The 144,179-nt window shown below is 38.4% G+C and overlaps 4 protein-coding genes and 1 long non-coding RNA gene across 9 annotated transcripts in view; 4 read left to right on the forward strand and 1 right to left on the reverse strand.

Annotated features, from left to right (window-relative positions):
* Positions 1 to 283, forward strand: part of LOC129751407 (uncharacterized) — a 496-nt gene extending 213 nt beyond the window's left edge. The window contains exons 2-3 of the long non-coding RNA XR_008738698.1: positions 1 to 76; positions 156 to 283. The exon at positions 1 to 76 is cut by the window's left edge and continues 9 nt beyond it. This is a non-coding gene — a long non-coding RNA (uncharacterized LOC129751407). The remainder of the gene's footprint in view (positions 77 to 155) is intronic.
* Positions 284 to 8,627: 8,344 nt separating this feature from the next.
* LOC129754152 (clathrin heavy chain) lies at positions 8,628 to 109,989 on the reverse strand. Of its 5 annotated transcripts, XR_008738977.1 has the most exons (9): positions 109,825 to 109,988; positions 105,732 to 105,939; positions 76,085 to 76,339; positions 71,978 to 76,024; positions 71,749 to 71,915; positions 71,610 to 71,696; positions 66,978 to 67,236; positions 27,133 to 27,207; positions 8,628 to 8,994 (listed from the first exon to the last, which is right to left on the reverse strand). XR_008738977.1 is itself a non-coding variant. In XM_055750035.1 (8 exons), exons 1-7 carry the CDS (start codon positions 109,864 to 109,866, stop codon positions 67,018 to 67,020), a joined length of 5,025 nt encoding a protein of 1,674 aa, XP_055606010.1. In that variant the 5' UTR covers positions 109,867 to 109,987; the 3' UTR covers positions 8,628 to 8,994; positions 66,978 to 67,017. The 5 variants fall into 5 exon arrangements, 4 of the variants coding, with proteins under 4 accessions (XP_055606010.1, XP_055606014.1, XP_055606013.1 ...); XM_055750035.1 differs by lacking the exon at positions 27,133 to 27,207 and having other exon boundaries at positions 109,825 to 109,987; XM_055750038.1 differs by lacking the exons at positions 8,628 to 8,994; positions 27,133 to 27,207 and adding an exon at positions 62,279 to 62,397.
* On the forward strand, positions 94,878 to 98,930 carry LOC129754153 (uncharacterized protein K02A2.6-like). The gene is made up of 2 exons (XM_055750040.1): positions 94,878 to 96,378; positions 98,611 to 98,930. Exons 1-2 carry the CDS (start codon positions 95,056 to 95,058, stop codon positions 98,872 to 98,874), a joined length of 1,587 nt encoding a protein of 528 aa, XP_055606015.1. The 5' UTR covers positions 94,878 to 95,055; the 3' UTR covers positions 98,875 to 98,930.
* Positions 109,990 to 111,640: 1,651 nt separating the features above from the next.
* Positions 111,641 to 113,846, forward strand: LOC129758036 (nuclear pore complex protein Nup205-like). Its single transcript, XM_055755452.1, has 2 exons — positions 111,641 to 113,262; positions 113,323 to 113,846. The coding sequence occupies exons 1-2, from the start codon at positions 112,935 to 112,937 to the stop codon at positions 113,367 to 113,369; spliced, it is 375 nt and encodes a 124-aa protein (XP_055611427.1). The 5' UTR covers positions 111,641 to 112,934; the 3' UTR covers positions 113,370 to 113,846.
* A 23,574-nt stretch (positions 113,847 to 137,420) lies between these two features.
* LOC129752899 (regulating synaptic membrane exocytosis protein 1) overlaps positions 137,421 to 144,179 on the forward strand; it is a 243,286-nt gene continuing 236,527 nt past the window's right edge. The window contains exons 1-3 of the mRNA XM_055748687.1: positions 137,421 to 137,823; positions 137,873 to 138,286; positions 138,651 to 138,873. Coding sequence (XP_055604662.1) covers positions 137,421 to 137,823; positions 137,873 to 138,286; positions 138,651 to 138,873 — 1,040 coding nt within the window. The remainder of the gene's footprint in view (positions 137,824 to 137,872; positions 138,287 to 138,650; positions 138,874 to 144,179) is intronic.

Genomic DNA, 144,179 nt, shown 5'->3' on the forward strand with positions numbered 1-144,179 from the left:
GAGAGGATTTACTTTGACCCCCGAGGGCCAATCCGGAAGGTCGAATAAATAACAGCGACAAACAAGATCATATCATGTAACTTACATAGTATTCTTAAGTTGTTGAAATTTTTTATCACAATCATATTTTGACAAGAGCTTTTTTTTTCTTGCAGGGCGCCGGTTGTTCTACTTCCGCCGAAAAAAAATTAACAGCATTTTGTTTCAAGGCCATGGCGGCGGTTCCCCCAGCAGAAGAGAAAAAAAACAAATAATGCAGATGTTAATTTAAAAAATCACGCCACAGATCATATTTATAATGAAATAATTAAAAAAATAAATAAAAAACAAAAAAAAAGAAAAATAATGCATTTTATCTGATTAAACAAATTTAATTAATATTTGAATCTACGATGTCCCACGTTCACGATGAGCAGCATTTACAGTAGAAACAGCCATACGAATGATTGAATGAAAATTCCTGTTGGATTCTTAGCATTGATGCGATCGCTAAATCAGCCATTTATCCTTTCATGGCAAAGTATCATCTGCACAGTAAACGAAAATTACCGAGTTCGGTAATTTATTTTACAGAAACAGTTCTGTAAATCGGAAATTTTCGGTAATTGAATAAACTGACGTCTATTTTTACAAATATTCGTTAATCCATATCTAGAATTAACGAAGCTCGTTTATCGATATGTAAAGAAATCATTTTGCAAACTATTTTCGGTAAAAAACGCCGAAAACTTTAAAAAAAAACTGAAAACAGCATGCGTCACTGTCAGAAACAAACAGCAATTTTTTTTCACTGTCTCACTCTCCCAGCCGTGATAAGTTAAACGCATCTCGCTTGCTCCAATCATTGCCTCTCTTGCCTCTAGTCTTGAGTTATTCATTTGCGCGGGCGAGATCAAGTAGCCATGATTTACAGTTGCGAGAAATTACTTGTGTAAAATTTTCAATTTTGAAAGTTTTCGAGTAGGTTTTATAATTTAACGCCGTATTTGTTTTCTCCCTGGTGGTCCCACGGTGCGTTTCGTTTGTTTTTACGGGTATTTTTTTTTGTTTTTGCGCTAAAAACATCGGTCGAATTTCGAATGTCTGGCTCTTTTAGCTGGATTTGGTTGGTAATCGACTTCAACTCCGGTAGTTGTGGTAGGTAGTTTTGTTTTCTTCCACAAAGCAAACGAAAAATCCCCAAAATAAGAAGTTGAAGTGTGCGGAAACTCTCTGTTTTTCTTCATTGCGCATGAATTGTTTAAAATATTTTTTTCAGGACCTAACAGCTCCACAATCTCACCGATGCACCGCTAGCTGAAGGAATCAGATGGTCCGGAAGTGAAACGCAACGCATCATTTGTTTTGTGTGTTTTTGATGGATCCGGATGTCAAAAGTACTTATAAAATTAATAAAAATGACTCCAATTTTTAAAAACGATTATTGTATTAAACTAATTAAAGACTGACTTTCAACGAGGATATGATGATGAAGGCGCTTAAGGCACGGCATTCGATGTAAGATGCGAGTCGAAAAAGTTGTTTGATTTCAGAAGGCGCTTCATTTAAAAAAGTCGATTTGGCTGAGCCTCGAAATACCGATAAGTGTTTCCAAAAAACGGCAAGTTCTGGAAGTTCCGCTAATGCTACTCAGCGCAGTGCGCGAGATAATTTGAGTCTCCAGAAGACGTTTCACTGATGGACTAATGGAATGGCCATCTGTGAAACATTTTCTGGAGATTCAAATTATCTCGCGAACTGCGTTGTGTAGCATTAGCGGAAAGTTCTGAACTTTTTACGGTTTTCGGTAATAATTACTGTTTTTTCGGTAAAAATTATCGGTTTTTTCGGTAATAATTACCGGATTTTCGGTAAATATTACCGAAATATTACGTCTTTTCGGTAAAAAAATCCGGTTTTTAGGTACATTTTACAGATGTTTCGGTAATAATTTTAGGTATTTCGGTAATAATTTTAGGTATTTCGGTAATAATTTTAGTTATTTCGGTAATAATTGAATGTATCTCGGTAATAATTAAAAGTATCTCGGTCAACCCTACCGGTTGTTCGGAATATATTAACGACCTTTTATTGTTTTTCGGTTGAACATTACCGGCTTTTCGGTATTAATTACAGACATTCGGTTCAACAATACCGGTTATTCCGTAATAAAACGAGCTGTCACGTTGACAACTGTCGATATTTTGACAGATGAACTTAGACATGATCAGCCGAGTTTCGGTATTTTTCACCGAAAAGGGTCCGTAATATTTGACAGCTGTCACTTCTTAGCCATGAAAAAATTACCGAACAGTTTAACGAACTCCACATGTTAGGATTTCGGTAAAAAAATTACCGTACTCGGTAATTTTCGTTTACTGTGTGATTGTTGTTTTGATCGTTTTTTTGGGTCAGAACCAAACAACCATATTTATGTTCATGTAGACTCGTAAAATAACTGATAAATCTATATTTTTTTCTCCGTTGTTATGTATTCGACCTTTAGTTCAAAATCCCTTTCGCTTACTTTTATAATAAGAGAGAATAGATCTCTCAGCATGTTGTACTCGGTTTGGGATGTTGATCAACTAAAATATACCAGTCAGTGTTGAGCTAGACATCAACCTATAAACGCGTTTTATTTAACGTCTCCGAAACATCCAGTTAGTGGATAGTAAGTGCCTTTTAATTACTAAAGTACTTACACATAAATTGACGACGAGGGAAAAGTGTGGTAAATTAGAAATCCACTTACCGCGTTAGTCAGTTTTCGTGTTTTACGAACGCATCTGTAATCCGTAAAAGGCGTGTGATTGCGAACAAAAGCTTTGAAGAGCCATAGTTTAACTGTGACAAAGCTATATTAAATCAGAATCTGTTATTGTCGTTACAGGGAAAAACTGTAAAATCAGTTGAGCGACAATGGATTTTTCTCGGAGTAGGTAAGTTAAACCTAACGTCGGAAGTAGTGCGCTGGATGGCGGGTCACCGTACGATTCCAGCGCACTACTTCCGACGTTAGGTTTAACTTACCTACTCTGAGAAAAATCCATTGTCGCTCAACTGATTTTACAGCGCTGGACTGGCGACACAATAAGTGAAGGAAGAAGAAAGCCATTATTCTGAACAGGCTGAGCTCTAAGAGCAAGAGTGCTACATCCCTAAGCTTGCCGAAAATCGGTGTATAGCTTCCCAGGAATTACCATTTTGTACAACGTATCAAGCTTGCCTAAGGAAGGTGTATAGCTAGTTGGATTTCATCGCCATTTCGAGTTGGGTTTGCAGTGAATAGAGGGACCTTCGCCATTGTTCGACTCTACAAGCGCCAAGAGTTCGCCTAGTGAGTTTTCCCAGACGGTCTCCTGAGTGACTTCCCGAGAGAGTTTTCCGAGTGAGATCGATTGAGCGAGAGGTTTATCAGCGCAACATAGAGAGCGAAGGTTGGTGAGTGATTGTAGAGAAAGTCATCAACTAGTACTGGTGAGTAATTCCGTGAATTTTATGCTTTTAGTTTCTCACAAAATTAGCTCTGTTTGAGATGGCTAACGTTCAGGCAAACATAGTGGGATCCATGGAACCTTATGTTCCTGGGACATTGTTCAGCCAGTATGCTGAACGTTTTGAGCATTTTTTTTGAGTTTAATCAAACTCCTGACGATCGCAAGAGATCTCTGTTCATAACTTTGAGCGGTCCAGTGATATTTAATGAGCTAAAATTGTTATATCCAGGACAGAATTTGAACACTGTCAGCTACATCGATATGATTGCACGTCTTAAAAGTCGATTTGATAAAGAGGATACAGATGTGGTTCAATGTTTTAAGCTAGAATCGCGAGTTCAAACGGAGGATGAAACAGTAGAGAGTTTCATACTTGATCTTAAATTAATTGCTTCTCAATGTGATCTAGGCGATTACAAGGATAAAGCCATAAGAAACAGAATATTGGTAGGGATCAGAGATAAGGACTTGCAAAGAGAACTTTTAAAACAAGATCGTCTAACCTTGCAATCAGCTGAACGTATAGTGACCCAGTGGGAGTTAGCCTCAAACAGAGCCAAAATACTGGGTAGCAGCTATCAACAGAATTCAGCTGTGAGCTCAGTGAGAGAAAGATTGGGCAGAAGGATGATTCACGGTGGTAATAGATACCAACCAACAAATGGAAGAAATGTTGATGATCGTAGTCGCAGTAGGAGTCGCGGGGAACAAAGGACTAGGAGAGTATCTTTCGACGACAGGAGCAACAGCAGAAGCCGAGATCACAGATATGCTAATTTGAATTGCAACCGTTGTGGTCAGAAAGGGCATATTAAGAGGCAGTGTCATGTCTTCATCGGCAACAGGGCAGGTCCTAGCAGAACGGAACGCGTTCAGAGCGTTGTTGTCCCGGCTCCTTCGAATAATACGATTAGCAATATTAATCAAGCGCTGACTCGACTTAGAGTAGAATTGAGTGACGATTCTGAGGAGGAATCTTCTTCAGGTGAATATTATTTATGCATGTTGGTATCGAATGATAAGAGGACAGGAAATTCTTCATGTTTAGTAAATGTTTGTGTAGAAGGACAAAATGTAACTATGGAAGTAGATACTGGCTCAGCTGTGTCTGTAATGGGGGAGTACCTGTTTCAAAAACTTTTTTCTGTTAACATCTTTAAAAGTAATCGGAAATTAGTGGTAGTAAACGGGGGTAAACTTGAAATACTTGGAGAAGCAAATGTGCGGGTAGATTTGAACAACCGTAGAGAAAATTTACCTTTGGTTGTGTTGAAAGAAAATATGCATCGATCAAATTATAATTTATATCCGCTTTTAGGGAGAGAGTGGTTGGACGTGTTTTTTCCTCAATGGAGAAATACATTTATTTGTGAAAACCCAAGTGTAAAAAATGTTACAGTATTTCCTAACAAAGATTTCATAATTTCTGAACTTAAGAAACAATTTTCTCATGTTTTTGAGAAAGATTTCTCTCAGCCTATTCGTGGATACGAGGCTGAACTTGTACTGAAGGATGATAAACCAATTTTTAAAAGAGCTTATGACGTTCCATACGGCCTCAGAGAAAAAGTGTTAGAACATTTGGAGAAATTAGAAAAGGAAAATGTGATAACTCCAATAGAAACTAGTGAATGGGCTTCTCCAGTTATAGCTGTGGTTAAGAAAAATCAAGATATTCGTCTAGTTATAGACTGTAAAGTGTCTATAAATAAATGCATTATTCCAAATACATATCCTTTACCTGTGGCACAGGACATTTTTGCCAAATTGTCGGGTTGTACAACATTTTGTGTATTGGATCTTGAAGGAGCTTACACTCAGTTATCCTTATCAGAGAAAAGCAAAAGATTTATGGTGATAAACACAATTAAAGGGCTATTTACATACAATCGGCTACCTCAAGGCGTATCTTCTAGCTGTGCCATTTTTCAAAGTACGATGGAAAGAATTCTAGATAATATCGAAGGAATTTCTGTATACTTAGACGATGTTTTAATTTCAGGACGGAATGATGAAGAGTGTAAGAAACGATTGATACTTGTACTTAACCGTCTATCGGTTGCAAACATAAAGGTAAACTGGCAAAAGTGTAAATTTTTTGTGTCTGAATTGTCGTATTTGGGGCACATTATATCAGATAAAGGTTTGAAACCTTGCCCTGATAAGCTAGCAACTATAAAAAATGCACAGATACCAAAAAATACTACAGAATTAAAATCGTTCTTAGGGTTGATAAACTATTATGGAAAATTTGTGCCTAAGCTTGCACTCCAACTCTCGCCGCTTTATAGTTTGCTGAAGAAAGATAATAAATTCAAATGGACAGATGATTGCCAAAAATCCTTTGAACTCAGTAAAAGTGCCTTGTTGAAATCTAAAATTTTGGCTTTTTATGATCCTTCAAAGTCCTTAATTATTATAACGGATGCATGTAACTATGGATTGGGAGGAGTTTTAGCGCAGGTTGTAAATGGAGAAGAGATACCCATTAGTTTCACATCTTTCTCCTTGAATAATGCCCAAAAATCATATCCAATATTACATTTAGAGGCCCTTGCACTTGTATGTACTATCAAAAAGTTTCACAAGTATCTGTACGGTCACAAGTTTACGGTGTACACAGATCACAAACCTTTGATGGGAATTTTCGGTAAAGTGGGAAAAAATTCGATTTTCGTTACTAGATTACAGAGATATATTTTAGAATTGTCGATATATGATTTCAACATATGCTACAGGAAAGGGGAAAAACTTGCGAATGCTGATTTCTGCTCTAGATTTCCTTTACTACAGAACGTTCCACAGAACCTTGATACAACTGTAATTCAAAAATTGAATTATGGTTTAAACAATGTGCCTTTAGATTATTCAAAAATTGCCAAGGAAACAGAGACAGACGATATCCTGAACCAAGTTGCTAAGTTTGTTAAAATTGGTTGGCCACAAAGCATTGAAAAGCAATTTAAAAATATGTTTTCAAAACAAGTTGATTTAGAACTTTTTAAGGGTTGTTTACTGTTTCAAAATCGTGTTGTGATACCGAAGAATATTGTACCAGAAGTATTGAAATTATTACATGTTAATCATTCTGGTATAGTGAAAATGAAGCAACTTGCAAGACAAACTGTTTATTGGGAAGGCATAAATGCAGATATTGAGCAATATGTTCGAAATTGTCTGACATGCTGTAAAATGGCACCAGAACCAGCAAAAGTAAAAGATTCAAATTGGATTCCTACAACTAAACCTTTTAGCAGAATACACGCTGATTTCTTTTATTTGGGGCAGAAAATATTCTTGATAATCGTTGACAGCTATTCAAAATGGATCGAGATTGAATGGATGAAACATGGTACAGACGCAGCAAAAGTTATAAAGAAATTCGCTAAATTTTTCTCAAATTTTGGGTTGCCAGATAGCGTAGTAACAGATAATGGTCCTCCGTTTAGTTCACAAACATTTATTAACTTCCTGAAAAGCCTAGGGATTGAAGTTCTTAAGAGTCCGCCGTACCATCCTTCAAGCAATGGTCAGGCAGAAAGGATGGTAAGGTTGGTGAAAGATGTATTAAAGAAATATTTGTTGGAACCAGAAATCCGATCTTGGGATACAGAAGATCAATTGAATTATTTTCTGTTCCATTATAGGAACACATGTATAACTAATGAGGAGAAATTTCCTTCGGAGAAAATATTCAAGTATAAGCCAAAAACTCTTATAGATTTATTAAATCCAAAAAATCATTTCTCTAGAAATATTCAGATAAAACCAGAGGAATATAAACAACGAAAGCAGTTAACTAAGGTCAAGAATAAATCAAGTGACAAGTTTGATAGTTTAATAATTGGTGATAAAGTTTGGATTAAAAATTATAGGCAGCATGAGTTGGCTAAATGGATAGAAGCAACATTTGTTAAACGGATATCCTTGAACACATTTCAGGTGGCGTGTGGAAACGCGACTACAAACGTCCACAGGGATCAGTTGAGAATTCAGAATAAGCTGCCAACCCGCCAAAATATTCTAGTGCCAATTGTATCCAATAAAAGGAAAAGAAAATTGTCTCTAGATGAAGAAGAGGATCTTCTAGGCTTTGAATTTGAAAAGGATTTAGTTAGTAATCAAGATCAAAACTATGTTCGAAAGGATTCTAACTCGGAAACCATTAGGAGATCAGCACGAATCAAAAACAAAAAAATAGCTTTAGGAAATCAATGAATTATATAATCTTAAGAACAAATGAATTAAATACTTTTTGTAGTTATGTAAGCAATGTTTAAAAGGGGGAGAATTGTTATGTATTCGACCTTTAGTTCAAAATCCCTTTCGCTTACTTTTATAATAAGAGAGAATAGATCTCTCAGCATGTTGTACTCGGTTTGGGATGTTGATCAACTAAAATATACCAGTCAGTGTTGAGCTAGACATCAACCTATAAACGCGTTTTATTTAACGTCTCCGAAACATCCAGTTAGTGGATAGTAAGTGCCTTTTAATTACTAAAGTACTTACACATAATCCGTGAACCGCAAAAGAATCGCTCAAAAAAGAACCGCGACTCGCTCAACTCTGTTTCACAATCTGAACGGCAAAAGCGGAGTATGGAGAGCCGTTCAATTTGATCAAATGAACGGCTCGGCCCCCATGCTCTGTTCGATTCTTTTTCGAGCCGTCCTGTAGCTCTTTTTTAACCACCCACCACCCACCTCGGTTCTTTTGGTTCGGGAGTGCGAACGAACGGATTTCTGCTGTTCTCCGCTCTTCAGTTTGTGTTGCTTGTTTAGTGATGGGAGAGCAACCAAGAGCTGTTTATTTGAACCGGCTCTTTTGGAAAGAACGAACGAACCATCTCGTTTGAATCACGGTTCTTTTGATACGAAGAACGGACGGCTCTCCACTCTCCGCTCTTGTATATTGCAGCGGTTAAATATTTCAACCGGTGTTGAGCGGCGGGTCACGATTCATTTTTGAGCCGCGGCTCTTTTTTTAAGAGCCACGGGTCGTTCGTTCTTTTTGAAGAACCGACTCAAATGAGCGGCTCTTGAGCGCTCGCGCATCACTAGCCAAAATAGGGCTCACTTACCCTACATCTTAAGGAAATTGTTGTTTCTTTTTGTTCTTAGTGTTACAGCTATTAAGAAAGAGTGGTTTAATCGTTTATTATTTATTCTATTTTAAATACCTTTCATTGGAATATTTCAGATTGAATAGAACTTGAAATTTTTAAGCGTTTAACAGATTTATGCCTATCGTCTTAATAAAAATTGTGTAAGCTTGTTTAGCGCTACGCTTTCTAACTGTTGCAATGGGTTCAATTTAAAACCAAGTTTTGGAAACGTTTTGATTTTCATATTTAAGCTGGACACAAAATTAAAGTTGTAATTCAAGATTTTTATAAAACAACATTAAATAATAGACTGTATGGAAACAAATTACAATGCAAACATTGATTATGTATAATTTGATTTATTTTATCATCAGTTTTTAATATTAGTTTTCAAGCCATAAGGGTAACCTGAAAAGAAAGAAGAAGCAATGTTTAATTATTCGATACTTGAAAGAGCTTCATAGTTTTTTATCTCGTCAAAAGAAAAGACTATAAAGCCAATGACATAGTGAGAGCGTTGCGATGCGAATTTACGGACGTAGTCTATGCCAACTCGAGCGGCGGAACAAATTGACATCTGCTGCGCCGTGTTGAGTATGTCAGGTTTAAGCGATTTACATACATTTTCATCAAATGTCGTTCACCGCATTGAATCGCATCGCACTCACTATGTCACCGGCTTAACCTTCCTAGGCCGTTCGCAAAATTTTGAACAGATTATTTTTCGCTTGTTTTGACTATTAACACAGAGAACAGACGTACAAGCTATCTCACGAAACTTGTGTAAAATTTCCAACGAACATTTTAACCAATTTTTCCTTTTTGACTCAACCACCAGATGTCTCCAAATACACCAAAGAGAACTGTGAAAATTCGATTTGTAACTTTTGAACGGCGCAATAGATGGCACTGTTTTAAGTCAAGTTTCAACGTATTTTTTGGGCGTCAGCATTTGAAATTTTACACACTTTTTTAAAGATTTTTTGTTCGAGCTTGTACGTCTGTTCTCTGTGCTATTAAATCTATTTCGTTCCACTGGTCACATATCTTGACCGATATTCATGACTTTAGATTCATTGTTTAGGTAATTTATTCAAGATTTTAAATATATAAAACTCAAATCGATTTGACTAAGCAGATGACCTGTAGAATGCTTTGAACAGAAAACCTCCGAAAAAAGACATCATTTTAAAATTATTATTTCTGCAGTATATGTTGATGTATTATTTTTTTTTAATATGTTTTGAAATTGTGAAAAATAAATCTTTTCAAAAATATATAAAAATTTCAGGGTCCCATGGGACTTTTGGCCGCAATCTTGGAATTACCAGGAATTACCTTTTTAAAAGAGGTAACATTTTTTCTTAGCAGCGCTGTATCTCATTTTTAATTGAACCGATTTTCAAAATTCAAATTTTAGTTATATTTTGATAACCTGATTATCATTTTCACTGATTTCAACTTATTTCAAAGCTTAAGTTGATAGAAACGGTCTTACACATAGTATCTCAAATATTACTGTTATTCGTAATACGAAAATGAAAACAAGAAAAAAATCGTAGTTTTCGTACCCGGCTGTTACGATGCACGCGTTTCTCATTTTGTTATCGCGATTTCTTAAAACTTTTCATCAAACCTGCCTAGTTTTTATATACCCAATGATAGATTTTTATCTCTACACAATCGATTGATATGCTTTTTATGTGGTTTTTCAAAAACTTGTAGCAACGTTTTCCGAATTTACTAAAAGATGTCGGAATTCGACCAGATCTTGAAACGTTTTGTAGCAAGCAAACACAACCCCCCGGGAGAGCTTAAATTTAACAAAATCCATGGCTCTCCCGGTCGTGCTCTCGAAATCTGCCTTCCTAAAGCAGACTGAAGGAATCGCCCGCATGGCTACGTAGGGTGGTTTGTGCTGATACGTATGAATATTTTTACGTAATTCATAGCTTAGTCATTGACTTCATCATTTTTATTGTTTTTCAGCTTCAAAGTTACAGAGACCTAGTTCAGAATTTATTTTATCTTTAATGGATAGTGTAGTTTCAAAACGACACTTAGTTTAAATTATTTCGGAAGCGCGTGGATATTGTTATATTCAAAACAATCACAACCAATATTACAATGATTTAAATCCCTAAGTTTATAATACTATAAATATCGAGTTTTAATTTACATGTGAAATATTAGACAAAATATGCATAAAAGTAGTTTAAATCATAATTTTAACTCTTCGTGAGAATTAAAAGATGTTTTTAATAAATTAGTAATTGCCATATCATTTAAAAAAAAAGTCGTGTTTAAAAAGGTTAAGACATTGTGTTCCAGAAAATTATTATATTGCATAATATTTTGAACGACATCTTTTATTTCAGTGATATTATTTGAAATAGACATTCTTCATTAACATAAGTATGATTTTTATTACTTTACTCATATTTTCTTCAAAAAGATTCATAATTTTAACTCAATATCAGGATACAGAACAAAAAAAAAAACTTCAAATAAATTATAAATAATTCATGATTCAAACTTCAGAAATAATTTTATGGATTCATAATGCTGTGCTTCGATTTGTGAGATCTAAACTAGTTTTTCGGATTTTATTATTTGAATTTTTTACTTTCCAAATATGAATTTTGCAATTCAAATTAACATTTTTCTTAGAGTTCAGAATCGGAATTTATAATGAACTAGCTGACCCGTTGTGCTTTGCTACACCTTCCGGAAATAAATGTAATTTGTAAAAATTTATTCAAATTTAGATTTAAGAGAGCACTTAAATGAAATAGTTTTCGTGGAAAAAGCTACCAGTTTAGGATTTCTGGTAAACAACAAATTTGATTGGGATAGTCATGTTTTAAATCAGTGTGGTAAAATTTACGGAATGCTTAGAAATTTAAAGCTCAAGTCTTGTCTCCTTAACCAGAACATTCAATTGAAACTTTTTAAGACATTCATTTTGCCATATTTCATCGCGTGTGATTTCCTTCTACCCACATTATCAGCCAGAGCACTCGACAGAATGAGAATTGCACTTAATTCATGCGTCCGTTTTGTTTTTAGCTTAAATCGCTTAGATCGAGTTACTCATTTACAACATAAGTTGCTAAGTTATTCTTTTTATAATTTTATCAAAGTTAGATCATGTTTAATGTTCCATAAAATCGTCAATACTAAATGTCCTTTATACCTGTTTAACATTCTTCAACCCTTCAGTGGGACTAGAGTGAGAAATTATGTCATACCCAATCATGCAAGCACATATTATAATTGCACATTTTTTGTCAGAGGTGTAGTTCTTTGGAATTCACTTCCAACTTCAACTAAAAATATTTTAAATTTTAGCGCATTCAAAAAGCAATGTTCAATACTATTTTGTTAAATGAAAAAAAAAACAATCAGAGAAATTCAGCGAATAATCGAAAATAGAGAAGCAAACCATTGTAAATTTGAAAGTGCATTCCATCAATACTTTAAAGCCATTGTGGCATTAAAAAAGACAATTGTCTTACGCCGCTTTTGATAAATAAACTAAACTAAACTAAACTAAACTTTTTTAAATCAAACCTCATCATACTTCAGAACCGACAACTTTGAAATGAGAGCTGCAGCTGCAGTTCTGAATTGCAATTCAAAGATGGTATATATTATTTACTGAAACTTGATCTCTAAACTCGTTTTTCAAGATCTGAAATTTGTACTCTGTACCCAAAAAATTCTTTTTAAATATTGTCCCTCCTTTGAAAGCTCTTCATCTTAAATTTACATGGGAGCTCTCCCATCTTTTTCAATTTTGTCCCCCACTGCTTGAAGAAGGTAGGCAAATTTAACCGGCTCGATACCCAAACAGCACTTATCATGGTAATGAAAAATATATTAAATTAGTTATGTATTAAATACAGTGCAAATTTCTTTTTTTTTAAATAAATTTACTACGGTAAACATATAAATATTTAAAAAAATATCAGTTGCATCACTTAATAAGTTCTCAGCGTTTTTTTTTTATTTTCTCTTTGAAAGTCAATTATTCAAAAATGAAGGCATAGACAAATTTCTAAGTGTACATTTGTCCCGTATATTGGGGCAAGTGTCAATGCAAAGCTTATTTACAGATGCGTCAGAGTAATGGCTTTAAAATGGATTTAATACGAATTCAAGCTTTACTGATATATCTACAGTACTCCTGAAATATAAATTTATGTTTGTTACTCCACTTTTAACGAATGCTGTTCAAAGGGAATGACCTTCATTTACAAAGACATTTAAGAATTTTCAATATCCGCTGCAGTTTCAACATTCGGAATACCCCTTCTGGTCTTTCCAACATATTGAATCATTTTGGAGATGAATTTCTTAAAAGTTCGACGTTTGCCCTTGCCCCACCGTGTAAGTTGACAGAAGGGAATATTGATTTTAACACTTTAAGGTAAATTAAAAATTTCTCTTAAAAATTTTGCGTCCAGTTGAATATCAGTTTCAAAAACGAAGCGGATCAAAAGTCTCTTTTATGCAGCCATGTAACACAAAAACACTTTTCATGTTAAGTACGTACTTGAATTGGTATGTAAGCAAAAAGTACGATGGTTTTTTCAGAATTATTTAAAATAAAAAGCTCCCATTTTCATTTCTAAATTCGTTGCAGTTGTGTATTTGGGCCGAAGTAAAAATTTCTAGAAGAAAACATAATTAAAAAAAAAAAGAAGTTGAACGTTTGAACATGTTCTAATGTTCCTTGAATGAAAAGTCGAATGCTACCTACATTAACACGAACTAAATATAGAAGTATTTTTGCAAATCTTTCAATTGGTTTTGATTCGATTGATAAAATACCAATCCGTGTCACATCTAGGCGTCATTTATTACCACGTGCTGTGTACAAATCGAATAAGCAAGAAAAAAAACACATCTAGGTTGCATATCGCCCCACGTGTATGAGAAACAGGCGCCTTATTGTTAAATTTTCCAGCAATCAATGAACAGTGTGCTTTGGTTACTATCCTCTTGCGACGAACGTTTGCTCGCCCATGGAGACGAAAAACAAACCCCTCAAAGAAAATATGCTTGGTTGAGAAATACGCGCCAAAATATTCCCACTGATCAGTATGCTATGCCTGGGTTACTTTCATTTTGCAACGTTCGCTCGCGACGCCTCGACCATAGAGACGAAAAACAAACCGCCCAAAGGAAAAAAAAAATCTCAAGAAAATGGATGTCATGACTTTAATTTATTTTCGAAAAACTACAAATTTTGTATGGAAGCCTCTCCTTCCTTAAGTCGGATGGAGTTTTGACTATTACAGAAACCATCTCCGGCCTCAAAAACCCTCAGATGCCAGTTTTGACGATGATCGGTTCAGTAGTTTCCGAGTCTATAAGGAACAGACAGACAGACAAACATTCATGTTTATATATATAGATAAATTAATAATTGAAAACTTAAACAAAAGAATTGCTTATTCTTAATTCTAAATTCATAACTCAACAAAAATCAGAATTCGAATTTGACAGTTTTGAATTTAGTATCATAAATACGAAACTAACAAATTTTGAGTGCGAATTTTCAATCGTGAATTTATTCTTTTTATTAATCAGGGTTTTAAAAAGAATGGAAAATTGTGGACTTTGAATTCAAAATTCACCATTGGAAGCTTAGTATTGTGAACAATGAATTTTTGAAAGTGAATCAGATGCTCATAATTTCGATTTAAGAGTTTTGAATTCAGAAAAAAATAATTGTAAACAAAGAAATATGAATCGTGAATATTGAATTATTTATTCTAAAATTTTATTCATCATTCGGATTTGAAGTTCAGATTAGTAATCTGAAAAATTAACATGCCACCGAAATTTTTTGGAAAATGAGGATTCTTAAAAATATCTTAAAACATTTCTGAACTAGGTCTCCTTAACTTTGAAAAGCTGAAAAATAATCAAAATGATGAAGACAATGACTTAGCTATGAGTTACGTAAAAATATTCATACGTATCAGCACAAACCACCCTACGTAAACATGCGGACGATTCCTTCAGTCTGCTTTAGGAAGGCAGATTTCGAGAGCACGACCGGGAGAGCCATGAATTTTGATCGATTTAAGCTCTCTCGGGGGGGGGGGGGGGGGTTGTGTTCGCTTGCTACAAAATGTTTCAAAATTTGGTCGAATTCCGATATCTTTTAGTAAATTCGGAAAACGTTGCTACAATTTTTTGAAAAATCAAATAAGAAGCATACCAATCGATTGTAGAGATTAAAATCTATCATTGGGTATATAAAAAGTGGGCAGGTTTCATGAAAAGTTTTAAGGAATCGCGATAACAAAATGAGAAACGCGCGCATCGTAACAGCCGGTTACAAAAACTACGATTTTTTTCTTGTTTTCATTCTCGTATACGAATATCAGAAATATTTAAGATACTATGTGTATTCAGTGAAAATGATGATCATGTTATCAAAATGAAACTAAAATTTGATTTTTGGAAATCGGTTCAGTTAAGAATGATATACAACAAAAAAGAAGCTTTTTTTCAGAAATTCCACGCTAGCAACCAAAAATTCCATATGACCTTCAATTTTTTTATATGTTTGAAAAGATTTATTTTTCAAAATTTCAAAACTTCTAAAATAATTTCAATACGTCAAAGCAATTAGAAGATATGGGAATTCTGAGAAGACATTATTTTCGGGGTTTTTTTTCCATTCGGAGCAGAATCCAGACGTTCGGAATAAGTTACATCTACTAAAATTATATAGATTCAGAAACTAGAATAAATTTCCTAACTAATGAGTGTGAAATCATGAAAATCGGTTAACATATATCATCAGGGGAACGCGCGCAAACTCTCGGGTCATATTGACCCGAACGGCTTATATGTAACTTTTTTTTCGGCTTGCCAGTTGTGGCATTTCCGATGGTCACCGGAAGTTACTTTTTCTACAGGTTATGTATTTCGTGGTTTTAGCAATATGTTCCTAATTTCGTATTTTTCCGATTTTTTTTTCAAAAGAGTTATGACGATTTTAAAGTTCGCTTCGGGTCATATTGACCCGAATGGCCGGGGAAGGTTAATGTTTATGTTCGATATAAAGGTGCATTTACACCTCTTGCGTACGAAAAATGATAAGCTATAAGGCTGAATCACTTGAAATGTAAACTAGATGCTAGATGTAGGGGAGATGAGGACATAATAGCCACCTTAAGGAAAACGCTTATTTAACCATAGAGAACAGCTGTAATATTTGAATTACATAATTGTTTCGTTTTCAGACACTAAAATAGTCTATGGCCTATTTGGATGAAACTTGAAAAATAAAATAAAAATGTTTAAAAAAGTATTTTAAAAATTTTTGCCGAAAGCTGAAAACCAGTCACTGTAGAGGCTTAATGAGAAACCCCCCGAGGCAGTATGAGCACCATTAATGAAGGCATAATGAGCGTTTTCTGCCGGAGAATCTAGCAGCGAATTCGACTCGATGAAGTCAACTGAGTAATATAGCTACAGCTTAACTTGTCTGTGGGGCACCGGGACACACCCCACAGTATCCCAGTCCTTGCTGCGCTAAGCAGGTCACTGGCGCAGTTGACCGTCTGCTACCTAGCTACTCGACGAGCGCGAATACCGGATGGCAAACGGTATCGCGCAAAAGGGGAATGCCCAAAGGTACGGAGACGGGAAAAGCCAAACCCCGACCCCAACGACGCAAACGTCGCGTCAGAGAGAGGGGAGAGGCGATTGTCGTCAAAGCACCTGAGGGCACGTACGCAGATGTCTTGCGACAGATGTGTACGAACGAAGACCTCGCCGATCTCGGCGAAAAAGTTCGGAGGATCCGTCGGACACGCACCGGCGAGATGATCCTCGAACTGAAGCGTAGTGCGGGAAACTCCAGCGGGACCCTTACGGCTAAGGCAGCCGAAGCCCTTGGCGACAAGACTGAGGTACGTGCTCTCTGTAAGGAGGTGATCATTCGGGTTAAAAACCTGGATGAAGTCACGACGGAAGACGAACACTGGTCGTGGCACTGGACGAACAGTGCAAAATCAGCTCTGACCAGATGTCGGTTCGTCTGCGAAATGCCCTCCCCCAGATCTGGCATGCAGATTGGGCTGGTCAAACTCCCGGCTGCAGCAGCAAACGCCGCACTTAGGTGTGGGCGGCTAAAGGTGGGATGATCTATCTGTCAGATATGATCTATCAGGTCAGCAACCGGACATGTGCTTCAAGTGCTTGTTGAACGATCATAAGTCGTTCGACTGCACTGGGCCAGACAAAAGCGGCATATGCTGGCGCTGCAGCGAAACCGGCCACAAGTCGGCTAACTATAAGAAGCCTGCTAAATGCCCTGTCTGCGCTGGAGACCACGCTGCTGGCAACCCTAGGTGCCCCGCCTACAAAAAGGCGCGGGCGGTACCACCCCGAGCGCCAAGAGCATAGAGGTCGTCCAACTTTGCTACACAGCACACCAGCTGTTGCGGCAGATGACAGTTGAGGAAAAGTTGGACATCGCGCTAGTGGTAGACCCATATCGCAGAGCTGCGGATGGCATTAATTGGGCGACCGATGATGCCAAACTGGCCGCGATATGCGTTACAGGTAGTTTCCCCATACAAGAAGTGGTGGCGACGGAAAACGAAGGCATGGTGGTGGCCAAAGTTAACGGGATCTACTTCAGTAGCTACTCCGACCGATGTCCGGTCTTCTTTAACCCCTTGGCTGGCAACCCTAGGATTTTTGGCCCACGGATTTTCCTGCCCGTTGTGTGCCAGATCGAGAGCAGCTTGTCCTGGACTCGCGCCTGTCACGGCACACGTACGGGACTTGGAACGCTACGACTCGGATGTTTCCCGACGGTGACGACATCCTACACCGACTCGAGAGGCTCGCCCGGCTTCGAGAGCCTCTCTACCCGTGGGTATCCCCCGACAGTGGTTAACCCTCTTCCCTCGAGATCCGCTACGAGGAAGGTCAAGTCTTATCCCCGCAGTTTCCCTCATAGGAAGCGGCACTACTCGGATACCCCCCGACATTGGGGTATCCTACACACGTTCGCGGCGCACCCTGATCTCCGCTACGCAGAAGATGTTGCCTTATCTTTGTAGCTTCGATCAAGGGATCGGACGCACACTACTCAGATGCTCCCCGTCGATGGAGTCATCCTACGCCGTTCGCGGACTGCCGTTGGTTCCAGCTCCTCTGCAGGGCAGTCATGATCCGGGTAAACCCATCGCTGACCACGTGCCAAGTGTTGGAATCCGCACACATCCTTCGTACGACGTTATCTGCTGTCGTGTCGGGTCCACAGGCGGCAAAAATGGAAGTACGTATCGCCGCAAACCTCGGACAAACAAACACCACATGCTCGGGTGTTTCCTCTTCGTCACCACAATCTGGGCAATATGGCGAAGCCACATGTCCAAACCGGTAGTGGTACTTCATGAAGCATCCATGACCAGTCACGAATTGCGTCATATAGAAGCCCACTTCACCGTGCCTTCTTCCTATCCAGCTCCCGATGTGCGGGATCAGACGATGGGTCCACCTTCCTTTCGTTGACCTGTCCCACAGCTGCTGCCAGTTGGACATCGAGTCCTCATTGGCGAGATCTCGTACATTGGGCGTGTCTTTGTTGTCGTAGCAATAGACATCCTCCTCAAGCAAATCCGAGATGGGCATGACACCCGCTACTACACAGGCGGCTTCGGACGACATGGTCCGGTATCCGCTGATAACCCGCAGGTTCATCAGCCGCTGAACGCTGCTAAGTCACTGCAGGTTACAGTTTCTTCCCAGGGCCTGCCTCCAGGCCGCTGCTTCGTACCGCAAGATCGATGTGGTCACACTTGCCAGGATCCTCCTTTTGCTACTTTGGATGGCACACGTAGTCGACATGGCTCGTAAAACTGAGCCTGTCGTCAATCATCACCCCTAGGTACTTGACTGCGCGTTTGGACACGATATTGCACGGTCCAACGGCAATGGTACCTGTTTGGGGTGAGATAAGGTTGGTGATTAGTACCATCTCGGTTTTGTGGTGGGCTAGACGCAGGCACTTGGAGTGCATCCAGCTTTCCACTGCCTGGATAGCTACCGTGGCCAGTAGCTCAACCTCCGCTGTTGAGGAGCCTCTCGCCAAGAGGACTACATCATCCGCAAATCCTACGAGTTCAGCTCCCGATGGGAGGCTCGTTCGTAGGAGTTCGTCGTAAGTGATATTCCACAGGACCGGGCCGAGTATTGACCCCTGTGGAACACCCGCCGAAACCTCTTGTGTTCGCAAACCCTCGCCGGTCATATACTGCAGTTGGCGGTTGTTAAAGTAACTTTCCACAAGCCTATACAGACATGCCGGGATCCTCATTTGGATGAGCGACGACGCAATCGACTTTAACGCGTGGGCCGATGAATGGGGTAGCCGCCTCACAAACCCCAGAGGTCAAAACTTTTTGAAGCCCTGGCGAGGCTTAACGTGGATCTGGCCAACGTAGTACCTACCAGGCCACCAGTACCTACCAGGGTTGGAACGGGAGCGAGTCAACAATAGATGTCACCTTCGGTAGCCCGGGGTTGGTATGCGATTGGATGGTGAGCGAGGCCTACACGAATAGCGATCACTTCGCGATTCGCTATCGGCTAGGCTCAAGTACGCGGACAGATAGACGCGAGTCTTGTACAGGGGAACGCCTCTGGAAGGCAACACAGTTCGACCAGAACGTCTTTATCGAAGCGTTGCACTGGGAGAGGAACCTGGACAACCTGTCCGCGGAAGAACTGACGAGGGTTCTAGCTCGCGCTTGCAATGCTGCGATGCCGAGAAGGGCCAAGCATAAAAGCACTGGGCCACCCGTTTATTGGTCGACGGAGGAAATTGCGGGTCTGCGTGCCGACTGCCATAGGGCAAGGCGCAGGATGCAGAACGCAAGGACCCAAGAAGAGCGAACGGAGCGTTGGCCACTCTTCACAAGCGCGAGATCGGCCCTCCGCAGGGCCATCAACGCAAGTAAGAGGGCACGTTTCAAGCAGTTATGCCGCCTATCGGATAGTCATGGACAGAACTAAAAGAGGTGCTCTGCGACGTAGTTCCACCTCCCCGTGGTGCAGAGTGGAAACGTGTCTGCAAGTCCGGCGTATTGCAGATGTACGGCCAAGAGAACTACACCAAACCCACTAGAGGCCGTCGACGGGTCCCGCCAAACCCGCGCGGAAGAAGTGGTGCACCCGGGTACTTAGGTACCAGTACTTGGGTGTGAGCGTGATGGTCCAACACGCTGTCGGGGGGTCATGACCCTGATATGCGGATGCGACCGGAGGGAGAGCGATCGCCAACTTGTTTTGCGCTTCGGTGGGTATAGACCCGTCTCGCAAAATGAGTAGATGCGCAAAGTGGTGGCCAATGGTGGGCCGATCACTTAGGGACGTGTTTACACGTCAGTGTCTGAGAGGCACATTTTGCCGGAGGTGTCAGGGTTCGACACGCGTTTCGGGAATTGTTGCACCCGAACCGCGAGTGTGACCTGATGAGGGCGTTCTATAGCTCGATCTGCGCTTCGGGTGGTCAAGCGCCCGACTTGAAGATCGGGTAGTTGCGCTGAGTGGTGACTTAAGTCAACACTATTTGTGAGTTCGGAGGAGTCTGAGTCCTACACGTGGCCTAGGGGGCTTACCCCCCCTACCCGCGTGTTTGAACAGAGAAAGTGCCGTCGACAACTCGCTTTGTGTTTCTGGATCTTGGACTGGATTCACAAAGTTAGTAGTTGCGCTACGTGGGGACCTCATTCACACGATGAGATGTCGGGTCCTAACTCGTCAGAGGAGGGGTCGCGCATCGAGTTGTGTTAGAATGAGGCTATGCTATCAGAGGGTTCGGAAACGAGTATTGCCTTGGAGCGCACTAGCGCGAAATGACCTCCCACTATTGAAGCAAAGTGTGTCAAACAGTTCGAGGTGGGAACAAAGGTCAGTGGCCCCAGGTGGACTTTATGGCGTAGGGGGTACAGTGTTCCTTAGCATTGTATCATGAGTCGTCCAATTGCACCCATGGACCCAGAGTAGCAAACTGGGGGGACGCGGTGGCTCGCCGTGCCTTGGAATGCAATCCGTAAAATGGATTTACCACCTGGGTTAACAACTAATAAAAAAAAAAGAACTAAAAGAGGTGGTGCACCACCTGAAACGTGCCCCAATAAACTGAGAGTCATCATCAATGAGCTGTTCCCACAGCACGATGTTACCCGCTGGCCAACAGTCCCGTATGACTGGGACACCAGCGCCGAAGAGCGGATAACGATGGAAGAACTTCGCGAGATCGTCTCTCTAACCTAGGAAGGCCCCCGGACCGGACGGCATTCCGAACGTCGCGGTGAAGCCCGCGATCATGGAGTTCCCCGATATGTTCCGAACATCGTTGCAACGATACGTGACGGAACGGATGTTCCCTGACACGTGGAAACGGCAGAAACTCGTCCTTCTGCCAAAACCGGGTAAGCGTCCAGGAGACCCATCGGCGTATCGGCCGATCTATCTACTGGATACAGCACGACATCGAGCCAGTAACGAACGAAGAACTCGTGGCTATCGCTAAGAAACTTGCGGTGAATAAGGCCCCCGGTCCGGACGGAATCCCAAATGCAGTGCTGAAGGTGGCGGTACAGACCATTCCGGATACCTTCAGAGTGGTGCTACAAAAGTGTCTCGACGAGGGATCTTTTCCCAATTCGTGGAAAACGGCGAAGTTGGTGCTACTACCGAAACCCGGGAAATCCCCAGGGCATCCATCATCATATAGACCCATTTGTCTGCTGGACACCCTTGGTAAGCTACTGGAGAGGATAATATTAAACAGACTTATTATCTAAATAATGTAATTATGTAAATTATGTAATTATGAAAATAAAATAAATATTATCTACACAGAAGGCGGAAGCGGACTGTCGGACAGACAGTTCGGTTTTCGGAAAGGGAGATCTACGGTGGACGCCATCCGAATGGTGACAGAATACGCGAAGCGCGCATATAAAAAGAAGCGAACAGGTGTTCATCACTGCGCCATTGTGACGATCGACGTTAAGAATGCCTTCAACAATGCCAGCTGGGAAGCGATTGCCAAAGCGCTTCACAGGATGCTTGTTCCCAATACTCTCTGCAGGATAATAGGAAGCTTCTTCGAAAATCGAATCCTGACGTACGAAACCGAAACTGGGATACGATCTACTGCCCTAACAGCGGGTGTTCCACAGGGTTCCATACTCGGTCCTGTGCTTTGGAATGCCATGTATAATGAGGTGTTAACGCTGAAACTACCAGCAGGCGTGCAGATAGTCGGATTTGCTGACGATATCGTGCTCATGACTACCGGCGAAACAATCGAGGAGGTAGAAGACCTTGCAACGGTGTCCGTAGAAAGGGTTGGCATCTGGATGGAGGGAGTTAAGCTTCAGATAGCTCACCATAAAACTGAAGTTCTGCTTGTGACCAATAAAAGAGTTGTGCCGCACATGGAGATTACTGTTGGAGGGCACACGACATCTTCGAAACAGCAGCTGAAATACCTTGGAGTAATGGTCGACCATCGCTTAAGTTTTGGTGCGCATGTCAAATACTGTTGCGAAAGTGCATCGAAAGTCATACATTCATTGGCCTGGATTATGCCGAACTGCCATGGTCCAAAGAGTAGCAAGAGACGTCTCCTTGCGAGCGTAGCACTGTCGAAACTACGATACGGAGGAGCGGCCTGGAGCTCCGCGATAGAGGTAGAGCGCAACAGATCCAAATTACGGAGCACACATCGGTTGCTAGCCATGCGAGTTTCCTGTGCGTACAGGACCATATCAGCAGATGCAGCTTTTGTCATCGCGGGCATGGTTCCCATCGACATAACTCTGGCGGAGGATATGGAATGTTACAAAGCAAGAGCTGTTAGAGGAGTTCGTAATATTCAACGAGCAGCGTCAATGCTCAAGTGGCAGGAGCAATGGGACGCATCGAACAACGCAAGATGGACGCATAGGCTAATCCCGAGACTTTCAGACTGGGTAGATCGGAAGTATGGAGAGGTCAACTTCTACCTGACGCAGTTCCTTTCGGGTCATGGGTGCTTTAAGCAATACCTTCATCGGTTTAAGCTTATCAGCTCGCCTTATTGCCCGGAATGCGTAGAGACGGAGGAATCGGCAGAACATGCTATCTTTGTCTGCCCCAGGTTCAATTCAAGGCGTCAACAACTTCAAAATTTGAACGCTGAAAACATAGTGAGTGAAATGTGTCGCGACGAACAGTCATGGCGTGCTATAGTCGACGAAATCTCGCAAATCATGCGCGATCTGATAAGGATCAGGAAAGATGATGAACGGAGAGAGCGAGATAGTCAACCAAATTTGACAAGCTAATGAAAGGTCTTGGGCCTCGTATGACACTTCAATTCAAAAGCAACGCGATCTTAGGGCGCGGTATAACCCTAATCTGGACTCATACGTGTGGTGGGACTAAAAAGGTCTCACGTACTCAGCTACGATCTTTCCTGCAGCAAAAAGAAGCGGAGATACCATTCGGGGTGGTCGTGTCGGGATTCTAGCTTGGTAGTTTCTCAATCGGCCATGCCTTGGTGGTTAGAAATCCTGCGGAAGTGGTTGCTGTGACGGGCGCGAGTTACTTTGAAAGCGTTACCTAACCGGCACACGTTTCGAGGTCCCCGGGATAGTGGATGCTGTGACGGGCGTGAGTTATCATGAAAGCGTTACCTAACCGGCACACGTTTCGGGGTCTTCCGTACCAGTCTGAAGTTGACGATAGAGGAAAAGGAGAAGGAAGAAGAAGGATAAAGCAGAACGATGATCAAGTAGAAATTGAGGAAAAATTGAGAAAGAGGAAAAGAGTGAGATGTATAAGTGCATGAGCACAGCCTACCCCTTGATGTAGTATCATAGGGTGAAACCAAGGGACACATCTGGCACACGAAGCCCAAGGTGGTTTTAGTGGGACGAACCCACACACGGCAGCAAACACCCGGCTGTTATGGTTTGAAGTCAAATTTCCATCTTGTAAAAAAAAAAATCTACTGGATACAGCGGGTAAGGTTCTCCAGGAGGTGATTCAGAACCGACTTCAGAGATACACTGAAAGCGAGGGCGGACTCTCGGGGAAACAGTTTGGCCGAGGTCACAACACTGTAGATGCAATGCGCTCGGTCATCGAGGTAGCGGACAGAGCCAGGCTAACCAAAAGGAGAGGGCTCCGCTTTTGCGCGGTGGTCACTCTGGATGTTAAGAACGCCTTCAACAGCGTCAGTTGGACAGCGATTGCGTCATCGATCATCCAAATGATGATCCCGGCATATCTGTATAGGCTTGTGGAAAGTTACTTCCACAATCGCCAACTACAGTATATGACCGGCGAGGGTTTGCGAACACAAGAGGTCTCGGCGGGTGTTCCACAGGGGTCAATACTCGGCCCGGTTCTGTGGAATATCACTTGCGACGAACTCCTACGAACGACCCTCCCATCGTGAGCTGAACTCGTAGGATTTGCGGATGATGTAGTCCTCTTGGCGAAAGGCTCCTCAACAGCGGAGGTTGAGCTACTGGCCACGGTAGCTATCCAGGCAGTGGAAAGCTGGATGCACTCCAAGTGCCTGCGTCTAGCCCACCACAAAACCGAGATGGTACTAATCACCAACCTTATTTCACCCCAAACAGGTACCATTGCCGTTGGACCGTGCAGTATCGTGTCCAAACGCGCAATCAAGTACCTAGGGGTGATGATTGACGACAAGCTCAGTTTTACGAGCCATGTCGACTACGTGTGCAAGGGAGCAGCAAAGGCCATGGCCGCACTCACACGGATGATGTCGAACTCCTCGGCCATCCAAAGTAGCAAAAGGAGGATCCTAACAAGTGTGACCACATCGATATTGCGGTACGGAGCAGCGGCCTGGAGGCAGGCCCTGGGAAGAAACTGTAACCTGCAGCGACTTAGCAGCGTTCAGCGGCTGATGAACCTGCGGGTTATCAGCGGATACCGGACCATGTCGTCCGAAGCCGCCTGTGTAGTAGCGGGTGTTATTCCCATCTCGGTTTTGCTTGAGGAGGATGTCTATTGCTACGACAACAAAGACACGCCCAATGTACGAGATCTCGCCAATGAGGACTCGATGACTAACTGGCAGCAGCTGTAGGAATGGTCAACGAAAGGAAGGTGGACCCATCGTCTGATCCCGCACATCGGGAGCTGGATAGGAAGAAGGCACGGTGAAGTGGACTTCTATATGACGCAATTCGTGACTGGTCATGGATGATTCATGAAGTACCACTACCGGTTTGGACATGTGGCTTCGCCATATTGCCCAGAAGGTGGTGACGAAGAGGAAACACTCGAGCATGTGGTGTTTGTTTGTCCGAGGTTTGCGGCGGTACGTACTTCCATTTTTGCCGCCTGTGGACCCGACACGACAGCAGATAACGTCGTACGGAGGATGTGTGCGGATTCCAACACTTGGCATGCGGTCAGCGATGGGTTCACCCGGATCATGACTGCCCTGCAGAGGAGCTGGAACCAACGGCAGTCCGCGAACGGTGTAGGATGACTCCATCGACGGGGAGCATCTGAGTAGTGTGCGTCCGATCCCTTGATCGAAGCTACAAAGATAAGGCAACATCTTCTGCGTAGCGGAGGTCAGGGGTGCGCCGCGAACGTGTGTAGGATACCCCAATATCAGGAGGTATCCGAGTAGTGCCACTTCCTAAGAGGGAAACTGCGGGGATAAGACTTTACCTTCCTCGTAGCGGATCTTGAGGTAAAGGGTTAACCACTGTCGGGGGATACCCACGGGTAGAGATGCTGTCGATGCCGGGCGAGCCTCTCGAGTCGGTGTAGGATGTCGTCACCATCGGGAAACATCCGAGTCGTAGCGTTCCAAGTCCCGTGCGTGTGCCGTGACAGGCGCGAGTCCAGGACAAGCTGCTCTCGATCTGGCACACAACGGGCAGGAAAATCCGCGGGCCAAAAATCCTAGGGTTGCCAGCCAAGGGGGATAAAGAAGACCTGACATCGGTCGGAGTAGACTGACCCCATCGACGGGGGGCTGTCGAGTAGAGTGCGTCCGACCCCTCGGTTTGAAGCTACAAATATTAGACAATACCTTCTGCGTAGCGGATGCCGTGGGTGCGCCGTGTTCGTGCGTAGGATGCTCCACCTTCGGGAGTATCTGAGTAGGGCGGTACTCAACGACAGAAGCTGCGGGGATAAGACTTGACCATCTTCGCAGTGGAAATCGTTGGGAAAGGGTTATTCCACGTTCGGGGAATACCCACGGGTAGAGTGGCTCTCGACACCGGGTGAGCCATTCGAGTCGGGGTAGGATGACGTCTTCGTCGGGAATCATCCGAGTCGTTGCGTTAAGTCCCACGCGTGTGCCGTGACAGGCGCGAGTCTAGGATAAGCTGCTCTCGATCAGGCACACGACGGGCAAGGTGGCAAACCTCGAACCCTTAAGATAAGAGGTCGGGCCTCGAGTCTTTAGAGGAGAGGTCAGGCCTCAAACCTTCAGGTGGAGAGGTTTGTGTGGTCAACCCCGAGTCTTTATGATGAGGGTCGGGTCTCGAGTCGTAAGAGGAGGGATCAGGCCCCCTTATCAACAAGAGGAGGGGTACAAGTGGTCACCTCAAGTCATTGCGAGGAGAGGTCAGATTGCAAGTCGTTAGAGGAGAGATCGGGCCTTGAATCGTGCAGAGGAGAGGTAGCCTCGAGTCGATGCGAGGAGGGGTCGGATCTCGAGTCGTTAGAGGAGAGATCAGGCCTCAAGTCGCGAAGAGGAGAGGTTTGCGTGGGAATCTCGAGTCACTGCGAGGAGATGTCGGTTCTCAAGTCGTTAGAGGAGAGTTCAGGCGTCGAGTCGTAAGGAGGAGAGGTTTTGCTTAAAGTGGTCTCGTTAATGAGTATTGCCTTGGAGCGCATTAGCGCGAATAGGCCTCCCACTATTGAAGCATAGTGTACTAAACAGTTCGAGGTGGGAACCAGGTCTGCGGCCCCAGGTGGACTTTATGGCGTAGGGGTACTTAGTATCATGAGTCGTCCAATTGTACCCCCGTAAAAAGGATTTACCACCTGGGTGATCACCTAAAATAAAAAAAACAGCTTAACTTGTATCGTCTGACGATTTGGCCTATTGGTTAGATGTCAGAGAGGTAATCAGTAGGCTCGAGTTCGATTCCTGGTCGAAGTGCTCTGTTCGCCTCTAGTAAACAAATTAAAGTGAAAAAGCGTTTTAAAATAGATTAAAGTGAAAAAATAAAAAAAATTATGATGTTGAAAATTGAGAAACAATGTGTAGATCATGTTGCAGTGCGTACATTTCAGATCAAGATGATTAAAAGGTCATAAAAGCTTATTTGGTGGTGCTCTTAAATTATAATATTTTTGTCACTTGAGAACCTAGCTGGTTATTATTTAATATTTCTGTAAATATGAAAAGGGTATTTCTTTTTTGGGGATAAAGTAATACTCTAGGTAGTACGAAATAAGTCCTTATGAAAATTTGTTTAAGAAAATACGTACTTATGTAGAAAAAAGGAGTGCTCATTATGTCCTGGGTGCTCGTTATGCCCTTATCTCCCTTATCAACATAAGAAACTGGAAATAAATTTAAATTTAACTTTTTTCAAAAACTCGACTATACTGCATTTCATGGCTGCGAAACTGAGTGGAATGGTTGATAGAATATTTTTGAACTGATTTCCTTGTTCAAAACCCTTTAAAATTGGTTTTATTTCAACCCCCCCAATTTTCACTGCGGAATATTTTTTTCCGCATTCACTGCCATTCCGCTCGAAGTGTAAACGCACTAAGCGAACGTGAAAACGGAAAACGAACAAGAGTGGTCCAAATGGCAATGTGCATTCTGAAAAAAATCACCGATGACGGAATTTTTTTTAGCTTCGTAAAAATTAGTTTTTAAATTGCAAGCACAATGCTTAAAATACTACGAGTTTGAAATGAAACGCATATGATAATTTTTTTTTAAGTTTAAAACCCGCTTGGGCATAATTTGGTGCAATACCTGTTGAAAGAGTTTCTCGACGAATAAATGTACCTGTTGGAAGAGTTTCGCAACGAATAAATGTAACTGAGGATCATGCGAATGGACAGAGTCTATTGAAATTAATAAAAAAAACATAGATTCCGCTTAGTTAAAATGTGTGCTTTAGAAAAGGTATGGAAATAATTGGAAAATTTATGAAATTATTTAAAACTAATGTGTTTTAAAGAGAACTGAAAAGCAGTCAAATTAACAAACAAAAGTGAACCGATGCATTTAAATTTAATAAAAACCTTTTCGATTGTTTCAGCAATTAAAAGTAATTTTGAATTTTTTTTTGGCAAATTATAATCAAGAAAAAAATGGCTATTTAGTAGAAGTTATTAATAACGTCCTTTCAAAAGTTTTTCAAAAGAAACAAATCGCTAAATTTCGTTACTCCTTGATCGATAAGTAAATTACGTTACACCGTTCCCACCGGCTCCCATACATAACCGTTACATCATTCCCACCGGCTCTCATACATGGCTGAGGAACGGAAGCTCGCCATGCGCTGGACATTCCAATGGTATGGCGTATCATGTGTCCAACACGTCGCCACATGCGCAGAGGGCAAATCGGACTACGACGACTACCTGGACGATGGCCTATGTGACGAACGGAATTGCTGACCTTAGGTTTCCAGATAGGTGTCGTTAGTTAGTTAGTTAGGAAACAGGTAGAATAAGTTTAGTTCTAGTTTGATCTTTGAGTTAACACGTCGTGGTTAAAATAAACCTTTTTAAAAAGTGTAAATGCTAAGTGTTAGCATAACTGGCGCAGTCTACGGAAGTGAGTTAAATTAGTGCGTTTTAGCAAAGTTTAGTGCAAACAACGGACGTATCGCGAAAGCACTGGTGAGGGTACATCACACGGTTTGTGTACAGCAGAGCGAAGACGACCCACCCACAACGAACCAACCAACCAACTCGACGCACGAAACATCTCTAAAACTCCAGGAGGATGCTGATAATCCTGCTGTAATCATTTTTATTTCTTTCCTTTAAGTGAAAACATGATAAACAAAAAGCAACAAACAGTTGCTCACGAAAAAGCCTAAGCGCATAATCAATTCTCGTTCTGTTTAAACGACGAGGAATATTATTGCTATTCCCCGGTAGCGTAGAAAAAAAAGGCAACAACTTGTTGCTCACGAAAAGTGAAACAATGAAATCTCGTTCGACGAGGAATATTATTGCTACTCCCCGGTAGCGTAGAGAAAAAAAAGCGACAACTCGTGGCTCACGAAAAGTGAGACAATTAAACCTCGTACTCCATAAACGGCGAGGAAAATTAGTGCTTCTCCTCGGTTGCGTAGAGAGAAAATAAAGAAAGGCAACAACCCGTTGCTCCAAGGTTCAATATGAGATATGAATTTGAAATATCGGATTCTTCACTTATTGCGAAGAAAAATCGACTATTCAAAAAATATTTAGAGAAAACTCTGAAATTTTATATTTTGAAGATGAGAAACTTTCGTTCACTCATAAAATAAAACACAAAATTAGAACGGTAGATAACATACCACTTCACACGAAGTCCTACCGTTATCCCCAGATTTTCGAAACAGAAGTACAGAAGCAAATAAAGAAGATGTTGAAAGACGGGTTCATTCAAGAGTCTATCTCGCCTTATACATCACCGGTTTGGGTGGTACCAAAAAAAAACTGATGCTTCTGGTGTAAAAATGTTTAAATTAGTCATCGACTATCGTAAACTGAATGACAAAACAATTTCCGATAGATATCTCATCCCGGATATCACGGAATTCTTAGACAAATTAGGTAGAGCAACTTATTTCTCTACCGTTGATTTAGTTTCTGGATTTCATCAAATCCAGCTCGATAGTAAAAACAGGATAGTAAGGAAAACCGCTTTCTATGTTAGCTCAGAGAAATACGAGTTTAATCGCATGCCTTTCGGCTTAAAGAACGCACCAGCGACTTTTCAAAGGGTCATGGACGCAGTTCTTAGAGAACTGAATGGAAAATGCTGTCTCGTATACATGGATGACATTATTATCTTTTCAAGCTCGGACAGACAGTTCGGTTTTCGAAAAGGGAGATCTACGGGATCTACGGTGGACGCCATCCGAATGGTGACAGTACGCGAAGCGCGCATATAAAAAGAAGCGGACAGGTGTTCGTCACTGCGCCATCGTGACAATCGACGTTAAGAATGCCTTCAACAATGCCAGCTGGAAGCGATTGCCAAAGCGCTTCACAGGATGCGTGTTTCCAATACCCTCTGCAGGACAATAGGAAGCTTCTTCGAAAATCGAATCCTGTCGTACGAAACCGAAACTGGGTTATGATCTACTGCCCTAACAGCGAGTGTTCCACAGGGTTCCATACTCGGACCTATGCTCTGGAATGCCATGTATAATGAGGTGTTAACGCTGAAACTACCAGCAGGCGTGCAGATAGTCGGATTTGCTGACGATATCGTGCTCATGATCACTGGCGAAACAATTGAGGGAGAAGACCTTGCAACGGTGTCCGTAGAAAGGGTTGGCATCTGGATGGAGGGAGTTAAGCTTCAAATAGCTCACCAAAAAACCGAAGTTCTGCTCGTGACCAATAAAAGAGCTGTGCCATGGAGATTACTGTTGGGGGGCACACGACATCTTCAGAACAGTTGCTAAAATACCTTGGAGTAATGGTCGACAATCGCTTATGTTTTGGTGCACATGTCAAATACTGGTGTGAAAGTGCATCGAAAGTCATCGATTCATTGGCCTGGATTATGCCGAACTGCCATGATCCAATGAGTAGCAAGAGACGTCTCCTTGCGAGCGTAGCACTGTCGAAACTATGATACGGAGGAGCGGCCTGGATAGAGGTAGAGCGCAACAGATCCAAATTACGGAGCACACATCGGTTGATAGCCATGCGAGTTTCCTGTGCGTACAGGACCATATCAGCAGATGCAGCTTTTGTCATCGCGGGCATGATTCCCATCAACATAACTCTGGCGGAGGATATGGAATGTTACAAAGCAAGAGCTGTTAGAGGAGTGCGTAAAATTCAAAGAGCAGCGTCAATGCTCAAGTGGCAGGAGCAATGGGACGCATCGAGCAACGCAAAGAGGACGCATAGGCTAATCCCGAGACTTTCAGACTGGATAAATCGGAAGTATGGAGAGGTCATCTACCTGACGCAGTTCCTTTCGGGTCATGGGTGCTTTAAGCAATACCTTCATCGGTTTCAGCTTATCAGCTCGCCTTATTGCCCGGAATGCGTACATACGGAGGAATCGGCAGAACATGCTATCTTTGTCTGCCCCAGGTTCAATTCAAGGCGTCAACAACTTCAAAATTTGAACGCTGAAAACATAGTGAGTGAAATGTGTCGCGACAGTCGTGGCGTGCTATAGTCGACGAAATCTCGCAAATCATGCGCGATCTGATAAGAATCGGGAAAGATGATGAACGGAGAGAGCGGGATAGTCAACCAAATTTGACAAGCTAATGGAAGGTCTTGGGCCTCGTATGACACTTCAATTCAAAAGCAACGCGATCTTAGGGCGCGGTATAACCCTAATCTGGACTCATACGTGTGGTGGGACATAAAAGGTCTCACGTACTCAGCTACGATCTTTCCTGCTGCAAAAGGAAGCGGAAATACCATTCGGGGTGGTCGTGTCGGGATTCTAGCTTGGTAGTTTCTCAATCGGTCATGCCTTGGTGGTTAGAAATCCTGCGAAAGTGGTTGCTGTGACGGGCGCGAGTTACTTTGAAAGCGTTACCTAATCGACACACGTTTCGAGGTCCCCGGGAAAGTGGATGCTGTGACGGGTGTGAGTTATCATGAAAGCGTTACCTAACCGGCACACGTTTCGGGGTCTTCCGTATCAGTCTGAAGTTGGCGATAGAGGAAAAGGAGAAGGAGGAAAAAGGAGAAAAGGGATAAAGCAGAACGATGATCAAGGAGAAATTGAGGAAAAATTGAGAAAGAGGAAAAGGGTGAGATGTATAAGTGCATGAGCACAGCCTACCCCTTGATGTAGTATCATAGGGTGAAACCAAGGGGCACATCTGGCACACGAAGCCCATGGTGGTTTTAGTGGGACGAACCCACTCACGGCAGCAAACACCCGGCTGTTATGGTTTGAAGTCAAATTTCCATCTTGTAAAAAAAAAAATCTTTTCAAGCTCATTTCAAGATCACGTAAAAGATATACAAAAGGTATTCAGGTGTCTAAAAATCCAACCAGACAAATGCTACTTCTTTAGAAGAGAAGTACAATTTCTTGGACACACCGTTACAAAAGACGGCGTGAAACCGAATTCCGACAAAATTGATGTTAACAAAAGTTGGCCAATTCCGAAGAACGAAAAAGAGCTAAAGCAATTGCTCGGCAGTATCGGATACTACAGACGTTTCATTAAAGACTTCGCCAAAATGGTGAAGCCTTTAACGAAAATGTTAAGAAAAGATACAGAGTTTATATTTACGAAAGACACAATTCAAATTTTCGAAAAATGCAAATCTCTTCTAACAATGGACCCAATCCTTGCATATCCCGATTTCGAAAAAGAATTCATTCTCACTACAGACGCTAGTGACTTCGCGATCGGAGCAGTTTTTTCACAGGGAAAAATAGGCACAGACCGTCCTATCGCTTACGCTTCCAGGACCCTGAGCAAAACAGAAGAAAACCACTGTACCACTGAAAAAGAGCTGTAAGCGATAGTTTGGGCAGTCAAACATTTCCGTTCATACTTGTACGGAAGAAAATTCAAATTAATAACAGACCATCAACCACTTATCTAATCCATGAGCAGTGCAAATCAACAAATTATCAGATGGAAAATAAACCTTAACGAATTCGAACCAATTTATAAACCGGGAAGAGAAAACGTAGTGGCGGACGCGCTCTCTAGGTTAGAACCCACAGAATTAAATGCCATCGAACAAGACGAAACAATCAGCAACGACATGACAGCACACTCAGCAGCACATCTGGATGACGGAAAACCCATTAAACTATTTTCGAAACCAACTGATATTCAAAATCTCTGACTAAGACATGGACACACACTATGAAGTTTTACCAAAATACCACCGATTTACAATCTCAAGACCCGAGTACAACGAACAAAATTTGGTTCAAATATTCAAAGAAAAGCTGAAACCTAGCGGTATTAATTGAATCTACTGTCCAATACAAATAACTCAATTAATCCGATAACGTATCGTAAACACTTTTCTCATAACAAAATTTTCAAAATTTATATTTCACAGGTTATGTTGCAAGATGTGAGGCTACCACAGGAACAAGATAAGATAGTACGGGAGGTCCACGAGTACGCACCCAGAGGGATCAAGAAAAATAAACATCAAAATACTGTTGGATTATTTTTTTTTCCGGAAATAGACAAAAAAAAATTAAAGTTTTTATAGGTAACTGCCCTATCTGCAAGAAATGTAAATATGACAGAAAACCTCCAAAATTGATTCAAAAAACAAACAACGCACAACGACCTTTCGAAAAAGTCCATATTGATATTTTCTTCAACAAACAGAAGAAAATGTTAACGATACGCGTTCTCAAAATTTGCAAACGCGATCGCTCTTGAAACAAGAACAATCGTTGATCTTGAGAGAGCAATCACGGAGCATATCCGAGTTTTTTGCAGACCAGAGATCATTGTATGCGACCAAGAATCCGCGTTCATATCAATAGACTTTATCGGTTTTCTTCAAAATTTAAATATCGAAATTCACCACGCTAGTTCAAATAATTCAAATGGAATGGTGGAACGATTTCATTCCACACTTATCGAACTTTACAGAACTCTCGTCTCTAAATACATAGAATTAGAATTTGACGATAAAATTAATGTTTTAATGTTTACTTAATGTTTATACCGCAGAAATTTTGCAAAATTTTGACAAAATACATTCAGCCATTCTGGTAATGATGCAGAAAAGAAGACAACAGGTTGAAAAAGATAACAAAACTACACGCTCTTTTATTTTAACTCAAAATTAAGTACGACCGAGGTTCAAAACATAGTTCGATTCTATGAACTTAAAGTTAAGTACCCTTTTTTTTCCTTGCGATGGTTCAAAACGGAGTTCGAACTGCGAACTCAAAATTGATCCCTTTTTTTCCTTCGGCGAGGGAGCAAAGCTGAGTTCAACCATATGAACTAAAAATTGAACTCTTTTTGTTGGACTGAAAACACTTAGCGAGTTCAGTTCGAACCGGAACATCAACCAACGAACACGTCGCAAAATTTTGTCGTTCCGGAACAATTACCGGAAGACTATGAAGGAATGCATGTTCACCGTGTCAGCGTAGAATTCTGTCCGTCATTGTCATCATATGGTGAGCGGCTTGGAATGTCCGGAAACTTCCGGATGTTACTTCCCCCGGGAGTGTCGAAACTTTCCACCGCTCTGTAATTGCAATGCAATGCAACATCCGGGTACAACAAATTTTAATCATCCTTTAATTCCCTGAAAATAAGCTACCCTCGAAAAAAAGGATAAATTCGAGTTCGGCTGCCGGACTTAGTAGGGAGTATGCCTATCAGAACTTAGTTTTGCGATTGCCCAGTCGAACTCAAAGTTGAGTGAAGCCACTGAAGTGCTGTTTTGAACCAAAACTACTTAATTTTGAGTTTAAAAAAAAAGAGCGTGTAGAACTTTACCAAAAGGTTTACAACCTGGCCAGAATGTTTATGTGAGAGTGAAACAGAGAATTACAAAAGACAAAAAACCGTTCAAAACAGCCAAAATAAGACAAAAACAATGAACTTACATTTAAAGACTTATTCGATGTAAAAAAATCATAAAAACAGAATTAAGGAATGAATTCTTTTGGCTCATTACAGATTTATCCACTTGACGAAAGCGACGACCTATCACGACGTCCCAACACAAAACAGACTGTTAATGATAAATATGGACAATGTTCGGATAAGAATAGGTTATGACAGAATAATACACAAAGTAAACCTCGACGAAATCAGACAAAACATAGATGATATAGAAAAATTAGCAAACAAACATAACATATCAAACCATTTAGAACAAACCCTACCCTTCAAAATAAAGAAAGCTCACGAGAATCTTACTGGTTTCTATTCAAAAAGAACTAAAAGAGGTCTAGTAAACGCATTAGGGAAAGTTATTAAGTTTATAGCAGGTAATCCAGACGATGAAGACCTAGAATTTATAAACCAAAACCTTGAGACTATAGAAACTAGTAATAACAGAATAGTAGATCACCAAATAAAACAGATTAAAATTAATAATCTGCTGCAATCAACCGTGTTTAAAGTATCCAAAACGCTCAAATCAATTAAAGAACAGATAGAACTTCAAGATCTAACCTTTAAGAAGGACTTTGAGATTTTTTTTTAAATTTAAAACTAGTTTATTAAAGGCCTTTTACTTTTACAAAGTTTCAATGTGCCGAGTGTATTCGTTTCACTAGGTTAGCAGGGAAGGGGGCCGTAATAGTCGCGGCGACTCAACAGTTAAAAAAAAAACTTTAAACAAGGGAAAAGGAAGGGAAGGACTTTGAGATGATTAATTTAATTCTGAACCTTGATATTCTAATAAAAATACTAGAACACTTAGAAGATCAAATAGCCATTTCGAAATCAAATCAACAAAAATATTCTTGGAGTTGAGGAGAGGGAATAAATTTATAAAAATTCAGTACAACAACAATTCCAAATCAAGTACGAAGAGAATATTTACAAATTTGTCAAGGCAATAGCTTCATTACAAAACAATCAGTCATCGGTGAAAAATTCTTTCAGAATGCACATTGCCATCGTGGATTTTATATTCACCACTCTTGTTCGTTTTCCGTTTTCACGTTCGCTCAGTGCATCTACAATTCGAGCGGAATATCAGTGAACGTGGAAAAAATATTCAGCAGTGAAAATCGGGAGAAATGAAATAAAACATATTTTAAAGGATTTTGAACAAGGAAGGAGGAACAAGGAGGTTTTGCAGCCATGAAATGCGTCGAGTTTTTGAGAAATAATAAGTATTTCCATTTTCACGTACGCAAGATGTGTAAATGCACATTTAATCTTCACGTCCGAATGGCAATGTGTATTCTGAAAGAATTTTTCACCAATGACGGAGAAATTTTTTGCTCCATAAAAATTAGTTTTTAAATTGCAAGCACATTTGAAACGCATGAAACGCATACGATAGTTTTTTTTAATTGTAAAACCCGCATGGGATCATTTAGTTGTACCTGTTTGTTGGAAGAGTTTCTCCACGAATAAATGTATTGTGCGTTTAGATAAAAAATTTATAAACGTCGTTGGTGAACTGGCATCTTGGCTGACTTCCGACCAAAACCTATTAAGTCGTTTTATTTAAGCGCGCGCCACGATATTTTCTGTTTTCAAATTCACATAAAATCAACGTTGCCACAAATTCATTTGAATCGTTTGTGTACACGGAAAATAATAAAAAGGTAAAATTTACCGAGACAGCAAAGGTGAATGCTCGCAAAAGCCAAAAAGGTAACTTCTACCTATTCGAGGTGAAACTCACCTCACAGCGAGGTAAAATATACCTGAAACGAAGAATGAAAAAAGGTACAATTCACCGAGAAAAAATGTGAATCCAAAAAAGGTAAATTTCACCTCGTAGCGAGGTGAAGTTCACCTGAATTGAGCTGAATCAAAAAGTATAATTCACCTAGAAAGAAAGGTAAATCCAAATAAGGTAAAACTTACCTCGTAGCGAGGTGAAGTTGACCTGGATTGAGCTCAACAAAACGGTACAAATCATCTTGAAAAAAAGTAACTATTTGACGAATCCGTTTATTGAGGTTAAGCTGTTTTGCCGTTGAGGAACAAGTTCTGCTTCGTGCACAAAATGTGAAAATCGGAACAAAATGGTAAGTGTTTTCTTAGATTTTATTTAGTTGTGCTGGTTCTCTTCATAATACTTTGCTTTTGTTTCAGATCGGCCCACAGAGCTTCGTGTTGTACTCCCGTCAGCCTTCAGATATTATTCCGGACAAGCCGGACCTGACAAGCTTGGCGAACAAAGGACTTGCCTCAACAATTTTCAAAGAACATGGTGATATATTTCAAAAATAAATATTAGGTAACTCCCTATTTATTTCAAATAAATACCAATTTTTTCATGAATTGTGTTTTTTTTAAATTAATTATTATTGAAGAAACCAATCAAACAAACAATCATTTACCTTTTAAATCAGTGAATGGGAAAACGGTATTATTTACTATTTTGCTAGGTGAATGAGAAAATGGTAAAATCTACCTTTTTGCTAGGTGAATTGAAAAAAGGTAAAATTTACCTTTTTGCTAGGTGAATGAAAAAAAAGGTGAATGAAAAAGGTAAAATTTACCTCGAAAGAGGGGTGGAAAAAATTCACCTCGCAAAAAGGTAAATTTTACCTTTTTTTTTATTTTCCGTGTATCTCATTCTTGTCTTGTCTCATGTCTTGTACAAGGGGCTGAAGAAAACAAACATTTCCGTACCAAGTTTTCAGTCGAGAAACCCGCAGGAAGAAGAAAATTGAAACGAGTGAAACACGTATATGGGCAACATGGCCGTCTTCATTGCAACAATATCAACCAGAGGCAATTTTTTAATAATCCTTAAAATGATATCTGCAGCTCGGGAATGTCAAAGGGATTTTTGGTAACATTAATAAATTATGGTTGGGCTCAAAATGCAGAGTTTTCAGCATAATCCTTGTTAAAATTGATTCATAATCTGCAGTATGCCAACAACAGATAAGTTTGACAACCAAAATGTTACCCTATTTCGAGTCTGTTATGAGGTGAAGTGTTTAATTTCGGGAACCACACTGACGTCCTGGTTCCAAAAATTTGGTACGGTACGTTTGTATGCGATTTGACAGCTGGTTCAGTCCTCTGGTCTTGTATGTAGAGATACTGGGTGGTATGAAAAAAACCTAGTAATTGCTTTTGCTTAACTGAATCGAGCAGTCGAGCAGTCGCTTAAAGCAATTGCTTCGGTTCTTATGAATAAAGTTTTTTTGACAGCTGTTTTCTCAGTCAGAAGCTTTTACTTTTAGAACAAGCTAGTTTGGTATGAATAAAGCTCAAATCTAAAGCAATTGCTCGACCAATCTCCTAGCAATTGCTTTATTTTCTAAGCATGCCCGGTAGCAGACTTTTCTAATAAAAAATTCTTTAATAACGTCATGAATTTATCAAATAAGCAATATTTCAATTCAAAACAATTCAAAAAGGCATTTTCAACATTAATAAAGAAAGTCGAAGTGATAACCCACCTTTTTTCATATTCCTGTCGTTGTATAAAATCATTCGTCTAAGATGACAATAACCAAATCAATTAGTAAATATTTCAAATTAAAAAAAAATCCGGCTATAGTGGAAGAAGTCCCAATTGGCTCAAAGTAAGAAGTAAATTGTAATAATTTAAAACATTATACAGATCTCTCATTTTTTTATTTATTTTTTTTTATAATTCTAAGATTTAAAAAAAATTGCCTATTTTTGATACATCGGACTATCCCGATCCAAATATATGTGGGGGAGCTTATGATAAATATTAAAGTTAGGCCATTTTTTGTTTGACAATATTCGAATATGTATATATTCATTTTTCTTTAAACATCAACATACAAGCACGCATTAACAAAAAAATTCCGGTCGTTCTTACACCCACCACCCGCTTCGTCGAATTCAAGGCTACTTTAGCCGTACTTTTCAATTTTCTGATCGTCTTCTTTCATTTTACTTTAGAAAACTTCAGATTCTGCTGGTTGGATAGCTCTATTTTTCGAAGCAAAAGCCATGTTCTAAGACTTTAGTACACATCCGCTAAGCAAATGTTTATTCATACCAAACTGAGCAAATTCTTTGGACTTTTGCTCAATCAATTAGTGGTATGAATAAGGTTTAGCAATTGCTTCGGTAGCTTTTACTTAGCTCGAAATCAATCAAAGCAAAAGTCCAAAGCATTTGCTTAGTTTGGTATGAATAAACATTTGCTTAGCGGATGTGTACTAAAGTCTTAGAACATAGCTTTTGCTTCGAAAAATAGAGCTATCCAACCAGCAGAATCTGAAGTTTTCTAAAGTAAAATGAAAGAAGACGATCAGAAAATTGAAAAGTACGGCTAAAGTAGCCTTGAATTCGACGAAGCGGGTGGTGGGTGTAAGAACGACCGGAATTTTTTGTTAATGCATGCTCGTATGTTGATGTTTGAAGAAAAATGAATACATATTCGAACATTGTCAAACAAAAAATGGCCTAACTCTAATATTTATCATAAGCTCTCCCACATGTATTCGGATCGGGATAATCCGATGTATAAAAAAAATAGGCAATAGGCGCGCATTTTAATTTAGATTTTTTTTTAATCTTAGGATTATAAAAAATTATATAAAAATGAGAGATCTGTATAATGTTTTAAATTATTACAATTTATTTCTTACTTTGAGTCAATTGGGACTTCTTGCACTATAGCCGGATTTTTTTTAATTTGAAATATTTACTAATTGATTTGTTTATTGTCATCTTAGACGAATGATTTTATACAACGACAGGAATATGAAAAAAGTTGGGTTATCACTTCGAATTTTCTTTATCTATGTTGAAAATACCTTTTTGAATTGTTTTGAAGTGAAATATTGCTAATTTGATAAGTTCATGACGTTATTAAAGAATTTTTTATTGGAAAAGTCTGCTACCGAGCATGCTTAGAAAATAAAGCAATTGCTATGAGATTTGTCGAGCAATTGCTTCAGATTTGAGCTTTATTCATACCAAACTAGCTTGTTCTAAAAGTAAAAGCTCCTGACCGAGAAAACAGCTGTCAAAAAAAAACTTTATTCATAACAACCGAAGCAATTGCTTTAAGCGACTGCTCGACTGCTCGATTCAGTTTAGCAAAAGCAATTACTAAGTTTTTTTCATACCACCCAATGATTTCGAGCTAAGTTAAAGCTACCGAAGTAATTGCTAAACCTTATTCATACCACTAACTGTGACGGATACAGATTAATGTGTGGCAACGTTGCGTATAACACACTGTTATTTTTTTAAACACAACTGTCAAAAGTTCGAAAGTATTTTTAAATTGCGACCCAGAGATGGGTCTTGACTCAAACATTCAGTCAGCGAAACTTTTTTGTAGAGAAATGAATCCAACTTAGATGAAATTTCAGGAACTAGATAAGAGAAAATCGATGTTGAAAAACATCCGAAAAAAATTCGCCTTGTCTCCCGGTGAGACTTGAACCCACATCTTGCGCCTCTCCGGGGCCCATGTATTAACATTCTACTACAGGAGACCAACCTGGCGTATGAATATTATACTGGTTGAGTGTCGATGTCTATCGGAATGAAGGGAATAGTTCTCCCATGTGATCATAATCATTTTTCTTGGTCTATTTCTATTCCCATCATTTCATCTTACGGTAGTTGGAATCAAGTTTGGACATTTTTAAGCACGGCAAGATTTGCATTGCCTTCTCATATCCTGCACGGGTTGTCAGTTATGATGAGAAATGATGCGTTTGCCGTATTTGGATATCCAGCCAATTTCGGTGTTTGGCACCGCCTTATTTCTATTTTTAAATTGCGACCCAGAGATGGGTCTTGACTCAAACATTCAGTCAGCGAAACTTTTTTGTAGAGAAATGAATCCAACTTAGATGAAATTTCAGGGACTAGATAAGAGAAAATCGATGTTGAAAAACATGCGAAAAAAATTCGCCTTGTCTCCCGGTGAGACTTGAACCCACATCTTGCGCCTCTCCGGGGCCCATGTATCAACATTCTACTACAGGAGACCAACCTGGCGTATGAATATTATACTGGTTGAGTGTCGATGTCTATCGGAATGAAGGGAATAGTTCTCCCATGTGAACATAATCATTTTTCTTGGTCTATTTCTATTCCCATCATTTCATCTTACGGTAGTTGGAATCAAGTTTGGACATTTTTAAGCACGGCAAGATTTGCATTGCCTTCTCATATCCTGCACGGGTTGTCAGTTATGATGAGAAATGATGCGTTTGCCGTATTTGGATATCCAGCCAATTTCGGTGTTTCGCACCGCCTTATTTCTATTTTTTTTCGCATGTTTTTCAACATCGATTTTCTCTTATCTAGTCCCTGAAATTTCATCTAAGTTGGATTCATTTCTCTACAAAAAAGTTTCGCTGACTGAATGTTTGAGTCAAGACCCATCTCTGGGTCGCAATTTAAAAATAGAAATAAGGCGAATAACACCGAAATTGGCTGGATATCCAAATACGGCAAACGCATCATTTCTCATCATAACTGACAACCCGTGCAGGATATGAGAAGGCAATGCAAATCTTGCCGTGCTTAAAAATGTCCAAACTTATTTCCAACTACCGTAAGATGAAATGATGGGAATAGAAATAGACCAAGAAAAATGATTATGATCACATGGGAGAACTATTCCCTTCATTCCGATAGACATCGACACTCAACCAGTATAATATTCATACGCCAGGTTGGTCTCCTGTAGTAGAATGTTAATACATGGGCACATGTATTGTAACCATGAGGGCTTTGAAGTTTCGTTCAAGCTTCGAGAGCCATGCTCCGTTTACACTGCTGAGCTAGCCGCTATTTACTGCACCTTGGAACACATTCGCACACTGCCCGCAGACCACTATTTCATCTATTCGGATAGTCGCAGCTCCGTTGAGGCAATTCGATCGATGAAACTGATGAAGCGCTCTTCCCATTTCTTGCTGGAAATTTCAGGGGTATTGAGCGCTTTGATCGAAAATTCGTATAGGATTACCTCATTGTCTTATAGAAGGCAATGAGAAGGCGGACTCATTGGCTAAGGTGGGCGCGTTACAAGGTGAAATCTTTGAGAGGATAATAACTTACAATGAATACTTTTCAATACCTCGCACTTTAGCGATTAACGCTTAACAGTCTAGCTGGGACAATGGCACAATGGAACGTTGGCTCCATACGATTATCCCTAAGGTTCCGACGAAGGCATGGTTTAAGCATTTTAACATGAGTCGCGATTGCATTCGCGTGGTTTCTCGGCTCATGTCAAATCACTCCCGGCTTGACGCGCATTTGTTTCGTATACAACTAGTTACAAGCAATGTTTGTGTTTGTGGGGATGGCTACCACGACATTGACCATGTTGTGTGGACGTTTGAACGGTTTGATCGATCGAGGGCTTGGCTACTGGATACCCTTAGGGCCCGACGTAAACTACCTGGTGTTCCAATTCGAGACATCTTGGCAAAACTTGATCTTGAATATTTGTACCCTATCTACAAATATATTAAAATGTCTGACTCGGTCGTTTAGTCCTCTTACCTTCCCTGTATATGTACCCTATTAATCTTTCCCCTTGTATATGTACCCTATTAATCTTGGCTTCGTTTCATTAATAGAGTAACCTCTCATGCGATGGGTCCGACAAACTCTACCAGAAGGCTGGCCAGGAAGACGATCACCTGGAGTAGCTATCGGAACCTCAGCAACAGGAAGCCACCACGTACCCAGATGGAAAATTTTTATAGTGAACCCTAGACGTTCCCCTTCCCTCTCCTAAATTAAATTATAATCTAACAGCTGAGTCGCCGCGACTATTACGGCTCCCCCTTCTACTAACATAGATAAGTTAAGTGATACACTCGGCAAAATGAACCTTATATAAGTAAAATGGCTTAATAAACAGACCTCTGATTAAAAAAAACATATATATATCTGTAACCATAGCCATAATCCGTGGTCAAGAACTGTTTCTGTTGGCGATACACAAGTACCATATCGAAAAACATTTAAAATTCTTGGAGTCACAATTGATCGCAAGTTAACTTTTGCAAGTCACTTTCAGCGGATCAAAACAGAAGTAAAATCACGAGTCCAGTTGATAAAAATGATCAGCGAAAGACAGATTGTCAATAATAGAGAAACCTTGTTAGAGTCAACAATAGTCTTGTAACTAGTAAACTCTTGTACGGTATCGAAATTACGAGTCGTTCAACTAACGATCTAATACATACTCTTAGACCCTGCTACAAAACTATTTTTAAATTTTCATCTGGGTTGTTACCGAGCTCACCCACACTCTCAGTTTTTTCAGAAGCTGGAGTATTACCTTTCGATATGGTGTTATGAAAACTATCGTTTACAAATTAATACCATAGGAATGTTTTGTTAGCACAACCGTGCTGACAACGTGAGAAGCAAACTGTATTTTACTTCAGTGTTTTAATTACATGATCGAATACACTTACACATGTATGAGTTATGAATAAACAACCCCCTGGCAACTTGACGTTTCCCATACAAATCGCGTGTGCCAGTTTTTTCTGGTTCTCTGGTTCTGTCAAATCGAAAATCAAGCGACTTAACATGTCGGAAGGACGCATATGGAAATATGTTTTCTTTTAACCGATTCAACAAATAAAAAAAACGTTCAGAATTGAAAATTAGTTCAGTTATACGTAAAGTGAATCTGTTTTCAAAAGTTCAGTCGAATAAAGGGCACACAGACGTAAATCTGTATGTCCTTTATTACGTTTAAAACTTTTGGACTGATCAAAATAATTCACTGATATACGGCAGATTTTTGGGAAAAGAACCCCTTCCACCAAAACTATTGATGACGATCGTACAAAATAAATGTAAAACAAAACATTACCACAACAATCATCGAATGATTTTTATAAACTGCGGTACATATGATAATTTTAGTATAACAAAACTTTCAAATTATAGCAGAACATTTCTCGGTTTATGGAAAACTGTTCCTATACAATAAATAAATATGTAGAATATTCAATGAGAATAATAATTTCGGTTGAAATTTTTTTTCATTCATTCGAATTTTATGATTTGCACCACATTTGATGATTTGCCCTTTCCATACGCATGGCTCGAAAAGTATGTAAACAAGCGGTACACAAGCGACACCTGCGGATTTCAATCAGGCACACGAAACTCGCCAGAACTGTCAAGTTGCCAGGGGGTTGTGAATAAATGACAGTCTTATAGATATTCTGAGATAGAATAGACGCGTTTCCTTTCCACTGCATAAAGAAACCTTCCAACAGGTTATGAGCCTGCACGTGGAAACGCGATTTTAATACGTTTTACGTTTTAAATGTAATTTCGAGACCGATTCGTAATAATTTGTCGTATACGCGACTACGTTTCCCGCGTTAGCGATGGAAGGCAATCGCTTTAGCCTTCAAAAGTTGAATAACCTCAACTATTCGAGTTGGCGGTTCAAAGTGGAACTTCTCTTGATCCGGGAAGAACTTTGGAGGTGTGTCGTTCCGGGAGTGAAAGCCGAGGAGGAATCAGATGCTGCTTGGGAGGCCCTTGATGCAAAGGCTAGAGCTACGATCGGCCTGCTCATTGAAGATAATCAGCATGGCCTGATTCGATCATCTGTGACGGCAAAAGAGGCGTGGGATTCACTCCGGAACCACCATCAGAAAGATACCCTAACCTCAAAAGTGTCTCTGCTGAAGCAGGTATGTGAAAAGCGTTTTGCCGACGGCGATGACATGGCGGATCATTTGTATGCCATGGAGGAGCTTTTCGAACGATTGTCTAGCGCCGGGGAGGTTCTAGCAGAAAATTTACGAGTCGCGATGATTCTTCGAAGTCTGCCTAGTTCCTACGATACACTGACAACGGCATCAGAGAGCCGGTCAGATGCAGATTTGACCCTGGAACTAGTGAAAAGAAAGCTACTAGACGAGGTAGCAAAACGTGAAAACGCTTCCGGGAGCGGATGTGCGCTTAAAGTTGGCGTCAGTAGTGGTCGTCCAAACAATAAGAAGAAGCCACTTTTGTGTTTTGAATGTGGACAAGCAAACCACAAGAAGTTTGAGTGCCCGCAAAGGAATCGGGGTTCGAAAAGTGATTTTAAATCAAGAGGGAAACAACCCAAAAAGAAAGACGAAAGTGTTTCGTTTGCGTTCGCCACGAGTGTGCGTGAGAACTCAAGTATGCTGCAGTGGGTTGTAGACTCTGGTGCAACCCGTCATACAGTCTCCGACCGGAGCTTTTTTAGTGAACTGACAAAAAGTGATGTTAGTAGTGTTAAACTCGCCGATGGGAAATTGGCTAAAGTGGAAGGCCAGGGGTGTGGAGTGATTGAATGTTGTGATGAGTCTGGACAATCAAGAAAAATGAACATAAGTGTCGCTCTCTACACTCCGGACCTTGCCATGAACTTGCTGTCAGTGCCTGCGTTAACACAAAAAGGCGCAAAAGTGTTGTTCGACGATCGTGGATGCCGTATGTGTGCCGTGTGCCGAGGTGAGACGACGGTAGCGGTAGCGAAGCTGAAGCAAGGGCTTTACCAGTTGATCCAGCCCACAGTGGTGGCATTGGCCACGAATAGCCATCACAACAAGGGTTGCCAACATGTCTGGCATAAGCGATTCGGCCACAGGGATCTGGCTGTGATTCGGCGGATGGAAAAGGAAACGCTGGTGAACGGAATGAAAATCTTTGATTGCGGTGTGGACGAGCAGTGTGAGTGTTGCTTAAAAGCTAAAAGTGTGCGAATTCCTTTCCCGAAACAATCATCATCCACTACTAGTGCGACCATGGATTTAATACACACAAACGTGTGTGGGCCTGTCGATGTGCCATCAGTGAGTGGCTTTCGTTATTTCCTAACGATGATTGATGATTGCTCTCGTTATTGTGTGGTGTTTTTGCTCAAACATAAATCCGAAGTGCCCGCCAAAATCGAGGAGTTCACGGCTATGGCGAAGAATGTTTTCGGTCGCAAACCCAAGATTATTCGTTCGGATCAAGGGGGCGAATATTCTTGTACCAGGCTTCGTGATTTTTATAAGCGAGAGGGAATTCAGGTGCAGTTTACGGCCGGCTACAGTCCACAGCAAAACGGTGTTGCGGAGCGCAAAAACCGCTATTTAGTAGAAATGGTCCGGTGTTTACTTTTCTATGCTAAGTTGCCGCAGTGTTATTGGGCCGAAGCATTGAACACTGCTGTGTACTTGCAGAATATCCTAACAACGAAATCCGTGAAATTGTCGCCGTACGAGTTGTGGCACGGCACTAAACCGAACGTAGAAAGTCTCAGAGTGTTCGGCAGCAGTGCGTGGGTGTATGTGCCAAAGGAGAAACGTACACTGCAAAAAATCTACATTTAAATTGTATGTTTCTCCACACATACGTTTCTAAAATTGTTCAACACATAGATTTTATTATAACAAAATAATAATCATTATCTTTACACATAAATTTTATGTGAGAAAAATATTTTGGGTTGGGTACTGCAAAATGAGCGTGTAAAAGCAACCCGAAAATCATCGAACTCCTTTTTCGATGTAATTTTGCTTGTAACAAAATGGCGCGGACGAGAAATCGAATTTTTCGTTTCGTTTTCGCGATTTTCAAAACGCAGAAACGGTGCAAAAAAGAACGTTTTTCGGATTCAAAGTATCCTGAGATTGAACCAGACTGTTTCCTGCCAAAACTGTTGCTGAACGGGAAGATTCATCCGTCTCACCGCAAAGTTTGTTTACCGGATACTTGATGGATTCGTTTGGATCACAAACACCGTACCGGAATGTTTCGATTCAATCCAAGAAAAAAGGCTGGAAATGGACGCATATTTTGGAAACCCCGGCAACCTTTCCCTGGCGATGGCTAACTCAATCACAGGTAATCGCAAGTTTTATTTTTTATGCTTAGAATAATTCTTAATTTCATTTTCAGGCAGAAAACAAGTTGACCCAGCCAGAGCTTCCAGCGAAAGCGAACCACTTTATGTTCTTAGTGCTACCCCGGAAATTCCGCAACGTCGTGATTACGAAGGTAGCTGCTCGATACCGGATGACGAAAATAATTTTCGCAACGTCCGAGTTAGTGCGATATGAATTCACTTACCGTATCGTTCCTGGGCATCCAAAATATTGTCGCGTTTTAATTATTTTGTATTATGTTTGTGCGAAATTGTTCAATAAAATTGGCTGACAAAATCCATCGTGGTTTTGAATAATTCTCGATTTCCATTAACAACTTGAATAGAAAATTGAAAAAATAACATAAAATAATTTTATTAAAGTAATATGCCTTACATATAGCTTGTAAATGCCAAATTTTATAAAATTTATTTGTTTCACATATACCCTTTATGTGTCACCGCACATAGTGATTCTATGTTTTTCGGTATATGTGCGACACATAACCTCCACTTGTGGGGCAAATTGCAAAAATCTATATAGGCTCACACATAGCCTTAATGTGTGGATTTTTATGAGTGTAAGAAGCTCGGGGCAACGGCGAAGAAACTTACCTTTGTGGGGTATTCTCTTGAACACAAGGCTTACAGATTTCTCGATAAGACCACCAAGAAGATCACCGTTAGCCGCGACGTCCGGTTTGTAGAACCGACAACCGAAGCTGATCCATCGATGGAGAAACCCGCCGAAGATATGGAGCAGGAAGTGTTGTACGATTCAGTGATTAAAAAAGTGTCAATGAAAAAACAAATAAACGATGAGTGCAATACTGGTCCGAATGATGACCAAAGTAACAGTGAAGATGAAGAAGCGTACCGTTCAGCCCTGTCCGAAGAATCGGATCTTAATGGCTTCAGTGATGGCGAACCAGTACAAGGTATCAGTGATGTAGATGATAACGGCGATAGTGAGAAGCAGCTAAGAAGATCCAAACGTGCCACAAAAGGTATCCTTCCGACACGTTTCCAGGATGTGGGTGGATTGATCGTCCATAGTACCAAGGAACCATTCTTCTACAAGGAAGCGATTTCGAGCCCGGACCGCAATCGCAAGTCGAATTCTGGGTTGCTCATCAAATTCGGAGGAGGTCTAGTTACAGGGCTGGTAGCGGTTTGACAATGAAAAAGTAGGGACTTTAGTGACCAAAATTTTAAAAAAAGTGACCAAATAGTGACTTTGAGGACCGAAAAAAGTGACCAAATAGTGACTATGTAGAACGAAAAAAGTTACTTTGAACTACAAAAAATGTGACCAAATCAGGCCCGTGCGAAGGACCCGTCCAGGGGGGGGGGGGGGGGGGGGCTGGGTTTTCGAAATTCCAATTTAGATAAAAATAATAACAATACAACAAATAAAAAATTGAAAAGGAAAAGGTTTTCTTACACCGTTTGTCACTCATGTTCAACACACAAACTAAACAAAAGACTGATAAACAAAATTTTGGAAACATATTACAATGAATGTTTCAAATTTTCGATAAGTCAAGAAAGTAAGAAATAAATTAGTTTCTAAAGAATTTCTTAGCAAATTTAAAATTAAAAAAATCTGAATTCTAAAATAAATGTCCAATCTTGTACAAAACTTACCATGAATAGATGTAAGGAAAATGATAATAATTGTTAATTTTTATTCATCTTAATTTGGAATTCTTTTCCTCATTTTCAACTGGAAGTTTAGTGAGAAATTCCGCTGTAATTTTTCAATTTGAACAAAAAAATTTAATCACGATTTAAAATGTGAATTACCGATTACTGAATAAGAAATAAATTTTGAACAGAATTTATTCAATGTTTGATGGTTTAATTTAATTTGATAAAAAGAAGAATATATTTATTATTATTTTAATATTGCCAGTTGTATAAGCCAGACATAAAACCTTTAATAAAGTAAAATTCTCCAGTTATCAAAATTTCTTTTTTGAAGCTTAAATAATAACTTCATGTTCCACTACACTGACACAGAAATGTTAGAAAATGAGTAATTACGTGAATGATAAAAACTGATGAAAAATTAAAAATAATGAGTACAAAACTTTTGTTATTAATATTGAAAGCACAAATCAAGTACAAATTTAGTTAACATTGCGTATTAAAATTTATTTTTAAAGTTGCTACTTAGAACAATTTTTCAAACTTTTTAGATTTATTTAAAAATCATGATCGATCCAAAAAACATGATTTCATATAAAAACTATTAACAAAAAGTTTTTAAATATTCAATCGCAGGTTTTAAGGCTTTAAATTACAAGCTCTGAGTATTTTGTCTTTTTTGATTAAAATATTGGGTCCTAAAAGAACAGAAGGTTGAAATAATGTTTTATTATTAAAAATTGGGAGTTAAAGGCTTATGGTTGAAGAACACGAAAATTCAGAATTTAAAAACAAGGAAACAATATTTAAAAATATGTCTTAAAAATTTAAAAAAGTTTGTTAAAAAAAAATTCGGCAAGTTGATTAGAAAATTGAAAAAAAAACTGTTCAAAAAAATTTATTTGAAGATTGAAAAAACAATATGGAAATAAAAAAGATTAGTTTTTAAATACATTCAGGAAGAGTTTTTTCAATAAACATGTTTCACTATAACCATTTTGGTGCTTATTTTTTTAAATTATTGATTTGGTAAATAGTGTCCTAAACCAGAAATTTTGTCAAATTCGGCCGAAAACATTTAGTTTTGGTGATAAAGAGTTTATTACTAGTAAAATCAATCATTTATAGATAACTGATTATGGAAAAATGTCATTACAAGTATTTTTGACATCACAGCAGAAAGTGTAAAAAAAACCTGATTCTATTTAAAGCTCATCAATTGATTCAATAATTTTGATTTGAGTTTTTGTAAAAAAAAAAAAGTGCAGAAACTTCTCTAAAGATTTTTAATTATTTTCAAAAGTCATTTCAATAACACAAGCTGATAGAAATATTGCATACATATTTAGATTCGGAGAACCTAAATTAGTTGAAATTATCGTTTAAATTCATTGCACCTAAGAAAAATGTAAGTTTTGTGCCTTTTGTAAATTTTTAAACCCTTTTTTTAAGTATTTAGAAGAACAAAAGACAAGAAATAAATTTGAGTATGAAATTGTTTTTTTAAAGAATATTTCATATCAACATAACATTTGTTATAACATAAAAGATTAAAAAAAGGGTTCGTTTCAATCTCAAACTTAGTTACACTTCTTAATAAAAACCCATTCTAAAGACGAGATAGGATTTTTGTATATCAAGTTTTGAGTTCCAATACAAAAGGTTGATTGAACTAAAAAATAAAATCTATAATCAAAGTTAGTTTCAATTCATGAACGTCAAATAATGTCGTAGATCGAAATGTCTCAAGCCAAGGGTGATTCATGCCGAAATTCCGCCGGAGGCGAAAAAAATTTCTAACTAACTGATCAAGTAATTAACCGTTACTACCGTCAATATTAACACGCGCAATTCAAATTACTCTTTCATTGGTTTATTTTCGGTGAAAAAAGTGACTTTTGGTGATAAAAGTGAGCATTTTTCGGAAAATAGTGACTTTAGTGACCAAATGATGAAAAAAGTGACTTTTTAGTGACTGACCCAAAAAAAGTGACCAAGTCACTAAAAAGTGACTCGCTACCAGCCCTGTAGTTAGCTGGTTTACGCGTAAGCAAGACTGCGTAGCATTGTCGTCCACCGAGGCTGAGTTCGTAGCCTTGGCAGACGGGTGTCAGGAGTTGCTCTGGATGAAGAAGTTACTCGAAGACCTTGGTCAAAGAAATCCGAATCCTGTTGTCGTGTGGGAGGACAACCAGTCCTGCATTAAGTTGGTTTTTTCGGAGCGGATCGAGAAACGCTCCAAACACACCGTAAATTGCTGTTTTAGCACAGTTATCGATTTCAAAATTCCCAACAGTTAAACGCCTTTGTTCCAAATTCATGCAAATTTGGAATAGGATTTCAAAATATACGACAGACCGATTTAGTTCACGGTGAGAAAATTTTAGCCAACAATGATTTCTTTCACACATGTTTGGGTAACATTGGGTGTGATAATAATTTCTTTTTGAGATATTATTTGAATGTTTTTTTTTTTCGCTTCAACCACCCTATACGTAACATAAATTGAGAATAGATGTTAATAAAAACCATATTGTTCCGTTTCTGTCAATCTGCCAGCACGGAAGTAGTCGACAAAAAATGACCGTTGAAAAATACTGGCAACCCGAGTGAAAAATAACGGTCAGTTAAGAGAAAATTTGCATACGACCAACATCTAAATCTCGTGGTTCTTTTAGCAATAAAGTTAGAAGTTATTAAAGTTTGATTACAAGTTTATTTATTCCAAAGTGAAACCGTCCTCCCCGATAGAAGGAATACTAAATTCAATCCGACCCGCATCCGCCTGAAGAATTTTCCGACCCGATCATCCGACGTCCACGCTAATCCAACCTAATACAGTCCATCCGCAATTTGTTCACCGCCCGAACATTGGTCCTGTTTCGAACCGGATTTGAACCGAAGAAAGATGCCGCTCAACAGAACGCCCCCGAAAGGTTCCGCCAGAACAGATCCCGACGAAACGAACGACTTCTTAGGTTTTCCGAATCCGAACGAACATAACCTTCAAAGCGACGGTTCCGAATCCCCACGTGATCAAACTCAAACAATGTTCCCGAATCCGATGGTACCGTTGCATCTTTCGAGCAGCCGGCCGCTGCTGTCGACGCCGAAACGATGAAGCAGCTTTCTTCACTGTTCCGCCAACGCAATCAAGTGTACCAAAAGGTTGCCCGAATCCACAGCGCAGTGAAGGGAATGCTTCTGGATTTACCGCAGCTAAAGGTGTACACCCGAAAACTGGAAGCAGCATATGGTGAATTCTCCAGTTTTCACAGCCAAATAGTCGCCCTGTTACCCGCCGAAGACCTAACCTCACAAGAGGAAAACTACATCCGCTTCGAGCAGCTGTACGACTGGACGTCCGCCAGCATCGAAGCCCAAATCATCGACCATCAACATCCTCCACCACATCCGCAAGTCATCGTGCACCAACAGCCGCTGAAAGCGCCATTCCCGACATTCGACGGTGAGTACACCAATTGGCCCAAATTCAAAGCGATGTTTCAGGATGTGATGGCTCAGTCGCGCGATTCCGATGCGATTAAGCTGTACCACCTGGACAAAGCACTCATCGGAGCAGCCGCTGGCGTTCTAGACGCCAAAACGATCAACGATGGGAACTACGCACACGCATGGAGAATCCTCACCGAGAGATTCGAAAATCATCGCATCATCGTCGAGACCCACATCCGTGGCTTGCTCTCGCTGAAAAAGATGACATCCGAATCCTACAAAGAACTGCGGAATCTTCTCGACGAGTGTTCCAAGCATGTCGAGTGTCTCGATTATCTGCAGCAAGAATTGACTGGAGTGTCCGAATTGATGGTCGTTTTCTTGCTGACGTCAGCTTTGGATCCATCAACACGGAAGGTTTGGGAACAAACACTCAAATCCGGAGAGTTGCCGAAATACAGATCCACGATTGCTTTCCTCAAGAGTCAGTGCCAAGTGTTGGAACGATGCGAATCCATTTGCCCGATCCCGATTCCGAAACCATCTACAACCAAGCAAGCTCAACCGAAGGTCCCCAATCAGCAGTCGTACGCAGCAACCGCAGCGTTCGACAAACCGTCCATCCCATGTGCGTTTTGTGATGGCCCGCACCGAAATATCCAATGCAACAAGCTGTCCATTCTACCCAGTGCCGAAAGAATGGAAAAGGTTCGAGCTTCCGGAGTGTGCTACAATTGCCTAACCAAGGGTCATCGCTCGAAGGATTGTCCATCAACCAAGAACTGCCAGAAGTGTGGTAAGCGACACCACACTCGGCTTCACGAAGATCAACAACAACAACAACAACCGAAACCGATGGCTATACCCACCACCCAAATCGATGCCCCTTCTCAAGCCGCACAACAACCAACCGTTTCGTCCATGCCATGCAATTACACTGCTTCTCCCAAAACAGTGTTGTTGCTCACCGCTGTCGTTCACGTCCTGGATAACCACAACCAACCCCAAACCTGCCGAGTTCTCCTTGACAGTGGGTCCCAGGTAAATTTCATCACCGATCAGCTGGCCAGCACGCTGCGTCTCGAAAAACGAAAGGTCGACGTTCCAATTGGTGGCATCAACGAAATTAAAACTGTCGCCCGCCACCTCGTCAAGGTTCACCTCCAATCACGCTGTAGTGATTTCCGCACCGAGCTAGAATGTCTAGTTATCCCGAAGGTGACTGGTCCGATCCCATCAACCAACATCGACATCACTGAGTGGCATTTCCCCCATGGTGTCCAATTAGCAGATCCAAACTTCTTCAAGCCCGACAAAATCGATCTACTGATTGGAGCAGCGCTCTTTTTCAACATCCTCAAGACCGGCCATCTCATACTGGATCCCTATTTACCCGAACTCCGAGAGTCACACCTTGGTTGGCTTGTGACTGGTACCCTGACAACGAAATCCAACTATGAGCCCATCCAATATGCCCAACTAGCCTCGGTGGAATCCATCGAAAATTCCATCACCAGATTCTGGGAACTTGAGGAAGTTCCAACCGCTCCGAAAACGACAGCCGAAGAGCAGCAATGTGAGGAACATTTTGTTGCCACCCACACCCGTGATGTTTCCGGTAGGTACACCGTTCGATTGCCGTTTTTTTTTTTTTCATGGCGTTTAAATAGCTCGGGGAGCTGACGCTGGAAATGAAAATTAGAATAGTTTGGAGAAGAAAATTTAAAGTTTAGAGAAGGCAGCGTAGAATAGTAAGCGATCTTGAGACGTTGGTTAAACCATCAAGCACTTCATTATATCCATGGAATATGGATAAAATGCAGTTCAAGATAATAAACCAACCCCTCCCGATACCAGTTGGAGGAAGGACAAGGGTGGGTTCGAGACTGGCCTCTACATACTCCCCAAGCATCTACATACTACGGTTTATGGGCGCATTGAAAATATTAAAAATAAAAAGGAAGGATCTCACCAAGTTACAGGACACCATCTTCAGCAGTTGATTTATGGTCAGATCCTTGGGCTGGCAACCATGGCAACCGTCTGGGTCCCATGATGTTAGGGGATGGCTTGAAGGTTCGCTCAACGTCATCATTGGACCAAATGATTTGTCGGTAGTACATGCCACGATACATGAAAAGAAAACAGAAAAAAAAAGAAAAGAGTGTAAACGCAACTCTTTACGGAATTTATCATAAATAATTAAACGGGAGACCGGACTTCATATTTCGGAACACTTTTATTTTCAGAACTGGTTTTCTCGGCTGTTAATTCTACACTGACCGTTTTTTCCTTTAGCATACTCTCCAGTCACTAGCAAGTCTCCAGTCACTCATTCCGTCCACACAGGTTTAATGGTAGCTCATTCGCACACACACTCATCTTACACGCTCATTCCTGTTGAACCACTTCGGCCAACGACTGAACGTTACAACTCGGCCATCCTGGCATCTGATCGACTCGATCAGAAATTTTCTTAAGTCTTTTTAACAACAATTTTGTTTTCAAATGTAATGTTAGTAAGGGGAGCCAGTTTCCCGTGGCTTTCTCGGGGTTAGTAGGTCACAATGTCAAAGGAAGGGAACTAGGTGAGGACTTATAAATAATCTTTAAAAATCGTTATCATGCTGTAAAACCCATAACTGATGCAGCATCGCTTCACTTCGATTAAACCAACCATTTGGCAAAATAAATATAGAATTGAAAAACGGAATATGAAATAACGGAAGACGGAATAACGGAAGACGGAATAACGGAAGGCGGAATAACGGAAGACGGAATAACGGAAGACGGAAGACGGAATAACGGAAATTGGATAGCAAGTAACATCGTCACAGTAGAAATCGGAAATAAGAACTATATACAATGCTGCACTTCGGAATCGGTCGGGAACGTTATTTTCTCCATCCACCGTGGCTGGGCGTCGCCGGAACTTGTCCACCAAACCTAACTTGGTGCAATCTTTCAGTTCATGTCAACTCAAACTGCTCCGGAAGCACAGTGCGTCGTTTAGCTCTGCCTTAAGTGAAACGACAAAACCAAAAGCCCATTTTCCAGCGTCTTATTGCTCCGCCATAGAAAGTCGAAATAGATGTCTTAGAATCTCGAAAGTTAGGCTCCTCGAATGGAACAAGGTAAAATGATTTGCGATGTTTGGAACGGCTCCAATCCAAGCAATTTCTCAGCCACGAGTCGGCGTTTCTGCAACAAGCATATCTCAGCGTCCACCTGCTGCTTTTCTTGGCGCCAATCTCCTTCTGGACTACCCGAAATAGAAGGAAACTCTCCTTCCGCGCTGGTTCTTCGATTTTTGCCGCTAGGTTTAAATCCTCCATTTCTCCTACCGAAGCCGGGATTTACCGTTTTCCGAAAGCAGGGCAATCCCACTTCTGAAGTTGTAAACGCAACTCTTTACGGAATTTATCATAAATAATTAAACGGGAGACCGGACTTCATATTTCGGAACACTTTTATTTTCAGAACTGGTTTTCTCGGCTGTTAATTCTACACTGACCGTTTTTTCCTTTAGCATACTCTCCAGTCACTAGCAAGTCTCCAGTCACTCATTCCGTCCACACAGGTTTAATGGTAGCTCATTCGCACACACACTCATCTTACACGCTCATTCCTGTTGAACCACTTCGGCCAACGACTGAACGTTACAAGAGAAAAAAAAGAGTTTTAGTTCATATTATCTATCAATATCTAAGAAGAAGCCTAGCTTAAACTCATAATAAACCGAGATCAAATTAATAGTAGAAGTAAGCTACATTGTTCCTGTCATTTCATAGAACCATACTATTTTACCATAATATGGATGTGAGAGCCTGTTTGCTTTTTGAAGCAAGCCTATTTCAAACTAATAAAAATTCTAGCTCAAATTAATAGTAGAAGTAAGCTACCTTATTCCTATCGCAACATCATCACAATCATGCGAATTCACCAAAATATGGATATAAGAGCCTATCTTACCGTTTGAGCATTGCCCTACCCTACCTGCCTCACATAGTCGAATGCCTACTTTTGAATGAGATTTAAAAATTGCCAAGACTGTTTGCTTTGAACTATAATACTATCAAAACAACTCAGGTGACAGATCCGTTTCACAAACCTTAAACCACAAAATATCATTTCCATCCAATTAGCCCCCACTGATTGAAAAAAGCTAGATTTAAGAATAAGCCATCGTAATTCATAAACCGCAAATACACATCCACTGGAGCATTGGGGAGGAATATGGTATTTGAATATGTTAACCTACTCCTTTCTAACTTTCCAACTATTTGAATATATCTGAAGACAGAAAAAAAAACTCCACCTCCGAATGATCTGAAAAATAGAAAAGAACATTAAGAAAAATAGAAAAGAACATTAAAATGACAATAAAAGGTCAAACAATCATTTCTGATCGGACCAGATTGACCATGTGATTGAGCTTTAGTTAAAAGCCGTGGGACCGACATCTAGGGGTTCCGTTTCACTTATGGTCGGAAGTGATCCGTTGATGCCTATAGCAACACTGAACTGTGATACTCTCACTATTCTATATTTAATGTTGCTATACGTCAAGGTATACCCATTTATATCAAAGTGATATAAATGAGCACTCAATCACGCCCACGGCACACCGTTCGATTGCCGTTGAAACCAAATGCCGACAAGCTGGACAGCTGCCGAAACCTAGCATTGAAAAGGTTTTTCATGCTGGAAAATCGCTTGCAACGAAATCCCGAACTGTGGTCCCAGTATGTTGAATTCATTCGTGAATATCAACTACTTGGTCACTGCCAAACAATCAACGAAGCCGACGACCCGCCCCAGCTTGGGAAATATTATCTTCCACATCACGCTTGACTTCGCCCCAGCAGCACCACCACAAAGTGCAGAGTGGTGTTCGATGGAAGCGCAAAATCATCCCCGTCTGGTCTTTCCCTCAACAACGTCCTCACCGTCGGCCCAGTGGTTCAAAACGACTTGTTTAGCATTATGCTAAGGTTCCGCAAACATCGTTACGTTTTTACTGCTGACATCGCCAAAATGTACCGACAAGTACGAGTGCATCCCGACGACACTGGTTATCAACGCATTTTCTGGAGAGAAAACCCGAAACACCCCCTGCAGGTTCTAGAGTTGACAACCGTCACCTATGGGACCGCATCAGCTCCGTTTCAAGCAACCAGGTGCTTGATACAACTCGCCGACGACGAGGGAGACAAGTTTCCCAAAGCTGCTAACATTCTGAGACATGATTGTTATGTTGACGACATCATGTCTGGTTCCGACAACATCGACGACGTCATTGAAATTCAACGACAGCTGAAGGCCATTCTGCTGAAGGGTGGTTTTCCTGTCCACAAATGGTGCTCCAACTCAACACAATTGCTCGAGCACATCCCGGTGAATGAGCAAGAAACCACCAAACGATACGACGAATTCGACATCAGCGAAGCGATTAAGGTCCTAGGCGTTCTGTGGGTGCCTAGTACTGATCAGCTTTTAATTGCCCGATGTACTTCCCCGACGGTTAACGAAAAGCAGCCCACCACGAAACGAATTGTGTGTTCCGAAATCGCCAAATTGTTCGATCCATTGGGATTGATATCGCCAACCATCGTCATCGCCAAACTCCTGGTTCAACAACTTTGGCGAAAGAAGTTGGATTGGGACGATCATCTCGACAACGACAGCCTCAAGCATTGGAACGACCTCCGAGAGTCACTTTCTCACCTCAACGAAATTTCAATCCCCCGCCAAGTGACATTCAACGACGCTGTGGCTTACGAGCTGCATGGTTTCGCCGACGCTTCTATGGTAGCATATGGTGCATGTGTCTACATACGAAGCATTTTTCCCGATGGTTCCTGTAAGGTTCGCTTGCTGAGTAGCAAATCAAAAGTCGCCCCCTTCCACAAATTGTCCATCCCAAGGAAAGAATTGTGTGCCGCAGTGCTCTTGGTCAAACTGGTGACAAAGATTGCTTCGATAATCAACATCACTTTCCGTCAAGTATTGCTTTGGTCCGACAGTCAAATCGTTTTGGCTTGGATCAAAAACATCCGGACCGACTTGAGATCTTTGTGCGCAATCGAATTGCTGAAATCAATCTTCACACCCAACAAGAACAGTGGCATTACGTTCCATCGCAATTCAATCCAGCCGATATTGTGTCGAGAGGCCAAATGCCGTTCCCGCTGAGCCAAAATACGACGTGGTGGGAAGGCCCACAATTCCTGACCGAAGCAACTTTCATCGAAGAGCGCCCAGAAGACATCCCCGATGATGAATTGCCGGAGTTAAAAGTCAACTTGGTGACTACTCTGGCAACCAATCAAAAACCGTTGGACGTTTTCACCGATGTGAGCTGTTTCCGAAGGCTGCAACGAATTATCGCCTGGGTGTTGAGGTATCTTAACAACCGCCGCAAGCCAAAGGAGGAACGTGTGTTGCATCCGCATTTGACTATCGAAGAGCTTCGAAATTCCATGTTGGTCATCGTTCGTGTCATTCAACGTTTGGAATTTGACGACGAAATCAAACGAGTCCAAAAAGGTGACCCGTGCAAACGATTAGCAGCTCTCAATCCCATCCTGTCCGACGGTCTTCTTCGAGTTGGTGGTCGACTGAGACATTCCAACTTGCCCGACGAATCAAAGCATCAGCTCATCCTACCAAACAACAATCCGGTCACAAAGCTACTGGTCCGAGCTTTGCATCTTGAGCTTCTCCATGTGGGTCCGAGTGGGCTCATTTCAGCGCTTCGACAACGATTTTGGTTACTCAACGCCCGTTCCACCGTTCGCAATGTAACACGGCAATGCATCAAGTGTTTCCGTGTGAATCCAACCAACGTCCAGCAACTGATGGGTGAATTGCCAAAGCAGCGTGTGGTGTTTTCCTCGCCATTCAACATCACCGGTGTCGATTATGCTGGTCCGATCCAAGTAAAGCAAGGTACCTATCGTCCAAAGGTGGTCAAAGCCTACGTCTCGGTGTTCGTGTGCATGGCCACAAAAGCAATCCATCTGGAATTGGTGTCAGATTTGACGACCGATGCATTCATCGCTGCCCTGGAGAGGTTCATCAGCCGCCGAGGAATGGTTGCCGAATTGCATTCCGATAATGCAACCAACTTCAAAGGTGCCAGCAACGAACTCCATCAATTGTACCAGCAGTTCCAAGATCAGCAGCAAGCCAACAAAATCGATAGGTTTTGCCAGTCGAAAGAAATCGGTTGGCATTTCATCCCGCCAAATGCTCCCGAGTTTGGTGGCCTTTGGGAGGCCGCTGTAAAGAGCACCAAATATCACTTGAAGCGAGTCATCGGTACCACTTTGTTGTCCTTCGAAGAAATGGCCACTCTGTTGTGTAAGATCGAAGCCATCCTCAACTCCAGGCCCTTGTATGCGGTTTCCAACGATCCTGCTGATCCGGAGGTAATTTCGCCAGCCCATTTTCTTATCGGTCGTCCATTGACAGCACCATCAGGCCCTACCTATTGTGATGAAAAAATAGGACGATTAAACAGATGGCAACATATTCAACTTATGCGTGAGCACTTTTGGAGAGCTTGGTCCAGGGACTATTTGTCATCTCTTCAGGTGCGAAAGAAAAACACATCCGTGCAAGATAACATCAAACCTGGCATGATCGTTATCCTCCATGACAACAACCGACCCCCCCTCGAATGGAAACTTGGCCGCATCACAGCAGTGTTCCCTGGTGATGATAATTTGGTTCGCGCCGTAGATGTCTTCAGCGCAGGTTCAACATATCGTCGTGCTATCACCAAGATATCGCTCCTACCAATAGAGGACAACAAGTCACCACCCCCGGCCGGAATATGTTCCGTTTCTGTCAATCTGCCAGCACGGAAGTAGTCGACAAAAAATGACCGTTGAAAAATACTGGCAACCCGAGTGAAAAATAACGGTCAGTTAAGAGAAAATTTGTAACGACCAACATCTAAATCTCGTGGTTCTCTTAGCAATAAAGTTAGAAGTTATTAAAGTTTGATTACAAGTTTATTTATTCCAAAGTGGAACCGTCCTCCCCGATAGAAGGAATACTAAATTCAATCCGACCCGCATCCGCCTGAAGAATTTTCCGACCCGATCATCCGACGTCCACGCTAATCCAACCTAATACAGTCCACCCGCAATTTGTTCACCGCCCGAACACATATCAAGTATAAATAATAGATGTCACATTATTCTCGATTTTATAAATAAACTAGCAGACCCGGTAAACTTCGTCTTACCATTTTAAACTTGGCGCCCATTGTCCATATTTTCTTCGCTGTTTAACTTTCAAAACGTATCAAATGTTGAGTATTAATAACTCGCTTTCGTGAACATGTCCTTGCTTTTTTTACCTACTTTCGGTTTACTCGAATTGTTCCGCTGAATTATATCGGAATCAAACCTTTGCATTTTAACTCGATTCTACGGGTCTTTACTTAAATTATCAAACAATTACCTTAAATAACTCTTTTATGCATCTTACATGAATACTTTTTTATTTACTTTTCTTTGATTCCGGTTTTTTGAATATTGCTGAATGATATCAGCTAAGCTTTCCGTTGTAAATTCGCTTTTTTCAGCACTCAACGTAACTGTCGAACTTGGCAAGCCTCGTGCTAAATCCACTGTTTGTAACTTGTTCCAAATATAACTATATGTTGATAATATCTATGTTTCATTTATTGAAAACCATTTAGTTGATTACTCTCCTTCGCTGGAATGGAATAAGAATTTTGCATATCGGGACAATTTTGGGAGTACTTGCTCAATTATCTGCCTAACGCAGCACTTTCAGCACCCTTTTAGCTTTGGATGGTATATTTTTCAGAACTGAAGAAATAAAAAAAAACATATGAGAAGATTTTTTACTAAATATTTTCAAGCAGCTGTTTGTTCACCATTTTCAACCTCCGAAGCAGTTTGAGTTGATATCAATATTTCCACCAAAATTATGTCCGAAAAAAAGGTTCACCATTTTTTTTTATTATTCCAGCAAAAAATTCAAATTAAATTCCTTTGAACTTCAACCCAAGGAAACAAAAGGTTTAGAAATATGTTTAGATTTTTTGTTATTCAACCGAATCACAGCATTTTTTTTCTTTTTGATCCTGAAGGACAATGTGTCCAATTAAGCCCATTGTTTTTGAAATTTCTAACTGAAGCATTGAGGTGTTCCGATTTCATAATTTCCTGAACAGTTTTGGTGATATTTTCAAGATTCAATAACATTTGATTGAAAAGCAGATTTCAAAAAATTAAATTGATTGAAAAGAAGTAATCTGTTAAGGCTACGATGATTTCAAATGTTCATTCTATTCTCTGGAAATTTTCATATAAACATACCTCGAAACCTTATTTAAAAATCAAGTTTCTTTTTTAATTGTAAATTGTAATAAAAAAAACACCGGGCAAGTGCAAACGGATATCGTCACAGTTCGACTTTCATATTCTTTCAAAAAGAAATATCTTAGTATACATTTGTCTCATTTATTGGTGCAAGTAAAAAAAATAGATTTTTCAGTTGCGTCAGTATAAAGACTTTAAAATGAACTCAATACTTGTTCCTGTTTACCTTTTTTAACAACGTTCACTGATAAATCTACAGTTGCTTGGTACTGCAATTTAACTGAGCACGCTTAAACTAAAAGACCTTGATTAACAACGACATTCAATAATTTTGAATACCCGCTTCAGATTCAGATGTTTCATGGCTAAAAGGAGCGTTGGTACTTGTGCCACCGTGTGAAATGACAGAAGTTAATATTATTTTCAACACTTTCTTTCAGGTCATTATAAAAAAATGATTCGGGAATATCAATCACAAAAAAAAAACTTTTTACCAAAAAAGCGAATCTAATGTCTTTTCATAGAAGCCAAAATAGCTAAAAGATGCAAAACAAAACACACACTTTCATGTTACGTACGTAATTGAATTGTGTGTAAACAAACAGGGAACCTGTAAACAGTTTTCGGGGAATAATTTAGAAAAAAAGGTGAGTTGGGCCCAACCATTTATGAATGAAGAAATAATTGATACATTTTAAGTAAATGTTGAACTTTTGCATTTTGTCTGGTGTACCTTCTTAACTTATTAATTCTAAATTCTTCCAAAAAATGCATATCTTCACTTTTTGTTATGATAAAGTGGTTCATTTTCATCGGATTTTGTTGTTGTTCTAAAAATTTAATGGCGATTCAGTTAAGTACATTTGTAAATGTTCAAAAAACTTTCTTTTCTCAAACGTCCGCAAAGAGTCATTTTATTATTTCATTTGCATGAGTACATACTAAATTCATATTTTTCAGACAAAAATGCCTTCTCTTATTAACACGAACACGAAAATGTTTTTTTTTTTTTATCTTTAAATGGTTTTGATTTGATCGGCAAAATTTCTATTTGGTTCACATCTAGGCGTCATCCATTACTATGTGCTGTACAAATTATGATCTAAGAATCAAGAAGAAAAAACACATCTAGGCTTCATGTGGTCACCACATGCATCGAAATTATGCTTGGTTGAGAAATGCGCGCCCAAATATTCCCACTAAACAGTATGCTATGCCATAGTTACTAACCTCCTACGACGTTTGCTTGCGACGCCTTGACCATAGAGACGAAAAACAAACCGCCCGCCCGGCGCCCAAAGTAAAGAAAATCTCGAAAAAATTGAAGGCCATGACTTTAATTTGATTCAATTTATTACAAATTTAATGATTACGGACAATTAAAGCGACTTTTTGTTGTTTTTATTCAATATAAACCGATTCGCATGCCCACAGAATATTCTAAAAATAATTTCACTTGTATCTTTTGGGTAATTTCGGAGGAGTAGTACTACAAACACCGTTACAAGAGAATTTTATATAATAGATAAGAAGCTTTTCATTAGGGCTCGACGAATTAGTTAATCCAGCCAGCGTTCTAAAATTTGAAAAAAATAAACGAAAAGAAAATTTTAATACTTTTTCGATTAGGTAAAATAAATGTTTATTGTTTGTTCTATAATTTTTGTATTATTTGAGATATTGAGAGATTTTTACTGCCCCTACTCGCATAACAGTCCCATATGAATTTTCGTCATTTTTCATCTAACCCGACAGTTCGTCATTTTGAACATAGGGCTTCAATATAAAACAATAAAAAAGAGATTTTGTTCTAGTAATTTCGAAAAAAAATATCAATTTGTGACTGTCCCATACGGAATATACCCGCATAACAGTCCCAATATGTGAAATACCACGAATTTGGTTACTTTTCAATGCTTCTTTCGGCGAAATAGTCTTTGATTTATTGCTTTGAATCATTTAAAAAAGATTTCACTCACTCGATGTCGAGTTATACACCCTAGTTTGAAAGTAGGGACGAATCCCTACTACCCGTTAGCTCAACGATTTTTGTATCTCAAGGTCGGCATCCGACCACGGGAGGACTAATCGAACAACTCTGTAAATTCAAGGTGGATTCAACAAAATAAGTTCTTCTAGGGAAATAGTATTTGGTTCATCTGAGCATAGAAATAATAAGAATTGGGTTTAATCATGCTACCTTTCTTTATTGTAACATATCACGTGCTACCGATCGGTTTCTCGTTGGGGCCCATTGATTAACAGCCATTGGGGAAGGTTGGGAGAGAGAGAGGAATTGATTCGACTTACGTTGATTCGGACGAATACCAAAATCCAGGTCCGCTGCTTCCGGTGTGGTACAATCGGGGCGCCGACGTCGATGTAGAGCGCCGTCGTTTATGTTGCGCCTGATGTTGGATGCGGATTGATAATCGCACTAGCGTCCAACGTATGGATGTTGCAGTGTCACGCGAGATATGTAGGATGTTGGCCGTCATAAATTGTAACATGCGGCAAATCCCTCGAAGTCACCTTGTATTGACTTAAGGTGGTACACTTCTTCACGGAGCAACTATTCCGACGCGATTCTTTATATAATTTCACTTTTACGGACTATTGGTGAAAGACCATTTGTATCGGGGTCTAAATTCTACGTTTTCACTATTTGATGTTGAGAAAACTTTTTACACGCGGTTTCGCGAATTCACCAGAGACATTATAGGTGTTGCGTCTCTTCTAGTCCCGAACAAAAGTGGCCCAGTCGCTTCCAAGAGGCTGCCCAGATCCCCCACAATCCTTCTCCTTTTCCAATCTCTCTCTCCTACTATCTCATCTCTCCCTGATCCCGTACATATCCGGTCCGCTTTCCTCGTCATCTCAAAGTAAGACCTGTCCAATGTCTCTCGATGTAGTCGGCATACTTTTATACGGTATAACAGTTTAGTGGGTCGTTTTGCCTCTTTTCCGTTGCGGTTTTTCCGTTACAAATCATGTTAGTATGTCTCGACTTCATGCAGAGCCTTCACAAAAATTGTTCGCAAATTGTCGTGGATTATTTAAAGGGTTGGAAATTTTAATGTGTTAGTGTTGTTTCTTATGATTATGTTAAACAAAAATTGACAAAATATTTGAATCAAAAAATTTTACATCTACAAACAATATTTAAAGAGAACCAAAAATGCAAACAAAATTTAATTCCGTCCCTATACAAGTTTATTTTATCTTTCCAGGTTAGACTAATCTAAGAACCATTTTTTATTGTGACCATCGTGAAACGTTTGGTAACAATTATCCCCCTGCCTGAGATAGAAAAATTTCCACAAGAAATTTTTCGTCCTTTTAATGTTAATCGTAGTTCTCACAGGTTATTAAGGGTAGCCGTTGGATCGGAGCAATCTCTACTACTGCGTCCTATTGATCACATCTTATGTTCCTTTGCTTCCTACTTTAGTTTAAATATTTTTTTTGTTTAATTTTTTTAAATAAAATAAACCGTGCGTCTATTCAGTCTGTAAAGCCCGGTTTACAGTTCTTGTGAACTCGAACTCGAACGTGAACGTGAACTCACCACAGTGAAAAAAATACTCCGCAGTGAAATGTCAAATCGGTCAAATCTTCAAAATTAGCAAGAGGTTTGTTCAATGACAGGTAGAAATTGGTTTCGATCGGTAAATGACAGATCATTCAACCAATGTTTTGATCGATATTTGTCGAAACAATGCTCAAATTTAAATTCAATTGTCTCAAAAAACATATTGTTCTTCTTCAAAACATATTCAGCTTTGAAAACGATCCAAAATAATCCAAAAGTTCTTTTCTTTTAATACAATGAATTTAAATTAAACTTTATGAATTTAAAGTACTCCCAAAAAGTATTTATCGATCAAGGAGTAATAACGAGCTTTAGCGATTCGTTTCTTTTGAAAAACTTATTGAAAGGACGTTATGAATATAACTTCTACAAAATAGCCATTTTTTGTTCTTGATTAAAAATTGACAAACAAAAATTTCAAAATTACTTTTAATTAGTGAAACAATTGAAAAGGTTTTTATTTAATTAAAATGCATAAGTACACTTTTGTTCGTTAATTTTTCTGCTTTTCAGTTCTCATTAAAACACATTATTTTTGAATGATTTCATAAATTTTGTAATTATTTCCATACCTTTTCTGAAGCACACATTTGAACAAAGCGGAATCTATTTTTGTTTATTTCAATGGACTCTGGCCATTCGATGATCCTCATTTACATTTATTCGTTGAGAAGCTCTTCCAACAGACAGGTACATTTATTCGTCGAGAAACTCTTCCAACAGGTGCAATAAAATGATGCCCAAGCGGGTTTTAAAGTTTAAAAAAATATCACATGCGTTTCATTTCAAACTCGTAGTATTTTAAGCCTTTAATTGCCTTCAAATGTGCTTGAAAATTCAAAAAAAAACTAATTTTTATGAAGCAAAAATTTTTCCGTCATCGGTGAAAAATGTTTTCAGAATGCACATTGCCATTCGGACGGGAAATGGAATAAAACAAATTTTAAAGGGTTTTGAACAAGCAAATCAGTTCAAAAATATTCTATCAACCATTCCGCATCTATTCCACCCAGTTTCGCAGCCATGAAATGCAGCATAGTCGAGTTTTTGAGAAATATAAGTACATACACTGAGGTTTTTTTTACGCGGTATTTTGTCCCGCGTAAAAAAAAAACCGCGTAAAAAAAACCGCGTTAATTCGAAAATCCGCGTAAAAAAAAACCGCGTTAATTCGAAAATCCGCGTAAAAAAAAACCGCGTTAATTCGAAAATCCGCGTAAAAAAAAACCTCGTTAATTCGAAAATCCACGTAAAAAAATTTTAATTCAAAATTCGCGCAATAAAGCACGTTACTAAAAAAACGCGTAAGAACCATGATTATTTAACAATTTGTGTACAATGATAGTTTATTTTTAAGATAAAAAACAAAATCAATTAGATTAATAGAATAGTAGAATATAGTGAGGCTTATTTGACAGTGTGGAATTCAGATCGTCTAATGTCTCATGTCTCAGGTCTCATGTTCCATGTCTTAGGTCTTAGGTCTCATGTCTCAGGTCTCATGTCTCAGGTCTCATATTCCATGTCTCAGGTCTCAGGTCTCATGTCTCATGTCTCATGTCTCAGGTCTCATGTCTCATGTTTCATGTCTCATGTCTCATGTCTCAGGTCTCATGTCTCATGTCTTAGGTCTCATGTCTCAGGTCTCATGTCTCATGTCTCATGTCCCATGTCTCAGGTCTCATGTCTCATGTCTCATGTCTCAGGTCTCATGTCTCATGTTTCATGTCTCATGTCTCATGTCTCAGGTCTCATGTCTCATGTGTTAGGTCTCATGTCTCAGGTCTCATGTCTCAGGTCTCATGTGTTAGGTCTTATGTCTCATGTCTCAGGTCTCATGTCTCAGGTCTCAAGTCTCAAGTCTCAAGTCTCAGGTCTCAGGTTTCATGTCTCATGTCTCGTGTCTCAGATCTCGAGTCTCATATTTTAGGTCTCAAATCTCAGGTCTCATGTCTCAGGTCTCAAGTCTCAAGTCTCAGGTCTCAGGTCACAGATCTCATGTATCATATTCTTAGTCTCAGAGCTAAGATTTCCCAACTACAAAAAGATTCTAAGTGTTTTCCTTTGAAAAAGTCTTAGAATATTTTCTCTGAAAAACCGCGTTAATTCGAAAATCCGCGTAAAAAAAACCGCGTGAATTCGAAAATCCGCGTAAAAAAAAACCGCGTTAATTCGAAAATCCGCGTAAAAAAAGCCGCGTAAAAAAAAACCGTGTAAAAAAAAACCGCGTAAAAAAAAACCTCAGTGTATTTCCATTTTCACGTTCGAAAGAACTGTAAATGCACCTTAAAGCGTAAATTTTTACACTTAATAAATTTAGTCAATCAAAAAGGCTTATGTTGTGTTTTACATGAATATCGATTAATTTAAAATTAAAATACGAAAAGTGAGAAAAAAACCGTTCGATTTTGGCAACATTTGGTTTAATTTAATTTTACCTTTATAGGAGGGGGGGGGTGTTAGGTGAAGTCCATATACTTTTGGCAATACAAAATTTACAGTCGTGTTGCCGAAATCGAACGGGGTTTGCCCTAGAATAATTTATTTTAAGGAAATATACATACATTATACATTTGCGAATACGTTGAATGCGCATGAATCTGTTTATAAGCCGCTGTATCCTGGAAATTGTTGTTGGGTTGTAACATAGGCTCCAGTGAATTGAGGATTGTATTGAGTTAAACCAATACCAGGTCCAGCAGTCAGCATCAATTGTGGTTCAGGTAGAATTATAGATTTATGTTCAGAACTTTCACCATCTTTAAGTCGTTCGGCATCAGCAAGTTCTAGTTTATCAACTTTGAAAGTATATTCGCGGATTACCTAAAAAAAAAAAGTATACATTTATATATATATATATATATATATATATATATATATATATATATATATATATATATATATATATATATATATATATATATATATATATATATATATATATATATATATATATATATATATATATATATATATATATATATATATATATATATATATATATATATATATATATATATATATATATATATATATATATATATATATATATATATATATATATATATATATAAATATATATATATATATATATATATATATATATATATATATATATATATATATATATATATATGTATATATATATATATATATATATGTATATATATATATATATATATATATATATATATATATATATATATATATATATATATATATATATATATATATATATATATATATATATATATATACAGACCCCGTTCGATTTTGGCAACACGCTCATACATTTTGTGTTGCCAAAATCGAATGTTGCCAAAATCGAACGGTTTTTTTCCTCCACTTTTTTATCAGTTATTTTTACAAAATAACTTATATTATTATCAAAAACGTTATTTTTAGTCAATTTCCGACCGTTTCTAGTAATTTTTGATTTTTTTTTCATCATGTTTTTGATGCATTTTGCACTTTTCTTGTTTTGTTTATAATGTTTGTTTTCATTTGTCATATTTGCTGTTTTTGTCGTTCTTCATCATTTTTTAGTTGTTTTCAGTCATTTTCAGTCTTTTGTTTAAATTTGTTTTTTAACTTTTTGAATTTTTCAACTTTTTTTATTTTTTTAGTACTTAATAAATTTTTTAAAAAACTTTTGTTTTTATTGTTGCATTTTATCACCATTTCAGAACACAAAAACGTATTAGTGGTATTTGTCTGATTTAAATTGGTCCTGTTATAACGAAAACTAAATTGTAATGTTGTTTCCAAAAACCGTTCGATTTTGGCACATGTGCCAAAATCGGATGTTGCCAAAATCGAATGTTGAAAGTTGCATCAGTTGTTCGTAATAATTAAATTTGTAGTTTTTCGAATGAAATTAACGTCACGACATCCATTTTCTCGAGATTTTCTTTCCTTTGGGCGGTTTGTTTTTCGTCTCCATGGACGAGGCGTCGCGCGCCAACGCGGTTCATTTTTCGTTTTTAACGTGTGGTATTTTATCCAAAAAAAAAAAATAAAAAAATATAAAATATAAGGTACACCGGGGCAAGTGCAAACGGTTTTCACCATAGGTCAACTTTAACATGTCTTAGAAAAATATGTATATGTTCAAAAATTATTAATTATTGTTCGTTGCATCACTAAAATAGTTCTCAACAAATTCCCGTTGAAAGTGAAAAATAAAAAAAAATGTTCGTAAAAATAACGGTAGGGGAGATGGGGGCATAATGGCCACCTTAAGAAAAACGCTTATTTAACCATAGAGAACAGCTGTAATATGTGAATAACATCATTGTTTCGTGTTCAGACACTCAAATAGTCTATTGCCTAATTGGATGAAACTTGAAAAAGTAGATAAAAACGTTTAAAAATGCATTTTGTAAATTTTTGTGCCAAAAGCTGAAAACCAGTCACTGTAGAGGCATAATGAGAAACCCCCCGAGGCAGTATGAGCGCCATTAATGAAGGCATAATGAGCGTTTTCTGCCGGGGATTCTAGCAGCAAATTCGACTCGATGAAGTCAACTGAGTAATAGAGCTACAGCTTGACTTGTATCGTCTGACGATTTGGCCTATTGGTAAGATGTCGGAGAGGTAATCAGTAGGCTCGAGTTCGATTCCTGGTCGAGGTGATTTTTTTTTCATTTATCATTCATGATCATGATTGCACTAAACGGTGAGGCGTAGATTTATCAAACAAAGCAATAACAAAATAATCTAGGTCTGTTTGTAGAATTCAAAGAATTAATACATGCTCATACAGTCGTCTATGGCCGGACGATATAGATTTTTCGAAAACACAATATCCTAATAATGTTTTAACACCATGAAAATAAAGTAAATAGTAGCCTGATATGGTGTTAGAAATATGGTATTCCAATCTGAAAAGGTAAACCAATGATAGGCATCTAAAGCTTTTGCCTAGTAGTACGGAGAGGATCGCCTAAACTTTGCATTTGTATTGCACTTCGGCTTGTAAAATTTTAACTGCACATGAACGACATCGTTGATTGGTTATCTTTCGACTACAGTCTGCCGTTGGACGCATAATTGTCACATGTGACATTTCGACGTTTTTCACTTTTTGATGCCAATCGTCATAATTTGATACGTATTTTTGAAATTCTTTGTCGAAACATAAAGTTTATTTTAGAAATTTCAAGAAAAATTCAAAGTCAATTTGTCACCCTGGGCAAATGGACGCATAACTGTCACACAGATACGATTGGACGCATATTTGTCACACTCAAGAAATGAACGTGTTATAACTTCGGAACGTCTAAATAGAATTTCACCAAACTTGGCATACGAGTCCTTGATAGTCGGGAAGGGATCGCGGAGATATGAAGAGGGGGAGGGTCACTGTTATCGCGACATCCCAGCATGTGCAAGAAAAACTCTGCAAACTGCTTCGGGTTCGTTGCTGGCGCTTGGAATAGTGCATGTAAACATACCCGCTTCATTGCATTAGTCAAATTATTACTCTTCCGGCGCCATGTAACCACTGATCATAGTGTAACTGTAATCCACAATTATCCAGGATGGCCATATGTGGTTGTCGGTGGTTTTAGCAGACCATTTTTTTTTGTTTTGCTTTGAGTTTTAAGCCCGGTTTACAGTTCTTGTGAACTCGAACTCGAACGTGAACGTGAACTCACCACAGTGAAAAAATATTTCGCAGTGAAATGTCAAATCGGTCAAATCTTCAAAATTAGTAAGAGATTTGTTCAACTGCGGGTAGAAATTGGTTTCAATCGAAAAATGACAGATCATTCAACCCATGTTTTGATCGATACTTGGCGAACCAATGCTCGAATTTAAATTCAAATTTCTCAAAAAAAAAACATATTGTTCTTCTTCAAAACATATTCAGCTTTGAAAACGATTGATTTAATCAAATTATCCCAAAGTTCTTATCTTTTAATACAATGAATTTAAATTAAATTTTATGAATTTAAAGTACTCCCAAAAAGTATTTATCGATCAAAGAGTAACGAGCTTTAGCGATTCGTTTCTTTTGAAAAACTTATTGAAAGGACGTTATGAATAGAACTTCTACTAGATAACCATTTCTTGTTCTTGATTAAAAATTGACAAACAAAAATTTCAAAATTACTTTTAATTAGTGAAACAATTGAAAAGGTTTTTATTTAATTAAAATGCATCAGTACTCTTTTGTTTGTTATTTTTTCTGCTTTTCAGTTCTCCTTAAAACACATTATTTTTGAATGATTTCATAAATTTTTATAATTATTTCCATGCCTTTTCTGAAACACACATTTGAACAAAGCGGAATCTATTTTTTTTTATTTCAATGGAATCTGGCCATTCGATGATCTTCATTTACATTTATTCGTTGAGAAGCTCTTCCAACAGGTACATTTATTCGTCGAGAAACTCTTCCAACAGGTGCAATTAAATGATGCCCAAGCGGGTTTTCAAGTTTTAAAAAAAATATCGTATGCGTTTCATTTCAAACTCGTAGTATTTTAAGCCTCTAATTGCCTTCAAATGTGCTTACAAATTAAAAAACTAATTTTTTATGAAGCAAAAATTTTTCCGTCATCGGTGAAATTTTTTTCAGAATGCACATTGCCATTCGGACGTGAAAATGAACGCGGAATTTATATGCACCACTCGCCGAATAGCAATGACCATGATCCATACCATAACCGAACAGTGATTTTCAATTTAACAATAAAATTCATCCTAATTTCAAGATCATTATCAACCTTCTAAAATTTTGAAATCACCATGTTTCCTAAGGTAACCTTGAAATGTATAGTCAATTCATGATGTTTCACAGTTGCCGAATACATCAGAAACATGGTATGACAGTAATTATCTTATGATATTTATTGTTACAGTGAATTTCATGGTTAAAAGCCAATCCAAACCAAAACGAATATTGGTAAGCTTTCGCTATTTTTACCTATTTTCTATTTATCGTGTAGTTGCTTTTCGCTAAAATAAATTTTCCTCAAGGTACGTGCTGTACGGACAATTTTTTGATACAGTGTAGCTTCTGCCGCACAACGGCCCCTTCCAATATTCCTCCAACATCCTGTAACCCTTTTCAATCCCCTAGTTTTGAATACGAATTAAAATTAAAGAACCCCGCACCTAAAAGCTTGTTTTCAAAAGAAACCGGTCTAATAAAGATTGATTAATTATTATTAATAATATAATACTACCTGTATCAAATATGGCATTGCGAAATCTGTTATGTTATGACGCCAGGCTAGTTCCAGGATTATATCTGGTCGTAACAAATCGTAGCACTAAAAAAAAAAGGGTTTACAACATCACAAATACACTTAACAAATATCTTACTTGAAATAAGCAAGCTGAAAAGCAATCATAAGCTTCTCGTTCCAAAAACCATTCGATAAGCTCTTCTGCTAATTCGCATTGATGTGATTCTGCTGCATATTCCATTGCATCTTTGAAAAGTCGGTCTTTTTTGCATAATTCAACACTTTGTTTCCAACGATTGTTTCCTGTAATTCATTTAACATGTATAAGTTGCGTTAAATTTTTGTTTAGTGTATGTATGTTGTACCTTTGTATAAATAGGCAGCGATCCTTCTGAACTCAGTAAGTTCATGTTTTTCAAGTTTTTGAGCTAACGCAATATTATCGAAATTATCAAAGGCATCTATTGATGTTCTTAGTCCTTGGTAATCTTCCTCATTAATCAGTAGTCCATTTAATGCTTCGTTTATCGCTTTGTTATTCAAGCTTTGCACAGACCGCAGATAAGTTTTGACTAATTGAAGATGACCTTGTTTAGTGAAAAAACTAACAGCTCGGGTATGATCCATTCGAGGGGCAAGCACCAATAGCATATCATTTAGCAAAAGAGGCTTGTATTCTAGATAAAACTGTATAGCTTTGTAATACAATTCAATGTTAGCTACTTTGGTAATGATGTCCTTAAAATGACCTTCACGCCATGCTTCTGTTGGATGGGCTATCATCGCCAAAACTGCATTGTCATATTCTTCATACTTATCGAAAAGAAATACGAGTTCAGACCACAAATGCGCTTGTTCTGCAGCTCGCAGCACTTTTGGAATGTTGACACGTGACCAGAAGAGCTCTAAATGCTCTCTCATTTTGATAGGTTTATACTTTGAATATAATATAGCTAACTCTGTAAACATTCCCATATGCGCACGTTCTAATCCAAGTGCAGCCTCTAGTAGACCGATTAATTCCTCGAAGTGGCCTCGTTCTTGATAATAAGTGATCAAATCTTCTAATTCATCAGCGTGCACCACTATATGAAGGCCACACATTTGAGCAAGCCTAAATTCTCCTGCATCTACACAAGCGAAACAAACTTCTTTCCACGTTCGAGTTGAATTAGCCTTGCGGGCGCCATCTACTGCTCCCTGGAATTCTTGTAGATGTACAAGTGTGATGGCAAGACGTGCAAAATTACTGACGTTATTATAAAGAAGTTTAGCTGCTTCAAACATTTTATCATTAAAACAACGGTCTCCAATTTTTTGAATATCAGCATGATTCGGTCCAGAAACAAATTCTTCTAAGTCTGCTAAACGACCAGTACGAGCGTATGCATAAATAAGTTCACTTTCTATATAGCTTTCGCGAGTTTTCTTACGAGCCATTTGCAGATAACGAACCAAATCCTCCCAAGAATTATTTTTACTAGCTGTTTCAACTACATCCATATACGAGCTAGGGTCATCTGCTTTAATGTAACTGTCAATAGCCTCTTTAACAAATCCTTGCTGGAGTTGAGCACGAGCTAATTGCGACCATACCGCAGATTCGTTGCATCTTTCAGCAAATTCATTCGCTCGTTCAAGATTTTGAACTTGTTCTATTAATACTTGTATGGCTGAAGTATTAACATCAAATTTTTTGAATATAGCAAAAGCTTCTTCGTAAAGTTCGTTATTGATAGCGATGTTGGCTATATCGGGTGCGTCATAATTATCCAACCGATTAATATAATCCATAACTCTACTGCGGTCAGCTTTTATAGCAGTAAGGATCAAAAGGTTCTGTAAATTCCGATGATCTGAGAAAATTGAAGAATCCAATACGATTTTTTCCAGTAATTCTATCAATTCATTCGGCAAATCAGCAGTCATAAAAGCTTTTACTGTTACTGAGATATCATCCGGATCTTGAGTTTCAGAGAGTGCTGTTTGCACCACTTGATCAATAAGTTGTCGTTTATAAGGATTTGCTTCAGATAATACATCTGTCCATAATTCAGGATCACGGCGGCGGACGAGATATCGAGCTTCCGATTTGAATAATGAATTTTCATTACAGACTGATATCAATTCTTTGTCACAGTGGCCTCGTTCATAAGCTACGCATGCAAGATGAGGATCGCGTTTCTCGCAGTAGCGCCCTACAACTCTACTGTCGTAAAACTGGTTTTCTTTGAGAAAACGTTCTGGATTATTGTTTGAATCTATATATATTTTTGCAAGAGCATTATGAGTAGCTGGTTCGACACATCCTTCATGAACACGAGATTCAAGCCAAGGCAATAGAAGCTTGAGGCGATTTCGTTTCTCAACTTCTTCGACTAGTTCATCGGTAGAAAATTGTCCTTTGACAACTAAAATCAAATTTTTGATTATATCTTCCGAACAGTCCACGTCCAATAGACCACCGATTACAACTGGCAATCTTGACGGATTAACCTTTTGAACATAAATTTCAATGTATTTTTGTAAACTATTCCTGTATAAATAGAGAACCAAATCATGTACAAAATCGAATCTATCGCACACAATGATCAAAGGAAGCTGATCGGTGAGTTTGGCTTCCTTCAAAAAATTTTTAACTCTCTCAGCATTGTAGCAGTTAGATTCACGGCATATACGCTCTACTTCTTTGATTTGATTGGTTTTGCAAGCAGCCTGAATGTATTTGAAATGAACTTCGGAGTCTTGGCTGAAATTAACAATTGATCCTAGGAAGTAGAACAATCCTTCATAGCTTTTGAAGCTTTCAAACAAATCGATGAGAGCCTTCGTTGTAAGTTGCTCATGATACTTAGTAGCAATTTGTACGCAAATTTGCATGTTTTGACGAATATTTGCTGTTAGCATGGCCTTCAAACATTCCAATGAGTCTTCAACAGAGAGTGTTCCGAAAAATCCTACTAACCAATCTCCATTCAATAGATGTGTATGAACAACTGCCCTTTTTATGTCATATAAATCAGTATAGTGCTCCAAAGCGCGTTGAAGAAGGCCTGCCTTTTCGCATAACTGGGCAATATGTGCTCTGTCATAGTGTGTGAACATTGCATTTCCGAGAATAGCATCAGCAACCTGTGGAGCTGACATGAGGTTCATTTCCAGTAATCGCGTCTGAAGAGAGCCTTCACTAGAACGGTTGTTCTTAAGGGCATCTAACAGGAAAGCAGTACATTGTTGAACCATATTTTGTTCCATGAATATGTCGATTATTTGATTAATGTCACCTAATGGCTCGTCGTCGGCTACCAACATACTAGCAAATCCAGCTCCTTGTTCAGGATTTGTACGCATAACAGAACGCAATAGGAAAATGTAATCCGGCGAATAATTCACTTTTTTCGCATATAGAACAATTTTTTGGAACTGACCAGTTTCCGCAAAACATTGAATTACTTTATTGGGGACGTTTGATCTTAAATAAATCGACAATGCTAGTGTTGGATCGGTGGGCTTTACAAGATCGCCGAGCTCTTCACTACACTCCAATTTTTCTTCTTTGAGCCATTTTTCGCACAACTGTTTCCGCCCTTGAGCCAATACTGGACGACAAAGTTCTAAAGATTCATATTTGTTCAGCTTGCCTTGATCAAGGAGAATGCCAAAATACTGTAAAAGTGGAGGCGAATTATTCCCTGGTTGGGCAGGTACTTGTTGAAATTTCTGAATAGTCTGTGGTGTTCTAAGAATTCCTTTCGGAGCGATCGCTGCTACTTTTGCTGCCTCAGCAAATTGACCATTTTGAAACATTGTGTTGAATTTTCGAACAAATAACTCTTCAGCACCTGCTAAATTATTTCGAACAGCCATACGTAATGCAAGATCCGGATTTTGCAAAACGTTATTGATATATGGTATTATTTGTTCCTCGTCTACCGTAACAGACAAAACTTGACCTTTACGGTTGACACCGATGATCCCACCACTATTCTCATGTTGTGCAGTAACGAAAATTGTGTCAGCAGATATGCGATTCATGTAGATACATGTTCCTGATTCAATATCATACATGTGTATGTATCCATACTTTGTTATTAAATAAATTACGTCATATTTAGGAGAAACTTGCATAGCCACTGGAAAATCGCTCTGTGCTTCTGGCGGAAAGAATACATCAACAGCTTTCTTTGAAAATGCAGCGTTGCCTGTTGGAGGAGCCCCAACTTCAATGATATGAAGTTTAGCAGTGGCTGCAGAACGAACCGCAAAACAGAATAACGTTGATGGCTCTTTGTTTTCTTCCATTTTGAAAGAAGCGAATGAAGCAGCATGTCCTTCTATAGCTTGCGATACTTTCCTCTCTACTGAATAAAGTTGCATTGCTCCGATTACTCGATTTTGCTGAGCCGATATACCTGAAAAAAAGTTTTTGCAATTATAAGTGTTGAATTATCCAAACATGTTAAAAATTTTACCAACTAAAAGCAACCAAGTCTGTTTGGGATCGGTTCTATAATTTATGATCTGGCACCCGTTCAATGAAGAGTGTCGTTCAAACATTTTGACGGGTGTAGAATCTCCTTCCATAGACCAATGAAACACTGAAGTTTCTGTTACTAATGACAATGTGTTCAGATTAATCCACTTCCAAAAGACAACCTCTTCTGTCATGGTATGCGCCTTCATTTTAGATTTCATCTCAATATTGAAAATTTGAAGGGTTTTCTGAGCTGTAATAAAAAAAAAGGTTTAACGAATAAGGGAGGTGTGCAACAGCAAAGGCTTAGGTATTTTTTAGAATTCAAAATCAAAAGATCCATATATAAAAATCTTAAAACTAAAATTCCAAATTGAACCTGATTTTAGCAATAAGATACCAAAATTTTTAATGATAGTTGAATTTGGAAGCAGTTATTACAAACGTTAATAATAAGCATTTGGATGGGTATTGACCAACGTAAAAATAAGAGTCAAAATGCTTCTTCTATTTATATTTTAACCATCATGCTTTTGGAACCCAAGTATCATAACAGAATCATTCTATGAAAAGGCCCTGGCAATAGAGTTGATTGATTGATTGATTGATTGATTTATTTATAGAGGCTTTAAATAATTAGTTCATTCGCCTCTTTTGAAAGGATAATAACAAAATATAAGATTGATACAAGATGGTACATTAAATAAGCTTAAATAATTCTGTTGCTCGCAAAAACTCTAACAAATTGTTCTCGATCTCCTCTTCGTTTCCTAGGATGTTACGCACTCCGACGGGCAGATTATTCGCTGTACGTTGAGACTCATAAACTGGACATTCCGCTAGTATATGTTCGATAGTTAGATAGGAACCGCAAGTTTCACATTCCGATCGTTGGTTTGGTCCTGTATAATGACTGTGGGTTAGTCTTGTATGACCCACACGCATTCTTGGAAGTACACGCTGCTCATTTCTTTCGCCACGATCTTGCCATCTCGAAGTTGACCCTTTGATTTTCCTTAGGAATAAATTTCTCTCTTGGTTCCAAGATGATTCCCAGAAATGCTTCGCTACATTTTCTATCCATCGTTTTAAATCGTCCCCGGGGATATCTCTTCTCCAGAAATCATGTTCGTGGCCAGTTCCAGCTAATTTGTCGGCTTTTTCATTACCCGTAATTCCACTATGCCCTGGGACCCAACAGAATGTTATTTTTGAAAGGTCTTTTGAGTCGAGTGCGATCACCCAAGGATGTGTCGATCTACCGGATTCCAATGCTTTCAGTGCGCTAGCCGAATCAGTAAATATGACAAATTCCTTTAAAGCATCATTCGGAATTGACTCCACAGCGATATACAAAGCGGCAACTTCAGCTGAGAATACAGAACAAAAGTTTTCAAGTTTGACAGATATTGCACACTTAGATTGCATATATTCCGCTCGGGACCTCGATTCTCCGAATCACAGGGGAACTGCTCAATTTTAACGAAACTCGTACGTGAACCCACCCGAATTTCCTGATACTTCATTTCTCCTGAAATTAATTTCGACATTCCTACGAGTGCATAGGAACTCAAACAAACTCCGTGAATTCAGGACAGTATGCTCCTGAATCCCTGTAGACACATCTCTTGTCAATTTTATTTTCTCTTGCTCTCCTGTAATAAAAAAACAAAAGGATTTCTTTCTCTTTCTACCATTGCTAAAACGTGCTTAAACTAAAAAGTTCAGTTCGCCCACGAAAGAGTTCAGTTCGTCGTTTTTTTTTCAGTTGCTTTTCGTAGCAGTTTAAACAAATTTTAAATAGTTTATTTTTTTTTTGTTCAAACTGCGAGTGACGACAAACCCAACGGGAGTGTCGTAAAGCGCTGCCGGTTCCGTCGGCCGTGCTGAGTGCATCATCCAGATGAGAATCGGTAAGTTCCATTTTGGTAATCTGGTGGCTCATAAATACTAATGATTAACGAAATTGTGTCCCGCAGATAATTTCTTTGGCTTAAGCGATCGATCTATCGACTTCTTTACCAGGCGCCCCGCGGGGTTTTTGCAGATTGTCTAAGCAGCACCGCTAAAGATACACGTTCAGCAGCTTGTTCAGCCGATTTGTCAACATCTTCGAGGCCCTTCGATCCGATTGAACAATTCCTTTTTCAAAATGGGTCGGAAAAAGCGTTTTTCTAGACAATTGCGTCGATTTTGTAAGTATACAATTGTGTTGTGTGATAAAACAAAAGTGTGACAATAAATTAATTTATGTGTGAATGAATAAAACATTGTTTTTATTTATAAACGAGAAAAATCTTAAATTGGGATGGGGAACCTGGGGAAAAATCAGAATTCCCTGTAAATCGCGGAAGGAAAGGGTACCGAGCTTACAAAAAACCACAGGAGGAAACCGTTTCGAACCTACAGGACAATTTGACAGTTATTTTCCTGAGCGATTTTGCTGTCCTGAAATCGTCCTGTAATTTCAGCTGTTGAAAATACAGGACGAAATCGTCCCGACCACAGGAGAAAAGATTAAGTGTGTGCGTTACTGGTAGAATAAACTCCAGCGCCGACCCCATTCGTAGATTTAGATCCATCGGTGTAAATTTTCTCGTGGTCCTTATATTTGCGATTTACTAGTTCATTGAAAATCATTTGAACTTTGTGCTGATTATCGCCAGCACACACTTTTTCTTTCACACTCCAATCGATTTTAGGTGTGGGATGATTCCAACGTCGATGTCGTATGTTTGGTATCTCGGCAATATTTGGTAAGCTGTTTCATAAGTATTTAGTTTGTGTATTCTTGTAGGTGTGCTTCATCACCACTTGTTTTCTCTAAAAATCCGATAGTACGATTGGTTAAAGTTATTGCTGCTTTCAGAACAAACGGTATGCATCCTGCTTCGATCATGCAAGAGTTGGTAGGGGAGCTTGGCATATGTCCTGATGCCTTCTTGACGATAGAATTGTAGGTAGGCGCAAGTGTAGAGATAAGGAGGTCAAATCCACGACAAGTAATTTCGATACCATAAAAAAGCTTCGACGTTATTATGCTGTTTCCAACGCGAATTATTGTATGCCGGTTATTGTTTTTGTGCCTACTGCCTATGGGTACAGTGAGCGCGAAGCGAACTGCGAAGCGAAATATTCATTCACCGGATGAATTTCGCAAGTTCGTTTTTGAAGGCCGGCCACAGTGTACGCGAATTGCGAAGCGGTCAACAATGAAAAAAACCTTCGGTGTTTTGCAAAAATTAATCACTCGTGAAAAAATCTTTGCAAGAAAAAAAATCTACCAAAATTATGACAAAAATACAATAAAATAATGAAAAAAAAATTACAATATAATAACATGAAAAATTACGAAACGCTGACAAAACTTTGATAGAAATATGGCAAAGATGACAAAAATATTACAACAATATGATAAAAATATACCAATTCTATGATAAATTTGATAGTTAAGAAAGGATTTGACAAAACGTTCTTCCAACTTACAAAAACGGTATTCGGAACCGTGCGTGGATAAATCACGCACACATACACAAATGTGTTTGGAGTTTTAGGATTCGAATAAATAAAAACTTTTGGAATATGGAGAGCCGTAAAGAACGAACTAGCTCCGTAAACAGTTGGAACAAGAGAGAATTTTATTCAAATTTAAAACATTGGTTACTATGATTATTTTGCTACTGTTAAACGCCTGCTGCGTTCAACAAAAACACCATTTCTTTTCACTTTTTACATATTACTTTAATTCACATTTTCGTTCAGCTTTAACTCCTGCTCAGATAGGTACCGCATGCGTATTTTGTTAGGAAGATACCAATGGTAATATTTAGACATCCTACGAGCATGATTAATTGAGCCAGAATCTTCACTGACCGCACACGGCTCACTGTAGAGGGAGGTTCCTACGGCTGGGGAACTCGGATTTCAGGTCCTTATATTAGTTCTGTCAGGTAATTTTATTGTCAAATTTTGATTATAATTTTGTCATAATTTTTTTTTTCTCATTTGTCAAAGTTTTGTCATTTCTGTGAATTTTTTCTCATATTTTTGTCTAATTTTGTAATATTTGTCATGTTTTTGGCTTAATTATTTTACCACATTTGGCGTGTTTTATTCAAAGTTTTGTAAATTGTTACTATTTTTTTTGTCATAGTTTTAAATTTTAGTAATAATTATTCATATTTTTCCACAGTTTTGTTATATTTTTGTCAATATTACTTTAGTTTTATAACACTTGTCATATTTTTGTTTATTCATTTCAGTGCTTTTTTGCAGTTTTCTTAAATTTTTCGTTGAATTTTTGTCAGTAGTTTTTCATCTACTTTTTTATCCCTTTCAATCATTTCTTATATTGTGGATATACCATTCGATTTTCAGTTATTTATTGCATTTTGAATTAAGCGGAAACCGCCATATTTTATTTCAAAATGGCGTCGGACAGCCAAATTCGACTTCTTACTTATTGAGTACTTTCATCCAATACCCATATTGTGGGAGTTTCATGTGCTTTTCAGTCACTTCCAACATTTTAAAGTTGAGTGGAAGCGGCCATATTGGATTTCAAGATGGCGTCGGATAACAAATTCCAACTTCTATCCGTTCAGTCCCTTCACCCTATACACATATTGTGGGGCTTCCATGCCACCGGTCGTTTATTGCCAGTTAGAATTTGTTTCAATTGAAAAATACTGAAACCGCGTTTTTTTTTTCGAAAATCCGCGCTAAAAAACCGTGCCTTTTTCATTACCAACACAGCAACGGCAATGATAATTAAATAAATAAACTTTTGAAAAAGTTTTTTTTGATAAATCATTTTACGATAAAAAATATCCGAGAGAATATTTTCAGTGTATGTCCGGATGAACAGAATGAATTCGTGCGATGCATCCGGGTCTTCGCATGAAAATTCGCTTGCACTGTAGCCGGTCGATGTTTTTTTCATCGTGTTTCAAAGAGAAGCGGTTTGCCGCGCGAATTGGAAATTCGCTTCGCACTTCGCTTCGCGCTCACTGTGAATTCGACCTATTACTGACAACAGTCTTATTCGGCTTTGGCACTCTTCTTTTACGATTTCAAAATGCCTTTTAAAGCTTAGATTTCTGCCGAACGTCACACCCAGAATTTTAACAGCTCTTTTAAATGGTATTACATTTAGTTTTAACTTCACTGTACGGTTATGTGCTTTGTGATTTGAATAACAGCAATGGAAAATACAACTTTTATCGGCCGATATTACAAAACCAATCTCATCTGCCCATTTTGATACAGAGCGGATAGCGTTCTGAAGTTTGCTGCGAGTTCTGGCGTACGATTGACCAGCTGTGATAAGCAGTATATCGTCAGCGTAAGCAAAAGCGTACATATCCTTGGGTAATTTGTTGAAAATGTTATTCATAGCTATTAAGAACACGGTTACTGAAAGGACTGATCCTTGGGGAACTCCAGTCTCTTCGCAAAATGATTGCGAAAGTGAGTCGCCAATTGCCACTTGAAAGGTACGATTGAGAAGAAAATTTTCTATGAATACACATAAACGCCCATTTAGTCCCCTGGCAATAGAGTTGTTTTTGACATTTCTTACGCACACTTGCTGAGCATGTACAGATAAGACGGGACAATTAACCTCAAAACCTCTCGGTTCAAAAAAACGGACAACCGGTCGACAAACATGGTCGTTTTTGAGGTTGATTGCCCCAAAACTAAAAAGTGTTGGTGAAAAAAACCACACTCAGAAATATACTATTATGTATGCCATAAGATTCTCTTATGATGTGGTGCCATAAGGGGCCGTTCAGATACCATGTGGACAGAAAAATGAGATTTTTGACACCCCCTCCCCCTCCGTGGACAAGCGTGAACATTTGGCAAACCCCTACCCCCCTCCCCGGATGTCCACGTGGACAAATTTGCAATTGTTTTTGTTTTCAAAAACTCATTTGACAGTTAGAAAACACTCCTATTTGCCTATTTTTTATTGGAATGGCTGAATTAAAAAAAAAGGACTAGCAAAGTTACTGTAGTGTTCGAAAACTTTGAACCTTCCATGTATCACATGGCTATCGAATAATAGACTATGTTATCCGAGAATACAGAGTCAGTTAAGTTCTGATCGTAGACCCATTGTAGACGTGTTTCTTCTGCTAAGTTCCGAAACTCCCCGACACAATAGTGGCGACGAGGATGGGATTAAGTGCGTGCTGTAGAGCTGAAAAATTGCTTGTTGGAAGTGAACATCGTTTTTTTTAATCATCCTGAAGAAAGATAGTTTTTCAAACAAAAAAATGAAATCTGAGCAAGGATTTCGGACTGTGCAAAATTTGTAGTAGTAAGAAGATCAGTAAAAGTGTGAAGTGCGAACAAAAGAAGTTTAATTCCTATTGTCGGGTCATACAGACTGTCGACAAAGGATACAAAGGCAATTATTGCTTTGTTTCGCATCACGTTGGATCACGCCGTCATTTTGTTAGCTACTACAAATTTTTGGTGAGTTGGGAGTTTAGTGAGACGATATCGTACATAGCAAGTTGTGATTGTTGCATCACTGTTGTACCACCGAGGTTCGTTTGGTAACTCAGAGAACACTTAACAGTATCAGGTATCAGGGTGAGTGATTATCTCAGTTGGTTGATTGACCTGCTGTTAATCGATCACGTTGTTGATCGTGTGCATTGAGTGTGAGAGATAAAGTTTGATATCACCACTACCGTTAGTAGATTTTACGAAGTTGTTCTCGGAGAGAAGTTTGACGTACACCTAGTGTTGAAGAAGACTGCAGTAGGTCTATCTTGGTGTTAGAGAGATGGCTACCTTCATAGGATCAGTCGAACCATACATTCCCGGCACGTCTTTTAGCGATTATGCCGAGCGTTTACAGTATGTGTTCAATTACAACAATGTGCCAACACTTTATTCATAACAGTAAGTGGAGCTGCAGTGTTTTCCGAGTTGAAGAAATTGTTTCCCGGTATCAATTTAGAAACATTGCAGTATGACGACATCATTTTACGATTGAAAAGCAGATTCGACAAGAAGAACACCAAAATGGCTCAAATTGGTGAGTTTTATGAAAGATCCCAAGCACCGAATGAATTAGCTGAAGATTTCATCCTAGATGTTAAACTCTTGGTTGAAAATTGTGGGTTTACTGAAGATAAAACAACAAGACTAATTTGTGATTGGTTAGTTTTTGGTGCTCATGATACAAAAGTGCGTGAAAGAATCATGGAGTTGGAAGATCCTAGTCTCGAAGAAGTTGAGCGGATTCTGTTGGCTCGTGATCAGGTTATTCGTCAATCAATACCTTTGGAACCATCCCGTGAAAACTTTGAGCGTGTTAGTGCTATTGAAAGATTGGGTCCGAAGCAAAGAAGTCCAGTTTTCAAGCGAGAATGGAGAAATATGCGGTCTGATGATCGTGATTTTGGATTCCGTGGTGGAAGGAGAGAAATGCATCCCGCCGGTCGAGATTATGACTACCAGAACTACAGGGGTCGTAGTCGATCGCGGTCTAGATCGAATCGAAGAAGCTTCAACAAAGGCCCAAGGTGTAGTTATTGTGGTCTTTTCGGACACATTCGTAAGAATTGTTTTAAGCTGCAGCGGGATCGAGGAAGCGTTCGATTTCTGGAAGACGATAAGGATACGTCGGCGCCGGTATCTGAGGGATTCAACTTTAAAAGGTTAGATCGCACAGTTTCCACGAGTGACTCCAAACTAGATTTCCAATGTATGTCGATCACGACTGGAATTAAGGTAAATGATCCTTTATTGGTTTTAGCTACAATCAACGGAGAAGGGTTTCGTATGGAAATAGATACAGGTTCTGCGGTTTCAGTAGTTGTCGAAAAGATTTATTTGCAACATTTTAAAAATATTAAACTGGACCGTGCTCTAGAAGATTATAAAAAAAAGACATACACCGTCTTAGCCGATTTAGGCTTTACAGACTGAATAAATGACGTGGACAACTTAAAACTAACATTTAACACCCAGTACCGAGATGGGAATCGAACCCATGCCATCAGTGGACCAACGATTATCGTCTTACCACGCTAACCACTCGACCACCGAGACGTACCATCCGTAGTAGATGGTAGTAAATTAAAAATTTTGGGCATTATTTCAGTTCAAGCATGCCTAAATAAAATGACAAGTAAAATCCCTCTAGTTGTGTTAAAAGGTTGCAATAACTTTGAACCCTTGATTGGGAGAGATTGGTTGGACGTTTTTCCATGATTAGAAAACGAAATTTTTAGATTTTCCTGTTTATAATGTAAATGCAATTAACGACAAAGATAGCTTTATTAGTGTTATTAAAGAAAAATATGGCACTGTTTTCAACAAAGATTTCTCTTCACCAATATCTGGGTTTGAAGCCGAACTATTTTTTAAAAAAGATACACCTATATTTAAAAAAGCTTATACGGTTCCTTTACGTATGAAAACACAAGTCATTGAGCATTTACAAGCTTTGGAAAAGGCTGGAATAATTGCTCCTAATGAAGCAAGCGAATGGGCTTCCCCTGTAATAGCCATAGTGAAAAAAGATAAAGATTTGCGACTTGTAATTGATTGCAAAGTTTAAATCAACAAACTCATCATTCCTAACACATATCCGCTTTCAATTGCGCAGGATATTTTTGCAACTCTGGCTGGATGTACCGTGTTTTGTTCTCTTGATCTGGCAGGCGCATACACACAATTGCAATTGTCAGAAAGATCGCAAAAGTTTATGACGATAAATACGATACTCGGTCTTTTTACATATAAACGTTTACCACAGGGGGCGGCATCGTCGGCCAGCATTTTTGAAAAAGTTATGGACATTGTCCTTCAAGGAGTTGAAGGCGTATCTCCTAAAAAAGTGCCAGTTCTTCGTAAACAAGTTGCGTTTTCTTGGGCATATTATTTCGGGATAAGGTATTTCCCCATGCCCTGAAAAAATTGACACTATTTCCAAGGCCAACCCACCTAGAAATGTTACGGAATTAAAAGCTTTCCTTGGGTTGTTGAATTTTTATGGTAAATTCATACCCAATTTATCAGATAAGCTTAATTGTTTCTACGACCTATTAAAAAAAGATGCAAAATATGATTGGGATTTAAATTGTCAAGAAAATTTTGAAAAATGTAAGAAGTATTTACTAAAAAATAATATTTTGGAATATTTTGATCAAAAAAAGCCGTTAGTCGTTGTAACGGACGCCTGTAACAACGGTTTAGGCGGTGTTTTGGCCCACGGAATAAACGACCAGGAGAAACCAATATGTTTCACCTCATTTACTTTGAACGAAGCTCAAAGGAAATATCCGATACTTCATTTAGAAGCGCTAGCAGTTGTTAGTTGTATCAAAAAGTTTCACCGTTACTTATACGGACAGCATTTCACTATTTACACGGATCACAAGCCTTTATTAGGTGTTTTTGGAAAGAAGGGAAGAAATGCTATTCTTGTTACAAGGCTACAAAGGTACATAAACGAACCCTCCATTTATAACTTCGATATATTTTATCGACCTTCGAGCAAAATGGGAAATGCGGATTTTTGCTCACGATTTCCGCTTCCTAACCAAGTGCCTACACACCTAGATGATAGTAACGTCAACAGTTTGAATTTTTCTCCTGAACTCCCTCTTGATTTTGTAACGATTGGAGTTGAAACAAAAAAGGATAAATTCTTGAGTAAGGTAATAAATTATCTCCGTCATGGGTGGCCGGATAGAATAGAGCATGATTATCAAGCGGTTAAAGCTCAATCACTAAATTTAGAAATACATGCAGACTGTGTTTTGTTTTAAAACCGTATTGTTGTCCCAAAAAGTTTGCAACCTGAAGTTTTGCGTTTACTACATGTGAATCACTCGGGAATTGTTAAAATAAAACAACTTGCCCGAAGAACCGTTTTTTGGTTCGTATTATATCTTTCGACGTTAACGTCCAAACCCCTTTCGCTGAGTCAATCATAACAAGAGAGAACTGCTCTTTCTTATATGTTTACTGAGTGACTCAGATGCCGATCGATCAATAAATCAGCAGTCTTAAGCCTAGTCCACACTAGGCAACATGAACTGCGATTTTTGTTATGAGACGAACTTTGTTGTCTGTTGTTGTTGTTGGAAACCTGAGACAGTCTCAGTGTCTCCCGAAGAAAATGGGAGACGCTGAGACCGTCTCGAGACGAACCGTTTCCTAGTGTGGACTAGGCTTTAGACTGGTAGCAAATTACTAAAGACGTGTTTGTTTACTAATCCGAAGTAAGTGAAAACCCGATAGTTTGTACACTTTAATTGACGACGAGGAAAAGTGGTAGAATTTTAAAGATTCACTTCCCGCGTTTGTCATTTGGTGTGTTACGCTATTCCAGCTGTAATTCGTGCGAGACACGTGTGAAAATATAAAAGCGAACAAGCGAATAGTTAGCAAAACTGTGACAAAAGCCCCATTTGGTTGATGTGCAAAAAATTTTCAACAAAGAAATTTCCATTTGATCTGTGTAGGCTGAGCTGAACAAAGCAAGAGAGCTGCACAAAAGAGCTTGCCGGTGATTCGGTGTATAGCTGAAGCGGGAAACTACCAAAAGGAAAAGCCATTTTGAAGTAGAGATTGGAATCATCGCCAGCATCATACGCCATTGTTTACCATTCGTGAGGTGAGGAGTCCAGCGAGAATTGGTCGGTGATTGTGGTGAGTCGTTGAACAAATTCTGGTGAGTTGTGAGAGCTGTTGAGTTGGATAGTTGGTGAGTAATTCCGTGACTTTTTACCTTTAGTGTCTCGACCTCTTTCGATTTTAAATCATCATGGCTAACGTACAAGGAAACATTATTGGCTCTATGGAACCGTATGTTCCGGGAACTGTGTTCAGCCAATATGCAGAACGGATTGAGCATTTTTTTGAATTTAATCAAACTCCGGATGATCGTAAACGGTCTTTATTTATTACGTTGAGTGGTCCTGTGATTTTTAGCGAACTTAAACTCTTGTTTCCTGGCCAAAATCTAAACACGGTCAATTATACGGATATGATCGCTCGCTTAAAATCTAGATTCGACAAGGAGGATACTGATGTTGTTCAGTGCTTCAAGTTAGAGTCTAGAATACAATCGGAACACGAAACTGTAGAAAGCTTTATTCTAGATTTGAAATTGATAGCTTCGCAGTGTGATTTAGGTGATTACAAGGACAAGGCCATTAGGAACAGGATTTTGGTTGGAATCAGGGATAAAGAGTTACAACGAGAATTATTGAAACAGGATCGTTTAACTTTGCAAACAGCTGAACGTATCGTTACTCAATGGGAATTAGCATCGAATAGAGCCAAAATTTTGAGCAGTAATCAGCCAGATAATTATGTGAGCTCGGTAAGAGAGAGGTTGGGTAGAAGGGTATTTCACGGTGGTAATAGGTACCAATCAACTCAAAGGAGAGATGCTGACTACCGCAGCCGTAGTAGGAGTCGTGATGAGCAAAGGGGCAGGAAAGTTTCCTTCGAAGAGAGGAGTGTCAGCAGAAGTCGTGATAACCGTTACGCTAATCTGAATTGTAACCGCTGTGGTCAGAAAGGACACATCAAGAGACAGTGTACCGTCTTTTTTGGAAACAGATCGGGCCCCAGCAGAACAGATCGGGTCCAAAGCGTGGCTGTTCCAGCACCTTCACGAAATACGATGGGTAATATCAATCAAGCCCTGAACAGACTCAGAGTCGAAATGAGTGAGGAGTCAGAAAAGGATCATTCGGCTTCAGGTGATTATTATTTATGTATGATGGTATCAAATGTAAACAGGTCTAATAGTTCATCTATATATATAAAAAGCAATTTCTGTATGTTTGTTTGTTTGTTTGTCCTCTATAGACTCAGCCGTCTTAAGAGCTAGAGGTCTGAAATTTGGCATAGATGCTCATTAGGACCAGGAAGGATGAAAAATGTTTCTAGATTTTCGGATGACCCCTTCTGAAGGGGGTCGTCCATAGAAGACAAATATTGTTTTCGCGATATTGACGTTACTTTTCGTCGGATCGTGTTGAAAATTAGCACATGAGTGTTTTGAAAGACGAGCAATCGATTTCAGGTGTCAAATTTTGTGTAAGGGGTCAGCCAAAGGGGTCGTCCATATTAACTGTTCGCTGTTTTTGCGATATTGACGTTAATATACATCGTATTCAGATGAAAATTGGTACACGATAGTTTTGAGTGACGTGCAATCGATTTGAGGTATCAAATTCAGTGTAAGGGGCCGGCAGAAGGGGTCGTCCATATTAAATTTTTAGTATCTTAGTGATATTGACGTTTTAAAACATCGGATTGGGGTTGAAAATTTGCACATAGGAGTTATTAGAGACAAACAACTGATTTCACTTATTCAAACTAAAATCACGGGTCAGCCAAAGGGTTCGTCCATATTAACTATTCATTGTTGATGCGATATTGTCGTTATTATACATCGGATTCAGACGAAAATTGGTACACGAGAGTTTTGAGAGATGAGCAATGGATTTCAGGTATTAAATTCAGTGTAAGGGGCCGGCAAAGGGGGACGTCCATATAAACCTTTCAATATTTTCGCAATATCGTCGTTATTTTACATCGGATTGGGATGAAAATTTGCACACGGTAGTTTTCAGGGACGAGCAACCGATTTCAGATGTCAAATGTTTTGCCAGAGGTCAAAGAAAGGGGTCGTCCACATAAATTAATTTTTCACTGTTTTTAGCAATATTGACGTTATTATACAATGGATTGCTTTGAAAATTTGCACACGAGAGTTTTGAGGGAAGGGCAATCGATTTCAGTCATCAAAGATTGTATAAGAGCCCCCGAAAGGGGTTTAGATTCTTGGCAATAGTTGCGTTGTTATGCAATGATCGAGTCGAAATTTATACACGTGGTTTTTTGGCACGGTCAAAGGATTTCTGATTTCAAATTTAGTAGCAGACGACAGACAAAGTGATCGACCAATATTTTTGCAATTATTACTTAACAATGAATTCAGAAGTGCATCTGGAAAATGCTTGGCAATTGGCTTTCATACAAACTGTTCATGACATATTCCAAGTTGAAAGCGAAACGGAGTTCGTATGGGATCAGCTAGTGCTTGATAAATTTTAGTTTGGAAGAAAATAATTTCACTATGGAAGTTGATACTGGCTCAGCTGTGTCTGTAATGGGAGAGAATATGTTTCGAAGATTTTTTTCTGTTCATGTTTACAAAAGCAATAGAAAGTTAGTTGTTGTAAATGGTGGTAAACTTGAAATTATGGGAGAGGCGAGCGTGTGGGTAAAATTAAACAATCGTAAAGAGAAACTTCCTCTAATTGTTTTGAGAGAAAATGTGTATCAACCGATAATGCGTATCCTCTCATGGGAAGAGAATGGTTGGATGTATTTTTTCCTCATTGGAGAAATGTATTCATTCATGAAACTTCAAGTATTAAAAATGTTGCAGTGTTGCCAAACAAGAATGAAATTATTGATGAGCTTAAGAAACAATTTGCAAATGTTTTCGAAAAAGATTTTTCGCAACCTATCAGGGGTTACGAAGCTGAACTTGTCCTGAAAGTTGATAAACCAATATTCAAAAAGGCTTACGACGCGACGTTCCTTATGGTTTGAAAGATAAAGTTTTGGAGCATTTGGAAAAGCTAGAGAATGAAAAGGTTATCACTCCAATAAAAACAAGCGAATGGGCATCTCCGGTTATCGCAGTAGTGAAGAAAAATCAGGATATTCGTTTAGTTATAGACTGCAGAGTGTCTATAAATAAATGTATCATCCCAAACACGTATCCCCTGCCAATAGCTCAGGACATTTTTGCGAAACTTTCAGGCTGCACTACATTTTGCGTTTTAGATTTGGAAGGAGCTTACACGCAATTGTCGTTATCGGAGGATAGTAAAAAATTCATGGTTATCAACACCATTAAGAGTTTATTTACATACAATAGGCTTCTTCAAGGCGTTTCATCAAGTTGTGCTATTTTTCAAAGTACGATGGAAAAAATTTTGGGGAATATAGAAGGAATTTCAGTGTATTTGGACGATGTTTTAATTTCTGGACGAAATGCTGAAGAGTGTAGAAAACGTTTAATAACTGTTCTGAATCGATTATCAGTGGCCAACGTAAAAGTAAATTGGCAAAAATGTAAGTTTTTTGTATCTGAGCTTTCGTATTTAGGGCATGTTATATCAGATAAAGGTCTGAGTCCATGCCCAGATAAACTTTCAACAATTAAAAATGCACAGCAACCAACGAATACAACTGAATTGAAATCGTATTTAGGATTGATAAATTACTACGGAAAATTTGTTCCTAAGCTTGCATTACATCTTTCACCACTTTACAATTTACTTAAAAAAGATAATAAATACAAATGGACTGAGGAATGTCAAAAATCTTTTGAAATAAGCAAAAATGCGTTGTTGAAATAAAAAATTTTGGATTTTTATTATCCTACCAAGCCCTTAGTTATCATCACAGATGCTTGTAACTATGGATTGGTCGGTGTTTTAGCACAGGTAGTAGAAGGAGAAGAGAAACCAATTAGTTTTACTTCTTTCTCCTTGAATAATGCACAAAAGTCCTATCCTATACTGCATTTAGAAGCGCTCGCGCTTGTTTGCACTATAAAGAAATTTCACAAATATCTTTACGGCCACAAGTTCATAGTGTATACTGATCACAAACCTCTAATTGGAATTTTCGGCAAAGAAGGGAAAAACTCTATGTTTGTGACTAGACTGCAGAGGTATGTTTTAGAGTTATCTATTTATGATTTTAACATATGCTATAGAAAAGGAGAAAAGCTTTCGAATGCAGATTTCTGTTCTAGATTCCCATTGTTACAAAATGTTCCTGCAAGCCTCGACACAGTAATACAAAGTTTAAATTATGGTAACGCTATGCCTTTGGACTACATAAAAGTAGCTAACGAAATAGAAAAAGATAGCGTTTTGAGTCAAGTTACAAAGTTTGTCATAAAGGGTTGGCCAGAGAGGATCGAAAGAGTACATAAGGACTTTTTTTCAAAGCAAGTAGATTTAGAGTTGTTAAATGGTTGTTTACTTTTTCAAAATCGTGTGGTGATAACAAAAAGAATAATTCCAGAAGTGTTGAAACTCTTGCATGTGAATCACTCTTTGGTCGTTAAAATGAAACAGTTAGCAAGGCAAACCGTTTATTGGGAAGGCTTAAATACAGACATTGAGCTACATGTACGTAATTGTATGACATGTTGTAAAACGGCGGCAGAGCCGATAAAAGTTAAAGATTCAAAGTGGATCCCTACAACTAAACCATTCAGTAGAATACACGCAGACTTTTTCTATTTTGGGCAAAAGATATTTTTAATAGTTGTAGACAGTTTTTCAAAATGGATCGGAATAGAATGGATGAAATATGGTACGGATGCAGCAAAAGTTATAAAAAAAATTTGCAAAGATGTTTTCAATATTTGGATTACCAGATATTGTGGTTACAGACAATGGTCCTCCCTTTAATTCACAAGCATTTATAAATTTTCTTAAAAACCAAGGAGTTGAAGTTCTTAAGAGTCCACCTTATCATCCAGCGAGTAATGGTCAGGCTGAGAGGATGGTAAGGTTGGTGAAAGACGTATTCAAAAAATATTTGTTAGAGCCAGAAATAAGATTTTGGGATACAGAAGACCAGTTAAATTATTTTCTTCTTAACTACAGAAATACCTGTATAACGAGCGAAGCAATATTTCCTTCGGAGAAAATATTTAGTTATCGACCAAAGACAATGATAGATTTGATAAACCCTAAAAGTCATTTTTCGAGAAATATGAAAGAAAACACAGTTGAATATAAACACCGAAAACAATTAATCGTTGACAAAAACAAATCAATTGATAGGTTTGATACTTTGAATGTAGGTGACAAAGTGTGGATAAGAAACTATAAACAGAATATATTGGAAAAGTGGATAGAGGCTTTGTTTGTAAAACGTATTTCATTAAACATATTCCAGGTGGCGTGTGGAAGCGTGACTACCAACGTACACAGAGACCAGATGAAGATTCCGAGTAAGGTATTAAAACGGCATAATATCCTTGTACCTATAATATCCAATAAAAGAAAAAGATCATCTTCGATAGATGAAGAAGAAGACTTGGAAGGATTCGAAGATGAAATAAGATTAGGAAGCAGTCAAATCGAAAATTATAATGAAAATAGCTCTAAAGTGGAAATTGTAAGAAGGTCAGCTAGAATTAAAAACAAAAAAATAGCATTAGGAAAAAATGAATTATGATTGAATTATAAATGAATTAGACATAAATTAATTTAAGTTTTATATGTAAGCAAGATTTCAAAAGGGAAGAATTATTATATCTTTCGACGTTGACGTCCAAACCCCTTTCGCTGAGTCAATCATAACAAGAGAGAACTGCTCTTTCTTATATGTTTACTGAGTGACTCAGATGCCGATCGATCAATAAATCAGCAGTCTTAGACTGGTAGCAAATTACTAAAGACGTGTTTGTTTACTAATCCGAAGTAAGTGAAAACCCGATAGTTTGTACACTTTAGTTCGGTATAAATGAAGATATCGAGAACTATGTCAAAAGCTGTGATATATGTAGTCGTACTCTAATCGTACCAAAAACGAACGCAGAAAATTCTTGGAGTCCTACGAACAAGCCATTCAGCCGGTTGCATGCGGATTTTTTTCACCTCTCTGAAAAAGTATTTTTGTTAATATAGTAGACAGCTACTCAAAATGGGTAGAATTTTTTTATATGCAATACGGAACTGATGCAAAAAAAAGTAATAAAGAAATTTCTTCACGTTTTTGCTCGTTTTGGTTTACCAGATGTTTTGGTGACTGATGGAGATCCACCGTTTAATTCTGGCGAATTTGTAGACTTCATGCGTAAGCAAGGAATAGTCATACTAAAAAGTACTCCTTATCACCCCGCAAGTAACGGACAGGCGGAGAGGACTGTGAGAACAGTGAAAGAAGTTCTCAAGAAACATATGCTAGAACCTACAATCAAACAGCTAGACATTGAAGATCAAATAGATTATTTTTTGATCAACTACCGAAACACCTGTTTGACCAAAACTGGTATTTTACCATCTGAGCATGTTTTCTCATTTAAACCAAAAGTTCTTATAGATTTACTTAACCCAAATAATCACTACAAAAACCATTTAGCTCCGCAAAAACTTGTAAATAATTCTCCACCACCACCAAAGAAACACAGATTGAAAACCATTGATTATCTAGAAAATTTGGTATCAGGCGATAGCCTTTGGTACAAAAATCATAAACCAAAAGCTGTTGAGCGTTGATTGGATGCAACTTTTGTCAAGAGGTTGTCTTCAAATGTTTTTCAAATTACGGTCAATGGTCATTCTCTTACAGCGCATCGAAATCAATTGAGGTTCAAGGAACATATTCGTTGTTCTGGTAATTCTTTAAACAAGGTTGTTAAAATAAAAAGACGCTGGATTGAAGATGACAATGAACCGGAGTTTCATGGTTTTCCTGAAGACGAAATCCCTTCCAACTTTTCTTTATCGAGAACGGATAAATTGTATTCTGATCACCCTTTTACAGGCTTTAGAAGGTCCGAGCGAATAAAACAGAAACAACAATCCAAGGAAACGGGCGCGATACGTAAGAAAATAAAAGTTAAGTAAAAGCGTTGGTACCTGTAAGAAAAGAAATAATTTTGCCTACGTTGCATGAATCGTATCATCGAAAATATATAAAAAATCAATTGAAATTATAAGAAGAAACAAACTATAGAATAGTGGTCTGAAATTATTTACTACTGTAATCAAATAACTTTTAAATGATGGAGGATTGTAGTGTTCGAAAACTTTGAACCTTCCATGTATCACATGGCAATCGAATAATAGACTATGTTATCTGAGAATACAGAGTCAGTTAAGTTCTGATCGTAGACCCATCCAAACGTGTTTCTTCTGCTAAGTTCTGAAACTCCCCGACACAATAATTACCTGATATAAAATTATTTCAAATTTTTTAAATTTCTTAATTTATATTTATTATTTGATTTCAAGTGGTTTTTCTTTTTTTTTTGTGGCGTTTAAATAGCTCGGGGAGCTGACGCTGGAAATGAAAATAAGAGATAGTTTGGAGAAGGAAATTTTAAAGTTTAGAGTAGGCAGCGTAGAATAGTAAGCGATCATGAGACGTTGGTTAGACCATCATGCACTTCATTATATCCATTTCGGCTGGATATGGACAGAATGCAGTTCAAGATAATAAACCAACCCGTCCTGATACCAGTTGGAGGAAGGACAAGAGTGGGTTCGAGACTGGCCTCTACTTACTCCCCAAGCATCTCACCTGTCGACAACTTATGGGATTCGAACCCCAAAGTTTTTTCTTGCCGATACCGTTAATCGAACCCAGTACGCCTGGGTTACCAGACTCGCGCCAGCCTATCCACTAGACCACATCAGCGCTTTTAGGGGCCGTTCAGATACCACGTGGACAGAAAAATGAGTTTTTTGACCCCCTCCGTGGACAAGCGTGGACATTTGACTAACCCCTACCCCCCCTCCCTGGATGTCCACGTGGACACATTTGAAAAAGTTTTTATTTTATATATCTATAATTTGACAGTTAGAAAATTCCACTTTTTGCCTTTTTGTTATAGAAATGGCTGATTTTAAAACCGATTAAGAATGTCCTGATATAAAAAAAATTTCAAAATTTTGAATTTCTTAATTATCATATTTATCACTTTAGTATCCTGAAATTATATGAAACGATTTATACGAACGGTTTGAAATTTTATGTAAGCTCAACAAGGTTTCAGCTGAAACAAAACAATCATGGTTTATTTCCCTAAGTGGGGATGAAGTATTCGACGAGATTAAATTGCTCTTTCCAAAACAGGAAGTTGAAAATTTATCTTATGATGATATTATCAAAAAATTGAAAGCGCGTTTCGATAAAACAGAGCCTGCACTTATGAACAGATACAAATTCAGCAAACGAGATCAAGGTGTTGATGAAATGGGTGAAAATTTCATTCTAGCAGTAAAGCTCTTAGCTGAAAATTGCAACTTTAAAGAATTTAAAGACGAAGCTATTCGTGACCGGTTAGTTTTCGGGATGAGAGAAAAGGAATTACAATATAAAATTTTGATGGAAGATGATATTAGCTTAGAAACAGTAGAACGAATGATTGTGAACAGCGAACTTGCTGGACAGCGAGCTAAAATCATTAGCGAGAATAGCGGTTTAGCGTCTGCGAATATTCTTTCCATAAGACATCGTTTGGGTCGAAGAGATGGCTATGATCGTCGTCTTGAGGGTCGTGGTCGTGATTCTAATTCCGGATATCGGGTTCGAAGCAGGAGTCGAGAACGTGATAACAGTAGGGAGCGAAACAGCTATGAATTTAATCGCAACAAACAGGAGTGGAATAATCATGATAACGCTAGATGTAACTACTGCAAACGTAGAGGGCACATCAGGAAAAACTGCTTCTTATTAAATAAGACTAAATCGGTGAAATTCGTTGAAGAGGAAACATCAAAGGATCCTGTGCCATTCGACAAGTTCAACAGAATGAGGTTGGATCATTCTGAAGATGAATCAGATATCGGTTGTATGATGATTTCCAGGAAGATTAGCAGTAACGCGCCTTGTATGGTTGAGGTGATAGTTGAAGGGAAAAAGTTACTTATGGAGGTGGATACAGGATCGGCAGCTTCGGTTATTAGTATGGCGATTTATCTGAAACAACTTAGCTACATTACGGTTACCAAATCATCAAAAAAACTAGTAGTAGTTAATGGCGCAAAGCTTTCGATATTTGGTGAGATTTCAGTAGAAGCTAGATTGAACAGTTTAGTTTACAAGCTAAAACTTATCATCTTACAAAGTGATATCAATTTCACTCCCTTACTTGGGCGCGACTGGCTTGAGCTGTTTTATCCTGAATGGAGAACTAACTTTGTACCCTGTAAAAATATCATGGCCTTGAAAACGGATCTCAGTTTGGAGCAAACAATAAGTAATATAAAATCTAAATTTGATAAAGTTTTTACACAGAATTTTTCTGAACCAATTACAGGATACAAAGCAGATCTAACATTCAAAAGTTATCAGCCAATTTTTAAGCGAGCGTATGAGGTTCCTTTCAAAATAAGAGACCAGTTTGTTAAACATTTGGACATGTTGGAAAGCCAGGGCGTGATTTCACCAGTAAAGGCTAGCGAGTGGGCATCTCCTGTAATAGCGGTTTTGAAGAAGGACAACGACATCCGAATGGTTATAGACTGCAAGGTATCCTTGAACAAAATTCTCATACCTAATACCTATCCTCTTCCACTCGCTCAAGACATTTTCGCGTCCTTAGCTGGTTGTAAAGTTTTTTGCTGTTTGGATTTGGCGGGAGCTTATACGCAACTCGAATTAAATAATCGGTCAAAACATTTTGTTGTTATTAATACGATAAAAGGACTTTACACATACAATCGGTTGCCACAAGGAGCTTCTAGTTCTGCTGCATTATTCCAACAGACAATGGACCAAATCTTGAAAGGTCTAGATCATGTATGTTGTTATTTAGACGACCTGCTTATAGCTGGTAAAAATTTTGACGAATGCCGTGATAAACTTATTCAAGTTTTAGAAAGGCTCGACAAGGTGAACGTTCGTGTTAATTTTAAGAAGTGTAAATTTTTTGTCTCCTCTCTACAATATCTTGGTCATTTGATCACAAGTGAGGGACTTCTGCCATCCCCAGAGAAACTTTCAACTATAGCGGAAGCAAAAGTTCCTGATAATGTAACTGAATTGAAGGCTTTTCTCGGGCTTATCAATTACTACAATAAGTTTGTCCCCAAAATGTCAGTTAATCTCAGACCTTTGTATGAATTATTAAAAAAAAATGTGCGTTTCGAATGGTCCACAGAATGTGATTCAGCTTTCCAACAAAGTAAAACCAATTTATTAAAAGCAAATATATTAACGTACTATGATCCAAAAAAACCTCTAGTAGTAGTTACAGACGCTTCATCCTATGGTCTAGGCGGTGTTCTAGCACAAATTGAGCAAGGTATCGAAAAACCAGTTTGTTTCACATCCTTCTCCCTCAATTCAGCACAAAAGAAATATCCTATTCTGCATTTAGAAGCCTTGGCGCTTGTGTGTACAATAAAAAAATTTCACAAATTCCTGTTCGGACAAACTTTTAAAGTATTTACAGACCATAAGCCACTCCTAGGCATATTTGGGAAAGAAGGTAAAAATACTATTTGTGTAACAAGGCTCCAAAGATACGTAATGGAACTCGCTATTTATGATTTCGTCATTGAATACAGACCAGCCTCTAGGATGGCTAATGCTGATTTCTGCAGCCGTTTCCCTTTGCAACAAACTGTTCCAAACAATTTGGATGGTGAAAAAATTAACAGTTTAAATTTTTCTAATGAATTCCCTCTTGATTTTACCATGATTTCAAAAGAAACAAGATTGGATACATATTTGGGAGTAGTTTGTCATTATGTTGTTCACGGATGGCCGAAAAGAGTTGATATAAGATTCAAAGATTTGTATTCACAAAAAGATAAACTGGAAATCATGGACGGTGTGCTATTGCTGAACGAAAGAGTAGTAATTCCAAATTCTTATAAAAGGCAAGTTATTAAATTACTGCACATAAATCATTGCGGAATAGTTAGAATGAAGCAGTTAGCGAGGAAAACGGTTTACTGGTATAGGATGAACGCTGAAATTGAAGACTATGTAAAGAGTTGCGAGACTTGTGCCAAAATGCAAATTGTGCCCAAGTCTAAAGAGAAAAATGGATGGATACCAACTACGCGTCCTTTTAGCAGAGTGCACGCAGATTTCTTCTACTTTAATAGTAGAGTATTTCTTCTAATGGTTGATAGCCATACTAAATGGCTTGAGGTGGAGCTCATGCGTACTAGTACAACTGCTAAAAATGTCATTAAAAAATTTAATAGTATGTTTGCTCGTTTTGGTTTGCCGGATGTAGTTGTTACGGATGGTGGTCCACCGTTTAACTCTCGAGAGTTTATACAATTTTTAGAAAGGCAAGGAATAAAGGTCCTCAAAAGTCCTCCTTATAATCCGAGTAGTAACGGGCAGGCAGAACGTTTAGTACGAGTTATCAAAGATGTTATGAAAAAATATCTTCTTGACAATGAGACTAAAATTTTGGATATTGATGATCGATTAAATTTGTTTTTGATAAACTACAGAAATAGTTGTACGGGAACTGAGGGATGTTTTCCTTCAGAAAAGGTTCTATCTTTCAAACCCAAAATGCTGTTGGATTTGATTAATCCAACTAAGACATACAAAAAGTATTTAATAACTGATTTTGAAAGTACAAATAGCAACACTTACGACAGCGTGAATTCCCCAGATAAATTTGATAAGCTAGTGTTTGGGGATAGAGTTTTTTATAAAAATAACAACCCGCATGATATTCCTAAATGGTTAGATGCAAAATTTCTAAAAAGATTCTCTAAAAATGTTTTCCAGATAGCCATTGGTAATCACGTTCTGACGGCGCACAAGCATCAACTCAAGATGGCTCATGTGCCTTTGGGTCGTTCCAGGGTGTTCGTCTCTCGGAATAACAATTGCAAACGTCGGAGAGATTCCTTAGACAGTGAAGCGGAGTTCCAAGGATTTCCAGACGAACCGCTGAGCCTAGATGTGGCAGCGTCAGCGATGGATAAACGAATTACAAACGGAAGAAGTCCCATTATCACCCGTTCTCGAAAACGTAGACTAATGGAATAATATGTTGTAGCGCGTTGTGCTTGCAAAATGCATTTGAAACCATTGAATGGAGTTTATATTACAAGCATGTTTTGCATCTAGAATCATTAATATGAATCATCAATTCATGTATGAATTTTCTTAAAAAAGCGAAGAACTTTAGTATCCTGAAATTATATGAAACGATTTATACGAATGTCCGAAGATTGACTCTAACGCATGAGAGAGAGTGTTGATCGCTCTGTTTAAAAATAAAAAGGTTCAGTTGAATCTTAGCCACGGGCAAATGTGGAGTCTACTAAAAGCTGTTTTATTTCAATTTTATCTTGAGTGAATTATATTGTTAAACCCCTTCTACTGTGCACTTGTTGAGTGCTTAGAATATTTATAACCCAGTTCATAGAATATTTCAATCACTTGCTTTCAAGTAGCTACTTACTGTTTGAACTTAAACTGAAAAAGTATGCCATTTTAAGATTTTGATTTAAACATCTCGGTAGTGAATTTTGAATAGGGCGAATGCGCCAAATGTAAACAAATGGAGTTATCAGCATGGTGATAAAGTACGTTCGGAAACCTACATTTTGATGGTACAACGTTAACGAAAGGATAATTGGTTTTCGAGAAATAATGAAAACAAAATATATTTTTTTGCTGGGAGCTTATGAAGATGTCAAACTTTGAACGCGTTTTTCTCGAAACAGTGATGTTGGCGCATTCGCCGTATTCAAAATTCGATACCGATCTTAATATTTATTCACATTTAAAAAATATTTTGAAAGTAAGTTTGTCCACGTGGACATGATCCAAGCCCCTACCCCCCTCCCGTGGACAAGCGTTGACATTTCCATACCCCCCTCCCCTCCCCCTAAGTTGTCCACGTGGTATGTGAACGGCCCCTTATTTGATTTCAAGTAAGGTCGAGATCACAGTGAGCGCGAAGCGAATTTTTAATTCGCGCGATAAACCGCTTCTCATTGAAACACGTTGAAAAAACATCGACCGACCACAGTACAAGCGATTTTTTGCGCTAAGAACCGGCTCGATCGCGCGATTTCATCCGGACATACACTGAAAATATTCTCTCGAATATTTTTCATTTCAAATGATAATTTATCAAAAAATCTTTTTCAATAGTTTATTTATTTAATTATCATCGCCATTTCTGTGTTGGTTGTGAAAAATACGCGGATTTTAGCGCGGATTTTCGCAAATAACGCGGTGTCAGTCTTTTTCAATTGAAACAAATTCTATCTGGCAATAAACGACCGGTGGCATGAAAGCCCCACAATATGTGTGTAGGCTGAAGGCACTGAACCTCGAAAATACCCAAACTTGAGAACTTTCTCCGCCAACCCGAATGAAACTCCCTCCCTACAGGTTTGGCTATTGGTGGCATAGCTCAAAGTTAAGCTCTTAAAGGAGAACTCATCCCCCAAAATCTGATACCACAATAAAATGGAAATCAAAATAAAAAAAAAATATCGCCAGGTACAGGAATCACACCCATACCTGCAATGACTTTGCGATTACCGTCTCAGGATGCTAACCGCTCGACCACCGAAGAGTTGTTGAGAGAGACAGCTACATCATCGTATAAGTGAGACTTTCTGCGAATGAAGCGGGAATAAAAGTTATTCCCCAAAAAAAACAGTTCTTCGCTTTGAACTTACCCCCCAAACCTAAATCTGCCACGATGGAGGTAACAGAATCAGATGCGCTTACAACAAAAACCCCCCAAAAAAACAGTTCTTCGCTTGAAGGACAAGTTTGACTTATTGGCAAGCTGTGATTTTTTCACAAACTTAAGTTGTCAATCTTGAACTTAGGTTTGGCGGGTGGCAGTTCTCAAGTTTGGGTATTTTCGATTTTCAGTGGGGGCTGAACGGATAGAAGAAGTTGCTATTCGATCTCCTGCGCCATCTTGAAATCAAATATGGCCCACGCCACTCAACTTCAAACTGCAGGAAGTGTTTGAAAAGCACATGAAACTCCCGCAATATGGGTATTGGATGAAAGCGCTCAATAAGTGGAAGTCGAATTTGGCTGTCCGACGCCATCTTGAAATCAAAGATGGTGATTTCCGCTTAATTCAAAATGCAGTAAATAACTGAAAATCGCATGAACCATTCACAATATAGGTAATAAGTGTAAGGGCTCAAAAAGTAGATGAAAAATGACTGACAAAAATTTAACAAAATTTTTGAGAAATAAACATAAATATGACAAGTGTTAAAAAAAGTAATAATGACAAAAATATAACAATAAAAAGAAAATAACAAAACTGTGGCAAAAATGAAGAACTATTACTAAAATTTGACAAATGACAAAAATTTGGAAGAACTATGACAAAAATAGGACATACAAAATAGTGACAGATGATAAAACTTTGAATAAAACACAAATTTGACAATAAAATTAAAAAAAAAACGAATGGGCTAGAATATGACAAAGTTCTGGCAAAAACATGACATAAATTTGATAAAATAATGACAAAAATCTGACAAAATTATGAAGAATGAGATAAAAATATAGCAAAATACTTTCAAATATATGTAAAACATGATTTGTCACAAAATGATGACAAAAACGACAGAAATTTTTTAAAAAAATATATGGCAAATATGACGAAAAAATTACAAAATCTAGACAAAATTATGGGCTTGTGATATGTGTAGCTTCCCTGCTAAGCCGATGTCCGTGAGTTCAAATCCAAGAGTAATCATGTAACACTTTCACCTTTGCCATATTTTCCCCAAAGTTTTGTCAGCGTTTCGAATTTTTTGTTGTCATAATATTGTTATTTATTTTTTCATAATTTTGTTATATTTTTTTCATAGTTTTGTTAGATTTTTTTTCATGCGATTTTCAGTCATTTACAATATTTTAAAGTTGAGCGGAAGCCGCCGTTTTGGATTTTGAGATGGAGTTTCATAGTGTCAGACTGCAAAATTCGACTTCTACTAATTCATTCCTTTTCCCTAATACCCACGTTGTGGACGTTTCATGCGAAAAGCATTTTAATGTTAGGCGGAATCCGCCATCTTGGAATTGGGCGTTAAAAATCTATTTTCCTACGTCCTAATAAAGTCCAGGCACCGAGTATTCATGTCTATAAGATTCCTTTTCATAATCCCTGCGGTCCTGCAACTCGCAAGGTTTTTTACGCGGTTTTCCGGAGTTAACGTGGTTTTTCAGAATTAACGCGGATTGTTTTGTGTGCGCGTTACGTATTCCCCGCTCACGGTTTTGATTCTGCAAATTAATTTGCAAAGATTTTTTCACGTGAGATTAACTTCTGCAAAACACCGAAGGTTTTTTTCGGTGTTGAACCGCTTCGCAATTCGCGTGCACTGTGACCGGCCTTCAAAAACGAATTTATGAAATTCATCCGGTGAATGAATACTTCGCTTCGCGCTCACTGTGTTCGTACCCTTACTTTGGGAACATCCATAAATGACGTAGCATTTGTGGGGGAGGGTGGGGGTTTGACTTTACATGACGAGAGGAGGGTAGGGGTTCAAGTAAAGCTACGTAGCTTTAATTAAATATCGAAATCAAAATTGAGCAACATTATGCCTAATTCAATCCAGTCTGAACATGTAGCTTTTGACTCCTACTGCCCGACTGTTTTCAAGCGTATCAAGGAGCGTACATACAAGAAATGCTATTTATATTTCTTTCAAATGTTCTCCAAAAGGAGCATAGACAAAATCCACAAGGCCCCAGCCTCGGATAGAAAGATTCCTCCGAAGCGAATTGTATGCAAAAGAGAACACGAAGGGCTGGTCATCACTCCGGAGGACGATAGAGAGTGGGTGGAGGCAGCTAACATCGCAGATGCAATTATTCCAGCCGAACAGACGATGAAGGAAAGCTGCCCAAAGATTTCATTGGAATCCAGGATGGAGATAATTTGGACCGACGCAACTGATTGAATACTTACTAGCTATCCTAGTGTCAGGGCTAGAAGCGCCAAAGCGCTAAAAAAGTAGGGCAAAATAGTTACTTTGAAGTGAAATTAGGGTAAAATTAGTGACCAGATCAAGACGAAAGCTAACTAAAAATGACATTAAAAACTGAAATAAAACACTTTAAAGACAATTCTGATAATTGAAAAACGTTTTTTGGGAGGCTCTTGGCCTCACTTGTAGAAAAGCAATATGTTGGACAAAAGAGGAACATTTTAAATGAGCTTAGATAATTGAGGAATAGCGACCGCAGAATCCTAAAGTTCTAAAGAAACGATGGGAGGGAACGAAAAGATTGTACTGTAAAGACTAGGACAACTAAGCCCGACAAGAACTTCGAGTTTATCCATTTTTTTGAAAAAAACCCACAAATTTTGAAAATTCATTCTATAGTGTATACACCATCAGAGTTTTTTCAATGTCACTAAAACAGTTTAAAAAGTCTAAAATTATATTGAAAGAAGTTAACAGTTCGAAATAAATTTATAGAAACCAAAATTTTCAACAATATTGTTATATGTGAGAGATCTACAAATGCAAATAAAAAACCATCACATGTTTAACAAAAAGTTTAAAGAATTTACTTGAAATTGAGTTAAGATTTACATTTATAGAAATTTCATTTCATTAAAGAGTCATGAAATTAAAAATTTTGAGGTCCTCATGAAAAAGTGACAAAACAATGATAGAGGTTTGAAAAAAGATAAAGGACAAAATGTGGACAGAAGATTGACAATGACTTAAAGAAGCTTAGCGAAAAAATTGACTTAAGATGATAATAACACAAAAAGGCGAAATAATTCTACGAGACTAATCTTCAAGATAGAACATAATTTTTCAAATTTAAACTAACTCAAAGAGAATTTACTTACAAAAATTGAACATTTCCTAAGAGATTCACTGCAGACTTTATTGCATGATTCATATTTCAATCATTAGAAAGATTTATGTATGTATGTTGGTAATCCACCATGGGTGCACGGATTCACCGCAGTTTCTGCCAAAGTATGGGTTCACATGCATTCCTTAGATTATTAGGTTCGACAAATCTCCAATGCAGCGCGCCACCATACCCGGACCCCATGGCTTCGTATGAACTGTTATGTGGTGAATGTATTGCGTGTGTGTTGATGTAGGTATATTTTGGAAGAACGAATCAATCAGGTGGGCTAGTTTACTTACAGGTATTCCGGCATCCGTGTATATACCTGGCCAGCTTGCAACAGATTGAACATTCCAATTATATAGTCAGTTATATAATGAAACACATCTTACCTGTCGGCCCCCGCTTATGGAATTCGAACCCAAAAGTTTTCTTGCCGATACCGGGAATCGAACCCAGTACGCCTGGCGTACCAATACCAGACTCGCGCCAGCCTATCCACTAGACCACATCGGCGCTTCAATCATTAGAAAGATTTACTAGAAAAAAAATAATGTTCAAAAAGGAAGGAGTTTTTAAAAAAATATTCATAAATGATTTAACACGACAATTTCTTTAAAAAATTTACAGATCAAAGAAACACCTATTGGAATATTGTAGAAAATATATCAGTAAACCTCTAAAAAGGTACAAAAATTACTAATCTACAAATCTTTCAAATGATTCGAAAATGTCTAGAAATAAGGGAACTTAGAAATGAAACATCTGTTATTTTCGTTTCAATTGAGTCACTTTCCACAAGTTTACCTTCCATTTAATACAACCAAGAGCATTGAAAGCATGGAATGTTTCCTGCCATGTGATTAAGTTCACTGTGCAAATTTTGATTGATTTTTTTAAAAATAAGGTTGAGAATTATTTTTAACAAATTCAAGCTTTAAAAGTCATAACACTTCAAATCTTGGTTAAACATGTTGTAATACTGTCACTTTAGGAAATATTTTTTCTTGACACGAATGCCAAAACTTTGGTAAAGTGTCACAAATTAACAAAAAACTAAATATTTTTAGGCGAAAAACTATTTTTGTTTAAATTCCAATTGTCATCCATATAATGTTTAAGTGTAAGCGATATATCAAAGCAAAACAAAACAATAATCTTCCTTACTGAATCTTAGCCATTCTCTCAATTTAGGTCGTGTAAATTCCCACAGGACTCGAAAGGAAAGAAAAGGAACCCGCCAAACAAATAATCAACTAATAACCTAATAATAAACTAATGAAAAGATACATACCACTTTTCGACACAATATAATGTTTTTAATAATGAGTAGAGAAAGTTTAAAAAAAATAAGCTCAGTTGTAAGGAAATTATATACAAAATAGTGACTTAGGGACCAAATTTCAAAAAAAGTTACTTCTGAGTGACCAGCCTGAAAAAAAGTAACAAAGTTACTAAAAAGTGACCAACTTCTAGCCCTGTAGTGTTGAAAGGATGCTTGATTTTTTTTGACTGATTGATATGCTTTTTTAAACTTTCATTTATAACTTGTTTCCCTTTTTTGTTATTTTTTGTATTATTCCTGCAAAATGCTGATAATAAAAGTAAAACCTATTTTTAAAAATGGGGGGAGGGGGGGGGGGGTTATTAAAGCTACGTTATTATCTAGGGGAGGTCTATGACTTTGTGACGAAATGCTACGAGGGGGGAGGGGGGTGGGGTATAAAAACTCAAAAAAAGCAACGTCATTTATGGTTGTTCCCTTTGAGAAAAATGCGTACTTGAAAGATAGTATGAATACAACCAATGAATTCAAATTTAGGCTAAAGTTTGATTTTTTCTAGTGTAAGTCAGTGAAATTTGTAAAAGTTTTCCAAAAAAAAACCTTGTGGAAAAGGCGAAGCGGCGGGATATTCAACAACATAGCGGAACGTGACCCGCTTTAACGGTACGTATGGCATTTCTACTTTAGTAGGTAGATAACTGTTTTTTATTTATCAAACAAAAAATATTTTTGTACTCACCTTTCAAAGCAATCACTTTGCTTGCAGGATTCATTATAGCAGAATCAGCGCTTATTGGTCTACGAATAGGATTTTGGGCGTCATTCATGTCGATTATAACCACTTGAGCAGTTTCGCCTACTTTTTCCCGGACGCAGATGAACTTATCAGATTCCATCGTAAGATTCGTAAACGATATTGAACTTGCGTTAATGTTTATGTTGGTGAGCTGCCGAAGAGAAGAAAACCATTAACGGAAAACAATGAAGCTATTCATTCATACTAAATTTTGGGAACAGAAACAAGATGGGATGTAGATATATATATATATATATATATATATATATATATATATATATATATATATATATATATATATATATATATATATATATATATATATATATATATATATATATATATATATATATATATATATATAATTTCTTAAAATAAAAACTTCAAACTTAGAAGTTTTTTACATTGAGTAAGAAGAATTTAAAACGGTTTGGCTGATCGAGTGAAAATCAGAGTTAGCTTAGATAGGAGGATTCAGGATAAAGTATTAAAGAAGAATTAAAGAATGAATATTGAAGATTTTCAATAAGTGCTTGAAATTTTACAGGACCACGGCCGATAGATGGTTTTCCAAGTCCCCGGATGCCTCAATCGAGGTGACACCGCTCCAATCCAGCGATTCCTAATAGGAATTTCAAAACAACAGAAAATAATGCTTCCAATTGGAATAAATAGAAAATGGTTCAATGAATAAATGCTTTTAAATCTAAATTAAATTACCTTGTGGCAAAAGAAAGCAACTTTGAATCAAAAGAAACTGTTTTTCGTTTCAAAGTATCAATATTTTGAATCAAAGATTTTTCAAAACAAAAATTCTTTGAAACTAACGAAAATGCATTTGAAACAAAGAAACCAAAATCAAAGGAAATCGCTGCACTTTCCTTTGAAATAAAAAATCTTTTCGCTGCGTGTATATATATATATATATATATATATATATATATATATATATATATATATATTTTTTTTTTTTTTTTTTTTTTTTGGTCGCAGTCAACCTTTCAGGTTAGGACGAACAATTCCGAACTCAATGAATTATTTATAACAGACATTATAATTTTCATACTGTTACTCAGCTGGATAAATTAATTGGCTCTGAACTAAGGACCGCTATAACGTTGCGTTTGTATTTTTTTTCATCTCAATCATTGTTTGTATAACATTCATCTCTTATTATGATACAGAGAATTAAAGTAAACAACATTGAAGACAAAAACGATAGAGAAAATATTTGAGAAAGAATTTCAAATACTAAGGGCATCCGCAGCAATCGCTAGCAAAGTGAAAAAGCTCGCGAGTTTAATCACTTCTATACCGCACCGGGGGTTAGTATCAAGGTGAGCAAAATAGGGCCGTTGCCGGCGGGACCGACAAAATCACCAAATTTGCTCACTAGAAAGGGGCGAGAGCAAACATGCACTGAAAAAATTTTACCGTTTTAAGCAGAATTAAACAAACGAAGTTGTTTACTCGATTCTGAATCAATGCGAAGTGGCCAGCAATATGGCTCGTTATGACGGAAGCGAACCACTGTATGTATGTCAAAACACGAGCCGAGGGCTTCAACGGAGTTGTTAACAATCGCATCTTGGGCAGAAACTTTTTTTTATTGCACAAAAACTAATTCCATGAAATATTTCCGAAAAGCCCTTCAAGTCCGACGATTGCTTGCTGAAGATTTAATGGAGTAATAATAATCGAGACCAGTGCGCTGTGCAGGATTTTTGTATCCAACCGGCCAATATGGGTGGCATTCCAGTACTGTCCCTACCGATTCGGCTTTCGAAACGAGGTCTCTCAATAAGTTTGCAACTAATGGGACCCAGTTTTTCGGAGCAGCAACTATTTCAGTCAGCACGTTGGATAGAAAAAAGTTGAAGATTTTTTAGAAAAGTATGATTTTAATAGAAATATAATAAATAAATAAAGTTGAATTGTAGTTGAACTGTTTAGTTTGTTGAATTTTGTTTTTCGGGTCCATGTGTTAGGAAAAAGAAGTGCCCGGCGTTTTGAAAACAAAATCGAGCTTAATTCGAAAATACATTCTTATCTGAACTTATTTTATTCAATCAAGTCGTCCTACAATTCAATAAGTTTTTAATCACAATCCAGCAAACGGGTGACACGGAATTGGAAACACCTTAAGGGAAACTCAACGCTTTGCCGAAAGGATCAAAGTTGAATCGGTCGCCGAAAACAACCACCACCGGTTGAAAGCGGTGTCCTATAGATATGATGACGAGGTCAAGCGAAGCAAACATCCTGCTAACTGCTAAGAAGTTCTTGCTGCATCCGTCATCGGACCCGATTGCTGGTCGTCTAAGCTGCTTGGCCTTAAGGCAATTGCTGCTGCTGTACGGCATGTTCAACCAGGATGTAGGCTTTGACGTCACGTTACGGATAGCAGCTTTTAAGACCAACATTAATCGAAATTTTAGCAAAAAAAACTGACGACTCCGAAAATTTACTCGGTCCGTATTAATTTAAGATTAAGATTTTCTTCAAAAGTTTTCCCAGTGCAATGCTAAATTTGAAAATATAATTATGCTACCGCCCGGTGCGCGAAAGAGTGTGTATCCTAAAACCGGTCCGCTGAAATGAGCAAAACCGGGCCGCGTATACTCACTTATTGGTGCGTTTGCTCTAATAGGTGATTCAATCAAGACGGTTTTCATTTGGCTTGTTAATTATCAAGTGTAATTTTTTTTCTTGATGAAGCACAGTAGTTTCACGATGCCCCGACAGATGGCGTATGATTCTGGGCTACTTGTATTTGTATGGATTCAAGCGCCACTGATCAGTCTGGGTATCTGGTGTCTGCGCCTGAAAACTAATATCTAGCGTAACATTTAAAAAGGGCGAAATTGCCAAATGTAAACAAATCGAGTTAACGGTCATTCCGGATGCAGGCGGTTGCACTTTACCTATTAAACGCGGTTTCATTTTAAAATTACTTCAAACTTTAAAAAAATTGATAAAATTCAATTGGGCGAAACTTCCTGTTGATGCATTTTCGTTATGGAACGTGAAGTTGCGCCTATTCAAAATGGAGTGAATTTTTCTATTCGTGTAGGGCCAATAGGCGTAACTGAGTTGACCGCGTGTGACAAAACGGCCTAATTAGTTTTTGCGTGAATGGGCGAAACTTCAAAACCAAAACAAAAACGGCCGATCAATTGGGCGAAACTCGAAAATCTCTGAAATTAAGCGAAAAAAGTTAAAGTTCTTGATAACCATCGAACAATAAGGGAATATAATGCACATTTTTTTAATGTTGTTGAACAAAAAGTGGTCGATTTTTTTAATAGGATTTGAATAGGTGTTTTCAAACGCGTTTTTCTCGTTTCGAGCAAACTGCTAGTTTCGCCATTTGAAATGTTACGCTAGATATGTATAATAATTTGCCTATGAACGAATAAAATCCAATTTTTATTTGATAAATTTGCTGAATGACGTTATTCCTTATTATTAATGTATTTTATTTCCTTCAAGTATTTTTCTTAACAAAGTACATAATTGTAATTTATGGGCGATGGAAGCGAAAATTTATTATTTCTCTCCTTAAGATATGTCAAAAGCTCGGTGGAATTTAAGCCGCATCCCTCTTACACAAGTGGAAAACCATGACCAAAAAAACGGCATTGCTTCCATCGCCTATTAATTTTATATTCAGGTTAAGGAAAACACTACTTAACTCATTATTCATTACTCATTGAGTGTTAATAATAAAAAAGGAGGTAATCATGTTCCTTTTGTAATTCCTATGTTCCCGTGAATGAAATTCACAACATAATTTACAATTGTACATAATTGTAAGTTTCGTTAACGAAAAATTTATTTATTTGGAATTGCAAAAAAAAAATGATAAAATGGTTTTAGCTTAGTTTTCAGTTTAGCGATCCCAAATGTACGAATCTGATGTTGAATCCTGAATACCTGAGTTAATAGATAATATCAGACGAAAAAAAATACAGGCAAATCAATTATAATACATGCTACAAACTTCAACCCGGTTATGAAACACATCCATTTTTACCTGCAAATGCTCTTGAAATCGAATTGGTAAAGATTGCGCCATGGTGTCCTCTGCCAAACAGATTTTCTGGAAAACTTTATCAAATTCTTTACAGTAATGCTGCACTGCACTGAATATGAATCTAATTAGTCGCCTTCAAAAAAGATGTTTCGTTGGATGTATTCATACGCGACGTTCACGCTCCTTTTTTTAAACTAAAAATTAAGTTTGATCGAGGTTGAGCACGCTCGTTTATTTTAACCATTTATGGTTCTTTAATAACCATTTTATGGTTTTTGCGTCGAAACCGCCAATATGGTTATTTTTCAATAATTTTTCGAGGGAGAAATTTAACTATTTTGGTAGTTTATGAGCATTTACCACAAAACGGTTGAAAAACTATACAGCTATTTTGAAAGTAATCGATGGCGGAACTGAAGCCGTTCCACTTTTTTTTCTCGCGCAAATAAAATAAGTTTAAAAGTTAATTCGTGCTTGTTGTGCTGGTGAATCGGGAGAACGGGTGATTTTGAACGGAATGGTAATAATCATAACATAAATTTTCTTCCTATATTAAGATCCCAACTAAACAAAACGAAAATCAAATTTCAGCGCACCTAAAGATGAATCCGATGATTTCGCTGCTGACCGGTTCCAGTTTTAGTGACTGTAGTACACAGCAAGAAAAAATCGTGTAAATTTAGATCGAAAACGATGCACGAAAACGGAACATCAATTTTGATATAAAATTCTACCACGGTGTATTTTTCTCAACAATGTAATTTTTGAGGCGTGTAAATTTAGATCGAAAACAATGCACGAAAACGGATGACATAAACCGTCGTGTAAAAATACACAATGATGTAAATTACAAAACATATTAGCGTTTATTATACAAATCTTTTTAAAATAATCAGACTTTGGGAATTGTTTATGAATAAATACGCCACATGTGTCATTTTATTTAACATGTATTGCCGATACACTGCAAACTCAAAAAACGCACACCATCACTGGCAGCTGGAATTGTGGTTGTGTCCGATGATCCCCTACAGGGCGATGTTTTGCCGATCAGCGTCAGGCAGCATTCTTGAATCCTTCCGGAACAGCATAGTAATCGGAATCCCCTAAACATTAGAAACATTCAACATTGATTCGGCTTTTGATCCATTTATAAAACAGCAATTCCTGCAATCGAAAGAGAATTTGAAGTTCCATTTTTTTTCATTTCGTCTATAACTATAACCTACCATTTTTTAATTCAATTCTAGAAGGAATTTGGTTCGGTTTTTATACTAAATTAACTGCGGAAGCGATTTTTTTTCTTGTCGCACAATAAACCACCATCTCGGATAAAAACATAACAATTTATGCCGCGAAAAAAAGGAAAACAATGGATCTGTCGTGTTTTACATTGTTTTCGTTGTAATTTTATATTGAGATATATTTTTTAGATCAGGGCGTGTAAACATAGATCATACAAATTTAAGTTTATACCAATGATTCAAAAATAGATCAAAAAGAGTGTAAAATTACATAAGTTTTGAATTACACTGGTCAAAAAGTAGATCACTCGTATTTTAGATTGCGTATACTTTTAGAAATTTTTTGCTGTGTATGCGAGAGCTGGATGTATCTAAAAAAGAGTTCTGTATATACTTAGAAATGGATATTTAGTTATAAGCGTGTAATAGAAAAAAGAAAGAAATTGAAATCGCATGTAACCGTTAAGATTCCCGGATCGGAAGGAATATCGCAACCGGACCGATAACTGTCAAACCATTAGTTGTCAGTTTGAATCTATCCGGTTTCCCTTCGAAATCCGTTGGATTTTCCTGACAATTTCTCCGCTGCCATACAATGACAGATATCGAAATCGATCAGTTTAGTTTCGATTCGAATTCTGTCAGTTTTTCTTGCGACGGGCCATCATTTGAAAAACGAACGGTTATTTTTCGTGTTTGTCGCACGCCGCGTTTTCGTTGCCGGTCAAAATTTCACGCCTGTTATCAAATTAAGTGGCTGGCCTTTCAAGCTTTTTACAGTCTGCTTCATGCCTAGCGCATTCAATATGCTGAAACAAGGTGGTGGAGGAAAAGCTGGGGGAGCTTCGACCACAATTTCATGGGACCATTTCTTCAATTGACTGTTCCGCTACAATCAGAATCTGAAACAGGAGCAAAACCCCGGCAGTGAAACAGTTTACCGCTACAGAGAGCCCTCAGCAGAAACATCAATCAGGAAATTGCCATCATCGACGCAGCCTACTCCCTCTTCGACACCTTCACACCATTCCCCGGACGTTAGAGATAACAGGATGCAAATCCTGCAAAAAAGTTCTCCGGACGCAAAAATCTCGAGAAGACCTACATATATGCGCTACAGATCCTGTACCGGGTTCTCGAAACACAGGAAGATTTCTTCAATCCACTAGGCATGAAAACCAATGTGGACCACATGCTTAACGTTACCTACAACTTGTTTCTTCCGGAGAACGCTCTAGTTTCCATAATGCGTCAACCGAACGTAAATCCTAGGGCTGCTGACCCAAAATGAGCGCACCAAAAATGAAATCCGTCAGGGTTTTGTGTTTGGAAAGCGAAGCATCAGAAACATTCTCGGAGAATGAAGTTGAATGTGGTCAGGAACTACAGGAGCAGCAGCACAAAAATTCCCCAGCCCAAGAGATACTGATCGATCACGGCTAACCCAAAATGAGCGCACCAAAAATGAAATCCGAAAGGGTTTTGTCAAGTTTTTAGAAAGAGAAGCAGTAACATTCTCGGAGGAACTACAGGAGCAGCACCACGAAACAGGCTCCGTTTGTTTGGAGCTGCAGTGCAAGAAAGCCATCATAGACCGGCTGCAGGAGTGTTTGCCGCAAAGCACCCCCCAATTTGGCACACTATCTGTTTGGGTTTGACCTGAGCAAAGAACTTTGACTCACCAATTTGCAGCAACCGGGGGTGCTTCCCGAGCAACTGCAGCATATTTTGCTGCTGGATCAAACCTTGGAGGAAGGTAGGTATTTAGGATTTATTTTTGTGATTTGTTTTTTTTAAGAATTTTTTTTTCTAGGCCATCTCAATTCCCCAGCCCAAGAGCTACTGATCGAGCCCGGCTAACCCGAAATGAGCGCACCAAAAATGAAATCCGTCAGGGTTTGGTGTTTGGAAAGCGAAGCATCAGAAACATTCTCGGTGAATGAAGTTGAATGTGGTCAGGAACTACAGGAGCAGCAGCACAAAACAGGCACCGTTTGTTTGGAGCTGCAGTACAAGAAAGCCATCATATACCGGCTGCGGGGTGTTTGCGGCAGCAGAGCACCCCCCAATTTGGCACACCATCTGCTTGGCTTTGACCTGAGCAAAGAACTGCTACTCACCAATTTGCAGCAACCGGGGGTGCTTCCCGAGCAACTGCAGCTTATTTTGATGCTGGATCAAGCCTTGGAGGAAGGTAGGAATTTATGATTATTTATTTTTGTGATTTGTTGTTTTTTAACTTTTTTTTTTGTAGGCCAACTCAATCCTCCAGCCCAAGAGCTACTGATCGAGCACGGCTGACCCAAAATGAGCGCACCAAAAATGAAATCCGAAAGGGTTTTATCGAGTTTTTTGGAAAGCGAAGCAGTAACATTCTCGGAGAAACTACAGGAGCAGCACCACAAAACAGGCTCCGTTTGTTTGGAGCTGCAGTGCATGAAAGCCATCATCGACCGGTTGCAGGAGTGTTTGCCGAAGCAGAGCCCTCCTTAATCTGGCACACCATCTGCTTGGCTTTGACATGAGCAAAAAACTGCAATTTGCAGCAACCGGGGGTGCTTCCCGAGCAACTGCAGGCTTCGACGCTGGGTGACAAAAAAAGCAAATCTGAAATGAATTTCGTTGATCCGATTTAGTCACCCGAGCGAGGCAAAAGATTGGTTGACAAGACCAAAGATAAAGATGCCACCATCCGAATTGTCAATATTGGTGATATTATCAAGAATAAGGCGTCGAGTACTTCGGATGTTAGGAAGGTTGGTAGAAAAAATGCCTGTGATGAAAGTGATACAGATTCTGACGACCAACTTTCGAGTTCTGTTGGAAAACCAAAAACCAATGATCAACTGGTGGCGTCGATTCTGGAAAGAAAAAGAGATAATATGGATCATTTGCGAACAAACCGAACCGTCAAACGTGGTCGGTCTGCAATCCCAAGCAACCAGAATTCCCTTTAAAAGGTTCCATAGAAGCTTAATCAGCTCTCGTTTGTGTCTGAAGAGAATGCTAATCAGCCCAAAATTTAAGTTCTTAAAGCTACTTTCAAGTTCGTTTAGGTGGCTGTAGAGAACGCTATTCAGCTTCTAAGAGAATGTCAAGAAATTTCTACGCGCCGAAAAAAAAAATCCGATTGACAGATCGCTCTGACAACCACATTTCATATTGCTAGGTTGCCGGTCTATCATGGTCTATCTCATTGATTTCAATTATATTGTTTTGATTACAAAAGCTGCTTACACGCCTAGAGAATTGAACCGCTGCTCTCTAGGTTGCAATGAAACTCACCAGCCTCTCGACCAATCCAGCAATAGCTAATTGCCACTGTAATGATTAGTATTCAAACTTAATGTCATTTGAGATGATTGAGTGGGTTGGTCAATAGAAGGTACCTTATTTCGTTCAAAGGACTTTCAGTACACAATATGAATCATAACAAAAATTCGCATCATCAGAAATTTATTCGAATATCTTAACATTTATAAGAAAAATTCGAAAAAATCTTGAATTCCATTTGTAAATATCAGTACAGATATAAACAAAACAAATACCATGACGAGAAATTGACAGACATTTTTGACAAGTCGCTTAGAATTCTCATATAGGTTCTTTAAAACACCTTCAAGTATCTTAATGGTGCGCTTTAAAATGTTACGCGAACGTTATCGACCTTCTTGAAAAACATTTTTGACATGTCGCTTAGAATTCCCTTATAGGTTCTTTAAAACACCTTCAAGTTTCTTTATGGTGCGCTTAAGAATGTTACGCGAACGTTATCGACCTTCTTGAAAAACATTTTTGTCATGTCGCTTAGATTTCCCGTATAGGTTCTTTAAAACACCTTCAAGTATCTTAATGGTGCGTTTTGGAATGTTACGGGAACTTTATCGACCTTCTTGAAAGAAGTTCCATTAAAAGCGCTTAGAAGTTCCGTTATCGATAGTATTAACCTTTCAAAAGGCGATGGAAGTTCCTGAGTAACTTTGACGCGACAAGAGTCACCTGCAGTTCCCGTAAAACATTTTTTCAGCCAAATGTGAACTTCGGAGCTCCATCTTTAAGTAAAGACGCGACTTTTGGTTGCTTGGGATGTCAGCATCCGGAAAGCAACCACTTAGTGACAAAACAAGTTCACAAAAGGACGCAATGAAAGATGAAATAGATTTTGAAGATATGCTTCAAACAAATATTGTAACGGCTAACAAAGTTCAAAAGATCATCAACCCAGTCGCTATGAAAAGTCGTCGAAAATGGGCCACAAAGGAAAACATCATCCAAAACAGCGCTGGAACACGAACGGCTGCTACCGGCATAAAAACGCTTGCATCCAGCAATAACAACAACCTGTTTTGCCCTCAGCAGAAACATCAACCCTCAGGAAATTGCCATCATCGACGCAGCTTACTCCCTTTTCGACACCTTCGCACCATTCCCCGGACGTTAGAGATGAATCATCCAACAGGATGAAAATCCAGAAAAAAAATTCCCCGGACGCAAAAATTTCGAGAAGACCTATGCGCTACAGATTCTGTACCAGGGTTTTGAAACACAAGAAGATTTCTTCAATCCACTAGACATGAAGACCAAAGTGGACCACATGCTCAACGCCATCCGCTACGTTACCTACAATTGTTCCTTCCGGAGAACGCTCTAGTTTCCATGAAAATTCTCGCTTCCAAAATGCGTCAACCGAACGTAAATCCTAGGGCTGCTGACCCAAAATGAGTGCACCAAAAATGAAATCCGTCAGGGTTTGTGTTTGGAAAGCGAAGCATCAGTAACATTCTCGGAGGATGACGTTGAATGTGGTCAGGAACTACAGGAGCAGCAGCACGAAACAGGCTCCGTTTGCTTGGAGCTGCAGTACAAGAAAGCTATCGTCGACCGGCTGCGGGGTGTTTGCGACAGCAGAGCACCCCCCAATCTGGCACACCATCTGCTTGGCTTTGACCTGAGCAAAGAACTGCTACTCACCAATTTGCAGCAACCGGGGGTGCTTCCCGACCAACTGCAGCTTATTTTGCCGCTGGAGGAAGGTATTTATGATTTATTTTTGTGATTTGTTGTTTTTTTAGCATTTTTTTTGCAGGCCAACTCAATTCCCCAGCCCAAGAGCTACTGATCGAGCACGGCTGACCCAAAATGAGCGCACCAAAAATGAAATCCGAAAGGGTTTTGTCGAGTTTTTGGAAAGCGAAGCAGTAACATTCTCGGAGGAACTACAGAAGCGGCACCACGAAACAGGCTCCGTTTGTTTGGAGCTGCAGTGCAAGAAAGCCATCATCGACCGGCTGCAGGAGTGTTTGCCGCAAAGCACCCCCAATTTGGCACACCATCTGTTTGGGTTTGACCTGAGCAAAGAACTTTGACTGCTTATTTTGCTGCTGGATCAAACCTTGGAGGAAGGTAGGTGTTTATGATTTATTTTTGTGATTTGTTGTTTTTAAGAATTTTTTTTTTGTAGGCCAACTCAATTCCCCAGCCCAAGAGCTACTAATCGAGCACAGCTGACCCAAAATGAGCGCACTAAAAATGAAATCAGAAACTTTTATGTGAGGAACGTCGCAGAGAAAGGGAACCCCGTTGGCTTCAAGCTTTGATTTATGGATCTCTAAGTGAGCCCGTTAACGCTTCGCGGGCTGAACAACGTGAAAATCCTTTTGCTGCAGGAATCCGACCGGTACTGACAAGATTCCTGGATGGCTCATCACCCACTCGCACCACATCACGACGCTCAAGCTGGTGGGTGCTGGAAAGTCGGCAGTATAATCCTGGATGGCATCGGGACATTGCATGTGATTGATAATTACTATCCCTGCGTATGTCACATCCACACCCTGCTCGATAGCCGACGCCTGTTATCAAATTAAGTGGCTGGCCTTTCAAGCTCTCCACAGTCTGCTTCATGCCTAGCGTATTCAATATGCTGAAGCAAGGTGGTGGAGGAAAAGCTGGGGGAGCTTCGACCACAATTTCATGGGACCATTTCTTCAATTGACTGTTCCGCTACTATCAGAATCTGAGACAGGAGCAAAACCCCGGCAGTGAAACAGTTTACCGCTACAGAGAACCCTCAGCTGAAACATCAATCCTCAGGAAATTGCCATCATCGACGCAGCTTACTCCCTCTTTGACACCTTCACACCATTCCCCGGACGTTAGAAATGAATCATCCAACAGGATGAAAATTCAGAAGAAAAAATCTCCGGACGCAAAAATCTCGAGAAGACCTTCATATATGCGTACAGATTCTGTACCGAGCTCTCGAAACACAGGAAGATTGAATGAAGGCATGGCATGAATGAATGGCATGAAGACCAAAGTGGACCACATGCTCAACGTCATCCGCTACGTTACCTACAACTTGTTCCTTCCGGAGAACGCTCTAGTTTCCATGAAAATTCTCGCTTCCATAATGCGTCAACCGAACGTAAATCCTAGGACTGCTGACCCAAAATGAGCGCATCAAAAATGAAATCCGTCAGGGTTTTGTGTTTGGAAAGCGAAGCATCAGTAACATTCTCAGAGGATGACGTTGAATGTGGTCAGGAACTACAGGAGCTGCAGCACGAAACAGGATCCGTTTGTTTGGAGCTGCAGTACAAGAAAGCCATCGTCGACCGGCTGCGGGGTGTTTGCGACAGCAGAGCACCCCTTAATCTGGCAAGCCATCTGCTTGGCTTTGACCTGAGCAAAAAACTGCGACTCACCAATTCGCAGCAACCGAGGGTGCTTCCTGAGCAACTGCAGCTTATTTTGCTGCTGGATCAAACCTTGGAGGAAAGTAGGTATTTACGATTAATTTTTGTGATTTGTTGTTTTAAAGAATTTTTTTTTTGCTGGCCAACTCAATTCCCCAGCCCAAGAGCTACTGATCGAGCCCGGCTAACCCAAAATGAGCGCACCAAAAATGAAATCCGTCAGGGTTTTGTGTTTGGAAAGCGAAGCTAAAGTGGATTGAGTTTCGGATGGCCAGAAAAAGGTTTAACACCGGAAAACTTCGGAACAAAGCAAAAGCACGTTTTATTTAGTCGAGAGAAAAACTTTTATTAGATGAACACAGTTTATACACGCTTGTTCATATTTACTCTATAGCCGTAGCTATTACACTCCGGGCGTATACACTGAGAGGAATACTCGCTGTGATTGTACACCTCAATACCCCTGCTCAATCACTGCAACGCTCCAGACCAAGTCCCACGCACAGCCTTTTAAACGTGGACCCTGGCAAACCCTTCGTCATTATGTCTGCCTCCTGTTCTTCAGACCGCACGTAGTCGACCCTGATCACCTTCTGTTGGATCAGATCTCGTAGGAAGTGGAACTTCGTATCCACATGCTTCAGTCTTCCATGACCACGGGCATCCTCGGCAATCCGGATGGTAGACTGATTATCTTCACAGATTCGTATTGGAGTCTCCGGGCACCTCTTGAGATCCACCAGAATCCGCTTCATCCATAGCGTGTGGCAAGCCGCAGTACAGAGCGCAGCTAGCTCGGCCTCCGTAGACGACAACGATACGGTTTGCTGTTTTCTTGTAATCCAATGACGAATGACGAATGACGTGACTGACCGGCGATCAGTCACGTCATTCGCCCAGTCAGCATCGGAAAACACCGTCAACATTGGTTCGTTTTCCTTCAGCTGGTACACCAATCCAACATCCATCGAGCCTTTGATGTACCGCAACACACGCTTAAGGTGCACCCAGTGCTCCTCATTCGGGCAAACTTGGAACTGGCTGAAAAAGTTTGCTGCTGCCGACAAATCGGGTCTGGTTGCCAACGACGCATACATGAGACAGCCCACTAGCTCTCTATACGGCTTCTCGATACGCAACTCCTCAACTCCTTTCGTCAACTTCAGCCGCCCGCATACTAAAAAACTATAGCTTAAACAGTCTATACGAAACATCAACAGCTCTAGAAATAGTGATGGTCTCTGTGACAGTAGCTGAAATATTAAACTTTACTTCGACAACGTTAAAAACTAAGAATGAACGTTCGTGTGGATAAGTGATGGTATTTGGAATGGTGAATGAATGGTATGCACGATTAACTTCAAATTTTCTTGAATCGTCTAAATTATCCCGAACCGTTACCCGTAGCGTTCATGTCTTCTGTCAAACCCACGTCAAAAAGGGCCGAAATGCGAATCAAAGATGCCAGATGATTTTGCAAGAAATCAGTACACATTTACTAAATCTTTAAAAAAAATGTATATAAATTTATATATAATATATAAGTAATGTTATTAATTAGAATAAACTTATTAAGTAAGAATTATATTAAAAATGATTATTCCTCTTTCCGTTCCTAAAAGTAGTACGAATGCTTACTGTTGAGTTGCCGCGACTATTGAGGCCCCTATAACCTTAACGGCCTTACTAACATATCATAATGAAATGAACACACGCGGCAAAATAAAACTTACGAAGCCTTTAATAAATATATATAATATATAAGTAATGTTATTAATTAGACTAAACTTATTAAGTAAGAATTATATTAAAAATGATTATTCCTCTTTCCGTTCCTAAAAGTAGTACGAATGCTTACTGTTGAGTTGTCGCGACTATTGAGGCCCCTATAACCTTAACGGCCTTACTAACATATTATAATGAAATGAACACACGCGGCAAAATAAAACTTACGAAGCCTTTAATAAATATATATATGTTAAAAAAAAAGTATTCGATAACAATCTGCATTCAAATTTATGTGGGTAAAATTGACCTAAGTTTAAAGTTTTTTCAAAACTCCTGCGATTCTTTTGTTTTTTTTTTTTAATTTTTGATATTTCTCGCGCAAACTTGCTCGCGTGACGAGCAACCCCCATGTTTGTTTTCCAAATTGCTCAGAAAACATCAATAAGTTCTTTGATCAAGAATGAATTATCTTAAGATATTATTGATTTAAATTTTGTCGTAAACTTTTTCCTAATCCTTTTTTTTTTCGAAAATTCAAAAATCGGCGAACCTGGCACCCCTGAAAGTTTTCCGCCTATCATTTGTTTAGTTCGCGGTTTTCGCTGTTCTCGTCGGGGATCTGGCAGTGAAAAACGGGAAAAAAAGCCTCGGACGCCGTCTTGGTAGAACACCAACGGGGAACGCCTACTTCCACCTTCTTTTCAACGCAAAAACGGCATTGGGAACCGGAAGGCGACTGAATCAGCTGCAACGTCCACCCCAACTCTACCGAGTGCGGCAATGAAGATGTCCGGCAAAATTTCAACATCGCGACTGCCCCGGCAGTACCAGAATTCACTGGATGGCTGTTTGTTACAGGTAGGTCACACAATTCATTATTCATCAAATATTTACCCAAAACATTGTGGCGAAAACGTTATTTCAATAAAAAGTAAATATTGAGAAACTTTTTTTCCCTTTTCCTTCCAGGTTATTGCTGCTAGCTTTTTCCGGAGGAGAAGATTTTGGGCCGGACGAACCGGACGAGACACACCAATCAAATGTCCAGAATTCCGGAGGTCTTTATTGAACAGACTGTCCTTTGAAATCATCAATTGCCGGAGAGAAGATTAAATGAAATTTTCATACCGAAATTCGCAGTAAGAATGGCGAATACTGTCCCATCTAACCAGGCATGGAAGCTAGTGCATCAATCGCCAGATTCATCCGGATCATTAACAAATGTAAGTTGACATCAATTTAATAAAGAAACTAAAATCCAATTCCGATAATAAAGTATTTCAAAATCCGAAATCCCAATCAACATTTCAATGTGTGTGTGCCATCCGCGTACCTACGATTCCAAAACACGTTTGCATTACGTTGGAAGACCGTTTCGTAAATCTTTGCATAACTGTTACTGTTAACGTTCAGTTACAACAGTACTTTTTAGAATACTTTAACAATAACAGTTTCATGCTCTAAATACGTTTCCGTAAGCGATTTTTGGATTTTATCTTAACTGTTCGTACAACAGTCGCCCCATACAATTGTTTTAACAGTTCTAAACAGTAACATAACTTAACGCCATATTCAACAGACCGTCGTTTTGGAATTCACAGTTAGTGGAATGTTTTTTACGATGTCAGATACCGTTTTCTAAAAGTTTTTTTACGCTGTTCCAAATAGTTTTATAACTATTATAGTAACTGTTTGGTAACAGTATTTTTTTATTCGGGGGTGACTGATTTTTACCTATGATTTTTTGCTCAACATTGCATAAATACAAAAAAAATATTAAAACAAATTATAATTGTAACTTATTTGTTGATTATTCATTTTTAAGTACTTTTACATGAAGAAAATTTCGTATTAAATCGTATCTTTGAAAATTGGTCCTAAACCTAAAAGGTCCCAGCCAACATGAAATCGTAAAAGAAATCATCGTCGAACTCGTATTTTGGTACATCTCATATCGGATTCGTAAATGTGTGCACTTAACATTCAACCATATCGTATATTAATCGTAGAAGATGTTAAAACTGAATGAAATACGAGTTAATTACGATCTGTTGGATGAAGTCGTATTTAGTTAGACCGATGTCAAATGAAATCTCATATCTATCGCATAAGATTCTTAAGGATTGGGATGTTTACATTTCGACACGGAAGGCCAATTTTTTAATTCTTGACGAAAATATTTGATAATTTTAATAGTTTTTTCGTCTGTACTGTCGCTATATGTGTTAATTTTAACGTGTTTAGTGAAGTAGTGTACAAAAATCATAAGTGCCAGAAATTTTAAAGTGGATTGTGACTAAAAAGTCAAAATGAGTGTGCAAGGTGCTGCTCCTCAAGGAGCAGCATCAATAACAGCAAGTTTACCTAACCTGCAAAATAGGAAGAACGTAGATGATATGGAAACCACGGAAACAGCTGAAATTGGAAGGAACGACCAGCCACCAAGCACCAGATTGGTAGAAGAAACGAGGGTTTTGTAACTTGACAGCTGCTACACTCAGTGGGTGGGGAACATGGGAAAAGAAATTATGATGGAACTCAGGATCGTATGCTTTTCAACCCAAGACACTTTCCTCCGGGGAACTCACAGAAGGGATATCCAAAAAGAACCAAGCTAGACAGGGACGTACCGGGTGGTACTTCGCATGCTATCAACCGGGTCAAAATCTTTAATAACATCAAAATAAAGCGGAGCTAGCACATCCCAACCTGGACCGTTCAAAAGTGAAGTTTTGGGGGCGGCTTTCAGCCAGTAACGTTACCGAGCAAATGGTGTAAGTGGATAAAAAATTCTCCCATAAAGAACAGAAATCCTAATATGTTTTACATTATTTGGGGGGTGTTTATTCGCAAATTTGGTTCCCTCATGACGTCACATGGATATATATATATACTTGCGGTTCTAATATTTTTGGCCAGCTGATCGAAATTTCGCCTTCCGCTGAACCTTGTTGTGTTGTATGGCTGCATGATGTTGATCGAGTACTGGTAGACCAGGGTTGGACGGCTGATGGTTACAGCACCGCCCAGGGTATCACGGGCTCTTTACCGGCGTCCCGGAAGAGCCCACGATCCTCTCCAAGATGTCACCGGCGTAGTTAGGTTTTTCACCACGAGGGGACGTGCTTCTTGGTAGGCTCGATGGTCCGTCGGATTTTGGCTTTCCGACCGCTTCTTTTCTGCCCGCTTTGGTGTCAGCTGCGTCGTGCTGTTGAGCAAATTTGGTGGAAACACAAAAAAGGCCCTCTTGGACCTGCCAAATGGGTTATAGCATATATCTGTGACGTCTTTTAATTTACATGTGGTTTACCATCTATATTTTTGTTTGTTTCTTGTTTTACAATTTACCTTTTTAATGTTGTGTTCTGTCGACTTCGGTTTCACACTGAATGTGGTTTTTGTGTTTTTAACCACTTTTTTAATCTATTTTATATATACATTAAATAAGTTTTACATTCGTTTTAACAAACATCATAACTTCTACTAACCGTACTACTTTTAACAATTAGTTTATAAGATTTTAACTAGGCTTTTAATTGGTATAAGCCACTGTAAGCCTTACTACGGTTTATTTGGCTACTTTTTATCTGTAAATATGAAAAAACTTTATAACCATTTACACCACAATTTTCACAATTTGTACGAACTTTTAACGACGCGCACTTCCGTTCTCTGAAACGGTCACAGGCAGAAAGAACTCGCCCCGCATGTGCAAAAATCTACTTTACAATTGACCGACACACATACGAAGGAGAATGTAATTTTTACGCGGGTGTGTTCGCTCTCCGGGTGATCACACTTCCCCGGCATGTACCCTGCCTAAACCCGACGCCCATGGATATCCCTCAGAGAAAAGTGCCTGCATTTAGGCGTTTAGGAAAGAGGGATTGGATCTACTGTGGTATTACTCTCAACGGAGTACAGGAGTGGTAGGATTTTGTGGCGAAGTCACAAATAGTTAGATTGTACCAAACGGTTACATTACCCCATCGTCCCTTTTCAAAATGAATTCATTCATTTTGCCCAAGAGAGATGAATGTAAAAGTTTCGAATACCTTTAATTTATTTTGATTGATCAAAATAAGTTATCAACCTTTTGAACCTTCCAAACTCACAATCCGCATAATTTACAGTCACCTGGTGACAGAAACAGCTAGTGGTTTTGGTTCAGTGTCTTTCGCTGTAGCGATCATTAATGACGGCACTCACGGCAAACGTCAAATGCGATGAAATCAAATGTTCATGAACAGGAATACAAGAAGAAGTAAATCATTATAAACGAGTTGGGTCGACCCAAAGTAAACAAGTTACCTAAAAGTTGCTGTTTGGATTCTCAGGTAAGTCCTTATTTTCACAGTAGCTTCGTTCAATCGTTAGTAAAAATCGGTTTCAACTGGTTTCTGTCAACTGAAAGATGTTCAACGAGCCAATGTTTTGGTCGAAACTAGTCAGGTCGTTGTTCAATGGAGCAAGTTGAAACTAGTCGAAACCAATCCAGCTCGGCAGCAGGATTAGTTTCGACTTGGTAGAAATCGGTCGAAATCAATTGGAAAGAGACAGATGATCAACTGTCAATCCATTTCTACTTGTTTCGACCCGTTTCGACTAGACTTCATTGAACAGGCATAGTATAGATCCTCCTAAGCGCTAATTGTGCAGATTTTAGTTTAATTTTTAAGTTTTCGTTTCTTTCTACGGTTCTAGCTAAAACTGCGGGGAAGAAATATCCGGATTAGTGGAATACTTTCGAAAAATCAGCAGGTAAGTTTGGGTTTTGTTTATTTGTTTGTGCTCTATAACACATCCGAAATTTATCTACAATTCGGATTAAACATGTTTCCTCGTTGTTCCAGCTCTTCACATCAACCTCGGTGGGGACGGAAGGAAACAAACGGAGGAGATTTTTGGTGAGTTTTATGTATCGTTTGAAATAAGAAAAGCTACACATGAATTTGTGTTTTCTTTTTATTTCTTTCTTTTAGGTACCGGTGTCTCAAGAATGCAGCAAAAAGGGTCTCGATTGCCTCGATGCCTCTGCCATCTTTTCCGGATTTATGGTTGGTCCAGGACCTGTGAGGTACCAAGGACAAGGTTTGGAATGGTCAAATAATCAAAGTACTGCACCTATCAAAGCAGAAGCTTTTAGACGATACTTGATTTTTTTTTTTGTCTTTTTAGGATCAGTGATTGAAAATAAATTTACTTATTTGGATTGCCTGAGTTCGTTTGTGGTCTATCCGAAATTCCTACAGTAGTTGTATCGAAACGGTATTCCCCTTCGAGTTTGATGATTAATAGAATCCTTGGGAAAAATAATTGGGATTATGACCAATGTTCGTGGTTAGCTGCAAAAAATTACGTTAATCACACAGATCGTGATACAAGTGTTTATTTTAGATTTTAGCTTTTCTACCATTGTTGGCTGCGAGGGCACAAATAGGTTTAATGACCGTTCTTGATGTGTATAGGGAATCATAAAACTCGGATTAAGAACGTTAATACCTTTTTCGACTGTAGAGCATCGTCGGTCTCAATTTCCTGAGAACAGTTGACCATTACATTTCCGAAATTTCTGAAAAAAAAACTTTAAATTCGCTTGCCATTTCTTAAGAAATCCGCAAATACTCCTCAAGGGATTCACTCAATTGCTTCAAAAGTCAAAACCACTTAAAAGGTTACTCAGAAATCGGATTTAAGATAGTTTCTATTCCACCGCTCGAAAAATCCAGTTTGTTGGACAAAAAGAGGATCATAAATTTTCTCAAAACTCTTGTAATATTTCAAATTTTCAATCTTGACCGTTACGCATCTGAGTACAATCAGTGGGTCTATCTAAATGAACAATTCGAATTAGTTTTTCACTCCTTTAAACAAGACATCTCAATGAGCTCTGCCCGTTTCTAAATTTAGCAATTAATTTGCTTCTGAGCAGTTCAAATGGACCTATTAGATGGGGTTAGTGAATTGATAACATACTCAAAACGAGTTCTATATCTGGTTGTAAGTTTGTAAAGGGATTTTGAAATTTTCGAGAACTACTTGCCCTTCCAAGTAGTTGCACGCGAATTGTTCGCATCTTAGGTGCAGTTTCTCATCTTTTCCTACACCATACGCGAAGTATAGAATTGCGAGCTCTTTTTCCGCGAATAGCTAAGTGGTTCGAAAACACACCATGAAAAGTATTCATACTTAAATTGTTTCCTATGAACGATTTCTCTGAATTTATGTATAATCTTTTCCGTTTTTGTACTACTTTGAGATGATGCTTTAAAGTAATTTGAAACGAAGGTTTTAAAGATACTTGAATGGTTCTTCTTCTGGATTCGTTTCTAAATCTATTTCGTAGTGTTTGTTCAGCTACAAAATTTTCATAAATATGTTGAACTTCTGAATCCATCGTTTTAAACGCAGGCTCTAAAAAAAAGAAAAAGGTGTGAATATATGTAAATTATGTTGTAAATTTTGAAAACCATAATAAATTTTTACAAATGATTTTTAAGCATGTCGTCACTATCGACATAAATTAAATATAAGGCACTATTTACAATGAACTAATTTTTAACACACTATATACAAAAATTTTGATTGTTGTCCACCAAATCGTTCAAAGGACGATTCAGGTTAAATCAGGAACTGATTTTCGTCCCTCTCCGGGGGATGGGAAAATGTAACAGGTTGATCATTATTTTATGTGGGCGCCAGAATGTAACTTGACAGCTGCTACACTCAGTGGGTGGGGAACATGGGAAAAGAAATTATGATGGAACTCAGGATCGTATGCTTTTCAACCCAAGACACTTTCCTCCGGGGAACTCACAGAAGGGATATCCAAAAAGAACCAAGCTAGACAGGGACGTACCGGGTGGTACTTCGCATGCTATCAACCGGGTCAAAATCTTTAATAACATCAAAATAAAGCGGAGCTAGCACATCCCAACCTGGACCGTTCAAAAGTGAAGTTTTGGGGGCGGCTTTCAGCCAGTAACGTTACCGAGCAAATGGTGTAAGTGGATAAAAAATTCTCCCATAAAGAACAGAAATCCTAATATGTTTTACATTATTTGGGGGGTGTTTATTCGCAAATTTGGTTCCCTCATGACGTCACATGGATATATATATATACTTGCGGTTCTAATATTTTTGGCCAGCTGATCGAAATTTCGCCTTCCGCTGAACCTTGTTGTGTTGTATGGCTGCATGATGTTGATCGAGTACTGGTAGACCAGGGTTGGACGGCTGATGGTTACAGCACCGCCCAGGGTATCACGGGCTCTTTACCGGCGTCCCGGAAGAGCCCACGATCCTCTCCAAGATGTCACCGGCGTAGTTAGGTTTTTCACCACGAGGGGACGTGCTTCTTGGTAGGCTCGATGGTCCGTCGGATTTTGGCTTTCCGACCGCTTCTTTTCTGCCCGCTTTGGTGTCAGCTGCGTCGTGCTGTTGAGCAAATTTGGTGGAAACACAAAAAAGGCCCTCTTGGACCTGCCAAATGGGTTATAGCATATATCTGTGACGTCTTTTAATTTACATGTGGTTTACCATCTATATTTTTGTTTGTTTCTTGTTTTACAATTTACCTTTTTAATGTTGTGTTCTGTCGACTTCGGTTTCACACTGAATGTGGTTTTTGTGTTTTTAACCACTTTTTTAATCTATTTTATATATACATTAAATAAGTTTTACATTCGTTTTAACAAACATCATAACTTCTACTAACCGTACTACTTTTAACAATTAGTTTATAAGATTTTAACTAGGCTTTTAATTGGTATAAGCCACTGTAAGCCTTACTACGGTTTATTTGGCTACTTTTTATCTGTAAATATGAAAAAACTTTATAACCATTTACACCACAATTTTCACAATTTGTACGAACTTTTAACGACGCGCACTTCCGTTCTCTGAAACGGTCACAGGCAGAAAGAACTCGCCCCGCATGTGCAAAAATCTACTTTACAATTGACCGACACACATACGAAGGAGAATGTAATTTTTACGCGGGTGTGTTCGCTCTCCGGGTGATCACACTTCCCCGGCATGTACCCTGCCTAAACCCGACGCCCATGGATATCCCTCAGAGAAAAGTGCCTGCATTTAGGCGTTTAGGAAAGAGGGATTGGATCTACTGTGGTATTACTCTCAACGGAGTACAGGAGTGGTAGGATTTTGTGGCGAAGTCACAAATAGTTAGATTGTACCAAACGGTTACAGTTTTTAAGAACTACCAGTACAAATCATCAGATGGACGACCATTTAGAGTCATAGTGGAAAATGTAGATGTTGAGAAAAGAAAAGTTATAAATCGTTTAACTGTTGGGATAATACTGCATCAAAACGGATTTGACAAATCGATTGAAGATATCAGCAAAACTGGAAGGAACAAAGTTACGGTATATGTTGGTAACTGGAAAGACGCAAATCGATTGGCATCATGCAAAAACTTAGAACTTCAAGGATACAAAGCTTACATTCCACGACAATTCATTACTATGACCGGAGTTATTTCAGGAATCCCTACTGATATGGATGAAGGAGAACTGATAAGTAGTATCCAATGTCAAGTAGAAATTGACTCAATATTTAGATTATACCGTTATAATGATGACAAACAAAAAGAACCAACTCATAAAGTGGGAGTGATATTTAGGAGTAACATATTACCTACTAATTTAAGTATCTTTTCTGTTATTTTCAGAGTTGAACCCTATATTAGAAAACCCGTGATCTGTTACAAATGTTTAAAATATAATCATTTGTCTAAAAATTGCAAGTCTAAGACTGAAAAATGTGCCAGCTGTTCAGAAGAGCATCCGACGGACAAAACCTGCAAAAAAATCAAATGTTATTATTGTGAAAGTAATGAACATAAAACGACGGACAAAATTTGCCCTCGTTGGAAAAAAGAAAGCAATATACAAGCTAAAATGGCCAAAAAAGGAATGACATATCAAGAAGCTAAACAGTCCTACATAATACCTACCGAAAACCATTTTGACGTATTGAGAAGTGCCGAAGAGTATCCGACGCCTGCCGAATCATTTTCAAATGTTGTAGCAAGAGCACCAGGTATCCACCAGAAGACAATTTTACATCGAGATGAGGTCAACAAACATCGTTTAAACAAGGGAAAGGAAAGGAAACAAGGACAGGAAACAGTACCAGGAGTAGCCAGTATTCTTGGACTATCTTCGAAGGAATTTGTTAAAAAAAGGAAAATGGAAGAAGAAAAAGAAGAAACTAGAGGAACAGGTTTAAACAACAATTATAGAACGGGAGAGATAGAAAAACTGAAGAAGCAAATAGAGGAAAACGTAAAGAAACAAACTCAAACAGAATGGAAGAAAGCTATGGAAGAAGTAAGTTATAAACTGATTGAAATTTTGAAGCCTCATGGAGCACCTGGAGCAGAACTTTCTGCAAAAATCATAGGAGAGCTAAAGAGAGCAGGTGAGTGGACTGGAAATAGTTCATGATGCAAAGCAATTTTAATATATTATAAACAAACATACAAAGTCTGTATGCAAACAAGAACGAACTTGCTCATGAACTATTTACAGAAAAATACGATGCTGCACTGTTATCGGAAATTTGGGTAAAGCCTGAACAACTAATGACACATAGATGGAACATCCAAGATTACCATCGAATACTATCGCCTAGAACCGACGGTTTTGGAGGAGTTGGTATTTACCTACGTTCGGATTTAACATTCGAAAAACTTACATTGAGTTCGACTACTCAATTTGAAACGTTAGGAATTAAAAATCATACACTGAATCTGGTACTAGTCACAATTTACATTAACCCACGAATTTCAACACAAGAACTAGAAACTGCAATTTCAGTTTTACTCAATGAACTTACAATACACTCCAAGATATTCTTGGGAGGAGATTTTAATAGCCACAATAAACTCTGGGGCTGTCTGGAAACTAATAGTAAAGGAAATTTAATATACGATTCCATTATTAACTCTAACTTGTTAATACTAAACAACGGCGATTTTACATTTATACCACATGCTGTCGGGCAAAGATCCAGCGCCATTGATCTTTCGATGTGTACTGCAAATATATTTAACGATGCCAAATGGGAAGTTTTTAATAAAAGTTTTGGTGGAAGTGGTCACCTTATGATCAAAACACAACTGCAATTGAACTTCAAAACAAAAAAAAGGTATTATTTTGATAAAATAAAAATAACCGAAGAAATTTCACAAATCAAACACTATGAATTTGATGAAATCAAAGATCTTACGACAATTTCAAATGAAATTTGTAGAAAACATAAAAAAATGAACACATTTATTCCAAAATATTACTGGAGCTCTGAGCTTTCTGAACTATATGAAGCTAAACAAAATGCATTAAGAGACTACAACAGATGTAGCAGTACTTCTAATCTAATAGAATGGAAAAAAACAACAGCTAAATTCAAAAAGGCAAAAATAAAACACATAAAAGAAAAAATAATGGAACTTACTAATTCCATAGATCCCCGCAACGTTAAAGAAAACTGGAATTTAGTGAAGAGATTAAAATTTAACCCTGTGGTAAATCCCAAAAACAATCCCATATTGCACGATAAAGATATTGCTGAAAGATTTCTTTTTAAAAACTTTGGTCAACAAGAAATAAAAACACCACTTCAACCTGATTTAAATACAAGACCAAAAATACTAAGTTTAGAATCCTGGAAAGGTTTTTTAAAAAATAAATCTATTCGTTCCTCACCAGGAACCGATAACATGAGTTATGGAATGCTAAAATGTATGGATCTAACTACTGTCACAAAAATACTTGATCTATTAAACCAAATGTGGCGAAATGGTGATCTAGATAAACACCTGAAAGAGATAAAGATCATACCAGTATTGAAACCAAATAAACCTCCCGAAGAAATAGAATCTAGTAGACCCATAGCACTTCTATCAACTTTGACTAAAACTATAAACGCAGCAGTCCTTGAAGATATTAACCTCACCTGCTTAAGCAACAACATACTGTCAGATTACTCATTCGGATTCAGAAAAGGTATGTCAACAGAACACTGTGTGACATTTGCCACAAATTTTATTATGTCGTCAAGAAGAGAAGGTTTTGTAACTATTGGAGTTTCCTTCGATTTCTCAAATGCATTTAACAGTGTAAATGTTGATAAATTGAGAAACTTGATGCAGAGCTATGGATTCAAAGGGGACATTGTTACGTGGATTTATAATTTTCTGATCAACAGAAAAACGATAATAAGTACAGACCAAGGAAAAGTAGAACACACAATCAGCTGCGGAGTACCACAAGGTGATGTTTTTTCACCGGTACTTTTCAATATTTACACTTCTTCTCTTCACAACACAAATCTGGATAGAAATGTAATCACTTTACAATTCGCAGATGACTTTCTGAAAATAGTACGGGCAAAATCGTACGAAACTGCCATGCAGAAAATGCAAACGGAGATTGATGACTTCACAAGTAAGGCTGAGGAACTTGGATTAAAAATAAACTGTTCCAAAACTAAGGCTATGCTGTTTAAAAACTCGGATAAAAGGCTCTTGCTCACTTTGAATGGAGAGACGTTAGAAACTGTAAGGAACTATAAATACCTGGGAATAACACTAGACCAGACACTCAAATATGGAATACACGTTAAAAACCTTAAAAAAACATTCATGGACAGATTAAACATGTTAAAAATCATCGGAGGAATTAGGCATGGAGGAACCCCAAAAGCTATGATAATGTTCCACAAAGCTCTTTTCGGTAACTATTTAAATTATGGCGCTACTCTGTATGGAAACACGGCAAAAAAATATAGTGACATGCTAGAAACGACGAACAGGCAAGGCCTACGTATAGCAACTGGCTGTTCCAAAACTACACCGATAAACTCATTGGCAGCATTAAGTGGCGAAGGCCCACTATCACTAAAACGGGTTTTTTTCACAAAAAAAAGAATTGCTTTGCACATTTACAAAAACGACTTAATTGCACAACAATTACAGTCACTGAACATAAATTCCTTAAAAGCAGAATCACAGTATACGTACATTGAAAGAATATTCATTAAAAACTACAGTGAATTTCAAATACTATACTTACAGGCTAAATCTTGTAACATGCTAAATTTCACGATAAAAGAACAAATTATAGGGTCAACTCTAAAAAAAAAATAACATCTCCTATAGTACTTAAATCACTTACCCAAAACATGATAAAAACAAACTACCATCTATACGAACAATGGTTCACGGATGCTTCCAAGTCTGGTCATAAATGCGGACTCGGAGTTTTCGATGCTACCTCGGAAGAGAGCATAAGTCTAGCATTAGCTCATGAAGTAAGTATTGCTTCTGCTGAGCTCTTAGCAATACGGGTCGCATTAGAACAAGTAAGAGGCAACGGCATAAGAAAAGTGGTCATATTCACTAATTCACAGGCAGCATGTAAAATACTCAAAAGAGATCTAAAAAACAAAATATTCGACAAAGTTACACTCGACATCTGCACACTAGCAACACAAAAACAAGCTACAATCCAATGGCTTCCGTCACACATCGGAATAACAGGAAACGAAAAGGCTGATGAACTAGCTAAACTAGGACTACCCAAGTAACCATAAGCATTAAGCCATAACCCTTAATCAGCATTAAATCAACATTTCTAATGCAAGTTAGCATTATATCAACATTCATAATGCTTTTAGTTTTATATAAGCATTATTAATGCATAGAAGCAATAACAAAAATTGGCACTAATGGTAGCACTATATGCACATATAGAGCTACTATATAAAGTTAACAAGCATTAAGACTGTAGCACTAGAACTTCCTGTTAATGCTTATATAAAGCTTTTATAAAGCGTAGAAACGTCAAACCCGCGAATGTAAACAAGAGTGATTTTCTCATTTGCTGTGTGTGAGTAAGCAAGACAGCAAACGAAAACAATCAGAGCGGGCAGTTGCAGTTGTCTTCTCCCAAAATTTTCCAATACATTTCCACACCTTCTCACGCATACATTGCCTATGAAGTTGTGTGACCCGAACAGTGCTTGAAGTACGGGTTTTTTCACCTACCTTATCAGCATCAAGAGTGGTCGAAATGGTAAAGGCGCAAGGAAAGAAAAAGACTGCTGTGGGATCCTCGGTTCGAGACTCATCAAAAGTAATTCATAATTCAATTATAATCACTTCTCATTTCATAGAACACTTCATTAAGCAAGCATAATCCTTCATTCGGCAGGTTGATTGATGTTGTAGATAATGATTTATTTTTTTTGTTTTTGTTCATTTTAATAAATCAAAGAATAATTTCCTATTTCGAATTTCCGTTTCACATCCATCATGATCAATCAATGAAAAAATAAAAAGGTGTTCTAAGTATGCATTGTTAATGCTTTTATACGGCTGGCGAAAAATGACGTTTTGATGGTGCTCTAATTCAGCATTTGTTATGCTTATTAAATGCTATGTCGTGATAGCATTTATTCAGCCCGCTATTTCGCCTTTTTAGCACTAAATCTGCATTATATACGCATATAGTGCAAAACAAGCATTAATTCAGAGTTTTATATGGGAATATAGTGTTGATTAAGGGCTATGTTTTAGTGCTTATGGTTACTTGGGTAGAATGCCCAGCTATGCTAGAAAATAAACTGCGGTTGGATGATGCATTTAGAAACTACAAAAAGGATTTCATCAACACTACTAACAAATGGTATCAAGATATTGCGACAGAAAATCACAAAGGACTGAAATTTTTCAAATTTCAAAACAATTTTGATCTAAAGCCATGGTACTGGAATTCAGAAATGAATAACAAACAAATACGTACAGCAAATCGACTACTTAGTGGACACGACTATTCACCACTATCTTGGACTCTTTCGAATCCGTGATACAAAATTATGTGAACTATGTTCAGAAAACTTCACAACAGAACATGCTCTATTCCACTGTATACAGTACAATCACGTTAGAAATCACTACGATTGGGAAACCCGCATGGAGCAGTATCATACAATAACGATCACCATTATCTTCTCCCAAGACACTCAAAAGATTCCCTTTAAGGTTTTTGGATTATAAATGAACCATTATACTAATCGTTTTTTCATAAAATGGAATCGTTTAGACACAAATAACGATACAGGGAACGGGTTGTTAAGTTAATAAACGATTCATTTTTTTGCTTTTTTCTAAATTAAAATTATGTTGAGAGCACCTGAACGATATATGCAATCGTTATCTTATCATTTTTTAGAAGTTTTTAAGACGATACTACGTATCTTTAAAAGATCTTTTTACGATTCTTAAAATAAAAGAAAACGTGTAATAATTTATTTCAGATAATTATATTTCCTAACATATGACATTCGATTACAACATTATTACATTACAGATTTGATTACAAGATTTGTAAATGATCATTAAACATAATACATATGTGTTCGATTAGTTCTACATAACATAAATAGAATATTCCAGTGAGCGATGTGTTTGCTGTGTGGACTTGGACTACATGTTCGAAACATAACTTTCCCTTAAAGCTTTTGTTCTTTGGCTGTAGTAATTCTTTTTATGTTCATATTCCCCTATCTATTTCCTGTTCTCTTCTAAAGTGATCTTAACTCAAGCAAACAATTATAAACACACAGCTCGATTCTGTTTGATATTTGAAATGGTTCAAATAACCAAATTGTTTTGTTCTTTGTTTCAAGAAATAATTGATTATAAAGTTATGATTATAGTTATGGCCCTACTCAAGCGGCTTGAACAACGGAGTGTTACAGCAACGTAAAGTTAAAGCATCTATACTTAAAAAAAGAAAACAATAAATGCCAATTTAAAATTGTGTATCATCATTCAAAATTCTCTTCTATCTATCCCATATTTCTACTTAATTTTACTACAGCTTGAGCCGATTGAAGATCATAGTCCAATAGTCCCATTGACTACACACAACCATTGGCAGTCAAATTCTCCGACATTTCCAAAATGGGCTCGGGAAGGCCACTATCTAAAAGATTTTTCGGCATTTTTTATCGGCAACAAAGATCAGCTTTTGCAATACCCTGTGTTGAACTGAAGTTGTCAATCGCCCTGCATTTTCATATGCTGTGATAACCCTCGTCCTCCATTCGTATTTTGGTGGATCGGGTGAATAAAGCTCGGAGGGTGACTCCCACGAATTAAATCGGCGCCAGCAGAGTCTGTGGAACTCCGACAAGACGGCCAAACCAACGGCATTGGACAGGAAGGTGAAATAATCTTGAATCACAGACCCAATCAGATTCGACACCTTCGATGAGGACGATGAATTAAACGCTACAATCTTCATCACACTCCCGATTCTGAAGCTTCTTGGTTCCCGCATGCAGGCTCCTTGCGACGAAAATTGAAACGCTGTACCAAAGTTTTTCCATCCATCACCGCTTCCTTACGTTTGGTCATCGAACATTTCCTAGAAAACAAAAATGTCGTTATTTTCAGTTGAAAATATAAATAACAAGAAGCATTCATACCCAAATCCTTTGTTTTGTTTGCCTAGTACGACTCACGCGGCGAAAGGTATTAGTTCTGCTATCTGTAAGCTTGCGGTGAATATCCGTTTGCTAGATTGAAAAATTTTCAGCAGCTCCGTGAACTGCTTCACAGCTTTTTTTTATCACCGTTTGCATTCGTAACCTACCGACCGGCCCCCTTTGTGAGACGGATGAAGGGAGTCGGAAAACGTGCCCAATTACTCAAAAGTGTCGTTCTACTCATACTTGGAGCCTGGAGCACATGTAGAGGCACTCTGCCGCACTTGTGGCCGGGAACTCTAAGTGCACCGAAACACTGTGTGGCTGCCACGTACGAGCTTTCAAGGGTATTCCTTTCATGCGTGAATGCTGCGACCCTGTCCTCGGTTGTACCTAGAGACAGGACAAGCGCAACGTCACGGATGAATGATTCAAGATTATCATTGCACCATCATCTCCTGCCAGTGGTTCCTTACCAGGATGCTCCAAACGCGTGATTTTGTTTCTCTGCCTTGCTCTTGTTCTCATCACGTTCATTACCCGAATCTTTACTCGCTGCGGTGTTAGCGACTCGAGCCGGCGATAGTACAATGTTCGCTGCGTCGTTTTGCTTGATTTTGTTGTTGACGCCGGACGCTTCGGCTGGGGCAATCGATAAGTGGACAGATCACTTCCATTTACCTTCCAGGGGCCTGGCTATCGGAATAGTAGCTATCGAATGCTTCAATCGCCCCCTGGCCATTTTTCACCATTAATCGATTTCTCCACCAGCCACACTAGAGGGGACCTCCGGATCCCAGCAGCGGTAGCGATGCCATTGACGAGGTTAGGAAGAGCTTCGGATATGTTTCGGATCTTTTCCTTAAATAAAACAAAATAAGCACAAACATAAGCATAATATAAAAAATTAAACTCTTACCAATTCTATATACAGCTTTCGGAGCCCGTTCTATCCGACACGATTCTTAGGATCCGGATTTCACGTCGGGGAATTCTCGTTCAAGATGCGATTCGTTCTCAGTGATCCTGCGGAGATTCGGATCTCCCGTGAATGAAGCGATTGATTCCGCATTTTGTTTGTTTCGATGTAAACGTTGCATGATGATGGCCTCTTCCACTGGAAAGCGGGTGGTGATGCAAGGAACGCTTCTTGCGGAAGTCTGATGCTGCATTTGGTGCTGCTGTTGCCGCTAATGTCTCGACCGACAAATTCCCCTTCCGGACCATCAAACGGTGCACCTCAGGATTTTAGGGTTATTTATTACTGAAAAAATAATTGGAACAGTTAAAAAATAGTTTATGTAAAACAATACTGCTTGAAACTTACATATTAGCTGGGGATTTTCTAAATTAAACAGAGATTCCGCCGTTTGCGCTTAGCAAAACCAAAATACGCGCCATTTTTATTTGCTTTGTTGGCAGCGAAGACACACTCTGATACATTCTGAGTTTTGTTTTAAGGATTATTACTGGTATCTTTCAAAAATATTTTCGTATCATTTCAAGCAAGGACACATAAAAAAGGAAAATTTATTCAAAAGTTATAAGATTTTAGAACGATTACTAGAATAGTCACTATTCATGTAATCAGAACAGAATAATTTCAACGATAAGGTGTATGATATTTGATTATGCGGGAAGATACAACAATCTATTCGAATTGATTAACAACTTCGATGAAGACAAAATAAAAGAAGTCTTGGGATTTCTAGAAAAAGCTCGATTAACAATTTAATTAAAAATTGTACTAATTAGACACACCGTGTTATCGAAAATCTGAATAACATTGATACCTATATACGTAGTGGTGATATAGAGTATAACACTCTCGGCCAATAAACGAAATCCATACATACATACATAAGATTCTTAAGACGCATTTTATTCAAACATAAATTACTCTCGTATCGAAATCGTAATTGTCTACAGACAGAATCGTAAAGAACCACACATAAGCATCATTCATTATCACTTTTGTGCACTGCTAACCAGCATCGCATAAAGGTCAATGCGACTCAATTATGTGTCGTATTTATTAAAGGGTTAGTGTGTATTAAATAGTAAGTAGCATAAACTTTGCATGCATGCGTCATACGTGCCGGCGCGCGCATTTTTGTTTTGCTCGTTTTGCACCGCTTTGCATATTCATTCTTGTTCGGACTGCGCGACTGTACGGACGTTATTACTCGGTGCTCTTAGTTCATTTTTGCCACGAGACTTTCCCAATCACGGACTTCGATTAGAAATAATATACAGTGCTTCTTCTTTTTCTTGCGGTGTCTCGACAGAAATTATTCTGAGAGTTTTCTGGGAGTCTTCCACCACTATTGTGGACCCAAATCCGCCATGGGCGAACAAATTCGCCTTTCCCAAACAGAAAAACGAACGAACCATTCCATCCTGGATGGACCCCGAAGGAATGCATGGAGACGTGCAGTTTCTAGTGTTGAAAGCGGCAGAAAACAACAAACTTCCCGTAAACCCGTTTATCGTGTCCAAATCAATAGACCGTGCCGTAGGACGCATAGATGGTGCTAATCCAATCAACGACGGGGAAGCTTATTTGCTCAAGATAAGAAGCCCCAATCAAGCAAATAAACTTCAAAATCTATCCGAACTGATCGATGGAACGAAGATAAACATAGCGTGCCACCCCACCCTCAACACATGCCAAAGAGTCGTTTCCTGTCGGGAGGTTATTGACCTCTCGGACCAAGAAATCCAAGAAAACCTTGCCGATCAGGGAGTAACAAAAGTTTATCGCTTCATTAAAAAGGTTGACGGGGAAGGGGATTCCACCGGGATACGTAATGGCATCATTCGACGTCGTCTCTCTCTTCACGTCGATACCAACAGAACTGGTACGAAAAAGCATCTTCAAACATTGGAGCCACTTGTCTATGCAAACTCCCATTTGTCTCGACATATTTTGGGAAATGGTAGAGTTCTGTATGGACAGCAGCTATTTTTGCTTCAACAACACTTTCTACCAGCAAACCTCAGGACTCGCGATGGGAAGCCCGATAGCATCACCAATCGCCGAGCTCACGTTAAACGATCTACTGGACGACGCAATCGAAGCTTGCGTTACGCCACCCCTGCACATAAAAAAATACGTCGACGATCTCTTCCTTGTCCTGCCGCCAACACAAGTGAACGAGATAAAAAACGTATTCAATGCGCAGCATGAAAATGTCCAGTTTACCGTCGAAATGGAAGAGAACGAATCTCTACCTTTTCTGGATATGTTACTCCATAGGAACGAAGAGGGTAAGATTTTGTTTGATTTCTTACATGAAACCAATTGCCTCTGGGAGATTTCTCAATTTCCACTCATTCCAACCGTTACACCAAAAAATGAATGTATATAGCAATAACGTTTGCGAACAGAGTAGCAACTTTCACATCCAAGTCAGACAAAACCACCACACGAGACATTATAATGAAACAACTTAAATTGAACGATTACCCCACCTCATTAATTAATAGAGTGATCAACAGAACAACAGAAAAAATATTTGAACAAACAGCTATGGTAGAGAATGAAAATAAAATTTCAAAATCGAATGCAACGGGAATCCAGACACGAGCGAAAAAGAAAACAACGAACATAAATGCAACGCCTGCTACATAGGATGCACAATCGTTAAATTAAAACAACGAATGTCACAGCATAAAACGCAAACCAACGAGCTGAAACGACTATGGGAAAAAGGATACACAAACGAGGACTACGCAATCATCCAACTACGACAACAGACAGCATTAATAGAACACGAAGCAGCTATGCATCATCTATTCGATATAGACAAAGTGAAAATTATCGACAGAGGTGACAATCAAGATAAACTAAATATGTTAGAAAGTTGTCACATAAAAACTACAAATTCTTCCATCAATATTAAAAAAGACACAGATACATACACATTTCATACAACAACATATTTCAGTGTCTCGAAAAAATACGAAATATGAAACCAAAACGAAAAAACACAAACCAACAACCAGACTCTATAAGTACACCGCCATCATAAATTAAAAAAACAACATAGAATAAAACACACAGTGCAAGTATTTTGTTCATAAAAAGTGCTACAAAAACCTACAAAAAATCAACAATAGCCCTGGAAAAGAATTTTGAACCGTAAGTCACACATAAAATTATAACATACACAAAAAATCCAACATATTTTAAAATAGTTTGAAACAGAAACCGACAGCAGTAAACGATACGCCGTATCAAACCGGACAAAAAAACGACAACTTTTTCAGTAAGAATCACTTAGGGCATCTGTATTCGTGGTCTATTCTTGGGTCTAATTTATACAAGAATTGAACCAATGAAATTAGATCCGATCCAATAGTCCTATTTGCCGCTGGTAGTGTTCGTTAGTTGTTTCACCCTGTTTCACCAACACTTTCCAGTTTTGGGAAAATCAATCTCAAAAAACGACTATGTTTGTCGACCGGCTGCCCGTTTTTTGTACCGAGAGTTTTTGAGGTTAATTGTCCTGTCCCATTTGTACACGCACAGCAAGTGTGCGTAAGAAATGTCAAAAACAACTCTATGAAAAAACTGGCAACTGCACTCGTGTTCCATTAACTGTCAAACGGTTTAGAACTGCGTCAAATTGGTTCCAAATCTCATCAGTTTTGGATCAATCCTTATACCAGCTCTAAAAAAAGTTGAGTTGAAACTGGTATAATGGATCACCAATGCGGTTGCTCGGGTCGAAATTTGGGTCTAAACCGGCAGTTTGGACCACGGATACAGGTGCTCTTAGATTCTGTAGACGTAATCTTAATTTTGTAATAAATTTTAGTCCCTGATGAAGATCCTATAAGGATCGAAACGTTGGATATGTAAAAATTAAGTCGTTTTTACTAAAAAACTTGAGACTGAAAGCCAAGAATCAATCCATTAAAAGATAATAGTTTTCCAAATATGAAAAAAAGGCATTTGGTTTAATATTCAAATTCGAAGTCCTAAAACTTAGTTCTTACACAAAATTAATAAATTTAAAGCTTTGAAATGGCAATCCAAAAATGAAAAGTCAGATTCAGATCTTTGTAATACAAAATTTTATTCTGATTCACAATACAGATTAAAAATAAATAATTTAAATAGTGAATTATGATTAAACCTAAACTACAGGATTCAAATAATAGATTCATGAATGAGGGCTCAAAAACTTGGTTCATAAAATTCTGATCTCGAATAAGATTCGGAAATCATATTTTTTGTACATTTCAGAAATCGTATGGAAACTCGGATACAGATTCAAAGCGCAATTTTTGAATTCAGGTTCAGAGTCAGATTCAAAATTCACAAAATGTTTCAACTAGTAAATAAATTTTATAATTAACATAAATTGCTGAGAAATTCAAGAGATCATGAACTCAACACATTGCGGACCAAATACGAGATATTTCGTTTTTTGTTTGCCAACAGATTTCATATAAAGAATGAAAAGAAAAAAAAACAAATAAAAGTTAGAATTAGAATTCTTTGTTTTTTTCGAAAACTCTAAATTTTATTTTAAAAAAAATCATCCACAGGATTTACATTATGGAATTGATTCTTTATGTAAAATATTAGCTGTTAGAGAAACATCTTCACCTAAAAAAAATTACACAAAATTCTATGATTTCCCAGTGTTTTGTTCAACATTATTAACACACGAGGGACACCAAAATTTGGCATTTTATGTATCAGAAATCAGTTAACACAATTCTGCTAATTTAATACAGATATTTGTGTAACGAGAAGTGTTGTGTTAAACGTGGTTAAACTTTGTAGAATGAAGTTTCATTATCAGATTCATAACGTTTGAATTATGCTTTCTAATGGAGCATACTAGCGGCAATCTAAAAACGAGATATCTCGTATTTGGTCCACAATGTGTTGATATTGCTGTTTATTGAAACCAAATTTCATACTTAAATCATTAATTTGGTTCAAGTCGGATCAAGAATATTTGATCTGATGATTTTTATCTCTTACTTTTTTTGGAAATTTGATTTATTTTCCTCAAAGGTTGAAATCTCTGAATTTGCAAAATAGTTTCTAAGATTGGGCTTGTTTGATTTTAATAAAGAATAAGTTTTATTTTTTAAGAAAAAGAAAACTCTACTAAAAAATGCTTACCTTATGCCCAAATCAACAAAGATTGATTTACCAGATTCTTAAACAAATTCAAAGATTTTAACCATCGATGAAAGCGAATTTAGCTCACCTTTTAGGTTTTGGACCAGTTTTCTAAAATTACAATTTAATATTAAAACGTTCGATGTCAAAGCACTTAAAAATGAATAATCATATAGTTAAAAACATAATAAGGTAATTTTTTTTGTATTCGTGATTTGTTGGGCAAAAATCATAGGTAAAAATCAGTCACCCAAAATCCCCCCCCCCCCCATGAGTCGGTTCTTCCTACGGCCCAGACTGACATTATAAACCCAGCTCCTTTTTTAAGGCGTTTTATGATGAGGCGTATTTATGATGAATTTTGGTTTGAAATGATACACTCAGAAATTTAAAAAATATTAAAAATATTTTGTTTTAATTACTCTGACATTTGACTGACATTAATATCCAGAAATATTAAAAAATAACTATTTCAATTATTTAAATTTATGCACCCGAATAATTTCTTGGCGTATAATGATCCAATGCATAAAATTTAATAACCGAGATATTATGTCTGTTCAATCAACTCTAGTCGAAACGGGTCGAAACAAGTAGAAATGGATTGACAGTTGATCACCTGTCTCTTTCCAATTGACTTCGACCGATTTCTACCAAGTCGAAGCTAATCTTGCTGCCGAGCTGGATTGGTTTCGACTAGTTTCAACTTGCTCCATTGAACAACGACCTGACTAGTTTCGACCAAAACATTGGCTCGTTGAACATCTATCAGTTAACAGAAACCAGTTGAAACCGATTTTTACTAACGATTGAACGAAGCTATTATTTTGTTCAAACAAACGCTTTGTGATTTGTGCGTTTGAGTCCCAACTAAACGGGTATGAACACGTGCTATGATTCTTCAGTTGCAAAATGCCGCTCAACTTGACTGCATGCAGATTCCATTCTTTTCGAATATGTGAATAATCTTCAAAAAGGATGGAATCAGTAGCAGCAATTTATTATTAAAAGGAAAGTGCATTTGTTTTGTATGCTATGGTCAATAATGCACATTGACCATAGAACTAATACAAAAATCAAACGATTTTCGTTTGCTTTTTCTGATTATTTCTGCTTTAAGCGTTTGCTTTACGTCCCGGCTCAAACTTTTTTTTCTGACCACCAGATGTCGCTTCCATAACAATCCTCCCATTTCTCAATGCATAAATTTTAATCGCAGAAATATTTCTCAGAGAGAAATATCCCAGTAATTACTTATTTAATTATTATTATTTAGTAATTAATTATTTATTTCTGAGTGTACCTTACACTCAGAAATAAATAAAATATCAAACAATTAAGTTTTAGGTATTTTCACGTTTCTCCCTCTTTACGCACAAGGATATTTCTCATGGTGTAATTACTGGGATATTTCTCTCTGAGAAATATTTCTGCGATTAAAATTTATGCATAGAGAAATGGGAGGATTGTTATGGAAGCGACATCTGGTGGTCAGAAAAAAAAGTTTGAGCCGGGACGTAAAGGCAAACGCTTAAAGCAGAAATAATCAGAAAAAGCAAACGAAAATCGTTTGATTTTCGTATAAGCTCTATGGTCAATGTGCATTATTGACCATAGCATACAAAACAAATGCACTTTCCCTTTTACAATAATTTGCTGCTACTGATTCCATCCTTTTTGAAGATGATTCACATATTCGAAAAGAATGGAATCTGCATGCAGTCAAGTTGAGCGGCATTTTGCAACTGAAGAATCTAGCACGTGCTCATACCCGTTTAGTTGGGACACAAACGCACAAATCACAAAGCGTTTGTTTGAACAAAATAATATCTCGGTTATTAAATTTTATGCATTGGATCATTACACGCCAAGAAATTATTCGGGTGCATAAATTTAAATAATTGGAATAGTTATTTTTTAATATTTCTGGATATTAATGTAAGTCAAATGTCAGAGTAATTAAAACAAAATATTTTTAATATTTTTTAAATTTCTGAGTGTAAAGAAATTAAACTAAATTTCAATTATTTTAACAAATTTAATTTATTTTTGAAAGGTGTAGCAAAGCACACCAGGTCAGTTAGTTTTATAAAAATTAATGAATAAAAATAATTGAAAATTGTTTCCAAACTACAAACATTTAATCGATGATGTAATAAGATATTTTCCTGATGAAAAATGACGTATGTCGCTCCAGCTACTGTTATAAACAAATACCCAGGATTCTATTGCGCATGCTTCTATGCTCCTGTTTGCTGCTGGTGGTACTGGAAAAAGAACTTTATTGAATCGTGTTCTTTTCTGCTTGAAAGTTTAGCATATTTGAAGATATTAAACTAATTGATGTGAACTAAAATACTTGTTACATTATACGAACTATTTCATGTCCTTGACTACATGTAAACAGAATAGCATAGTAGGCTTGTGTATTTTTCAATATTGAAAGAAAAAGCTGTGAATTTTGGATAAAAGTAATACCTTATTCTCAGTGACAAATAATATTTTTTCTGAAAATTAAAGATACTAAAAGTTTGTTTTAAAAAGTGCAAAAATCGCATATAAAATGTTACCAACAAACGTAATGTCTTTTATGAAGAAGGTAAGGATCCCTACATAATACGTTGTTTCACAATGTGAGTATTGGAAGAGTTTTTACATCAACCGAGTTTTCGAAAGCTCAAGCAAAACATTTTTTTTCAAGATCAGTGTTTTCTCCCAGTAGGTGGGTTCACATTAGGGTTACCATTAGGGGGAGGGGGGTTAACTATATAATTGCACAAAACCTAAAAATCATAATAAATTCATCGAAAAATTCAAAAAAATCAAGAATAGAAATATTTCAACAAACGCTGGTAAATCATTCCAACTAAAAAAGGAAAATATGTGATTCACGATTTAATTTAGAGATTAGAGAATTTCAATGTCCAGATTTTGCATCCAGAATTGAATTTTTTTATGTCGTCAATTAACCCATTCGAGACCGGTTGCACACCGCGTGTGCAATGGAATTTTTGT

The sequence above is a fragment of the Uranotaenia lowii genome, chromosome 3 (genome assembly GCF_029784155.1).
Source record: "Uranotaenia lowii strain MFRU-FL chromosome 3, ASM2978415v1, whole genome shotgun sequence".
NCBI classification, from domain to species: domain Eukaryota; kingdom Metazoa; phylum Arthropoda; class Insecta; order Diptera; family Culicidae; genus Uranotaenia; species Uranotaenia lowii.

What these genes read in the sequence shown, in the direction of transcription:
- LOC129754153 (XM_055750040.1), top strand. Translation starts at nt 95,056, where the DNA reads ATGAACAGATACAAATTCAGCAAACGAGATCAAGGTGTTGATGAAATG. An exon ending in GAATGGTTATAGACTGCAAG is followed by an intron (nt 96,379 to 98,610) that starts GTATCCTTGAAC and finishes AATGTTTTCCAG; the next exon opens with ATAGCCATTGGTAATCACGT.
- LOC129754152 (XM_055750035.1), bottom strand. Translation starts at nt 109,866, where the DNA reads ATGGCGCAATCTTTACCAATTCGATTTCAAGAGCATTTGCAG. An exon ending in GACTTGGTTGCTTTTAGTTG is followed by an intron (nt 76,025 to 76,084) that starts GTAAAATTTTTA and finishes ACTTTTTTTCAG; the next exon opens with GTATATCGGCTCAGCAAAAT. An exon ending in TTTCAGCTTGCTTATTTCAA is followed by an intron (nt 71,697 to 71,748) that starts GTAAGATATTTG and finishes TTTTTTTTTTAG; the next exon opens with TGCTACGATTTGTTACGACC.
- LOC129758036 (XM_055755452.1), top strand. Translation starts at nt 112,935, where the DNA reads ATGAGCGCACCAAAAATGAAATCCGTCAGGGTTTGGTGTTTGGAAAGC. An exon ending in GGATCAAGCCTTGGAGGAAG is followed by an intron (nt 113,263 to 113,322) that starts GTAGGAATTTAT and finishes TTTTTTTTGTAG; the next exon opens with GCCAACTCAATCCTCCAGCC.